Raw genomic sequence first — 106,243 nt, forward strand, 5'->3', positions numbered from 1 at the left:
CTGCCTTGCAAAGAGGGTCCTCATGCTGTTTTATTTGGGGAGGGGGCGCCTGCTGGTGCTACAACAACCTGCCTCTCTCCCCAGTCGCCCGGAGGAGCCTCTTTCCTCCCGGGGCCACTCTGACATGGGGCTGAAGCAGAGGGCAGGCGACCCCCTTGGTTCTCAGGGTTGCCACCCCCCACCCCTCAGCCTGGCCGGGTGCAGATTCCTGGTGGGCCTTCCTGGCTCCAGATGCAAGTCCCTCGCAGCCCCAGGAACCCCCCCCCCTCCGCTTGCTAAAACAGGTGGATGAGGCATAGAAGATTATATATAGATATATATATAGTTATATATATATATATATGTTTAAAAAAAGATGCCAGACTGTTTGCTGTTCAATCTGCTAAAAGCCAATTTTATTTTCTTCCTTCTGATGGTAAAGGTTTGTGGTTTTTGTTTTTTTGTTTTTTAAGAAAAGTGGGGGGGAAAGTAAAATATTATTTGACCTCCCGTCTGTGCGGATTTTTCCTTTCACCGAAAATGGAGCGGAGGAAGCTGGATCCCAAGGACAGTAACAGACCCCCCCCTCCCCTCCCCTCCCCTCCCCTGCCTTTGGCTCCAAGTGTGAAGTGGGGAGGCAAGCGATGTAAGGCCCCTAAGAGAGAGGGAGCTCTTCTGCAGGGGTTGTTCTGGTGGGGGTGGGGGTGGAGTGCCAGGGAGGGCTTGGCGGGGGGAATATCCCTGGCTTTGGGGATAGGGGGGGGGCAGACCAGAGTTGAATGGAGAGGAGGTTATGGGTGCAATGGGACTGCAGTGAGAGGCTGGGGGCCGGAAATGCATGTCCAGAGTACAGGATATGTGAGGTGGGTGTGGGGTCCCTAACTGGGGGAGGGGGCTGTTAGGAAGAGTCCTAAGTGAGAGGGTCTCCCTGGAGGGGAAGGATTTGAGGAGGGGGGCTGGGGGCTCTGTGCCCACTTTGGGGGGAGCAGGTGACAGCCCCCTCTTCACCTCAGCTGCTTAGGAGACCCGGAGCTCAGGCTTTGGCCCCGAGTAGTGGGCTGCAGTTGCCGTGGCAACCAAGCCTTGGCAGCGGCTGCAGGGAGCCCCACTGGCCGTCAGAGGGCGAGGGAGCAGCACCCTTCTTGCCTGTTCTCCCAAGGCCCCCTCCGCCACCCCTGCAGGGTGGGCCGCCCAGCGCCAAAGCAGTCTCTCTGCCTGCGAGGGGGGTCGTGGGGCGGCAAAGAGACAACAACAATTCCTTCCTTTTTTTATAAGAAATTTATTAAATTTTCCAATAAAACAAACAATACAAAATACAATAAAACAACAACAAACAAAAAACTAGAAAAATACAAAAATCTGACTATCTTTTTCATATTCATCACATTGTATTGGGACCTCCTCACATCCTCTCTTCTGCGTTCATTTCTAATCTTCTTTAGTAACTTTGTAACATTGTAAAATCTTCTTTCTCTCCTAATCTTAACAATATAAACCTAAATCCATATATAACTCTATTGTACTCCTAGTAAAATCCACATAACATAATTCTAACTACTTCTTATATCCTATTTTAAACTAACTTCTGACAATACTGAAGCCTTAAATATCCTTCTGATTTCAATTTCAAATGTCTATCTTTTCACGTCGTTTCAAATAATCTTTGAATTTCTTCCAATCCTTTTGCACCGTTTCTTCCCTCTGGTCTCGGGGTTTCTTCCACTGTTGGTAATTTTTCAGTTTTCCAGTTTTCTTCAGTTTTCCAGTTTTTAGCTATCAAAATCCTAGCAGCTGTAGTGGCATACATAAAAAATGTTCTATCTTTATTGGGAATTTCATAGTTGGTCATGCCCAGCAGAAAGGCCTCTGGTTTCTTAGTAAATGTTTTTTTCAACACCTTTTTTAGCTCATTATAAATCTTCTCCCAGAGGTCCTTTACCTTTGGGCACGTCCACCACATATGAAAGAAGGTACCTTCTACTTGCTTACACTTCCAGCATTTATTACACAAACCATGATACATCTTGGCTAACTTAACTGGCGTCAAATACCGTCTGTAAATCATTTTCATGATATTTTCTCTTAAAAGATTGCATGCAGTGAACTTAGTACCTTCCCTCCACAGTCTCTCCCAATCCTCCAACATTATGTTATGTCCCACATCTTTAGCCCAGTCAATCATTACTGATTTAACCATTTCATCTTTTGTATGCCACTCTAGCAGCAAATTGTACATTCTGGAAAGATTCTTAGTACTCGGTTCAATTAACTCCGTTTCCAACTTGGATTTCTCTGACTGAAAGCCTTGTTTCTTATCTAACTAATAACCATTCCTTCCATCGTCCCACCAGGAGTTTAAACACTTCGGATGCAACTTTCAGCGGCAGAACGTGGTGGAGGGGGTCTCCCTAAAAACACGCATCTCGGGGTGCCCAAAGGCGGGTTGGGGGGAGCCCCTCTCTCCCTGAGCTCCTGGTTGTGATGAAGATGGTGATGAAGACGCCTTGGGCAGAGGGCTGTCCGAGGAGGAAGGATGGATGGAAGGCGTCCCTGCTGGGAATATGTAATGCAGGAATTCCCAAACTGGCCCTCCAGATGTTTTGGACTACAATTCCCATCATCACCGGTCCTGTTAGCTAGGGATCATGGGAATTGTAGGCCAAAACATCTGGAGGGCTGCAGTTTGGGGATGCCTGGTGTAATGATGCAACCACACCTCCTTCCCTCCCCCAACTCAGGCTTCACTGCAAATAAGCGTGGTTCCCATCACGACCCCCCCCCTTGCAACGTGGGGGAGACGCGGGCCCCTCCCTCCAGATGCCCCCAGGGGGCGCCTCTCTGGGCCCAAGAGTTGCAGGGGGTTGGACTAGATGACCCTCGGGGGTCCCCTTCCAAACTCTACTGGCCATGAGAAGCTGCCGGCTGTGTGCGCGTCCTCGCTCTCCAGGCCCAGAGCCCTGCTCAGAGTAAACCCATTGGGCTCGCTGGAGAAGCGGAAGGAAGGGGGAGCTGGGCCCCGATCCTGGAGGGCGGAGCTGCGCCGGGGGAGCGGAGGGAGGGAAGGCGAGGCTCCGGCTGGCTCCGCCCGAGGAGGAGGAGGAGACGGAGAGGAGGCCCAGGCTTCCCGGCCGCTTTCCTGCCCGGCTTCCCCGCCTCCCTCCCGGCAGACATGGCGGCGCCCGCCCCGCAAGAGAAGCAGCAGCAGCAGCAGCAGGACGCGGAGCTGGAGGAGCTGCTCGAGAGTAAGGAAGGGGGGGACCCCGGGTGGGGGTGGGGGTGGAGGGGGACCCCTCCCTCCAAGGCACACGCAGGCCCAAGCCCCACCCCGAAGCTGCCCTCTCCCCTTCCCCCCGTTCACACGATCAGGGTCGCGACACCCGTGTCTGGCCGTGCGATGAGAAGGGTCTGGGTCTGCCCAGCCCCCCTGCAACGAGAACGGGGGGGGGAGGTAGGAAGAGAGCCTCCCCCTCCCGGCAAAGGACCTTGACCTTGGGGCTGCCGCCTGCGAGGCCTCCGCTGCTGGCTTGGGGGAGCAGCTGCGTGTAGGTGGGGTGGGATGGGGGGAGAGGCTGCCCCCTCAATTGCCCACCTTCCCCCCCCTCCAAGTATCTGACAAGGGGGTTGACTCCCCCCCCCATACATGCCTCCCCTGTTCACACATCCCAAAGGGAATCCCTGCTGCAGGGGTGTTGAAAGAGACTCTCCCCCCACACACACATTTCTCCCCCAGAGGGGCTGCCCCATATGCTGCCAGTTTCTCTCTGCCTCCCCCCTGCCCCCTCCACATGTCCCCCCCCCCCCGGTTCGAAGCCTGTACTGTATATATAGTGTGTGTACACAGGGGAAGGTCTCACATAAAGGAGCCCCCACCTGCCTCCCCAAATTAAAAGAAATAATGCCCTCTCAGCTGAGTGGACTGAGGCGCCCCCCCCCGTTGCTGGGCACACAGCCCGCCCCCCCTCCGCGTCCCCACATGCTGCACTCCCCCTGGAGGTTGGATGGCCATCTGTCATGTAAGATTGAGCTGAGATTCCTGCATTGCAGGGGGCTGGGCTGGATGACCCTTGGGGGTCCCTTCCAACTCTGTGTGGACTCAGGCTCCTCTGGGGGCTCATTCGCACCTGGCACTCGCGATGCCGCCCGGGAGTGTATTTTCTGACATTTGTGCCTTGCCCTTTCTTTGTAAAATACGATGCGCAACAGGTTGTGGGCCCAACATTTTGCTGTGCTATACTGCATTTGGACCCACCTTTCCTCCGAGGAGCTCAAGGTGCCGTGCGTTGCCCCCACACACACACACTTTAATCCCCACAACAACCTGGTGAGGTAGGTAGGTGAGGTTGAAGGGCAGTGGTCACACCCGGTGAGCTTCGTGGTGGAGTGGCAGGATTTGAACCCAGGACCTCGCCCAGCGCCCCTCTGCCCTTATTCAACACGGATTGTTGTTGTTACTCAACTTAGTGACATAACGAGCGATCCTCTTGTGTGAGGCAAGAGTGTGGAGGTGGTTCTCTTCTGTCGGTTGCCTCACTGTTGTGAACTTTTTATCTCGTTTCGTAAGGACTTTGGTGTGTCGGAGAGGATCGCTGCAGGTTTTCTGTAATTTAGCTGCCCTGCAAAATTTAACGTTTGGTCTTTCTGTTCTCTTAAAAAAACCCGCTTTGGTTAGGCAAACTGCAGCCAGGATCTGCATTGAGCTCAGTAGGGGCAGGATCCTGGCCTCCTTGCCCCCTGTTCCCACAGCGCCTCCTGGCACCCGCTCCTTCCTTCCTAGGTGGAGTCTGGGAAGGAGAATCTGCTCAGGATCTGGGCGGTTTCAGGAGCAGGTTGGAAGCGGATTTGTCCCTGAAATCTGCCTCCTTTAAGTGAACAGACAGGGAGGTGCAGCAGCAGTGACAAATCTGCGTTCTTATCTATATCTCCACCTACGTCCTACAACGTAGTAAAAAAAAGACATTGTAAATAAGGCACCCTGAAGCTTGAAATTATAACATTATTTATTAAAACGTGGCAACATTCGGCAAACTCGGCCACTGATTGGTTATAACTTACATTTCGTGTGTTTATTTGGACTGTGACTTTATGTTACATCGGCAAGCGTCATTATGCAACAGATGAAATGCGTACAAACAGTTTTTCAAAATTTCATTCTTAATTCTTCCACCACTGCCACCCCAATTGCAACCAAGGCTGCTCCCGCCCCCTTTGGGATCATTACAGCGCCCCCCAGGGAGTGGTATCGCCCCCTTTGGGAAACACTAGGGTGCTGGGTGATCTTCCTGCACCATTGCGTGGTGGGAAGCCCTCAGAAATTGCCTTGTCCTTGGGGAAATTCGACCCCTGGCTCCCCAGCGCAGAAGCCCCTCTCTTGCCTTCTGGATTTAGGGGAGATGCATACCTGCTCACGTCTGCTTCCTCGTGAGGGGGCGGCTGTTTCAGAATTGCGCCCCCACCACTGCCTTGCATCATCACTCTTCTTCTTTCTCTCTCTCTCTCTCTCTCTCTCTAGGTGCCCTCGATGACTTTGATAAGGCCAAGCCAGTCCCTCTGCCGCCCCCTTCAACTGCCTCCGTCGGGGACAGCAGCGTCTCTGAGAAATCGCCTGGAGATGCTGCCAAGGTAGGGCAGGCAACCTGAGCGCCCACCTTGGGATGTGGGGGTGTGTGGGGCAGCTGGGGGAAGAGAGGGCAGCCCCTTGCTCCCAGTGAGACGGCCACCTGCCTCCTCTGCCTCCTCTGGTGGCCTTGGCTCGGCAGGGGTAGGGGGACACACATAGCCAGGACCTCTGACTGCCTGCTGCTTCTTCTCCCCATTGCTGAAACGGCCTGCAGCTTCTTGAATCCGCAGCTGGATCCTGAGAACAATTTGCAGGTCCCGCTCTGTAAAATGGGCCCGTTAGGCCGCACAAGAACTTGTGTGGATGTGAGAGAGGGCCAAGTGTGGCGCTGATTTGAGCTCCTAAATAGCTCCTTGCCTTGCTCTCCTCTGGCAAGTGAGTTTTGTTTCCAGGCCAGGAAAGTTCTTAAGAACAGATGTATTTATTTTCCTTTTGGCCCTGGACTTAGCCAGCTGCCTAGGCAAATGTTTTGTGGGCTGCTCATGTCGGTCGGTGGCAAGACTCAGGGCCAGACTCAGGGCTTCCCGTCTGCTTAAATCCAGGGGGTGCTGAGCCCCCCCCCCCGCTCGTCTCACCCATTTCGCTTTGTCTCTTCCCAGGATTCCCTCTTTGCCTCGCAGGAGAAGTTCTTCCAGGACCTCTTTGATAGCGAGCTGGCCTCCCAGGCCACTGCCGAGTTCGAGAAGGCCATGAAGGAGTTGGCCGAGGAGGAACCCCACCTGGTGGAACAGTTCCAGAAGCTCTCCGAAGCAGCGGGCAGAGTCGGTGAGCGAGTCGGGGAGAGGAGGGGGTTCCTCTTTCTTTGCCCCTCTTCTTAGGGGAAAGCAAGGCAGGGTCTGAACTTGCTCCTTCCAGCCTGCATTGATAGAAGGAGAAGAGTCTCGTGCCCAGATCAAGGGAAATGATTATTTGTTTTGTTCAGTCGTTCAGTCGTGTCCGACTCTTCATGACCCCATGGACCAGAGCACGCCAGGCACGCCTGTCCTTCACCGCCTCCCGCAGTTTGGCCAAACTCATGCCAGTCGCTTCAAGAACACTGTCCAACCATCTCATCCTCTGTCGTCCCCTTCTCCTTGTGCCCTCCATCTTTCCCAACATCAGGGTCTTTTCTAGGGAGTCTTCTCTTCTCATGAGGTGGCCAAAGTACTGGAGCCTCAACTTCAGGATCTGTCCTTCTTGTGAGCACTCAGGGCTGATTTCTTTGAGAATGGATAGGTTTGATCTTCTTGCAGTCCATGGGACTCTCAAGAGTCTCCTCCAGCACCATAATTCAAAAGCATCAATTCTTCGGCGATCAGCCTTCTTTATGGTCCAGCTCTCACTTCCGTACATTACTACTGGGAAAACCATAGCTTTAACTATACGGACCTTTGTCGGCAAGGTGATGTCTTTGCTTTTTAAGATGCTGTCTAGGTTTGTCATTGCTTTTCTCCCAAGAAGCAGGCGTCTTCTAATTTCGTGACTGCTGTCACCACCTGCAGTGATCGTGGAACCCAAGAAAGTGAAATCTCTCACTGCCTCCATTTCTTCCCCTTCTATTTGCCAGGAGGTGATGGGACCAGTGGCCATGATCTTAGTTTTTTTGATGTTGAGCTTCAGATAGCATTGCTCTATTCTGTCAGACCCCTCCTGGAGTCCTGTGTCCAGTTCTGGGCACCTCCGTTGGAGGAGGATATTGAAAAGCTGGAGCGTGTGCAGAGGAGGGTGACTGAGATGGTCAAGGGTCTGGAGGGCAAGCCTTAGGAGGAATGGTTGAGGGAGCTGGAGGGTGCTTAGCCTGGAGAACAAATATCTTCAGGGCTGCCACATGGGAAATGGAGCCAGCTTGTTTTCTCCTGCTCTGGAGGGTAGGACTCGCACCCATGGCTTCAAGTTACAAGAAAGGAGATTCTGACTAAACATCAGGAAGAACTTTCTGACTGTAAGAGCTGCTTGACGGTGGAACGGTCTCCCTCGGAAGGTTTCGGACTCTCCTTTCTTGGAGGTTTTTAAGCAGAGGTTGGATGGCCGCCTGTCAGGGATGCTTGAGCTGAGATTCCTGCATTGCAGGGGGTTGGACTAGATGAGCCCTGGGGCTCCCTTCCAACTCCACAATTCCATGAGACACTGCCCCAAAATGTGGTGCGGTGCCACTGTCTCTGGAGGACAGCAGCCCACACTCACACCCCGTCCTTCTCAAAATGAAGACTTCCACGCTTCTCGGAATAAATAGGGTGGGCTTCCCCACCCACCCTAAGCATCACACATTTGTAAAGCAAAGCTAAGGGGCCCACGTCTAAACATTAGACCCAGGAACTTTCATGCTGCTTTACATCAATCAAGAGGTCTTACCACGGTATGTTGTTATTTAAATAAAAAATATGTGTTAAAACTGACACTTTGAAAGGGGCTCTTTGAAAAGAATGCTCTTCAAAACACACACACACACACATATACCCGGACTCCCACTGGTTAGCTAAAAATACCGCAACGCCCCAAAGAGATCCATGCATTTTCTAACCGCAGCCTCAGCTAAGTGAGTTCGAACTAGTGTTGCTTTGAAAATGCTGTGTGGGCTTCCAACTTCTGCTTAAAAACCTCCAATGAAGGAGAGCCTACTTTTGTCGCTGCTATGTGTAGAATCACAGAACTGTACAGTTTGAATCGCAGCTAAAGGTTCCCTGGCACGATGGCCATCCAGCCTCTGCGAAAGAGATCTCGTTCGCCACCTTCCGAGGTCGCCTGCTCCGCCATCCAGTGGCTCTCTCTCACCCCTGGAAAGTTCTTCTTGACTTTGAGTCAGAACGGCAGCGTTGCCCGACTTGGAGCAACTTTTCCGATGGATGGATTCGGGGGCATCAGGGCAACTCAGGACAGAATCGCCACCTTTGCCGCCACCTGTTTTGTGGGAACCCCTTCTTCCCTCAAGCGAGGGGCAGGCCCTTGGGATCTCCAAATTCCCCTTGCATCCCGTTTAAGGCTCCTGGGTGAGAGCAAAGAGGCCGAGAGGGCAGGTGTGTCAGAATCGGAAGGAACTGATGCTGGGTTATTTAAATCATAAAAATTATACACTACAAAAAACAACCCTCAAAGTGAATTTACCAAAAAGGTAAAACAGTGAAATCCAGAAAAAAATTGTGACAGTGCTTTAAAACTTACGTAAGTTAAAATACCAGATCAGATTAAAACTGCTTCAACTTTCTCAGGAATTGCATATATAAATGTGCGTGTGGCTTTATATTTTTGTAAAAAATTTGTTGTTCAAGTTGTCAGCCGTCGCTTTAGGTTTTCGTACACCACTCAAGAGACTTATTTATATATTTAAGAAAACTTATTAAGTGGTATATAAATGGTCTAAATAAATAAATAATAGTTTTTTCCATTTGAAAAACAAAATGCATTTTCCTCTCCCGGGGTCTCTTAAAACACTTTCTCCCTCGCTTTTTTTTGCAGGAAGCGACTCCAGCTCCCAGCAGGAGTTTACTTCCTGCTTGAAAGAGACGCTCAGCGGCTTGGCAAAGAACGCAGACGACCTCCAGGTAAATCCCCTGGACCCTTTCCTGCCTCCCTGGCTTCTCGTAAACGCTTCCTCTGCATTTCCAGCGGCGGATCCACTCTGCAGACCCCGTTTCGTCGGCGTGAGAAGCAGCAAATCCCAGTTGGCGCCCTCACTGCAAGCGGGGAGAGTTTTGCTGCCTCTCTTGTGCTCAGGGCCTGCGGGCGGGATTCCCATTGGGGCATCTGGTTGGCTGCTGTGAGAACAGGAGCCTGGGACTAGATGGGACGCTGGCCTGATCCAGAAAGCCAGGCTCGCCAGGCGGAGGTCTGCTGCGGTAGCAGAACCTCCATGCCCAAGAGCAGTCTACCACAGAATAACAGGTGGTGGGGAACTGTAGAGCTGCTGTTTTGCTCAGGGTCCCACCTGGGGGGTTTCCTTTGGGGCACCCAGCTGGCCACTGTTGAGAACATATATGCTGGGGTGCCCCCAAGGGAAACCCCCAAAGCAGGATCCTCTCCTCCTCCATGAATTGGCCCGATCCTCTTTTAAAGGATTCTGTGAAGACATTGGCTTCCTCGCCCGGCCTTCTTAACAGCTGCCCCCCCTTCCTTCTCCCGCAGAACTCCAGCGTCTCCGAGGAAGAGCTCGCGAAGACCATGGAAGGCCTCGGCTTGGAGGACGGAGACGGCGAAGGCAGCCTCTTGCCCATCATGCAGAGCATCATGCAGAACCTCCTGTCGAAAGACGTGCTCTACCCGTCCCTCAAGGAGATCACGGAGAAAGTAAGGCGGAAGGAAGGGCCCACCGCGTGGGGGGAGTGGGGTGGGCAGGACGTAGCTCAGTGGCAGAACAGCTGCCTTGAATGCAGAAGGTCCCAGGATCAGCCCCTGGCATCCTAAGCAGGGATGGGAGAGGAGTGTAGGTGGGCTCTCAATGGCCTAACTCGGTGTAAGGCTGCTCCCCGCAACACGAGAACCATGAGGACTGGGGACCTGCTTCATTTTCAGTGGAAAGGGCCATCGCTCAGCGGTAAAGAGGAAGCAGGAGGTCCCGGGTTCAATGCTTCTCCAGGTGTGGCTGGCCGAGAGATGCCCGTCGGAAACCCCGGAGACCCTCGGCTGCCACTTAGTGCAGACAGTCCTGAGAAAGATGAGCCCAAGGCCGGCTCCCTACGGTCCGCGTGGCCCACCCTCCCCTCCTTTCCTCCCCCAGTACCCGGAGTGGCTGCAGAGCCACCGCGACTCCCTGCCGCAGGAGCAGTTCGAGAAGTACCAGGAGCAGCACAGCATCATGGGGAGGATCTGCGAGCAGTTTGAGGCCGAGCTGCCCACCGACGGAGACACGGAGCACAAGGCCCGCTTCGAGATGGTCCTGGACCTCATGCAGCAGGTGGGTAGGGGGGCTGGGGGAGGGGGCACTGAGGGGGGGCAGGAAATGGAGCCCCCCGCCACGGTTTCCTTGCTGACGCCGCTGCCTGTTTTGTCTGCCTTCCAGCTCCAAGACCTCGGGCACCCCCCCAAGGAACTGGCGGGAGAATCGGTGAGTTTGGGCAGGGAGCAGGTGGCTTCGCCCGCACTTCCTTCCTTCCTTCCTCCAGGTGTAGTTGGAGCACAGCTCCCTTGCTAATTCTGCCCACGCCTTTCCTTCCGGCAAGCCGATCAAAGAATTGTGGGGTTGGGAGGGACCCCCCAGGGCCATCTAGTCCAACCCCCTGGAATCGCAGCGAAAGCATCCCTGGCAGGTGGCCAACAAAGCTCTGCTTTTTGGAAACCTCCAGCGAAGGAGAGCCAACATTCAGACGGGGCCCATTCCTCTTGTCAAACGGCTCTTGCTCTCAGAAAGTTCTTCCTAAGGCTTAGTCAGAATCTCCTTCCTCGCAATTTGTTGGTTAACGTCCCGCCCTCCGGCACAACAGGAAATATTGCATAGAATCGTACAGTTGTGAGGGCCGCCTGTGGGTCATCTAGTCCAACCCCCTGCAGTGCAGGGATCCCAGCTAACCTCCCCCTTCTCTCCATCATCTTCCTCCTGCAGCCACCCGGCCTGAACTTCGACCTGGAGGGAATGAATCTGCCAGACACAGCCAACTCGGGAGGAGGAGACCAGTGCCAGATAATGTGACCTCCTCCCCACAGAGCGAGCGGACCGGAGGGGCATTACTGTGTCTGGGGTTGGGGGGGGCTGACTCTCTCTCTCTCCCCCCCCCCACCTGCTTTTATTTTGGTTTTCTTCAATCACCAGGTGCCTAAAAAGGGCTGGGCTGACTGTGTTAATATCTCTCTGTATGTGTGCGGCGGAACTTTATAACAAAACATCCAAATAGGATGATACGAGTTAGAGGCTTTCAGAAAGTCTCAAGGGATGTAAATGGACATGCTGCTGCTGTCTCTGGGGTCCTGGGGTGTGTGTGTATGTGGGGGTGCAAGAGACACCCCCACTTTCCCTCTCCTTCCCTGCAGTGGACCGACTAACAGATTGAGCTCAGCTGCCGTGTGTGTGTGTGTGTGTGTCAGTTGCTCCCCTGGTTGGCTCTTGAGGAGCCAGGCAGGTGAGGGGGGGTACTAAGGGGCCAGAGAAGGAGACAGCACCCGCCAAGGGGCCACCGTGTTAGGCCTACAGTTCTCGGTAACAGCAGGTCCTTCTGTTTTTGCCTGGGGGGTTCCTCGGAAGCTGCCTTTTGGAAGCTGGCCAGCGCTGCTCCTTTGAAGCTCTGTGACGGTTTTGGGAAACGCAAGAAGTGATAGGCGCTGGACCAGAATCCCCTCCGCAACTGGCAGGGAGGAAGAGGAATGTCCAGCGGCCCCACCTGAGCCCCGATGGGTCCGAGCCGATTTTCAGAAAGCACTGATTTAGATGGGAATGCCGCTGCCCCCAAAGAGCTGCTGAGTGCCCTCTCTTCCCACTCCCGCTTTTCAGTACTAACCCTCCCTGCCCCTCTGGTTAACACTGCCCCTCTCTTGGTGCAGGGGGGGGGGGGAATCTGCCTCTCCATCTCCGGGAACTTGGGCTCGGCCAGAGAGAAAGGCAGGAGAGGTCAGTCGGGCAGGCGACGCTGTCCTCATCCCTGCCAGGACTCGGGGGATTATGTCTGCTCTCCTTCCTGAGACTGGCAGAACCTCAGAGGGAGGCGAGGGGGTGTATGTGTGTGTGTAAGGATAATTATTAAAAATAAAGGTGGAAGAGCTGATCCTGGTCTTCTTTTCGCTTCCCTGCTTCTTCTTTTGATGAAACACTCTGTGTGTGTGTGTGTGTGTGTAGTCAAGGCTTAATCCAGACACCCTGTTTTGTGTGAGAAGAACATTCCCTCATCCTTTCTCTCCTGCTTTAAGAGCCGGATTATGTTGGGCTCACCTCCAAAGGAGATGTTGCAGCTAGAAAAGGTTCAGAAAAGGACCGTTCGTGTGGTCAAGGGGGTAGAGTGATTCCCCTCCAAGGAAAGGATGCTGAGCTTGGGAGTTCTTGGTTTAGAGAAAAGGCAAGAAAGAGGCGGCATGATAGAAATTTATGAAAAAAAGTGGATAGAGAAAAGTTTTTCTCCCTTCAGGAGAGACTGTTGCAACAGATGAAGAAGGAACAGGCCAGCAGACTAGCGATGGTTGCCGGTGCCTGCGGCAGGCAGGCAGGTGGGACGGGGGTTGCACTGGGCTGAAGGGACCTCACCCCCACTGGAGCAAAGCGGGGCCAAGCTGAGCTGACTACTCACCCACGCTGGGGGAAGCACAGTCAGCTGGCGCAGTCCTTAGCAGGCGGAGGGGAGCCCTAGGCTGGGCCGCTCTGGGGGCACCGGTGGGGAGGGGCACCTGGTTTGTGCCTCCCTTGAAAATTGTGCGCCTAGGGCCACGGCCCCCCTGGCACACCCTACGCTGTGTATGTCCCTGGGCCAGGCTAGCTTCTCTACCTGATTCCTGCCTCTATCTATTCTTCTGACCAATGGCAGACCACAAGGGATCCTAAGTCCTTTGATGGAGAGTTGGGCCAACCCCAGTTTCTATAACAAGGATACTATACTCATTGTTACAGGTAGGTAGCTGTGTTGGTCTGCCACAGTCAAAACAAAACAAACAAACAAATTCCTTCCAGTAGCACCTTAGAGACCAACTAAGTTTGTTCTTGGTATCAGCTTTCGTGTGCATGCACACTTCTTCAGATACCATGCAAAGGAAAGCTCTTAGCAATAACAAACTTACCGCTACCCTGTTTCTCCTAAAATAAGACATAGCCATAAAATAAGCCATAGTAGGATTTCTATGCATTTGCGAAATATATTTTTTATAAAGAATTTATTGGTTTTTACAAAACAAAGACCAACATAACACATACACCAACACAAACCCAAACACAAACCCAACAATCAAACCATAATAAAAACAAATACAAATCACACCAATAATTCTTTTTCTTGTTTACACAAAAAAAAAACTTTTCTTGTTCGAATCAATACTAGGTGACTTCCCCCATTTTCTCTCCTTTGGTTCCAATTCTAATTTTACTTTAATAACTTCTCATCTCTAAAATTAAATCATTCAATAATCAAAACTAAACATACTTCTTAAAATCTAGTTTTTACTCCAAAATAATCTATCACTTCTTAGCTTGAATCAAATCTATTCCAAATATAACTTCATAATAATAATATAATTACCTAACACAACATATTACTTCTTGTATCAAATCATACATCTTCTTTCACTTAGACTGCTGCTAATAAAGAAATTCAAATATCTCTTCTCTAGTTCAAAAACTTAAAATCTTAACACACCGGCTTCAGGGTACCATTATATTGCGAAATATAAGCCGTTCCCCGAAAATAAGCCATACCCCGAAAATAAGCCATAGTGATGCGGCACCTCCCATTAAAACAGCCTGGAGAGGTGTGGCTATGCAGCATACTGATGCGATGCGGTTAAAATAAGACATCCCCTGAAAATAAGCCATACTGTGTTTTGTTGAGGGAAAAAATATATAAGACGGTGTCTTATTTTAGGAGAAACACAGTAGTTGGTCTCCAAGATGCTACTAGAAGGAATTGTTTGTTTGTTTCAAGGATATTCATTTTGTAAATATCACCCTTTCACTTCAACATACTATTTCATTGGCATTTGAAGCTACTAAGCAAACTTTACCAGCTGGGAATTTAGCAAGAGGGGGAAAGGACATTACAAAACCTAGACTGTAACTACCCGAATGAAAACAGAAATCACAGAAAAGCGATTTCTAGTAAATGCAGAGATGACAGCATTGAAATGGATAAAAGAGTGACAAAATACATTTGGGTTCTGCTATGGCACCCGCTATGTCCAAATTCACTTATTCACACTTAAATAATCATGTCCAAACCTCGCTATGTGCTCCGTAGATTCATTTACTCAAACAGCCAGCTTCTGGGGGGCATAGACAAATCCCACAGTAGAAGTGTTCCCATAGGAAATAATGGAAATCACGGACTTGTTATGCAAAACAAGTTCTTATGAACATTTTCCTGGGAATGCATTGTGTCTGGTAAGTGGGACCTGCATGTATTTTAACAGATCCATAAATTGGAGCGTTCGCTTGCTCCCCTTTCTCTTCTGCAAACATGTTTTTCCCCCACCCATTCTTAGTTTACACAGACATTTCTGCACTTGGGCTAGCCGCCAAACCCATTAATACAGAGTTGTTAAGTTAGGGTTGCCATATTTCAAAAAGTGAAAATCTGGCCAAGTTTCTTGAGCCAAAATCTACATTTCTGACCTGGGTTGCCATACGTCTGAATTTCAGCAAGTTCCGCCGGGACACTGTTTCCGACTGACAAATCCCATCTTTGTCCAGGAAATTCTGGACGTATGGCAAGCCTAGTTAGCTTCTTTAAGATCTTTCCCAAAAGTTGCAGCTGTCACAAGTGCATTTTGATGTGATCCTGTTGTAATTCCTGCATGGCAGGGGGTTGGACTAGATGGCCCTTGAGGGTCCCTTCCAACTACAGTTCTATGATCCTTGCAAAGAAGACAATTGATCCCATTTGGGGAGGAAGTTCGACAGGCAAGGAGCCACCACCAAGAAAGCCCCTTAGCGGCACAGCAAACAAGGCCTTTCCACCAGATTTCAAAGCATGAAGTGGGAATTATCAGGTCCGAGACCATTGTGTACTCATGGATATTCTGTGAAGCTGGATGCGGGGCAAATAACAGAAAGTCCTCCTTGACGCAGCAGCACAGAGTTGAACTGTGGAACTCTCTCCCACAAGAGGCAGGGAGGACTGGAACCTAGAAATAAACATGGGGGAGCCTGATTGTGGTGATGATTGTGATTATCATCACTGTTGAACAAGAACAACATTATATTATACTATAAAATAATACGATATATTTTGATTATTTATTTTATTATTTCTACAAAGCCGGTGGTCTGGAATGGGAGCTGCCGCTCTGCGCGCGCTTCTCTATGGCCCTCCTTCCCTCCCACTGAGAGCCCTTCTGCGCGCTCCTCTCGGCGCCCCTCCCCTTCCGACACGGAAGTACTTCCCTCGCGCGTGCGCATTCCTCTCCCCTCCTTCCCCCGCCTCCTTTTTGGTCGGTTGCTTGGGAAGTGTCGCGAAGTGTCGTCGTCGTCGGGGGACCGTAAAGCGCAGAGAAGGGAAAAAAACAACCCTCCTCGGGGTCTGCGGCGTCCGGGGAGCATCCGCGGCTGGGCGGCCCGATGGCGGCGCCGGAGGTGGTGGTGGCGGAGGCCCCCCGGCCTGGAGGCGGCGGCGGAGGGGGAGGTGGAGCGGCCTCCAGAGGTGAGGGGGGAGGGGAGGGTGTCGGTCGCTTGCTTCCCTCCGCCCCCCCCATGGGAGGCCCAGAGCACCCCGAGAGGGCGACTGAGGGGACCCAGAAGGACCAAGGCCTCCCCTGAGGCAGGAGGGGGAAGGGCAGAAAACGGGGGGGGGAGGGGCGCCATAGAATCTTCCCTGTTTGTTTGTTTATGGTGTTCCCCCCCCCCGGCTCCTTTCACAAACACACCCCAAAAATGGGTTGAGAAAAAGGCACTCGTGGGTGAAGGAAGAAGCGGGTGGGGGGAGGGGGGAGTCGTTTTTCAGGAAGAGCCCCTCCCCCCCCGTGTATCTCCCTCTCCTCTAGGCGTGGGAGCCCCCCCACCCCCCGCGTGGCCCTGCGGGTTCCCCGGGTGGCCCCGACTCGCCTCGCCTCGCCCCTCTCTGCCATCCTTCCTTCCTCCTGGCCTCTTGGGCCTTCGCCTCTCCATCGCTGGCTTGTGTTCGTTGCTGGCATTCGCTCCTTCTCTCCCTCAGCGCGCGTGGTTATCCGCCGTCGCTGTTGTTGTTATTCCCTTGCCCTTAAGCTCGCAACAATTGAAGCACAATATTAAGAACGGGTTACAGTCGCCGAAATGAGGGGCGGCCTAAATATATACATCTCTGTTTGTAAGCCAGGGCCAATCTCTCGCTTCTTCCGTCCTCTTAACTTTATCTCAGTTTATGTTTAATCTCTGTTGTGTGTTTATATCTATGTTTATTCACTGATATCTATGTTTATCTATGTCACCTCCCTCTATCTCTGTTCGTTTCTGTTTATCTATTCATCTGTCTTTATCTGTTCTTATCTTCCTGTATTTAATCTCTATCATTTTAGCTAATGCTGTCCATTTATATTTTATCTTTTTGTAGCTATATTCATCATTTATATTTATCATATGTTAATATTTACCTTTTTAGCTATCCATATTTAAGTGTATTTATCTTTAGCTTAAATCTGCTTACATTATTTTTTTCTATCTTACCTTTTTTATTCGTTCATTACACATTTGTCCTCCAAGGAGCTCAGGAGCTCCCTGTGTCATTTTGACAACCACCCTGTGAGGTAGTCGAAACAAAATAAAAAAATTCCTTCCAGTAGCACCTTAGAGACCAACTAAGTTTGTTCTTGGTATGAACTTTCATGTGCATGCATACTTCTTCAGATATCTGAAGATACCTGGTATCTGAAGAAGTGTGCATGCACACGAAAGCTCATACCAATAACAAACTTAGTTGGTCTCTAAGGTGCTACTGGAAGGATTTTTTTTGTTTTGTTTCGACTACGGCAGACCAACACGGCTACCTACCTGTAACTAGAACCTGCGAGGTAGGTTAGGCCAAGAGAGGAGAGACTAGTCCAAAGTTCATGAGTGGGAGTTCTAGCTGAACACGGATTTGAAGCAAGGCTGACTTAGATCCATTTTAGTTCAGTGGTTCCCAGTTAGCTAAGTACTGAGGACCCCTTGTTTTTCAAAAGCCAATCCGTGAATCCCCCTACTTTTGAACATTTTGATACCTGTAGGTAGTTTTTGTTATGTGAATGGTGCCATGGACTCCTTGGGTGGGTTACGTGGACCCCCCCCCCCGGGCCTGTGGACCACCAATTGGGGACCACTGTTTTCATTAAATACAACTCAGCTTTCTCAGCCCAATGCTTTTTTTATTAATACATTAGCATCTCACTTTCCTTCCAAGAAGTCCAAATTAGAAAATATGGTTCTCCCTACTTTTCCTCCCCTCACAACAACCTTGTGAGGTAGGTGACCAGCTGTGAGGGAGATTCCCTCAAATCTTGCACTCCAGTGAAATCCACAGTATGGTTCTCCATGGAAGTTATGAAAATGCACAATTTAGGATTAAATATATTTAGTGATGTGTACATGGATATGAAATAATTAGGAACACATTTGTTTGCAATTTGCCACATTTTCTGCTTCTGTGTGTATATCTGTATATGTGTGAATGGATTGAGAGAGAGAGAGAGAGAGAGAGAGAGAGAGAGAGAATGCACACACAGAGATCTGCACACACATAAACAGATTTATATCCCACTTTACAGGGTGAGAAAATTTTATTATACAATGACTTATAAACAAGAGTTTGTAGCAGCAGTGTACAAAGCCCAAAGTCAATAGTTGTTGGTCCATAAGAAGAATTTCCCAGTCCACACCTGGGCAGGATCTTGATTAGGACCAAAGCAAAAGGTCACCAAAAGCAGACAAGTGTTTTGAGTTATCCAGAATGGAGACTGATTGTTAAATGAAACAGGAGTTGGAAGAGCTGAAGGTGGGTGGGAGGGGAAGAAAAAATTAAATGGAATTAGTCAGGATCTTGAGGTCTGCACTCGAGACTCATCCTCCAGGTGGTGATTGCAGACTGAATGAGGCTCATGGTCCTTCATTGCAGGCATCAGGCTGTCCCCAAGTCTTTGTGGGATGGTGAAACCATGGCTGGATCCCCTTGTTTAAAACAAAGCCCCAACATTTATCCAGATCTGTCACTATCAGTATAATAGATAGATTGTGTGTGTGTGTGTGTGTGTGTGTGTGTGTGTGTACAGTATATGTGTATACACATGTAAAATTGAGAGAGCTGTCCATTTGTGTATAATTTTGAATTTAAGATGCCAAAGGAATCTTCAAACCCCTTATTCATACTATGTTTTGTAAAATGTTTTGAGTTACAAAGACTTTTTTCTGGTATCAGATGTATAATATAATCCTTACCATGATGCCAGTCAAAAGAAGTGGCAGGAAAGTTTTGGGTCCAGATGAAATGTCAGTGACATTATTTATTACAGTTCTATCCCACCTTCTTCCCTCCAAGGAGCTCAAGGGCTCTCCTCCCCATTTGATCCTCACAACAACCCTGTGAGGTTGGTCAGGTTGAGAGGCAGGGTCTGGCCGCCAAGGTCAGCCAGTTTGACATTGTATGAACTGTGTAATCATGTCTTGTCTTTCTCTGACTGGACTTCTTTGTAAAGTTCAATTCACTGGGGAACAAATTTTTTGTTGCATTGACACCTGCAATTGTTCTAACCTAATTTTAACATGCTGATTTCATACCTGAAGTCGGTTTTGTTCTGTAAGCTCTAGTTTTTTTGCAATTCATGTTTTTCACTTTTTACCATAATCTTTGTTTTTCACAATGCAAGAATTCAATATTTTATTAAACACATAGCCAAAGTAGTATAATATGAGTATAAATGTAAGTGACTTATATAGCATTGCACATGACATGTATAGCATTGAAAATGACATGTATTATATCTATGCACAGTTGGAGGTATGCAAAAAATGTACAGTGGTGCCTCGCAAGACGAAAATAATTCGTTCTGCGAATGTCTTCATATAGCGATTTTTCCGCCTTGCGAAGCACCAATGCAAAATAGCGGTTTTCGCGAGAAAAAAAAGTCCATCTTGCGAGGCAAGCCCATTGACTTTTTCGTCTAGCGGGGCACCACTGTACCTGTATTCCCTTGGGATACACAGTATCTGCAAGCTGTTGTTATTCAGGAAAGAATTTGCGCTTGTAGCTCTTGCGTTTGTGGACTTGCGCAGGGGATTCTCATTTGATGGTCCAACAGTAGCCTGACATCATCGTTTTGTCCCATCGCCCTTGATAACGCTCTTCCATTGTCTTCAGGTGTTGATAGAAGCGCTCGCCCTATTCATCACTGACTGCCCCAAGGTTTTCAGGGAATTGATCTAGGTGACTGTTCAGGAAATGGAGATTCACATTAGAGCTTACAGATTTGAAAAAATAAAAGTAAAAAAATTCCTTCCAGTTGCACCATAGAGACAGGAAGGATTTTTTTTTTTTTACTATGGCAGACCAACACGGCTACCTACCTGTATTCAGATTTGAAATCAGCATTGAAAGAACATATAAGAACAGTTGGAAAATCTCATGCAACAGAAAATGAAAAAAAAGTGTTCCCCAGTGTTATGGATACAATAAAAAGCGCGCGCACACACACACACACACTATAATATAGATAAAACGATTGTATATCTAAATAAGTTACGTGGCACCCTGGCACCAAATGGTGCCACCTGTTAGCAGGTCTCTGGCTCCTTCCACTGGAGGGCCAGTCCAGCGTTCCTCTTGAGCATGCCCTGTGAAGCCTGGAGTGTATTCTCATGCTGATTTATTTTGGTTGCTGGGACTTGCATCCCTCTTTTCCTTTTTTTTTTTTTGCATGCTGCTTCAATATTATTTTGGATGTCAAGCAGACTATCAATGTTTTTGAAATACCATTTATTTTAAAAATAAACAAATGTTCATCTCAAATGATTTGGAAGGCAGTAAATTTCCTGTCTTTTCAGTGGGGCCTTTAGTTCATGTGAACCGAATCGTTTTGTGCAGATGTTATTAAATGGTATTAACAAGGCAAAATATTTATATGATCTCAAGAGAAACCAGAGTATTAATAATATAATTTTATTATTTATAACCTGCCCACCTGATTGGGTTGCCCCAGCCACTCTTATGTAAGTGAGCGTTGATACTTAAACGTACATGTCTTTGCTTGCACATAAATGTTTGCATATAAAAACTGTGTGTTTGCATCTGTTCTGTACTGTATCAAGAAAGGGAGGGAAGAGGGAGCAAGAGAATCCGTTATCTGCTACCCCAAACCTATTAGTGCACAGGCAAAATAAAACTCAGATAAATTAGGTGTGGCTGTAAATTATTGATCCTTAAGGTGCCACAAGACTCGTTCTAACCATATGTATGAATTTCACTCCCTGTAACTTTCTCCTCCTGTCTTTATTTGCAAAATGGGCCCTCACAGCCGCTTGGGCCCCTGTAGCAACAGGGGTGCTAAGGTCCATCATTGGTGGCCCATCAACAGCCTGAGCCTTGAAAAGGACAGAGTCATAGAATCGTAGAGTTGTAGTGTTTGAAGGAGCCCAAAGGGCCGCTTAGTCCAACCTCCTCCACCAGCCACCCTTAATCCTGGTACTAAAGAGATCCTTTGCACAAATCTGGAGACCTTTCAGGAAAGCAGGGTTGCAACTGCCCCACTTCAAATTCCATCTTCTGCTTTCCCCCGCAGTCTGACGCCAGTTCTACAGCGCCAGTTCCCAGAGAGCTCCTGGATCTACTCCTGCTCGAAAAGGGAGTCGGGGAAAGGTAAGTTTCTGCCTTGAGGTTCCTTAGTCCCTGCCCAAGAGTACAGAGCAGTGAGCAGAACCTTTGAGTGTCCAGTGTTTCTGGGGGGAGGCCTGCCATCCCTTCCAGATAAGTGTGTCCTTCAGGAGAAGCCCCATTGCTGATCAGTGCAACTTGTTTCAAGTAAAACACTTACAAAATTGGGAGCGTTCGTTCTGGTGTTGGAATGGAAATACAGCCTTAATCGATGCGGAGGCCTTTATCCAGTGATTACCACCAGATGACGGGTGCACATTCTTCCATGTTTCACTGGTGGTACTCTTACCAAATCCTGCGTCAGTAGAGTCGTATGAGCGTCAGAAGAGCCTGCTGGATCAGGCCAATGACCCATCTAGCCCCGCATCCTGCAATCACAGCAGCCAACCAGATGCCTCAGTGGGAAACCCAGAGGCAGGATTAGAGCACAAGAGCATTCTCAGTTGGTATTCAGAAGCCTCTGACTGTGGAGGCTGGATGCAGCCATTATGGCTAGCAGCCATTCACAGCCCTCTCCTTGTGATCTAAAATTCACAAAAGGAAAAGGAATTGGAGGGAAAGCAAACTCAGGGACCCCCCAGACCTCTCTGTCCAGCCCCCTGGGACTCCACCCTCACCGACCTGTGCTTTGCACCCTCCTTGAGTGTCTTTGTCTGGCCGAAATATGCCCTGGGTCTCTGGTAATGCCTCTTGTTTGCCTGCATGGAGGGTAGAGACGGGTGGGCGTGCAGAAAGTCTAGGACGATGGCTCATAGCCGAGTAAGATTATCTTCCATGAAAACAGTCTTAACACTGAATCCGTACGTGACAGTGGAGGCCAATTCTGGATCCACACATCCTTCCACAGTGGGGACATAGGTTTCTGGGCGGGAGCTGATCATGGTGAGTGTTTGCTGAATGTCAATTTGCATTTGTTGCTCCGCTCACTTTTGCTTCTGACCCTGCCCACTTCTGGCACACGGCCCCCAGAAGGTTCCCTAGAAGGGAATGCGGCCCCTGGGCTGAGAACGTTCCCCATCCCTGCAGTGACCAGCTGCGGCCTCCCATCCCCTCTCCTGCCTGGTGGAGGTGATGGCGGAGGGATTTCAGGCTGCTACGTCCCCTGGTGGGGGAGCCTTCAGGAGAGAGGGGGCTTTGAATCCCACCTGCAGTGGCTCAGCCTGGGGAATTAGCCCTGGAGGGGAGTGTGTGATGCTTCCCTTCTCCCCTGTTTCGTTCAGCTCAGGCCAGTTCTCCTGGTTGGGCCTTTTTAATTCTTCCAGCAGCCAAAAGCCCTCGGAGCGGCTGGTGACCTTGAGTGGCCGCCCTCCTCCTCCCTTATCAGCTTATGAGCAGTTCTGGGGCCCAGCCAGGCTGCCTCCACCACCTCCGATGGCTCCCTGCGCAAGCCGTAGCTTCCATTCCACCACCCCCCCTCTAACTTTCCTCTGGACTTTCCCTTGGCACTTACTCAGGATGAAGCTATCCAGGGTCCCAGCTTCCCCAGCCGCTGTGGGGATTGGCCGACTGGCTCCACCGATCCCGCCCCCTCCCAGACAAAAAGAGGGAGGGGCAAAGGTGGAGCTGCAGGTCAGCTCAGAAGGGTCCCGGCGTCTTCGGATGCTGTGACTTTGGATTAGTTTCCATTGAAACCAAGGGCCAGTTCGTCTTGTCGGTGACATTAATCCCACCCCCACCCCACCCCAGCATTGGCTGTGGAAAACCACGTGTATGTTGCCTCACATGCCTCTTCACCAGGGAAGGTGGAAGCTGCAGTTCCTGCGTGGCAGGGGTGAACTAAATGAACCTTGGGGGCCCTCTCAAGGCTTTGCCTTCCTCTGTGCTGCCTCTTAGTCACCTGCCCTCCAGCCAGCCAGCCTCTGCCCATCTAATGCCCATATTGGTCTCAGTTCCATGTGACAGCCGGGCCTGTAGAAGGGGGTGAATCAGCCAGATAATAGCCACTTTCTCTGGCAATTAGGCCAGGGGGAGCCTCTTCAGAGCCGGGCGATACCTCCTGCCCTTTGTCGTCTTCTTGAGCCCAAGTGACTTCCCTTAGGCCTCACTCTGAACTCCCCTCCCCACAGTGTTAAAGAAACGGCTGAAGGCTCCCCCCCCCCCCCGGTCTCCAGAGTCTATGGCCAGGCACTAGGGAGCTGGGCTGCTCCCTCTTGTCTGCTCTCGATTGCTGGTTGCCCATGCCTCACAGCTTAACTTGGTGCTTCTCCTGCCAGCTGTGGATTTACTTAGCTGGCCAATGTAGGAGCGTTCTTTGTACATGAGTGGGATAAAATCCAATACACTGGTACCTCCGGTTGTGGATGGGATCCATTCTAGAGGTCTGGCCGGATCCTGAGGTTTTTGCAACCGGAGGACCGCTTCTGCGCATGCGCGCGGGGCAAAACCCGGTAAAATAGTTCCGGGTTTGCCGCTTGCGTATCCCGAAGTTTATGTAACTGGAGAGTCACGTACACAGAGGTGCTACTGTATATACCAGCAGCGTTGGAAACTGCAGGAAGGGAAAGTGCTCTTGTTCTCGGGTCCGGCTTTTGTGAAGCATCTGGTTAGACACTGGACTAGGTGTCGCCATCGTCACGCCCCCCCCCCCGATCCAGCAGCCAGGATCTTCTGATGTTCATGTGGAACCTCCAGGCCCAGAGGTAGTCTATCTGGATTCCTAGGATCCATGGGGTATTTGCCCACTGAGAGAACAGGAGCCTGGACTAGGTAGGCCTCCTTGGCCTGATCCAGCAGCCAGGCCCTTCTTACATTCTTGTGTTGTTATATGCCGGAGGGGGAGGAGGAGTTCTTGCCTTCAACCTCTTCTCAGACAGTTCCTGCAGGTTGTGGAGTTGGCCACAGGTATCCCCCCCCCAACACCTTCCCTGCAGAACCCCCCCCCCCCAGATAAGTAACTGGGGCATGTGCTTCTTTTGGGGAACGTGAGGAACAGTGCCAGGCCTGTGTCTTCCACCGTGTGTGCCTCTCCTTGCAGATGGCGCCTGGCGTTTGGTCCGCACCACCAGAGCCTTTGTTGAAGGAAGATGAGATGGGCGGCTGTGATGACTCACCTGACCCCCTGCTCTGTGGGAAACGGCTGCGGGTGGATGGGGGGGGGTGCAGGAGGAGGAGGTGGCACAGGGCGTGCCCTCAGCCTTGCTCCCTCCCAGGCTCTGTCATCTCTGTGCTAATGCAGAAGTGACAGCATGAGCTCAGAGCAGATTTACTTTTCTGGCAGAAGGTCCCAGGGTCAGCCACCACTGGCACCTCCAGGTGGCACCAGGAGAGACCCAGGGAAGTCGCCGTGGGTCAGCACAGGAACTCCTGAGCAAGGCGGGTCAAGGGCCTGATTCAGTTTCCATTGTTTTCCAAACACGCATCTTAGGTACCCGAAGTCTTGAATGAGGAAGGAAGCTTCAGAGCAGTCAGGGGACCCAAAATGTTTTTAGGCCGAAACCTCCTTGGCCCATAAACCTACCCCCAGTATACCCCCTGCCTTATAGATATAAAGTATTATTCAGAATATTGCTTTGTACAACATGCTAAGGAAGGTAGCGGCACAATAAAAACAGTCACAGTTTATTCAAAATCTAGTTGAAACTGGCTTAATTAATTCACCAAAACAGATGGACTTCATCCAGTGATTTCAGTTTTTCAAAGTCCAAATGTCCTTTGCCCCTCTAGCACCTCCTTGCTTCCCCTTGCCTCTTAGCGCCCCCTAGGCAATCCCACTGCCCCCCGAGGGGGGTGCCACCCCCCACCCCACTTTGGGAACTTCTGCCTGGAGCTTCCATGTTTCTATTGCTGAGAGAACCTGAGTGTGAGAAGGCTTCTGGGAGTGAGAAGTTTTGCTGAACCAGCCAGGGGGCTTGGAGTGGCACCTGGGGCGCTGGGGGGGGGGGTTGGCTCCCCACCACGTAGGAGGAAACGAGCTCATCAGAGAAATAATGGGAGAGTTTGTGTGTGTGCCAAGGGAGAGTCCTGCTCCTAAGAGGCTTGGAGGCCCCCTTGGTCCTTTGCATTCCGTGCCGGACAGAGTGACCGTTGGGAAAGGGCAGTTGGGCCCAGGGTCTCGGGGGGGGGGGTCCTTCAGGAGGAATGGCTGCGATGTCAAGGCTCCTGCTGGCCTCCTCCTCGCGTTCACAACCATTGCTCCGGCTTTTCAGTTAGTCAGTTCTTCCCCGCCAAGCAGGCGTACATCTGAGGGTGCTTTAGGAAGCCCCGAGTTCGAGTTGAAGTTCTTGGTGGGCCAGTTTATTTAGGGCATGCCCTGGCCCCAAACAACGCCCAAGCACTTACGAGGCCACCCTTGAGCCTTCGGATCAGGGCCTGGGCACGAATGGGGAGCCGGGGCCCTGGTTTTGGCCAGGGAGCCTTGCACAGATCATGGCCCCCAAACTGGAGTGGGGAGAGGGTCCAGATCCTCCTTGGGGCCACGGATCAGCCAGCCTCTGGGGTCCTGGTCTACTCCATTGGGGGCCAGCACCTCTTAGCCTTGCCTAGGGGGGCAGTTTCAGCAGGCTGTGCCCCTCTCCTCCCAGCAGAGGCTGAGCCCCATGCAGAGAGGCTTCTTCCACACAGTTGGGTACCCCTTGTTGGCTCCAATGTTTACAGCCTCCTTTTCTCACCTCTCAGGGCGAATTCACGAGAAAACGCGATGTCAGACGCAGGAAGTAGCACGGATGGGAAAACAGATTTACCCAACGGTAAGAGGAGCAGGGTGGAGGGAGCGCTGGGGGGGGGGGGTAGTGCAGAGGAGAAACAGTCTCCCCTTCCTCCCTCTTAAATGTGCTGTTTGGCCGCAGTCTCCAGTGGCTTCCAGCCATGTCACTTGGGACTTGCAGGTCCCTGAATTGCAAGGCCCACAACTTGCACATGGGCTAGATTTCCACGGACCTTCCCTGCATGTGCGTCTCTGGCACAGGAGGAGAGCCCTCGCACCCACCTTGTGCGGTGAGCTCAGGATTCCTCGCAGCTTGCCCAGAGAGAGGTTCTGAGCTCGTGTTTCAGGCCGTTGTGGGTGCAGAGTTGCAAGGAGAAGTCAGAACTGCAAAGGCTGGGGTGGGAAAAGAAAAGCCCTCCCTCAGGCTTGGCACACGCCCACTCCTGAGCGCAGTGGCCAGCCCTGGCAGCGCAACATGACCTCTTGGGCTCTGGGTTTTGAAAGCCAAGTTGCGTGGCGGTGTCAGCAACTCCTGAGCTGAGTCCTCAGAGAGCTGCTGGATCTGGCTCAACAGTGGAGGTGGTGAATGCAATAGGTGCCCACCCAGGGGCTTGTCTATCCCCCTCACCGAACCAGTGGGTCCCATTGCTCATACCCACCCCAAAGCAGCTCTCGTTATCTGCCCCTCCAGCTGATATGGGGCACAGTCTGGCCTTCAGTCTTGGTGGTCCTCCCCCCTGGAATTGTGGCATGCAGCACCCCTCTGTCTCTAGTACTGCATTTGCTGCTATCCTTTCCACAAATCATAGAATTTTAGAGGTGGAAGGGACCCCCAGGGTCATCCAGTCCAACCCTCTGCAATGCTGGAGAATCCCTGACAGTTGCCCCCTCCCCAGCCTCTGCTTCAGAACCTCCAGTGAAGGAGAGTCCGCCACCTTCCAAGGAAGTCCTTTCCACTATAAACAGAAAGTTCTTCCTAGCATTGAGTCGGAATCTCCTTTCTTGTCTCCTCCCTTGGAGCAGCAGAAAACAAGCTTGCTCCGCCTTCCACGTGGCAGCCCTCCAGAGATTTGGAGATGGCTCCCATGCCACCCCTCAGCCTTCTCTTCTCCAGGCTAAACACCCCCAACTCCCTCAGCTGCTCCTCACGAGGCTTCATCACCGCACCATCTCCCAAGGCCTTGTCACCAAACCCTTCATCATCTTGGTCACCCTCCTCTGCCCACTTTCCAGCAAACACGGCGAGAGTTTTGTGTGGCTCTTTCTCTTGCCTCGGGGAAAGGCTGTCGTAGCTCCGCAGCAGGGCACCTGCTTGGCATGCAGAAGGTCCTGGGTTCAGTCCCACTGGGACTGGGGCAGACCCCCTGCCTGAAGCCCCAGAGAGCCATTTCTGGCTTCCAGTGTAGAGAACAGTGAGCTAGATGGACCCCAGGGGCCCTGACTCAGTTTAAGGCAGCGTCAGCTAAGTCAGGGCTTTGTTCAGGACCACGAGAATGGGAATGTTTATTTTCTAAGGGAAGCTTCGGAGCTCAGCGGCAGAGCACCTGCTCTCAGTCCTCTTTGGCTGGGAAAGACCTCCTCGCTTAAAACCCCAGCGAGCCATTGCTGCCTGTCAGGGCGGATAGTCCTAGCTGGATGGACTCGGCCGGGTGCACGAGGCAGCCTTGCTCTGTTCTTGAGTGTCAGCCCAGCAGAGTTTGTGCCGAGCGGATGGAGCCTGGCGGCACAGAGGGCAAACAGGCAGAGCGGCATGACGTGTCTCGGGTGGGCGGGAAGAGTGTTGGCAGCTCTGCGGATCCAGCTGGCAGCGAGGGAGTGGATCCATCCTCCCTCAACAGCTTTTCCCCACAGCCGGAGCAAAGGGGAAGGTTTTTGAGTTAGCCGCCCCCTCCCCCCCCCTGCAAGGTCTGGGTTGCAGCTGAGCCCCTTCTGACCAACTGGAGGAGCTGGGACTCTGACTCAGCCCAGACGGCTTGGAGATGACTCCCTCTTTAAAACAAAACAATGATTTACTGATCGCCTTCTAAACCACCCTCTCTATTGACACAGAAAGTAACGGAAGGAAAGCCTCCTGGGGCAAAAAGTGAGCACCTAGGCAGGGATGTTGTGCCACAGAATGGGGGCAGTCACTCTCAAGGCCCTGCTCTTCTGAGCTACTGGCTGAAGGAGCTTCTGAGATCTTCAGAGTTTGCAGGAGAAACTCACCCACAGACTGCCCTGATTTGTTGTGTGGATAAGGCAGTTTCTCAGGTGACCTGGTGCTGGGCTGTATAAGGCCTCATGCATTAGTACCAGCACCTTGAATTTGGCCCGTTAGAGTCGCACCCAGGACAAATCCCACAAGTCAGGTGTTAGATGCCGGCAGTTGGTTTTCTCCACAGTTGCGACCTCTGGACCAACCCTGAGGGTAGCCCCACATTAGAGACATGGCGGTAATCCAGTGCAGTTCCATTTGGGGTTTTCCTGCATTGTCAGGGGTTGGGCTAGATGACCATGGGGGGTCCCTTCCAAACCTACAGTCCTGTGAGTATCCACAGATATCGAGCATGGTGCGGTTTTCTCCAGGCTGAGGCGGAGAGGGGTAGGCAGGATGCCAGAAAAAGAACTGTTACTGCATCTTGAGCGGATGTGAGAGCCATGTGGCTGTGGCATCTGTTACCCCACTGATCGCCAGGGTTGATTCGGCTGATGTGGCAGGTGCCCCCATTTCCTCCCTCCCGAAGCTGTGTGCTCGGTGGAAGAGGACGGCCATCCCCGATAGAAGGAGTGCTTTCAAGGGCATGTGATCGCTGCTTCTTGAGCCATCCCCTTGTGGTTTGAAAAGCCTCTGCAGTGTTGGGGGCGGTCCCGGACTTGTGCTGCCTGAAGCAGTCTAGCAGGGGCTCCGATAGGAGCGGAAACCTGGGTGGGGAGGATGCTTTCCTGTGGCTTCACCAGCTGCCTCTCTTCCCCGCGCAGGAAGCTTATCCAGCAGCCCGGAGGAGATGTCCGGCGCCACGGAGGGGCACGAGACGTCCTCTGGGGTCGAGGTGGAGGCTTCCGACCTGAGCCTGAGCCTCACGGGGGACGAGGTGGGGCCCAACCGCACGTACACGGAGAGCTCGGCGGAGGAGAAGGACTCGGACAGCATGGACGACACGGGCCACTACTCCATCAACGAGATGAACCGCACCTACGACCGCTCCCACTCGGAGGAGGAGGAGGAGGAAGAGGAGGAGGAGGAGGAAGAGGAAGAAGAGGTGGAGGCGGCCGAGGCCCAGCGGTCCCGCCGGCGAGCCCAGCGCAAGCGCCCCAACCGGGACCGGGACTCCTCGGACGATGAGCGGGCCCTGGAGGACTGGGTGGCCTCGGAGACGACGGGGCTGCCTCGGCCACGCTGGCGGGCGCTGCAGGCGCTGCGGGAGAGGGCTCTGGGCTCCTGCGCCCGCTTCGTCCACGAGGCCTGCGGCGCCCAGGTCTTTGTGCAGCGCTTCCGGCTCCAGTACGGGCTGGAGGGCCACACGGGCTGCGTCAACACCTTGCACTTTAACCAGCGCGGCACCTGGCTGGCTAGCGGGAGCGACGACCTCAAGGTGGTGGTCTGGGACTGGGTGCGGCGGCGGCCGGTGCTGGAGTTTGAGAGCGGCCACAAGAGCAACGTCTTCCAGGTGAGGGGGGCTCCTTTGCCCAGGCTTGTGGTTCATTGGTTACAGCATGAAGCAAAGAAATCAGAGCATCTTAATAGCAAAAGGGGGAAGCAGGCAATTTGAAAGGCTGTAGGTGGATTAGCAGCTCAAGACCTGGGTGAAAGGCCCTAGGCTCACGTTGCCACCCTCTGGACCTCTCACGGAGCAAGCACGCAAAGGAGGATCTGGGTCAGGCAGTCCGTGACGGATTGGGGTCCTGAGTCTCACAAGGCTTTATAGGTCAAAACCAGCACTTGGAATTGAGCCTGGGAACCTAACGGTCACTCGTTGCAGTTGGCCAAGATGGGTGTTGTATGCTCAGACCGCATTGTAAGCAACCTGGCCACCAAATTCTGCACCAGTTAAAGTTTCCGAACCGTCTTCAGAGACAGCCCCACATACACCTCCCATGACGTTCAGGGAGCCCTGTGCTCTTCAGTGGGGCAGGGCTCAATCCGACCGAGGCTTAAGTCCACGGGGGCCCCTTCCTCTGTCAGCCAGTACTTCCGGACATTCCAGCCAGTACCTCCGGTGGGCCCACACTCCTGCTAGGTGCCTTCCCTGTTCTAGCTCCGCCTCCCTGGGTGTCACTCAAAGTCTGGGAAACCAAATTCCCCGCCCCCCCCTTCTGCATCTCTCCCCCCATCATGCTTCCTGGGACCTGGAAGGACCCCTTGCTGGGTGGAGTCACTCCGGGGTCATTTTGTGGGGGGGAGGTGTCTCCTTGTCCATCAGCTGCAGTCTCAGGGCCTCCTCTTTCTTTCTTCCTCTCTCTCCTGTCCTGCCAGGCCAAGTTCCTCCCCAACAGCGGGGACTCCACCCTCGCCATGTGCGCCCGGGACGGCCAGGTCCGCGTGGCCGAGCTCTCCGCCACCCAGTGCTGCAAGACCACCAAGCGGGTGGCCCAGCACAAGGGGGCGTCGCACAAGGTGAGTGGGCCGGCTGGGGTGGAGGGAGGGAGGCGAGGCAGCCGGGCAGCGGGCTTCTAGTCCTGGCAGAGGTGGCACAGGCTCCTCGAGGAGCCCTGGAAAGTCCCACAGAAACGGCCCGTCTGCCCCCTTTGCTTTCCTAAGGGATGGTGGGGAAGGTTTGACCCGGTAGAATTGATCTGAAGGCCATCTATCTTGGATGCTTTAGTTGAGCTTTCCCGCATCACAGGAGGTTGGGGTGCCTTCCAGCTCTACAATTCTGTGAGCCTTGGGAAAAGCCCCTTAGAGGCGCAAGAGGAAGTGGGAAAGAGCAGCACCCCTCCATCTTCCTCTTCCAGCTCTCCGGTGTTTGCTGGGGGGCTCATGAGCAAGGGAGCAGCGATGTGGGGTGCTATGGGGCATCACAGGTGCCAGGGGAAATTCTCGAAGGTGCCATTTTGCCCAGGAGCCCCAAATTATCAGACCCTGCCTGATGTCAACGGCACTGAGGGCTGGGAAGGGATGTAGTCTAGCCTTGCAAAAAGGCTTCAGGGAAGTTTTTATAGCTTGGAGCGGGATTTTATTTATTTCATAAACATTTGTACACCGCTTGATTGTAAAAACAAAAAACAAAGCCTCAAAGCGGTTTGCAAAAAGATGAAACAATAAAATGAAAAGAATTGCAACAGTGCAACATGCAAAAGCTGAAATACTTAAACAGGGTTAAATTTCTCATCACCTGGTAGGATTGTCTAAACAGAATGCTTTTAGCAGGCCCTGAAAAGAGGAAGTGAAAGTGCTTGCTTGGCATCAATAGGCAGGGAGTTCCAAAGGGTAGGTGCTGCCACACTAAACGATTGCCTGCTTACAAACATGGTGTTGGTATTACGTGGCACGCCTAGTAGTGCCATTTCTGTCGATTGAAGCGCTTGTGTGGGCACACGTGGGGGGATCTTGCAGGTAAACTGGTCGCAAGTTGTCTTTATTGACTGATAGAAACACCTTGAACTTGACCTGGTAGCAGATCTCAGAGCGCAGGCGGTGCATGCTGGAAAGGCCTCGCCCCTGTCAGCAACTGTGTCGCAGCATCCTGCGCTAGCTGCAGCTTCCGGATCAAGGGCGAGGGAAGCCCCACAAAGAGTGCCTGGCAGTAATCCAGTCCTGAAGTGACCGGTGCATGAACTGCTGTGGCCAGGCTTTCCTGGTCAGGAGTGGCCGTAGCTGCCGAACCGGCTGCAGATGGTCAAAGGCACTTCTGACCATCGAGGCTTCCTGATCCTCCAGGGACAGCGCTGGATCCAGAAGCACCTGCCCTTCAGGGAGGGGCAGCCCCATCCAGAGTAGGCAGCTGTCCAATTTCTCAGACCCGGGAGCTGCTCAGCCACAGTGCCTCCATCATGCTAGGAAGTCTTTGGCCCTCGTGTTGTTCTGGCCTGGCCAGTGGGCCCTCATACTCAGTGCTGGCCCTGGAAGGGGCTTCCCAAGGCAGGGGGCACACAAGGGGTGATGGGGAGAGGCCTCGCTGCACTTCCCCCCTTCAAACCAGCCCATCTCTCTCTCTCAGTTGGCCCTCGAGCCAGACTCCCCCTGCACTTTCCTCTCGGCTGGCGAAGACGCCGTGGTCTTCACCATTGACCTGAGACAAGACCGGCCAGCTTCGTAAGTGTGTGCGGGGGGGGGATCCCCCCTCTCGTTGCTCTGACCCTTGGCCTGTCCCCTCTCAGTAGTCCTCCTGCCCCTTTCCCTACTTTAGCCCCAGCCCCCCTTGTTCTACACTCACGGGGGGGGGGGGCCTCCCTGTCTAGATCACTCCACCCAACCTCTTCCTGCTCTCTCCTCTTGAGCCACGGTTTGGGCTCCTCTGTCTTAAAGCTGGGCTGGTTTCATTTCAATAAGTTGTCCAGATGAGGAGCACACACGCCCCTCGCCGCTCCGCCCCTCACCTGTGGTTATTTTTTATTTTTGTCTCAGATTTCAGTGTTCCCATTGAGACTGGAGCCAGATCCTCCATGTCCCGTGTCTCTTTAGGGATGCTCTTCTCCGGGGTGGGGGGATTTGGGTTCAGATTTCGCACCTCTGTGCTGCCGAGCAGTTGGGGTGGCAGCTATCTTCCTTCTGCTCTGCCTTCCTGGCTCCGCGAGTTGGTGCAGAAGGGCCCTCCTCCCAGATTCTCTTCCTTGAAGCCTGGAGCCAGGAAACAACTCCTTGCCACTTTTGAGTAGGAGACGGCTGGGTCCATTGGGGTCTCCATGTTGGAGCCTGAAGGGGCGGGTGGTTTTTCTCCACCAGGGACTCATAAGCTGCGTGGGGAGGTGTGTGTGTATCTTTAGCCTTCTATCTCTATATCCCACCTTCCTCTAAGGAGCTCAAGGTGGCAGACATTAATTTCTCCCCACAACGACCCTGTGAAGGCAGCTTATGCTGAGAGGCAGTGAGAGGCCCAAGGTCGTAACTGGGGAACTTCACGGCCCAGTGGGGATTTGAACCCTGGTCTCTCCCAGCTCCTAGTCCACTTGCCAGGCGGGGGGGGGGGTGAGGAGGCTCCTTCCACCCTCCCCCCCGGAGGCGAATTCAAGGCCCCGCCCCTCTCTCGGGTTTGCATCTTCAGGAAGCTGGTTGTGACGAAAGAGAAGGAGAAGAAGGTTGGCCTCTACACCATCTACGTGAACCCGGCCAACACCCACCACTTTGCTGTTGGGGGCAGAGACGAGTATGTCAGGTGAGCTGGCGGGAGCAGGGCAGTCCCTTTCCCCTGGGGGAGACCCCCTCTCACCTGGTGACATCTTGGGGACCACTGAGGGCCCCCCCCCCGGCCTCCCAGAACCCCGCTGTTCAAGCGAAGGCAGGGGAGGCCGTTGCCGTGGCTGCCGTTGGGGTGAAGCATCGGCCCACTTTGGGGTTCTGGGGCCTGTGGGGGGAAGCATCTCATTGGCTGGTTGTTCAAGGGTCCATTGTGCCACCCCCTTGGGCACCCGCATCTCCCTCCTCCCGTGCCCTCTGCGGACGTCTTGCCAAGGTGCAAATGGATAATTATTTATTATAATAATTTTATCATTTATACGTTCCTCATCTGACTGGGTGGCCCCAGCCACTCTGGGTGGCTTCCATTGCATATAAAAACATAATGAAACATCAGTCCTTAAAAACCTCCCGATACAGTTCTGCCTTATTTGTTTTTAAATAAATAAATTGAAATGGCATGCCTTTCCTTGCTCAGGGCGGCTGCCTGGAAGTCGCTCCTAGCCACCTGCTCATTGCGATGGGAGGGATGGGGGGGGGAGCCTTGGGGTAACAGCCGTGAGCAAGGGAAGCCCGGCAGCAGCCCTGAGCAACTTGCAGGAACAACCCCGGCGGCGCACATGAGTCTCTCTCTCCCCCTCTCCCTGGGCGCCTTCTCTATCAGGTGGGGAGCATGATTTCAGTGATGCGCACAGGGGGCATGGAATGTGACCCCTGCATAAGTGGGGGGACGCATGTAGAAGTAAAGGAGGCTGTTGCTTTGCGTAGTGCCTTCTTAAAACTGCAAGCTGACCCCTTTTTTCCTTCTGGCATTTTCCCAGGGTCTACGACCAGCGGAAGATCAATGAGAACGAGAACAACGGTGTGCTGAAGAAGTTCTGCCCTCACCACCTGGTAAGGGCCCTCCTGAGCTCCATGTTCCTTCTTTCCTGCGGTGGTACTGGTAGCAGGAAGAGCGTCCAAAGAGCCTGGCTTCTGGATCAGGCCAAGGGGCACCCGCCCAGTCCAGCACCCAGTCCTCCCAGTGGCCAAATGCTCCCAAGAGCTTAGCAGTCTGGAGAGGCGCAGGAGGTTCCATAAGAACACAAGAAGTGCCTGACTGCTGAATCAGTCTGAAGGGAGGCCCACCTGGCCCAGCCTGGGCCTGGTCAGATCCCCCACAGGGGCTGGTCAGATCCCCCCACGGAAAACCCCCTAAGCGAGTGGGATGCTGGATTGGTAGGGGCCTCCTCTCTCTGCCCCTGTGCTCAGCCCACGTGGCTCTTCGCCATCTTGGGAAGGCGCTCTGCTGAGTTTTTCTCTGCTCCACGATTCTTCCTTAGGTGAACAGCGATTCAAAAGCCAACATCACTTGTTTGGTCTACAGCCACGATGGGTCAGGTATGTGGGGCAAAGGGGGAGCTCTCCAGGGGTGGGGTGGGGGGGGTGGCTCTTCTTCCATCGTGTTGGGTGCCAGAGCAGCCCTTGACCGGGAGAGGAACCTTCTCGGGTGTCACGGACCAGGAAACGCAACAGAGTGAGGAGGGGGGCTGCCCTGGCCCAGTGTCCCCCTCCCCGGTAGAAGGCTGGGAGGTCGTGTCTTAGGATCTGCCGGCTGACCTTTCCCCGCTATCTCCACCCCCCCCCCAAAGCCCAAAGATCGCGCCTCCTGCCATTTCCCATATGCAACTGAGCTTTCCCCAATGTGTCTTGCTGCAGAGCTCGTGGCCAGCTACAACGACGAGGACATCTATCTCTTCAACTCGTCCCACAGTGACGGAGCCGAGTACCTGAAGAGATACAAGGGGCATCGGAACAACGCCACAGGTGCAGGAGCAGCCTCCCCCCCCCACCGCCGCCACCCCTGGCAGAGGGAAATGCCCCCTGACCTTGATGGCCTGTGGGGCTGACCGAGCGCCTGGCCTAGCCTCGCTCAAACCCCAGACGCTTTTGCTAACGTTGAAAACTTCCAAGAAGGGGCAGGTTTATATATAAGTATGCAGACAGTAGGCTCACAACTTGCGTGAGGGTTATGTTCCGGGGGGCAGCATGCAAAGGGGAAATCGCACAAAGTCGGGACGACCCAGAATGCCCCGCAACCTTAGTGGACTCTGGGTAGATTGAGGCTTCTGGAAGGCTGCGGCTGGCTCCCATGAAGTCTCAGGTGGCCCCTTCTGACTGGTCCCTCCACCCACGCAAAGCTGCAGTTTCATAAGTAAATCACATGTGAGTTGTAGTGTTCCTGTAAATGTAATTATAAATGCATTCTCTCTTAAGTGCTGGCCAAAATGAGATGGATTTTGCCAGGCACCCCAAGCAGATAAGCAAGTGAGGAGGGGATTCCAAAGTCCCCCCTCCGAGCAGCACCCCCCACTCCCCAAGCAGCCCCAGCCCGTTCTCTCCCCACATGGCCCCATAGATGGCTGCAGGGCCCAGAGTGAGCAAGGGAGAATGGCTCCTCTGGGAAGGGGGAGGCAGGGTCTCCTGGTCCCCTTAGTGCAGGGGGGCTGCTGTGCTCCTGCCAGGAGGTGGCGCTGGGGGGGCAGCGGCTTTGCCGGGCACTCACCGAGACCCCTTCTCTGCCTCCAGTGAAGGGCGTCAACTTCTACGGCCCCAAGAGCGAGTTTGTGGTGAGCGGCAGCGACTGTGGGCACATCTTCCTGTGGGAGAAGTCATCCTGCCAGGTGGTGCAGTTCATGGAAGGCGACCGAGGAGGCGTGGTGAGGGGCGTGGCTGGCCAGCGGGCTGCTTGGACTGGGAGGGGGCACAGCTGGGCAGGCTTTCTTAAGGGGGTGGGTAGAATTCAGGGGGGTGGCAAGCAGAAGGCCCGTCCTGTTTGCTCTTGGAAGAAATGGGTGCAGAGCCCGCCTCTCTCCTGAAGCAAATCTGCCACCCCTTCTTATCCTCGAGGGGGGGACACACACCACCTTTTCCGCCTCCCCCAGCGTGTCTAGTTTGGCAGGGGCAGGAATGCAGGCCCCAGGACAGAGCAGCGACTCCTCTGCTATCTTCTTGCCCTCTCAGCTGTTTCTGGGGCGACCCAGAGCCACAACTCCCTCTGCCCCGCTCCAGAAAAAATGGTTTTGGATATTCTTTCAGGTCAACTGCCTGGAGCCCCACCCTCACCTCCCAGTCTTGGCCACCAGCGGTTTGGATCACGACGTCAAGGTCTGGGCCCCGACGGCGGAGGTGCCCACCCAGCTCACCGGCTTGAAGGAGGTGAGGGCCGCCTTCTCAGCCCCATGGAGACTCGGGGGGGGGGCCCTGTTGGCCAAGACCCTCTCCCCTTTGCCCTGCAGTCTGGGGGAAGCTAGCATGGGAGGGGGGGGGGCCTTCCGGTTTTGGTTGGACTCCCAGCAGGGCCAGGGATGAGGGTGATGGTGGATGTCGGAGGAGACCAGTCCTGAAAGACCTACGTTGGCTCCCAGTATGTTTCTGAGCACAATTCAAAGTGTTGGTGCTGACCTTGAAAGCCCTCAACGGCTTCAGCGTCTCCACCCCCATCGTTCAGCCCGGACACTGAAATCCAGCGCTGGGGGGCCTTCTGGCGGTTCCCTCCCTGCAAGAAGCAAAGCTACAGGGAACCAGGCAGAGGGCCTTCTCGGTGGTGGCGCCCGCCCTGTGGAACGCCCTCCCATCAGGGGTCAGAGAGAACAACAACTACCAGACTTTTAGGAGACATCTGAAGGCAGCCCTGTTTAGGGAAGCTTTTGATGTTTGATGTTGACGTTGTTGTTATTATTATTAATATTCTGTTGGGAGCCTCCCAGAGTGGCTGGGGTATAAATAATAAAGGGTGGTGGTGGTGTCCGGAGGGCCAGGGACACTGGCTGGGAAGGAGGTGTCTTGGGCCGTCCTTCCACACCTCTCTGGGAGGCCTCCTGTGGCTTCCTGCGCTTGTGGGAAGCTCATCAAGACTGGAGCCAGTGGCCATTCAATGAAGCAGAGGATTGGAAGGATCGGGACAGATAAGTGGCAGTTCCTCTTCACTAGACGGGCCACTGATCCAGAGGCTCTTCTTGGCCTAGAATCACAGAGTCGGAAGGGACACCAAGGGGCACCTCGTCCAGCCCCCTGCAATGCAGGAGTCTTAGGTTCTGAATGGGCCCGAGTGACCCTCTCCTCCTCCTCCTCCTCCTCCTCCTCCTCCTCCTCCTCAGGTGGTAAAGAAGAACAAGCGGGAGCGGGACGAGGACAGCCTGCACCACACGGACATGTACGAGAGCCACCTGCTCTGGTTCCTGATGCACCACTTCCGACAGAGGCGGCACCACCGGGTAGGGCGGAAGGGCCAGGCTGAACCGGGGGGGGGGGGGCAGGGGGGACGGACGGCGTGTTGGAAGACTGGGAATGGGGGTGTTGAAGCTCACCCCATGGGGGATTCGGTCGGTTGGGAGGGTGTGGGGCTCCTCTCACTGCCCCCCAATGGCTCAGCTGATAGGGACGCAGGAAGTTGCCTTATGCAGCGTCAGACCAATGGCCCATCCAGCTCAGCACTGTCTACCCTGACTGGCAGCAGCGGCTCTCCAGGGGATTGTACCCGAGGCCTTCTGCATGCAGGCAGGTGTCCTGCTGCTGAGTTAAAGCCCGTTCCCGAATGACGCAGCTGTGGGTGAGCCTGTTTTGGCGATGGGCTGATATTGAGTGCACTGAGCCCCCTCTGCTCCCCCCCCCCTCCAATATGGGATATGGTCACAGCCCCCTACTCTTTCCCTCAGCGCCGAAGAGATCCAGGCACAGGGGCGACAGACAGCGACTCTGACGAATCCCCCAGCTCCTCTGACACATCGGACGATGACGAGGAAGGCCCGGATCGGGTGCAGTGCATGCCTTCTTGAGACCCCCCTCCGAGGATGAGGAAAAGGTGGGGGTGTCAAGAGTGTGCAGACTTGAATCGGCAACAAAATGCCCACCACTTTGAATTGCCATCTCTCCCCCCTCCCTGCTTTTTACTGAAACACCAAGGAAAGCACCCCCCCCCCGCCTGCCCACCCTCCTTGTCACTTGCCCTCCCCCAGGGGCAACCTGCTTGGCATTAATTGCACTTGGACTTTGCTTGAGCAGCCAGCAGAGGGGGCAGAGGGGGGGCGCACACACAGGACGCCCTGCGCTGACATGCTGGGATTCCCTTCTGCTCTCCCCCTCCTCTCTCTCTCTCTCTGCCTTGGTTTTGGCATGGGGAGGAGGGAGGCCTGCCCCCTTCCACCACCCCATTTCCCCAGAGGCATGGGGTGGGGGGAGTGGGAGGGAAGGGGCTTGGTTGCTCCCCCCCCCAACCACCATTCCCTGTGAAGCTTCCTTTTGAGTGAGCTGAGTTCGGGTTTTGCCTCCCTCCTCCTTTCCTTTAAGATGTTGGTGTGAGCCCCAAAGGGGCATTTTTTGGAGGTTTTGTGCTTTTTTCTCCCGCCCCCACTCCTGTTTTCGAGGAGCACCCTTGCTTGCCTGCTTCCAGGATGAGCAAACTTGGACTCTTGGCTTTATTTCGGATTACATTTTTTTTTAGAGGGGGGGCGTTCTTCTCCCTCCGCCTCCTGTTTTTTGTGTTCTTCCTTCAGCAGAGTTCTAGCGGCATGAAGACCCCCACCCCTTTGCAGTCTAGAGCTTGCCTTGGCTGCCTAGGACGCCCCTTCGCCGAACCTTTTCGGAGAGTAAAGGTTGTTGTGTTTTTTTTTAAAGAGAGGTTTAAATGCAGAGAAGAGGCATGGGATGGATTCCCCCCTTTTTCTGGCCTGAAGCGGTGGGGAGGGGGGCTCATTGCTGCCCTGCGGAGGAGGGAGAGGGGTTCTTGAGGGATCCCCTCAATTGGCCCGAAGGTTCTTTGTGTTTCGTTTCCCCCGCTCCCTTTCCTTTAAAAAATAATCTTATTTGTTTTTGAAAACAACTGCCCTCCCCCCTCCCATCGCTGTTTAGAGGCCTAATTTTATATGTATTAAACAAGACAAGAACCAAATTAAAACTTGGATGTTATCAAGTTAAAATTATTGTAAAAGTTTAAATATATATATTATATAAATGCAATAAAAGAATTGAGAGACAGGCCTGGCTGTGTGTGAAATGGGTCCCCTGGGAGCCTGGCCAGAGGCTCCTGCCCTGCCTGCTGGTTCCTCTTGGGCTGAGTGGGGCTGCTTGCCTTGTCCGTCTTGGGACAGGAGGTGGGGCTCTGCCTCCCCCCCCCCCGCTTCCTCCTGACCCTTCCTTGTCTTTCTCCCGCCCTTCCTAAATCACCTTTTTATTTTCTGCTTCGCTGGCTGTGCCAGCCCTTCTGTGTCTGCCGTGCAGCCCCTTGAGTCAGCCAAACTGCTGAAGCATCTTCCCTTCGTGATGAGGGCATCCTTGGCACCAGCAATACCGAGATCTTCTTTCCCAAGGCAGGCAGCCAGGGGTTGAATTCTCGAGCCTCGAATCCTGGTTTGGGGTTTTGGGGAGGGGGGGGAGGATGGCATCCCATAGGGACAACGCAGAGTTTGAAGGAGTGTGTCGCGGGTGGCCTCCAGCTAATTACAGAATCACAGAGCTGGAAGGGGTCCTCCCAGGGTCATCTAGTCCAACCCACTGCAATGCAAGGATCACAGCTGAAGCGTCCCTGACAGGCAGCCATCCAACAGATGCAGCCCTGAACCCCCCCCCCAAAAAGTTATCTTTAGGGATAGTGATGTGGCCCCTCCCAGTGCCTGCCAGCAGCCTGGCATTTTCTTCCTCCTCTTCCAGCTTGAGTGTAGGGGGAAAGCTTAGCTTATTTGCACCAAACACCCAGGAACTGGGGGGGGGGCCTTCCATGCTGTTTGGCTGCAAGGGGGCCCTCGAGAGGAACAGTCGCTCCCCTTTTCTCCCTCTCCTCCTCCAACCTCCACCTGCTTAACAGAGAGGGGAGAGGGTGTTTAAAAAACAACAACACAGTCATCACGTACACAATACCTTTAACTTTTATTTCCATGATTAGCACAATGACTTTCATTACATTTTGGAGAGAAAATTCGAGGGTGGGGATCAGGGGAGAGTAATCAAAGCAGGAGCTTTTATTCCTTTACTCTAAAAAGTAAACAAAACAAAACAAAAACCCTTAAAAAATTAACTTTCCAGTTATGACAAGTTTTGATTAAAGAAACATTTTTCTTCTTTTTTTAAAAAAAAGAAGTTGTGAAGAACATTGCCACTTACAGGAGAAGGTAGGAATGAACAGTGCAAGTCAGCAATCCACTTTTGGAGGAGGGGCACCAATTTGGGCGCAGCTCAAGAGTTTGGGGTGGTGGGAGCCGTGGAGACCCCTGACCCCTCGTGTTGACTTGGAAACATGGAATTGGAGAGCGGGTGGGTGGGTGGGCTGCAGGCGGCCGGGTCCAGACCCCCCCTGTCAATGCAGGACTTGGGCTCTCCTTGAGAGATACTTCCTTTTTAACTCCCCTTCTGCTGGGCAGAAAGTGAGACTGCCACCCATCACTCCCACTCGACCCTTAAAACACACTCGCTTCAGTGGTTTTCTGAATCTGGACGACGGCCCCAATCCAGCGCAGTGGAAGCGAACCCTCATTGTGAACACTTAACCCACAAAACTCTGGCGGCATTTGTTTAGTACCCATGGCTCACTTCCTTGTCACTGGCCATCCTGGGAGTACTGGCTTTCCCCGTTTTTTTAACGTACATTTTTCATTTATTGAAGCTGGCAGTGTTTAGGCATAGGCAAACTCCAGCCCTCCAGATGTTTGGGACTACAATTCCCTGACCACTGGTCCTGTTGGCTAGGGATGATGGGAATTGTAGTCCTAAACATCTGGAGGGCCGGAGTGTGCCTGGCGGCGGGAAATGGAACGGCCGCCTGCAACAGATTTTTTTCCTCGCCAGTGTGGCTACAGTGATGGAGGGTGGAGTTACCATGGGGGGGGCAGGCTATCTGGCTGTGGGTGAGGAAGACTGGCAAAGGAAGGGAAAAGCTGTTCATTTGCCGACTGTAGTGTGGTGAGAGACCCCAATGGCCCCCTGCAATGCAGGAATCACAGCTGAAGAATCCCTGGCAGGTGGCCTTCCAGCCTCTCTTTAAAAACCTCCAAGGAAGGAATCCATAGCAGAGCATGGTGCAAACAAGACTCAGGGCGTCTCCGCCCACGAGGAAAGTACCCCAACCTGCCCCCCCCAACAGCCAAGTTCATTTACTTGCAGGGGGTGTTGGTAAATATTTTCCATAGGTCCACTTGATTTGAGTGAACACAAGAGAGGCCTGTTTTTTATCCCGACTTTACATTGAATACTGCCTTTTTCAATAAATCCTCACAACTACCCCTTCGAGGTAGTCCTTATCCGTCAACGGTGCATTTTTTGGCTTAGCAAAATTGTATATAAACAAAATACCCTGGGCCGGCCAACCCATCAGCCATACTGAAGTTCTGCTTATTTATCATTTTGTTAAAAAAACAAACACTTCTTTAATCAAAAATTGTGTCGTTAGAAACTAATACTTGGTTAACAGTTCCTGTTTGCTGTGGTTTTGTTATTTTGTTTTGGTCCACTTGACACAAAAAAAAGAGAATAAGTTAACACTAAACACTCAATATTATATTTAATATACATATATTTATAATATATATGTACACACAGTTAGCACGGTCTGAGCATCAGGGGTCAGGGACAGCTGTGGAGGGAGGAAGTCGAGGGAGCTGGCGGAGAGGCAGGATTTGTGCCTGGGTGTCTCCTTCCCCTGTTCTGGCTCCTGGAGGTTCTGTCCAGCTTCAGCCGACTACAATTCATGCACCTGAACTTAATACAGAGGGCAGGTTTGTACTATTAAAACAAAATAAAAACCCTGACCATGTCCTAGAATTTTAAATCTGAGACACCAGAGGTGGCACCCTGGTTTGACTGGTAACATTCAGTCTGTGTGGAAGTTGCCTCTCTTTGTGCTCATCTTGGAGGTAAGAAAGTGTTGTGGTGGGCTTAATTTAACATGTGCAAAGTTGCTTTTGTGTGTGTGTTTATATATTAGTGGCTTGAAGGAGGAGGTTCTTTTAAACAGTGCAGGGCCTTCTTCATTGGTGGCTCGGCAGCAGAGCACATGCTTGGCTTGCAGAAGGCCCCAGATTCAATCCCCAGCAGTGTCTCCAGTAGGGGCTGGGAATTTCCCCTGCCTGAAATCCTGGAGAGCCAGGGTGTGTGTGTATGTGTGTGTGTGTAGTGCAGCCACAGCTGGAGGGCCACACAGGTGTGCGCGTCTCCCCACCCGCACCCCCAGCCCTGACCTAGCAGAGAGCCTCCCTCCCTCTGGCAATGTCACTGGGCTTGCAAAATATTTGAGGCGTATTCAGCTGGAGACCAAGCAAGGGCTGCCCTTTAGGAGCAGCAAAGGACTTGGCCGTGCCAAGGGTGGGGAGCATTTAGCCCCAAAGCAAAAAAAGTGTTTTCTGCACCCTGTGATTCTGAGCTGCCTCCTAATCAGCTCCTTTGTTCTTCGCTTTGTTTTGAGCTGTTTGTTCGCTTTTTAATTCCAGCCTCCCCCCACCACCACCCTGTTACTTTTTTGACACTATTTTTACCCGCTGCCAATTTGCTAATTTGCAATGACATCACCCCCACCAACTGTTCAGCTGTAAACTCCAGAAGTGTGTGTATTAGGGGTGTGTGTGTGTGGATACTTAAGGCCAGCTGAACTGGAGACCACCCTTCTGCCGAGGGAGGTTTTGGCTTCGGGGCCTTTTGCAGCAGGTGGGGTGGGGCAGCTGAGAAGGCAGTGGCTCCCCGGGGCTGATTTCTGTTACCGTAGGACCTTGGAAGGAGGCAGGGGGAGAGGAAGAAGGCAGAGGCGGCAGTAGCAGCCCCTTCCCCTCCTGTGCAATTTTTGCACCTCCGCTTCTACGTGTCTTCACACAAAGGCCTCTCTTGGGAGGGCACCAAGCAAGCAGCCCAGAGCCCTGCCCAGTGTCCCTGACCCCGAGCTGAGAGCGAACACTCCCCTTTGCTGCTGCTGCTCCTCCTCATAGCTTTTCCGCAGGACCCCAGACTCATCTTGATTTGGAATGTGGTTTGAGCTCTGAGGGAGCCGTGCTCTGGCCCATTCCTCTAGGCTTGGCCCAATCCAGAAGCGTAACAAGCACGGTGCTGAGAGCCCGACTGAGTTCGCCATACACCCTTGGAGTTGTGTCCAGATCTACATGGCCAACCTCAACTTGCGGCTGCAAGAAGGTGCTTTGGGAGGCAAGGCCCTGTCATGCCAAACTGAAGGCAAGGGGGTGCAGGGTGGCTGTAGGGACAGCAGCCTGCCTCTCTCGAATTGGGGCCATTGCCTGTGTCTCTTCTACTGCTGACCCCTTGCCCTGCTCTGGAGGAGCCCTCCCCCCCCCCCGCTCCCCCTTTCTGCCAGCTCTCTGGACTTCTGAACAGTCATTGCACACCAACACACACCGAGGGAGTTTTGTGCCAGGAATGCATCTGGTTGGGCAGGAACGACCCACTGCAGCCGAGATCCTGACCCAGGGAGTGGGGGGGGGGGGTTTGAAGGCAAGGCTCAGGCTGTGTGTGGTGGGTAGAGAGGCAGCAGGATTGCCGGGGAAGGGGAGACCTAAACAAGATGCCTTGTAAGAAACACAGACCTAGCCCACCTGTTGATACAAAACACAAAAGAACACAACACTACCTGCAAGGGGGAAGGGCAGAAACAGGTGGTCTCGCTTTAAGGTTGAGGGTGGGGGGCCAGGGAGGAAAGAGGAGGAAATACTACCTGGCCAACAACACCAGGATGCACGGCGCAGTTTTTCAACGTTAATTAAATAATATATATATATATATTTCCTTTTGCAGTCTGATGCAAGTTCCACTGTTTGGGTGGTGGTGGGTCTCTTTTTTTAAAAAAACAACAACACACAACTGAGAAGCATTTTCCTCCCCCCACCCCCCACCCCAGAACAGGTGCAGTTAGTTTAATGGCAATATATGTGCAATGAAAGCTGCAGCAGAGAGGCAAATCACAGCTTTGGGCGCCCAGAAACAGTCACGTGGCCCCCTTTCCCTTCCTCCTCCTCCTCCTCCTCCTCCTCTACACCCCCAGCAGCCATGTGAGGCAGGGAGTCTGTCTTAATCTGGCTCCATCTGGAAACAAACTGTGTGGGGAGTCAGAGAGAGGCGGACAAATCCCACTTTCCTCCTTGCTGCATGTGGATTTCTGTTCTCCCCCCCCCTTGTTCCTTAAACATTTTCGCCCGCTTACACACACACACACACACACACACACACACACACACACGTACTCAAGGCAGCAGCTTGGCACCCAAGGGGGCTGCATGAGCTGCAGGGGGACAACACTTATTTCTCTGTAAGCAGAAATGTGGCCAGGCCCCTCAAGACTTCCCTGATTTACTTAAGACACAGGTGTCTCGATGATCATATGCAGGGATGCAGGATGAGTGCCTGCAAGCAGTGTCACCGGCTGTCTTGGGTGCAGGCAGGGGGTCGGGGTGGTGGTGGAGGGTGCTGGTAGCCTTGGCTGCTTCAGAGATGCCCCTGTTGCAACCTGGGAGCATCAAGAGGCCCGCCCTCCTGGGTGGGGGGAGGCCAAACCGGCTGACAACCTCAAGGGACCCACCATCCCCATGGGTAAGAGGAGACCTCCAGCCCCCCCACCACCACCACCACCTATGACAATGCAGCCACGGAACAGAACAGCAAGGCGGTCCACAAGCTGAGTAGAAAAAGACGTGGCGTTTAAGGGTTGGCCACATGCCCCCTGTGGAAATAGCCCTCTGCTCAAGGCGAGCCAGCAGGCGGGGTGGGGGGTGGGGGGTGGACTGAATCAGGGCAGAAGTGGCACCAAGTCAGTCCCCTGAGGGAGGAGGGGGAGGAGAAGGAGGAGGAGGAAGGGGGTCAATGTCTCTGGTGACAAGGAGGAAGAGGCACCCATGGAGCAAGTTGAAGGAGAGGCGGTGGCGGCACGACCAACACTGAGGAAAGGCACAAAGTCAGTGGGGGGGGGGCAGGCAAGCGGGCGAGTGGGAGTGGGCTGGTGTGTCATCCCCCCCCCCACTTGCCTCCTGGTGAAAAGCCTGCTCTTCCACCCTGGCATTAGCACAGACTGGCAGGGAAGGAGCAGACCCCTGAATTGAACCCAGCTCTCTCCACACAATCTTTTGTTCCCACTCCTCTCTCCCTTTCTCTCAAGCTATATCCCCCCCCCCATTCCTGTTTTCTGCTTACCCCCCTCTCCCTGCTCAGCAGGTACTTAGCACCCCTGCCGTGGGATTCCAGCACCCTCCGCCTCAGAGATAACACCCTGGGAGAAAATTAAAATACCCTCCCTCCCCAGCTCGCCTCTGCAACCAGCTGCCCCCCCCCCTTTTAGGATGTCTGGCTCAGCCAAAATAAGTCTGGGCAGTTTGTATGGCTGAAGAGGAGTGTGGCTCCCGTGGCCTGAGATGTGCAACTGTGTGCATTGAAGCCGGGATGTTAGCAAAATCTTGAACTGCAGTAACGGCAGACTTGGCTGACTTTGGAGGTGTCCGAGTGGTAGCAAGGCCTCACGGGCGACTGGCAGGAGCAATGCAGGGTGTAGCCGGGGTGACAATTCTGGAGGGAGGAGCTGCAGGGCCCTGTTCTGTGGCCCTAAGGGTGCCCCCAGCACATCTAAGCAACCAGGGGGCCCCTCAGGCCCCGCTTTCCCACCGCAGCCTCACAAGGAAAGCTGCTACGACTTCTTCCTAACCCTTCTCCATCTCCATCTCCTCCCCCCTCACCCAGTCCTCTCTAACACACACCCCCCATCTCTCCCCCCATGCCAGCTCCTGGTGCTGGTTCTGCACTGGAGGGCTCCCAGTGGCTTTTTAAAAAAAACCAAAATACCCACCCACCTGCTCTCATCTCCCCCTATCCAACTTCCTCTGCCCATCCTCACCTCCTGCTTGACAACAACAAGGACAACAACAACAGGCCAAGGCTCTTGATTTTGTTGGGGTGTTAAACTTGGGGGGTCTGCCCTTTCCCGGTGGGTGGGTGGGTGGGTGCATTGAAGGGAGGGAGTAGCATCGGGGGAGATGTGGGCTCCATGTTTGCATAGCAACAACAGTCCTCCAGCCCCCTGGCCGCCACCCCACCCATCCCAGCAGCCTTCCCGAGGGTTCATCCACACCAGTCAGTGGCAAGGTGGGGATATGTATGTTGGGAGTAGTGGTTGGGGAGGGGGGGGTTGGAATTAAGACTCCTTTAGTGGCCAAGGCTGCCCCCCACCCCGGTCCCACAAGACATGCGGATAGTCACAGAGAAAGAGCAGGATGTAGCCAGAGGAGGAGACAAGGGGCAGCAGGAACCGCCAGGGCACAGTGGAGCAGAGGGGGTGGGGGTGGGGTGGGCTCATCCTCCTCCCAGCTGCTCCCTTCCTCCCCCTTCCCCCCCCCCCACTTTAAGCTTTTTTGGGTGGCGGAGCCAGTTTGATTATCTCTTCTTCGGAGGGCTGCCGGATTATGTCTGTGGGGAGAAAAAGAAGGGAGACAACATGAGAACGATTTATGAGTCACCTGGTGGGATTATCTTATCCTCCAGGAGTTCACCTAATCCTCCTTTAAAGAGATCTGAGTTGGTGGCCAGAAATACATCTGGTGGCAGAGAGTTCCATAAGCTTGTTAGGACCTGTTTGAAGAAACTGTGGCCTGAATCTACTACCCAGTCTAATTTCTATGACTATGATTTGGACTTGAAGGTCTCCAAGTGATACTTAACAGATTTAAAACCTAAATGCAGTCCCTATAAAGGCAGAACCATCTGCCACCAAGCAGAGCAGAGCAAACCCAAATTATTCCTTCCCCTCCCATCCTCTTCCTGAAAACAATACAACATGTTAGAAAGCTGTACAGTTGGTGCCCTTAGTCATGAAAGGGACACTATCTGCTTTTGCCCAGTTGCCCATCTTCAATCTCAAGAGTAGAAAAATTAGACCCTGGAAAGGTTTCCCGCACAACCAACCATTTATCTCCCCCACTGCTGCATCTTGCCCATTGTGAGCCAGGGAGGTTTGGGGATGGCGTTGTTGGCGGACTCTGGACAAAACAGTCCTCTGTCCACGTCCACCACCCATCGCCCTTGGGTGGGTGTGGGGCATGTCCCTGTTCTTCAGGCTGGAGATTTGAAGCTAGGTTTCTCCAGCTGTTCAAAGTGGGTCTGAAAAAGGGAGGGGAGACCAAGTTCCCCCCTCAAGAAAGGTAAGTCTTCCTACTTCGTAAAAACCAGCCTGCTGAGCCTCTTGTGCAGCTGCATCCTGCTGAGATAGGCTGAGAGAAAGATGGGCAACACCCCCCCCCCGCCAGAGACATGGACCAACCAGCCCCAGCCCCAGGGTCTCCATGCAGGAAGAAGGGGTGTGGCAAGAGCCAGGTGCAGCTGCCAGGAGGGGGTGGCGGAGGGCATGTGGGTGCTGAACAGGGAGGCCCCCGACCTTTGTATTTCTTGGCACTGGGGATACGGGTCAGCTTTGTGTCCACTTCATCCTCCTCGGAGATCTTCAGCACTTGGGTGCGGTACTCGACCACCATGGTGAGCAAGTCAGGGCGGCGGGAGATCTCAAAGATGTGTTCGATGTAGGAGAGGTTGTCTGCGCAGGAATAAGCACAGGGAGGGAAGGAGGTCAGCTGTGGTCAGGTGCAGGCGGGGGGGGGGGGAGTAGCAAGCGCCCTACCCGTTAAATCAGCTGAATTGCCCCTGCCTTGCCCCCCCTCAAAGATGAAAGGGCTTGGGTTGCCCTGCCTCCTGCACCCCCCCCCCACCATTTCAATGCAGACAGTCAGCGCGGGGACTTCTCTCTTTCTCCTTCTCCCCCCCGGCCGCCCCCACTTAGGATGGCACCAGGTCAAAAGCAGCCCACTGCTTCATGCTAAACGCCACCTGAATCCCACACCTGTTCCATTCTCTACGTGTGAATTTAACTTGACTCTTTGTGTCTGTAACATACTGTGTGTGTGTGTGTGTGTGTGTGTGTGTGTGTTGGTGCTGCTTTCCTCAAGGTGTGACTGACGACTGTGAACCTCTCTGGAGGCGCAGGGCTTTCTTGCGTGGGCACAGCATGGCAGTGTGAGTCTGTTCACGATGATGCTGGTGCGTGGGCAGATAGACCAGTGTAGAGGGGTGTGTGTGTGTGTGTGTGTGTATGAGAGAGGAAGGCAACCAACCAACAGCAGGTTGCATTGCCCTGAGAAAACAACTTTCTTTTTTTAAAAAAAGCACAAAATGACATCATCCAGCTCCACAGCACCATCTGTAGCCTTCCTCCACGGCTACCACAGGGAGGGGAAGGCAGAGGCAAGAGTAACCCAGAGAAGGGATCGGCCTTCAGGCGTGTGTGTGTGTGTGTGTGTGTGTGTGTGTTGGGGGGTGTCTCAGCTCAAGAACCTGGAAGGCTGAAGTGGGCAGGATGTGGGGTGGGGAGACCAGCAAATCTGAATAATAATAATAATAATAATAATAATAATAATAATAATAATAATAATAATAATAATAATAATATATTTATACCCCGCCCATCTGGCCGGGTCTCCCCAGCCACTCTGGGCGGCCTCCAACAAATACCAAAATACAATACGGAGTCACAAATTAAAAACTTCCCTAAACAGGGCTGCCTTCAGGTATTCTCTAAATGACAGGTAGTTGTTTATCTCTCTAACTCCTGATGGGAGGGCGTTCCACAGGGCGGGCGCCACTACCGAAAAGGCCCTCTGTCTGGTTCCCTGTAGCTTTGCTTCTCGCGGTGAGGGAACCGCCAGAAGGCCCTCGGTGCTGGATCTCAGTGTCCGGGCTGAATGATGGGGGTGGAGACGCTCCTTCAGGTATACAGGACCGAGGCCGTTTAGGGCTTTCAAGGTCAACACCAACACTTTGAATTGTGCTCGGAAACGTACTGGGAGCCAATGCAGATCTCTCAGGCCCGGTGTTATGTGGTCTCGGCGGCCGCTCCCAGTCACCAGTCTAGCTGCCGCATTCTGGATTAATTGCAGTTTCCGGGTCACCTTCAAAGGTAGCCCCACGTAGAGCGCATTGCAGTAGTCCAAGCGGGGGATAACTAGAGCATGCACCACTCTGGCGAGACAGTCTGCGGGCAGGTAGAGAGCTGGGATGCAGGGCATTGCAGGCTGGGTCTGGGTGTAAAGAGCATCTAATGCGGTAGGATGATATTTAGATATATTTGGATATTTCTCCTGTGCCCAGAGCAGCTTCTGATGCCACCTGCTCCTCTTGTCATTATACTATTTTTGTTGAATGCTGAGGACACAACTTTTCCCCCTGGCCTTTGACACCTGAGATGTGCATTCTTAGGGCTCACCCTACTTTTGTGTGATTTCATTCTTCGCAGTTATAAGATTTTAAACTGTTTTTAATGGTGTTGTAAGTAGTTGTATTCTCTGTGGATTTGTCCAATCCTCTTTTAATGGCATCCAGGTTGGTGGTCACCCCTGCTTTCTGCAGGAGCGAGTTCCCTTGTTTAACTATGTGCTGTGTGAAAGACTCTCTTTTATCTGTCCTGAATGTTCATCCATGAGTTCTAGGGTCATGAGAGGGTGTTCCCCCCCCTTGTTGGGGTGTGTGTGACACCTGGCGTAATCTCTTCTGAGAGCTGTTCCTTCCTACAGCCACATACGCACACCTCCCAAACATGCCCCCATTTTTGTAATGGGTACCCCACAGTCGCATCGAGCCCCCTGGGTCAGGTGGTGGTTTGGGCTCCTGGTTATGTCACACAACTCATTTGCAAGGGCGCGGCATCCACACCTTCTCATTGCACTCATGCCCTGTCAAATGGTGCTGGGTGACAGGTATTCATCTCCCTACCCCCAGTGAATGCAGTGGTTTGTTGGTCTGGAAGTGTCAAGCCCTTGAATGAGATCTGAACCCTGAGCGGACCTGCCTTGCCGGTGCCTGTTTGCTGAGTCACTGGTTCTCCCGGGAGCCCATCCGTCCGTTCCTCTTGCATGGAGCTGTCACGGCCAGGCAGGCAGGCAGGCAGGCAGGCGGGCGAGCTGTTCCTCCCCGCTCCCCAACCCTCCTGGAACCTCAAGCCTGCCAGCTCTGAGTCACTCAACTTGATTCCTCTGCTTTTACCTTCCTTCCTTTGGAAGGAAAGCAGGGTGAAAGTGGGGGTGAGAGAGGGCTGAGCTGCTTATTGATATGTAGGCACGTCTAGGTGTACAGATTCTTCTCCCCTGCCCCTCTTCTCCGTGTTTGTTTTGATCCCACAGGTTCAGATATGGCCCCCCCCACACACACACATTGAGGGGACCTGGCCACGTGATGCCACCCAGCATGTGCGGGACACGCAGAGGGTGATCTTTGCCTTCACTCATCCCAGCCCTTCCTGGGTTCCCAAGCAGAGGCTGGGGCCAGCAAAGGCAAAATCGCCCTCCCACACCCCACCCTCAGCTCCTGGGCTCCCATCCTGAGTGATAGGCTGGTGCGGAAGGGGCCTGGGGCTGAGCACACTCTTGTCCTCCCCTGCTCCTTCTCATCTCCTTCTTATAAGAGCAGCAGAAGAGCCTACTGGATCAGGCCCATAGCCCATCTAGTCCAGCATCTAACCAGATGCCCCAATGGGAAGCTCACAAGCAGGATCCAAGCACAAGAGCCCTCTCCCTTCTGCAGTTTCCAGCAACTGGCATTCCGGAGCATTGCTGGGGGAAGAGCAGAGCCATCGTGGCCAGTGGTCCTGCTCACCTTTGTCCAGTTTCTTGTGCTTTTCAAGGAAGCTGAACCAGTCCTTGCTGGTGGTGATCTCCTCGTTCTTCTCGCTGGGGATGTCCTCCTTGCAGGCCGACTTCAGCTGGTCCAGGTCTTCGTTGGTGATGTTCTCAGCCAGCTGCTCCAGAAGACTGCTGTATTCTGCCATCTCTGCAAGGTGTGAGGAAGGGGAAACGGGGCGAGTTAGAGAAAGGGGTAGGCAAGACCTCATGCCTGCAGGATCTGTCTACCAACTGGAGGCGGGTGCAAATCACACACACATTGAATGAAAGGACCCTGAGCCTAGGAGTTGGTTTGGACGGCCGAAGTGAACAGAGCTCGCAACCCTTCAGCATTAAAAAATAAATTTAGAATCCACTCATGGTTTCCCAGCTTTTCTTCAGTTCTGCAGCATTTGGGGAGGGAGGTCAGAGGTCAACTGGGAGTCAGAAACCTTGGCTGACTTTGTGCAAACCACCCAGAGACCCACCAGTAGATCCCTATCTACCTTCTGCACACCCCTGAGTTAAAGATCCAGATGCAGCTATTTATTATTATTTTCATTTAGATCCCATCTTTCCTCCAAGAAGCTCGAGGTGGTATACATGGTTCTCCCCTTTCCCCTTTTAGCCTCATGACAATCCTGTGAGGTCGCGAGCTTTGTTACCGAGTGGGGATTTGAACCCTTCCTGACCCTTCTCTGGTCCCTAGTCCAAAACCTGAGGGAGTCAAAGGGCCCTGAAACGGCCAGTGATGAATCCCTGTGCTCCATCCTGGAATCTGGCTTTCTATCACCATGTACTGTGTTTTTGTTCTTCTTTCCTAGTGTACCTGGAAACCAGGTACGGTTCTTCTTTGTTCTACTTAGTGTGCCAATTGTTGCAGCCGGCTCAGTGTGTTCTCAACTGACCTTCCTTTGCTAGGGAGATGGTTTGTTAGCAGCCTCAAGATTTGTGTTTTCTCCGTTGGGAGATAGCTGGCAATCGTCCCCTTCCAAGTCTGGGAGAGAAAGGACCTACAACTGCACAGACCCCAAGCTCAAGGGAGAGAGGGCAGCTGCATGGGTGGGTGAAGAAGAAACAGTAGTTTGGCACAGGCAAAATGCATGAGCGGGGGGGGGGGGAGAGAGAGAGAGAGAGAGAGAGAGAGAGAGAGAGAGAGAGAGAGCTGGAAGCATCTCGGATTGGGGTGAGATGCAGGGGTCTCTGCCCTGAATGGGAATGCCTGATGTTTGCCTCCCATTTAACATTATGCTTCTGCATTTGTAAATAAATCAAGTACAGTGGTACCTTGGTTCTCAAACTTAATCCGTTCCGGAAGTTCATTCCAAAACCAAAGCATTCCAAAACCAAGGCACGCTTTCCCATAGAAAGTAATGCAAAATGGATTAATCTGTTCCAGACTTTTAAAAACAACCCCTTAAAATAGCCATTTAACATGAATTTTACTATCTAACGAGACCATTGATCCATAAAAGGAAAGCAGTAAATGACATACTGCAGTCACACAATCAATCAATCAATCAATCCATCAATCAGTAGCTGAACTGGGTTCCGCACAGTCACAAAAACAAACAAAAAGAGCCGCAAAAACAAAAACACAAAATAAATAGCAAAACCAGACAGACATTAGTGTAACACTCAAAACGGAAATGTGGCACTCAAGTGGGAAGAATAACACTCAAAATGGAGCACGTTTGGCTTCTGAAAAAAGTTTGCAAACTGGAACACTTATTTCTGGGTTTGCAGTGTTTGGGTTCGAGTAACAAGGTATCACTGTATTGCAGAAGGTTGCGGACGCACCATGCGCATTGCAGAGCTCATTTGAAGTATGCGGCTCCCCACCCAAAGAATCCTGGGAACTGAGGCTCTGAAATGTAGCTCTGCAAGAAGCTGTTTGCCAGATGTTGTCGTAGGATGTTCCTGAGAGGGATGACACTACGTACTGGATCCTCAGAAACCTTTTGCCTCCTCTCCGGGGTGGAGAGTCATCCATCTCTTCTCCAAACTGACCCTGCCTGCAACTGGTGACAGGTCTTTTTACTTCTTTCTCTGAGAAAATTCCTCCTCCTCTTTAGCCTTTCTGAGGGATCGTCCACACTTCCTCTTGTTCCGTGCCTTGAAAGCACAGGGCCCAGACGTTTTCCACTTGTCAACAATTTCTCCTGGAAAAACCACTGCTTAGTGCTAAATCGGAGCAAGCGTCCATCAGGAGAAAACCCAATCAATGTATGCAGCAGGGCAAACAAAAATCTAGATGAGCCCTAAGTGTTTGCTTAGGTCAGTTTAAGGTTGGTAGGCTACCCAAGACACTTTGTTCCTCCAGAGCACAGTCTTTCCCTCTGGCTGTTTCTCACCCAGAGGAAACCAAATTCAGGTTGTTCTGCCCTGGAACATCTATCCCCCACCCCCCGCTGCTGCTCAGTCGAGTGTAGAGCACACAACAAATATCATTAAACTGATGCTGATCCTCCCAGTGGAACTATTTGGTCAGGCAGAATACCTGCTGCCTGTTTTTTTTGTTTTTGTTTCAGATTGATTTGCTGCCGATCTGTGAAGCTGTTGCCATTCTGAAAAGTCCTGCCATTTATGAGGCGTCGTGATGCAGGCATGTACTTTTTAGTGTGCTGTGGAAGAGAGACTCCCAATCTGGAATGGTGGTTTATGGGAAACTGGAATGTGCAACCACCAGGCCCCATAAAGAAACGTCAACACCCACAGCCTGCCTGCATGCATGTGCTCCTGGTTCTCGGTTACACGTAAAACAAGAACATCTGCTTTCCTTTGACAAACACTGGAAAGAACTGGGAGAATTTCTAAGATAACAGAACCAAAAAGCTCCCCACTCCCCACAAACTGAGAACCTGAAGACAATTCATAAAAATAACACAAACATTTTTTCAACAGGGTTTTGTTATGGACTGCGATCTGGGCTGGCCCATGACATCTTTTTCTGCTGGAGGCAAAGGTTCCCCCCCCCATCTGCAGCTCACTAGACTGACCACTGACTCTTGCTTCAACATTTATGACCGGACAGCACTCTCCCCACTGCACCTCAGAGGGCGAAGGGTTGGCTCTGGGGGCACAAGCAGCTCTATTTGCCAACACATCGCTGCTTTCCATCAACATCTGCCGCCAGAGGCAGCCACCTCACTCAACCTCCTAATGGAAGGGCTGGCTCTGCTGCCTGCTTTTATTTTAAAAAGGACAGCCCTTGGCATGCGTTGTAATTTTATTCTGCATTAAACACTCAAACCACAGCACAGAGCTTTAGAATGCTTTGCTGGGACATCAAGGCCTTGGACTTTGCCCTCCTAGCTAGAGAAAAGCACTTCTGCATCTGTATGAAAGGCAGAATACCTCTCCCCTCCCTAGTTTGAGCTTGTTTGCATAGATGGCTTGGTAATGGAGATTAGTGTGTGTGTTTTCTCCTCATTTAAAAAATGAGGGCACTGGGAAATATAATTCCCAGACAGAGACATCACCCAGCTTTGTAGGGCTTTCTAGAATCCCTGACAGTTCAGGGACAATGAGCAATTTGGCCTTGGATTTGGAGAGAGGGGCTCATCTGTGGATGATGAGAACTTATTTCGAAAAGAGGAGGGGGCCGGGAGGTATTATTGCAGCAACAGCTGGGTCTCTACTAGGGATCTCCAGTCACAGGCCTCAGGGTGGAAGGAACTGTGGAGGGAGCAGGGAGAGGGAGCAAAAGAAACTGCTACCCTGCAAATGCCTTTAGTGCCACAAATGTGGAGCATGTCAACAGGTACTGTGAAGTGTTTACTAGGTAAAGGTAAAGGGACCTCTGACCCTTAGGTCCAGTCATGTCCGACTCTGGGGTTGTGGCGCTCATCTCGCTTTACTGGCCGAGGGAGCCGGCGTACAGCTTATGGGTCATGTGGCCAGCATGACAAAGCCACTTCTGGAGAACCAGAGCAGCACACGGAAACACCAGTTACCTTCCCGCCGGAGTGGTACCTATTTATCTACTTGCACTTTGACGTACTTTCGAACTGCTAGGTGGGCAGGAGCTGGGACTGAGCAACGGGAGCTCACCCTGTCACGGGGATTCGAACCGCCAACCTTCCGATCAGCAAGCCCTAGGCTCAGTGGTTTAAACCACAGCAGCACCCGTGTCCCGAAGTGTTTACTAGTTGCATTCAAATAGGAGAACTCTGTGGTCCTTCCAAGCATCACCTTTTCCTGCCCCTACTCATTAGCATATGCATTCCTAATTTCATCAGTGCTTCCTGCCACCCCCACCCCCGGAACAAAAAAAAAAATCCCAAAGGGTGCTGGCGAATTCTGAAGGGAAAACTAAACCACTCTGCCCAAACCCAATTCTGATTTGAGAGCCGTCAACAGAAACCAGAGGAGTAGTCTGGGACAAGCTGAATGGTCCAGGAGTCAAAGAGTCAGCTGGTTGAACCGTTGAACTGTTGGGTGGAAATTACAGTCCTACCTTGGAAGTCGAACGGAATCCATTCCGGAAGTCCGTTAGACTTCCCAAACTTTCAGCTGAATTCTGATCAGGGCCGTCTTGTCCATTTGGGCTGGTGGCGCGGCGCACCAGGGCGCCGGGCTCCCAGGGGCACCCCCGCGAGCCCGCCGGCATACCGGATGCCCCCTCCCCAACCCGACCCCACGGCTCTTGCAGCCAATCAGAAGCCCCGTCGGACATTCGGCTTCCAAAAATAGTTCACAAACTGGAACACCCACTTCCAGGTTTGCGGCGTTCGGGAGCCAAAATGTTCGAGAACTAAGCTGTTCGAAAACCAAGTCACGACTGTAAATGGTTTTGGTTCCTCCACTACCATAAGAGAAGAAAACATAGATTTTTTAGCATTCAGGACTGTCACTACTATTTCCAGCAGGTTTTGCTTGCACTCTCTCTCTCTCTCTCTCTCTCTGTGGGTGTTGCTGGTACAGGAGGAACTAATTGATTTGTTAATCTATACAGGACAAATGAGAACAACAGGTTCCAACCACACCTTCCACTCCCCCAACCCCCCCCTGCCCCGCTGCCTCAGTCCAATTTGTTGTTTGCTATCTCACTGCTGTTGCTTGTTAATTCTGCTCAAATCCAGTGATTAATTATCCAGGGATTTGGGAAATACGGCAGCTGGATTTCCAGACAGTGTTTGTCAGATTAAGGCAGAAGCTCTCAATCCACCAACCTCAATGCTCGTTCTGATTATTAACTAACATTTGAGGGGGTTTTTAAAAAATAAAACAAATGCCGCCATGACTTAGATAGAGATGCTTTTGTTCAGCAGGTGTGTGTGTGGGGGGGGAATCTGGAGTGATAAGAAAAGTGGATTATCACACCTAAAGGGCCTTGCTCCAGAATGCATATCACCTTGCAGGGAACAAATTTAGTTACACAAGCTTTTGCAACTCTCTGGAGAGCCACATTCTTACACAACAAAGGAATAAAGCCACGTTATATGTGATCATCTCCTAAAACTTCATCACTGTGTACGATGAAAATACAGGATGGTATTATTGCACCCTTACAAAAAGCACAATTCATGCGCGGACATGTATACAAACCCACACGCAAAAGCACACATTCTTTGCCCCCCAAGCATTCACGCAAATTAATGCTTCCCTTCCAGCCTGACAGAGCTATGGCACCCTGGTCTACCAAGAGACAATTGCACCACACTTTTCAATGAGTGACCCAAATCTACAGCCAATTGTATGGGATTTGTTGGCTGGCTGGCTGGCTGGCTTGCAAGCCTCAAATCTCAAGTATTTGCACAGCGACACAACATGCACCACCAATCTCCTCCATCTTCCGACCGGAACATGCTCATTAATTAATTCTCTGCTGTGCAATTAAACCGGTGCCCTGGGCACAGCTAATCATTCCAACACACACCAAACCACAAACAAAATTTTATTCCTCTTTTTGTTGTTTTCCAGAGTGCCACCCCCTAGTTAGTGTTGCCCTCAAGGGGCACATTCTGGACTCAGTTCTATAACACCCTATTGAGAACGCAAGCACCTAAGAAGAGTCTGGCTGCTGAATCAAACCAAAGGGGGGGGGGCTTCTAGTGCAGCATTTTGTTCTTACTATGGTCAACCAGATACATATGGGAAGCAGGAGACGAGCGCAACAAAAGTCGTCTCTCCATTAGTGCTTCCCAGAGGCGCCCCACCCCCACCCCAACTCTTCTCAAGGATGTGAGCTATGTGTCTTCAGCGCACCACTCCAGCACACATGTGCATACAAACAGCAGCCCAGGAAGCAGAGAGAGACCATTAAATTGGTACCTGAATTGGCTCATTTATCACTTCTTCCCTCCACTTTTACGTCTTGTGTTGTGACTATTGGTTTGAAGTCAGCATTGTTCCAAATTGAAGATTGCCCTAAGCACCTTGGCAGAAAAAGCCATAGGGAAATGCAGTGAACAAACGAATGAATGAGAAGCAACATCTGGGCAGGGGCAGGAGAAGTGGGTTGAGACTGGAGTGGGTTGCAAAGGAACTGCCGGAAACTTACTTTAAGCCCTCAGTTCCGGTCACTTCTGTTCCTGCTGTACGTGAGACATCACAAATGGCAGTGGTTTGTGGGGGAACAGCCTCACAGGCCAAATTGGGACCTGGGCTGCTGTAAATGAACCCTAAACTCTGCATAATGGCCCATGCCTGTATTTCTCCTTTGAGTTCTCCTCCTGTTATCACCACTTGATGTTGAACAGTCTTGGACTACACTGATAAACAACCACATAATCCCTGCACACATTCTGGACCTATGTGCCAGAGGTCTGTCATAAATCAGCCTTCTGGGCACAAGGGATTTAATAATAATAATAATACCTTTATTGTCAATGTACAACCTGTGTACAATGAAATTACAGGCAAAAAGTCTGCCACCTCCACTGATTAGAGCAGCCTTTGCCAGTCCAGATGCGGTTGGACTTACAGCTCCCTGGATCAGCCCCCGTCAGCACAGTGGAGGCTAACCACCCAAAAACCTTGGTTACGTACAATAGTAACACAAACCACAACAAACGTCTGTTGTGGTTTGAGCACAGTGGAGGCTGGCACAATTTACTCCTGTCCCTCAGCCCACTGCCTTATACTGAGAGTCAGACCACTGGGATCCATCTAGCTCAGTGCTGTCAGCACAGGCTCTCCAGTTTCTGGGGAGGGGGTTTCCCCAGTCCTACCAGGAGATGCCCCTTCTGCATGCAAGGCAGGTGCTCTGCCACTGAACTACAGCCCTTCCTCCCCCTCCCCTTGGGGAAGTGTTATGATTAAACTTCCCGCGGGGGCAAGTTGAGAGACTGACCCCAAGGCGGACGAAGCTTCTGTGCCCTCTGGCTTCTGGAGTCCAGGGGCACAATGTAATATGCGGTTGTTCCCAGCTTGAAAACACACATCAGCCATTTGGCCAAGATCTACTTTATTGTAGATAAAGAGCAGAGTATGCCTCTGCGTAGCAGCTCATAATTCAGAGCTGTCTGTAAAACGTCTGCACCTCCTGATGCAGACCACAGCTCAGACGAAGGGCATCTGCCTTGGATGCTGAAGACATCACCAGGCTGGGCTGGCAGAGAACCCTGCCTGGAACCCTGGAGAGATGCTGCCAGCCAGGGTGGGCAATACTGAATAAGCCATCACCATGATGGCACTGGCCGCTGCCGCCATCACCACCACATGGTTCCCTTCGTAGCCTCTGCTCTTGCTCTCCCCTCTGTCTGAGTTCAAAGTGTGCGCAGGGCCAGTCCACTCCCACTGATCTTCCCTTGGGGTGAATTTCGTTCTTCTGTCCTGTGCGTCTGCCAAAGCCAGCATCACCCACTCTTGGGGGGGTGTTTTAATTAAAATCATCATCATCATCATCATCAGAGGTAGAGCTTTTCACAGCAGGGAGGGATATGGCACAAACCCCAACCATTTTCTGCTTATCTGGCTGCTGGGGGTGGGCACCACAGGGCTGGAAACGCAGGTGAAAAGATGGCCCATCATCCTATCCTCTGGACTCCTGTTGCTTCTCTCTCTCTCTCTCTCTCTCTCTCTCTCACACACACACACACACACACACACACACACACACACACAAACACACGGGTGTGTGTGTCCTGTTTTAGGATTCTTGTCATCCTCCCTTAGGAAGAGGAAATTCCAGCTGTTCATTTGAAGCAAGAAACCTTCCCAGATGGCTGCTCCTTCCTGAAACAATGAATCGCTGATAGAAGAGGGGAGAGATCCTGGCTCCAGCCGGTTCAAATGGTCCTTCCACTCTTCCCCCCTCACTCCATGCTACTTATGTACGCCTTCCCCTTTGCACTCTACAAGCAAGCAAGTGGGGTGCTGTGGTGTGGGGCTGCTCCTTTCTCTGTCTGCCTGCCCCACTTCATCCCCTTTCCAAGGGCTGGGGGAGGGGGAGTAGGGATGGCGTGTATATTCCCTCCCTTGCTTATTCACCCCTTTTCCTCTGGCTCCCTCCCCCCTTTCTTTCTCTCACTCTTTCTGTGCCACGGGCATTCAGCAGCCCTTCCAGAATAACAAACTGCCCACACTGGGCCTGCTGCCCATTTCCCAGGCCCGCTGGGTGGCATGAAGAAAGGAGGAAGCAAGCAGTGGAGAATGGCAGGGAGCGAGTGAAGGCCCGGGGGCTACCAACTTGCCAATAAACAAATTGGTTGCAGACAGCTCCTGTGCCTAGAAGGGGCTGCTGGAAGCAGCAGGTGAATCTTTCTAATGGCATGGGCAGGAAAACAACGAGACTGGTTTAAGAGGATGGGAGGGAGGGCCAGTAAAGGAAAGGGAAAAAGTTTACAGGAACACAGGACTCCTTCAGAAGTTGGTGGGGTCAACTTCACTGGAGGTTTTCAAATGGAAGTTGTGGGGGGCCACCTGTCAGGTATTTCTGCACTGCAGGGAGTTGGAAGGACCAGATGACCCTTAGAAACACAGAATCATAGAGTTGGAAGGGACCTCTGGTGGTCAAATAGTCCAACCCCCTGCAATGCAGGAATCTCAACTGAAGCATCCATGACAGATGGCTTAAAAACCTCTGCTTAAAAACCTCCAAGGAAGGAGAGCCCATTCTCTCGTGGGAGTCCATTACACTGTCGGAAAGTTTAGTCGGGATCTCCTTTCTTGTAACTCGAATCCATCGGTTTGAGTCCTACCCACCTGCGCTAGAGAGTGGCTGCTGGATCAGGCCAGAGGGCACCCCCCATCTTAATTCAGCATCCTGTCTCCACAGTAGTCAGCCAGATGCCAGGGAGCTTGCCCACAAGCAAGCCCTGAGCACAACAGCTGTGATTCCCAGAGGCTGGTATGCAGTCATGTACTGCATGCCACAGTGCAGGGACAGCATAGCCGTTGACTTGAGGCATGCTTACTTCCTAGAGAAGGTGGAGTCTGGGGGAATGTGCGGCTTTGCCACTGCCAGTTTCTGCCACCTCTAGCAACGCAGATTCTCCAACCCTGCTCATTCTCTCACCTCCTCATACACACAACTAAATCTTACAGGATTGTTAACAGAAACAGCGCCTTCCCATAGCAATCCCCAGTGAGCTCCTGTGTGGTGAGCTGGAGAGGGAGGAGACCAGAGTCCAAAAGCCCACACAGCCAGGGCTCATCATGCACGCTTGACATAACCTACCCCACAGGGTTGTTGTGAGGATAAAAGAAGAGGGGGGGCAGGCCATGAATATCACCCTGAGCATATTTGAAGGTGGGGTAGGTTGTTTTTCTTTTTTTAAGTAATAAACTATTAAAACAAATGGTATGTGGGTGACGTTCCTAGACGTCCCTGCTGTAGACAGAGTGTTTGATGCTCTGATCCAGAAAGGAAATCCTGTTGCTGTTGTTTATTTAGGCCTGGTATTTTTTTTAAAGCTGCCTCTCTGCCCTGAGGCACCAAAGTGACACAATGATGATTAAAATTCAGCACAACTCCATCGTGCAAATGTTCATGTGCATACTGGATTTGTACTTAATACTGATATGCAGTTCAGCTCTTAGGATTCTTGTTGACATAATTTGCTGGTCTATGTGGAGTACTGGGGGATTTGTGGCCTAGATTTGTCAGGAATAGGGGGGAGAGAGAGATTAGTGGAATTGTGGGTGAAAAAATAATTCTAGGTCATCCGAGGACTTACGAGACCCAAAACCCACTTTTCAATCCAAGCTTGCAACATGGGGACCCACTTAAAATTATTTCAGTCCGTGCATCCATCTTTCTCTTTTTCTCCTTCTCTCTCTATCGCAGGGATGCCTAACCTGTGGCCCTCCAGATGTTGCTGGACTTCAGTTCCCGCTATCCCTGGTTGCCATGACTGAGGTGAGCTGGACTCCACTAACATCTGGAGGCTCCAGGTTAGCCACACCTGCTCTCAGGTGACCAGGCCCGGAGGAAGGGAAGACTCCTCCAATTCGGTGAGCAATGGGGGAATTTTCAGCACACATAATGTGTCAGGTCAGGAAGAGATGAAAAGTTGCATCCGATGAAATCAACGCCAACAGTGAATTAGACTAGAGTGGTGTCAAATGTTTCCATCTAATTCAGCGCCATGTTCTCAAAGAAGCACACCACAAGAGGTCAAATAGCCCTCACATGCCTGAGTTGCAGGTTCCTCTGAACATGGAGCCGTCGTGGTTAATAGACCCCTTTGCTTCTCAATGAAATTGTGGCATCCCCTTTTAAAAGAAGCTTAAAATGGTGGTGGTATTGCCCCTAGTGCAGTCCACTGAAGGTCCCATCACAATGCTTTTGCTTGTCCCAGACCACCAGACAATGCTCTAGATCAGGGGTCAGCAAACTTTTGCATTAGGGGGTCAGTCCACTGTCCCTCAGACCATGTGGGGGACCGGACTATATTTCGAAAAAAATAATGAACGCATTCCTGTTGTTGTTGTTCAGTCGTACAGTCATGTCCGACTCTTCGTGACCCCATGGACCAGAGCACGCCAGGCACCCCTATCCTCCACTGCCTCACGCAGTTTGGCCAAACTCATGCTAGTCGCTTCAAGAACACTGTGCAACCATATCACCCTCTGTCGTCCCCTTCTCCTTGTGCCCTCCATCTTCCCTCCGTCTTTTCCAGGGAGTCTTCTCTTCTCATAAGGTGGCCAAAGTACTGGAGCCTCAGCTTCAGGTTCTGCCCTTCCAGTGAGCTCTCAGGGCTGATTTCTTTAAGGATGGATAAGTTTGATCTTTTTGCAGTCCATGGGACTCTCAAGAGTCTCCTCCAGCATTCCTATGCCCCACAAATAACCCAGAGATGCATTTGAAATAAAAGCACACATTCTACTCATGTAAAAACATACTGATTCCTGGACTATCTGCAGGCCGGATTTAGAAGGCAATTGGGCCGGATCCGGTCCCCAGGCCTTAGTTTGCCTACCCCTGCTCTAGAACAGAGCTTTCCAAACTTTTCCTGTTGGTGACACACTTTTTAGACATGCATCATTTCGTGAGACCAGTAATTCAGTTTTACTAGCAAACCGGAGATTAAACTAGCCCCTTATAAGAGCCTTTGCGTGACACACCTATGCACTGCGGGAGTGGAGGACGTCATGAAGGGCAAGGGGTAAAGTGCCTCTCTGTTGCCTCCCCTGTGCCCCGTTTTACACCTGCAACCTCCTCAGGGCAGCTTCCTGACTTTTGGATGGTGCAATATCATATAACAAGTCACCAAATGGTGGGATGCAGCAGGTGTTGGCAAGATGCAAAGGCGTTGAGAACAAAAATGACTATTAGGCTATCTGTGGAAAGGAATCAGCTGGGAATGCTTGAAAAGGTGGAGCCTGAGGTGGCATTTACTGAGAGGGGGAAATGGTAAAGGAGGAGGGCTTTTCCCCTTCTCATTTTAAAGACTGTCATTTCTTAGTAAACAAGCAGCAACAGCCTAGTTCACTCTATGATCCTGTTTTCTACATGGCACCCAATATGGATTCTGAGGGGAGAGACACCAGGCTTCTCGCTTTCTTCTTCTCTCAAATGCACATACAGTATAGGGAAGGAGAAGAAGCTGAGGGGCGTTTTGTTAGAATGAAGAGCAGAGGAAATTTTCTTCAAAAAGCAGGATAATTTACCAGGAAATAAGAAGCTGGGGGTGGGGAGCCTGTTTTCAAGATGGCTTTTCCCTATTCAGTCCTTGGAGGCCATTTTACTTCTCTCAGTTTAGGGAATCAGAAGGAAAAGAATGAGGAAAACCCTCAAGAAAACAGCAAGCTGGTAGCGGACGGATTGTTTGGCTGTTTCCAATTTATTTATATTACTATTTATCTACAAATGAGGCACATATTTGCTGGCCACGGTGAACTGGGCTTTGTTAGAGTGTTTCCCTCACACACTCATGACTTGAGTGGCAATTTCACTGGATGGGTGAGGGGGAAAACGTTGCCTTCCAGCGACAAAGAATGGCTTCCCTCAGCGCCCCTAGACTTTCTTCAGCAAGTTCCCTGCCTTCTTCTATGTGCACGTGGTTCTCCTGGGAACCAATTCCTTCAGCTTAGGGACACTTTGTAGTAAGCAAAAGAGGAAAAGCTAATTTTAAAAAGAGGGCATTTCCTCAGGAAAGGAGAAATAGAGGAGCTGGGTGGGACGGAGAGCAGCCTAACTTTACTTCGTCTTCCTGCATCTCTGCAGAGGGGGCTCCAAGCAACATGGAGGATCCTGAGGAGAGTTTAATTCCCAGACAGAAGGCGACAGGATTTGCCATGCAAGCTTCCTCACTCAGTACAGATGGGAGAGGCAGATGAAGGGGATTTTGTTAAGAGGGGAATTCGGTTGAGGGGGGGGGGAAGAGAGGGGGGGAATTCCTCACGAAAACAGCAGCACAGTTCTAGCACTTTCCGGGGTGCCTTTGCTTCCTGCTATTTTATCTATGTAGATACAGGTAGATTCCATGGAGTATTTGCAAAAGGAGGGGAAGACTTTCCTCCTTATAAAAAAAGCATTGCAAATTCTTAAGGCAGCAGCCTAGCCCTTAATGAACATGAACTAATTGCTAGAGGGAATCCTTTGGGGAGGCTTGAAGGGGTGAAGACCCCGAAGCCATTTATAGAAGGAGGGAACTTTGTTGGGAGGAGATAAAAATTTGAGACTGCAATTCCTTGGGGAATAAGTAGCAGAGGCCTTGCTTCATATTCCTTAATCTACAGAAAGGTTCAAAAATGAATTCTGAGGGGAGGTTATTTTCCACTCACAAAGTGCCATAAATTCATGAGGGAAAACTGCACTCCAGGAAGGGAAATTCCCAACGTTTCTGTAATCAGGAGAAAAATAACAACTATTTATTTTATTGTTATCATTATTTGCCGAAGAATTTCTTAGCTCTGTGCAAATATTTTTTCCTTTTCCTTTTGGTAAATGACATGCAAGCCCTTTTGTTCTAAAAGCAAGTCCATGAGCACTGAGGACAGCCATTGCTTGTAGATATGGGCAAGCCGTTCCTCTTGGCTTAGAGACCTTTTGCAAATCGAGGGTTTTCTTCAGAAAGAGAGAAAACACCCTAGAAAGAATCCTAGCTTTCAAGGTGTCTGCAGGGCTCCTATTGACATCTCCACAGCGGGTCCAAAATGCAGTCTGAGGGACTTCCGGCGGCGACGCCATTGCGGGTGGTCGTGGGCTGCTTCGGCTGCGAAGCACCCAGTCCATCCCGGGGGTTGGAGCCCCGCTACCGCAAAGCGGGGCTCCGGTGGGGTGCGGGAAGAGCGTCCCGCACCCTGGGCTCCCCGGCTGTGCCCATTGTGGCTCCGAACCCTTCCCTCGCTCCCCCTGTAAAGGGGGAGTGGGGGTGAAGGGACGACGGAGCCGGGCTATAGGGGACATGCCCCAACCGGGATGTAAATGCGGCGACAAATCCTGTGATGAGCGTCTAAGTTCTACCTGTCTTTAATGATCTGAAAGAACCTGGTGGTTGTGAGTACTTGATTGACTTTTATATCTTTGGAACGATCCGGGGGGAAGAGGAAAGGGAGCCTGCCTTCCTCCCTTCGGGAGAGAAAGAAAATAACCAGTTTAAGTGACTGCTGCTACAATAATGGATACAAAGTGTTTGGAATTTGGAAACTGAGACTGCTGAGATTTCCCTCTGGGGATTAAGTGGACAGAAAATATCTCCATTTAAAGTTTTGGTCTTTACGCTCTGGCTTCAGAAAAAATGGCGATGGAAAATCTGGACTGATGTGGGAAACAATTGAAACAAAGGAAGGAAGAGACAGGAACTGTAATTTGACACTCACCCCCTCCCCCAAAATGCTGGACTTTGTGTTTGAACTTGTTTTGAATTCTGGACTAACGGATGAAGAAATGCTTACTGTCTTGAGGCTGGAACTGCTTAGTCGGAAATTGCAAGTCTTGAGTGGGATTATAAATAAAAAAAATCTATTTTCCACAGAGGGGGCTTTTCAAAAGTTTTACACAATGGAAGAAGGCCTTGGCGGGGAGTTGGAAGGGATGCTTGAGGGATGGTCTGAAACGGCTGGGCGACTCCGGGAGGGGGAGCCGTTCTTTGGGGGTGGCAGTCCCGGAGCGGCGGGATTTGCAATATCCAGACCCCGAGGTGAGAGCTCGGGGGCAAGGGACATAGAATTAAGATATCTACAGGAAGAAGAAGTATGGTACAAAGAAGCGGAGGAGCCCAGAAAAGATGTGATGTGTATCCTGAGGCTCGATGCAAGGTTTGTTGTGAATGCCGCCTGGGTCTGTGGACATTTGGGAAGGGAAGACAACTTGAAGATTGGTTCCGGCGAAAGACAGAGAAAGACAATGGACAGAGGGGGTGTGGGGTGAAGTATTAAATGCAAAATTTAAATGGTCTGTTATGGTACCTGAAATCGGAGTGTGAAGGTTGTTAGTTATAAGTTTATCTTGAATAAGTAAGGGGATATTGGATTTTAAGTTAAAAAGCAGCATGATAAAGGACAGAAGAAATAAGTTTAGATTTTATAAGAATATTTTGATAAGATTTATGATACAATAGGATGATTAAGATAATTGCGTTATTTTTAATTGAAGTTAAATTCCTTTTTTTAGAGAAAAGCTGTTAAGAAAGTAAAATATGGATTTAAAACCGAAGGTGAAAAGGCAGGGGAAGTCAAATGTCAAGATTTGGAAATAGAAATTTTTTTTGTTAGGTATATAAATAAGAAGAAGAATCCTGGCAATATATGTATTTGTATTTGTTTTGTATTTGTAGGTGTGGGTCTGGGTGTGTGTTGTATTATGAAAATGCTAATAAATTCTTCATAAAAAACAAAACAAAATGCAGTCTGAGGGGAGGCTAGTTCCCAGTCACATCGCATTAGGGGCCTCTGCAACTTTAATTTCTCTCACACACTCATGCCTTGAGGAGGAAGGAAATACTAAGAGGTTGAGTAAGGACAAGGCCTGAGGGATGCACCCAATGCTTTCTTTGCATTTGTTCACTACAAAAAGCTTGTTCCAGTAACCTTGCTGCATATCTGGATGGAAATAGCACATTCGGGGGGGGGGGGGATTGCTTGGGGTTTTAAAAAATTTATTTACTTGTACACTCAGTTGATCTTACACGCATGGCGCTTATGTATACGTGAACAAGTAGCATGACCCAAAAGTCCATAAGAAGGGGAAATGATGATGAAGAAGAAGTAACTCCAAATAGTGTAAGAGCCTGATTTGTTGTGTCTCCCCTTCCAGGGTTACTGAGGAGAGAGGGAGGAATCGTAAAGGGACCAGAAGGTGCTCTAAAAAACCCAGCAGCCCAAAGTAGTGTCCTAAGCCACGGATTTTTAGAATATATATTAGCGCAGACTAAAAAACACAGAGACCGGAAAACAAAAATCAAGAGTTTACAAAATGCATTAGCGATCATAGAATATAGTGTTGGGATGTGATGTTGTCCCAACCTGCTACAATGCAGGAATCACAGCTATGCAAGATATACAAAGCTGGTCCTTCCAGCTTTGGGGAAGGCCTGTAGCTCAGCAGAAGAGCATTTGCCTTGCATGCAGCCATTCTCCAGGTAGGGCTGGAACTACCCCCTGCCTAAAACCCCAGAGGACCCCCAGCAAGTCAGTGTAGAAAATACCGAGCTGCTTCCGTACAGAATAATAATAATCATGTCTTCAGCACTCCAGATGTTTGTCATTTTCAAGTCTGTAACCTATTTTAAGCCAGTTATTGCAAAGGCTGGCGAATGCAATGCATCAAGCAACAATAGAGCAAATAACTATTTATCCTCCTCCTCACTTTTTTAATTTGGGGTTTCGGAGCCTGTATGTAGGTCAGGCCCCTCCTGTAGTAATAAAATCTACGCTCAGATGCCTACGTTGACAGAGACATGGCCTGGTTAACACATGTTTGCTTGCTGTGTCCCCCATGCAGCCAATTAACTCAGTGTGCGCGCCTGTGTGTTTATACATGTGTTTCTAACAGTTCCGATCTATTAACACGCCACAGTCGAGGCACACACAGAGAGAAAACTGCAACTCGAGGATTAGCCCTTTGTATGCTTCTGAGGAAGCGGTGGTGCCTGGTGCTATCAGACAAGCTGTGCCTTCTCCTTCTCCTTCTCCTTCTCCTTCTTCTTCTTCTTCTTCTTCTTCTTCTTCTTCTTCTTCTTCTTCTTCTTCTTCTTTCTTCCTTCTGTTTCACAGCTTTACTGCTTGTTAAACCCACTCCTGGGCAGGCTGTGGAAATAAGAAAGATCCAAAGGGTCTAGCACCCTGTTCTCACAGAGGCCAACCAGATGTCTCTTTCAGGGTTCAAGAGCACTCTCAGAAGCATCGCTGCCTGAGACCGCGGAGGCAGAGCCCAGCTGTCATGGCGAGTAGCTGTCAATAGCTCTCCCCGCCGTGAATCCCCCCCCCAGTCCTCTTTTAAAGCCATCCAGGTTGGTGGCCATCACTGCTTCCTGTGGGAGGGAGTTCCACAGTTCAACTATGTACTGTGCCTGAAGAAATACTTTCTTTTATCTGTCCCGACTCTTCCAGCGAAAGATGGGCCACCACCGACAGAAGCAGCTTGTAGGATGTGTGTGATCTTGTACGAGGTACACAAAGGCTGCGAAACGAATCTGTTCGCCAGTAACCACAGCCGATGTAACATATGGTAAAGCTGCAGCCCTATCTAGGTTTACAACGATGGTGACAAGAATACCGCTTGCTATCACGGCTTGTTATCAAAGCAAGTGACATAATCATTGCCCATTATCATGTGGATGCGGTTCTTTTTATGAAGCTGCCTGCAGGATCAGTGGGAGAGCAGCTGACGGGCGCACTTCTCTTCTTATTGCAGATCTTTTAACTGGGTTTGCATCCTGACCCCCAAGTGTCTTAAGACTAATCCTTTTCTTAATGTATTTTTCTTAAAGATTTTCTTTATTTACAAAAGTATGTGCAATGTCTCTCTCTTGTACTCCCCCCCCCTTGTAACATTTTTACAAATCAGTTTCATTTGTTGAGACATTAGGAAGAAAAGGGGGAAAGAGGGGGAGGGAGGGGGAGATGGGGGGGTGGCGGGTGGCGGTGTTTCTATTTTACTTAATATATATAGGGTTTGTTGTCAGTGTTGCTTGTGCAGGTTCTCCTTTGATGGTGAGAGAGGTTGGGGTTGGCCTAGGGTGTGGTTGTTCATTTGTGGTTGGCTGTGATGAATTTTGTTTTCATGTTTTGTAAGAAAAATCTCTGCTCTTGTTCCCTTATGGGGTACACAAGAGCCCTTGTAAAGTCCTTTGCAGGTTCTCCATCGGTAGGAGTAAATAATAGAGGCCAACCAGAGAATAAGGGCAGAGATTTTTCTTACCACACATGTGTGAGTGGGGTGCGTGGGTGTTTTGGATCAGGTTAGCCATATTGATTTGTATGCTGTTGGTGGGTTTTTGTCATTGTCTTGTTGGGCTGTGTGTGTGATGAAGGGGAGCCATACCGGGGTGAAGGCGTCTTCTTCCATTTGTCCCCTTGTCAATTTCAGCTTATTGGTTAACTTTTCTAGTAAGGCTGTTTCCCATACTACTTGGTACCATTGGTCCATGCTTACTCCTGACAGGTCTCTCCAGTGTCTGGTTATGATGTTTCTGGCTGCTGAAAGTAGGTGGCTTAAGCCACCCAAGTTGGGGGCTGTCACTGCCTCCTGTGGAAGTGAGTTTCATAGTCTAATTAAGCACTACAGGGCCCCTGAAAGTCAGAGCAGGAATATATTAATCTTCAGGGGAGGGCAGTACCCTGCAAATATAGCAGCCCTATTAATAATTATTGTCTTATCCAGACCTTTTCTTCTTTCTTGCTTCACAGCCTGGATTTTACACCTCCTCCTCCTCTGACAGCACCATGCTCTCAGTCAGACACCAACAATTTCTGAATGGGGCGATTTCTAAGCGCCTCTGAGCTCCCCTCCCTCAAAGGATCCCGTAGCATTAATTAATGGAGACACCATCCATCCCCCATGGGAAAGGAAGGTCAGTGGAGGAGAGTCACCAGCGAAGGAGGATATAAACAGACATCAGCGCTCACACAGGGGACGGTCTGCAATTGCTCTCACGAGCTAAAGCAAGTTGCAGATCGGAAGTGTCCTGACTCAGCTCACTTAATTTGAGAGATACCAATGTTTCCGAGTCATATAAGAGGCCCTGTATGTTGTTCTGGATGTGGAGCAAAATATTCTTGCATGCTCAATTACTTAGCATCCATTTAGTTAACTTGGCCCGCAGCCAGAAATGTTGTGGGCGGAGGGAACATTGTGAGTCAATGGAAAACAGTAAAAGACAGATACAAATCGTCTTACACGACTGGATAATTTAATTTTAAAGAACCTTATTTAATTTGTTTGAGAGCTTCAAGTCATTTGCCCGTGGATTGGCATCAGACTTAAAAGAGTGATGATAATAATAGCAGTCATAGGGAATTCTCAGTAGGGAATTGTTTTTGAAAATGCCCCACACCCCTTAAAAAGAACTAACTAAGAATCCATCATCGGTCATTTGCCAGGTTCTCATGAGTAAAAGACTTCGAAATGGGCTATTTGAAAAATATTTTAAACCCTGGCCAGGCAGGTCGCTAGAACGATGACACATGCAATGATGTCCAGGAGATAATTTTGTATCCAGCCTTAAATCCACAAGCCTAATGTTGGTGAGGAATTGAGCTGCTTGCGTGTGGCTCCCTGTAAGGACCCCTCTTGCCGTTCTTGTTCTTGGTTTGCAGTTCTAGTTTTTCAAGATGGATAATGAGACCTCCGCACATTTCAAAGGGAGGCAGACAATCAAACACACTGTCCTGATAGGGCCAATTTTTTTCCTTTTCAGTTAAAAATAAGTGTGAATTGGCTTTTCTAGTTTGGCTTTCTCAATTTCATTGTAAAGTAGAGCAGCCACTGAGAGGATCTGGAAGAATTAAGCCTCTCTCTGTCTGTCTGTTTCTCTGCTGGCCTGTAAGTTTCCCACCAGCTGGTGGGGGCTTTTTGAAAAAGATGCAAAAACAGGCCTGCAAGGGATTTTGGGTGACAAATTTCAGAGCTTTAAAATTTGCATCCTTGGAAGCAAGGAAGATTCTGTTGCAATAAACCCATTTTAATCTTTAATAATGTGCCGCAAGACTCTCATGCACACTATCTTCTTCTAATAAGGCATTTGGTGAGTTTCTAAACTTAGAAGTCCACAAAGGAGATGATGATGCATTAAATTCCTCCCTGCTTTACACACACACACACTCTCTCTCTCTCTCTCTTTTGGGACCGAAACAGCTGCTTCCATGACTTGCAAAGGCCCCAAAAGTCACGAGCAAAACTCAGTCGAAGTATTAGCTTTCTGTGGCTATTTGCTGTGCCTTTTCCTTCCCACGGCTGTGTCACTGTTACAAACCCATCCATACAGAAGCTGCTTTATACTGAGTCAGATCATTGGTCCATCTTGCTCAGCACTGTCTACACCAGGGGTCGCCAACCTAAGGCCCAGGGGCCAGATGCGGCCCAATCACCTTCTCAATCCGGCCCGTGGACGGTCCGGGAATCAGCATGTTTTTACATGAGTAGAATGTGTGCTTTTCTTTAAAATGCATCTCTGGGGCATAGGAATCCATTCATTATTTTTTTTCAAAATATAGTCCAGCCCCCCACAAGGTCTGAGGGACAGTGGACCAGCCCCCTGCTGAAAAAGTTTGCTAACCCCTGGTCTACACTGCCTGGCAACCGCTCTCCAGGGTTTCAGGCAAGGGAGGCTTTCTCAGCCCTACCTGAAGATGCCACCACCAAGGACTGAACCCAGGACAATCTGGGTGCAACGCAGATGTTCCCCCACTGAGCCACAGCTCTTCCCCCATGCTTCTGAGTTTCAAAGGAAACACAATAGCCACTAGTTAGGTGGCTTACAGGGCTTGCTAAATTGTTTGCAGCGTCACAGTGCTGGGGAGTGATGTTCTGTCCACGGGCAAGTTTTGGACCCAGCCTGACTTTCTATTTTATTATTTATTGAATTTATATAGCGTCCTATACCTGGAGGTCTCATACATACTCTTTTTTATTGGCCACAATACAGTGGTACCTTGATACTCGAACGGCTTTGCTCCTGAACAAACCGGCTCCTGAACGCCGCAAACCCGGAAGTGAGTGTTCCAGTTTGCAAATGTTTTTCGGAAGCCGAACGTCCGATGCGGCTTCCGCTTGAGTGCAGGAAGCTCCTGCAGCCAATCGGAAGCCGTGCCTTGGTCTTTGAATGTTTTTGGGAGTCAAACGGACTCCTGGAATGGATTAAGTTCGAGAACCAAGGTACCACTGTAGTTCCCAAAATTCTTTATCATATTTAGCGTGCACAGGGTGTTGTCTTGTCTTTTGATTCCCTTCACAACACGGCCGCGATTATACACCCATTTTCCAGTTGGTAAGATGGTTTATCAAGAACTGTGCCTTGTTCCAGCACCTGTGAACAAGGTCCCCTCCCTCCCCACAGCACATTTAGAGCACATAGCTCCCCTCCCCCAATAATCCATGTAGCTTATCCCTAGCAGAGCTGCAATTCCCACAGTCCCCAGGATGCTTTGGGTGTGCGCGTGTGCACACACTATGCTTTAAATGTACTGTGTGGACGTAACCCAAGTCCTTTTATTATGGGGTGTGTGGGGAGGCAACCCTCACAGGCTTAACACCAAGGCACCAAGGAGCTGCCAGCAAATGGGAAGACTCAACCAGGCATTTGCATTTTTAAAACAAAAAATACAAAATTGGCCTCCATTCATGGCTCACATGCAAAGCAGTTCATCAATATGCATGAGGGGGTTCATTCATGAAAAGAAGTAGTTTTGCATACACAGCAGCTGGGCTGCAGCGCAGGGAGGGGGGGAGAGAATTGTGATGAGAGCAATTATTTTTCCCTGTGTCCTGCCAAGAATATTTTCTCACAGACTCGAGAGAAAAGAAGGAAAGCTGGAGTTGGGGGTGGATGGGCAGGGAAATAAGAGCTTTCATAGCTTAGGTTGAATATTATCTCCCTTCCCTCCTGATATCATAATTGTCACCACCCCAGCCGTCATTAAAGTAATAAGAAGAGCCTGCAGGTTCAGGCCGGGGGGGGGGCATCATAATTCAGCTTCCTTTTTCCACAGTGGCCAAGCATTTGCCTCAATGGGAAGCCCACAAGAAGGACCTGAGAGAACAATGACAGTTTCCAGGAACTGGTACTCAGAAGCATCACTGCCTCTGATTTTGGAACAAATATAAGGTTTTTGAAGAAAAAAAAATTTTTTTTAATGCACCATCTTCTGTAGCTGGGTGTCTTTAGCAAGAGTCTGCATGGACTGTTGTTTGTTTACTTTTCTTTTGCTCTTGTGATTAGAGCAGGCAAATGGGTAAAGAACTGGGAGTTTGTTCCCAAACCACACAGGACAGTCAAAGCACTGGTAATTTCTATAAAAGGGGGGAGGGGCTGGGGATAAAAGCTGTGCCCATTTTACAGACAGGAACTCCAAAACACAAAAAGAGCCTGCTGGATTAGGCCAATGAGAGTCCACAGAGTCCATCATGACCAGGTGCCCCAAAGGGAAGCCCCGTAAGCAGGATTTGAGGAGAAGAGCACTCTCTCCTCTCCTCCTGCGGGTTTCCAGCAACTGGTATTCAGAGTTAATAGGGTTTCTGACTGTGGCAGGCAGGACAGAGCTACCCCAGAGAAGAAGCCAGGCAAACAACCAGCAGCAAGAGGGGAAGTTTGGAGACCAATGGCAAAGAAGATTTGTCTGTGGGCATGTTTGTGTGTGTGAGAGAGAGAGAGAGGGAGGGAGAGAGAGATGGGGATTTTGCAAATGCAAGGGCAGATAATAGACCCTGTTAAATAGAGAATGGTGGGTTGAAATGAGGCTGGGGATTTAACTGACACATGAATAGTTAGGTGGGGGAGAGGGGGTGGGACAAAAGCCAGCACGCAATGTGGGCATGGAGAGACACCAGTCATTCTCTGCCTTGAACCCCCTTTCCCACTTCGGCAATCTGGAGAGTGGATTTAAAACTGCTAGTCCCAAATTGCGCATGGAAGGAACGTAAGAACTGCCCTGTCAGTTTTCAGGCCAAGGACCCTACTAGCCCAGCATCCTGTTCCCACAGGGGCCAACCAGGTGCCTGTGGGAAACACAAGCAGGACTCGGGCACAAGAGCAACTCTCCCCTCCTGTTTGGTTTCCAGCAACTGGTATTGGTAAAGGATGGCGCACGCGTGCCCAGAAATTAAGAGTGTGCATAAATTGGAAACGGGTAAGGAGCAGTGCAGCCAGGATGGGGAGGAGGGGAATGAAAGTGATACAGCTTGAGTTTATAGGAGCAAGGGAAATCACCATGGCAACAGCTAAGCTTGACATGGTTATGACTCTCACTTCTGCTTTGCCTTTCCTACTCCCCCCCCCCCAATCTCCTTCTCTCTCCCTTTCGTCTCTCAACTCAAAGCACATCTCCTTTCCAATTAAATCTGAAATCCTGAGGAGTCAGGGACATTTTTGGATTACAACTCCCATCGTTGCCATCATCTCCGAGCACTAGGGACCAACATCTGGAAGGCTACAGGTGTTCCCCATCTTTATTTCTCCCACTGACTGCAGGGTGGGTGTGGAAGCAGTTTTAAAACGCCAAAAGTCAAGAACATAAGCAGAGCCTGCTGGATCAGGCCAACGGCCCATCCAGCCCAGCGCCCTCTTCTCAGACTGGTCACTCAGGTGCCCTAAAGAGAAACCAGCAAGCAGAATTAGAGCACAATGGCCATTCTCCCCTCCAGTAGTTTCCAGCAACTGGTATTCAGAGGCAATGCTGCATTGTGGCTATTGCTATTACTTTTTATTGTTGTTGTTGTTTATTAAATTTCTATGCCGCCCTTCATCCAAAAATCACAGTTTTACAATATAAAAACACAAACATACCATGATATCAAACAAAAACAATACCCCCCCCCCCAGTTTAAAATGCCATTGTTTGTTTAATTAGCCAAAAGCCTGGGAGAAGAGGAATGTTTTTGCCTGGCACCTAAATATATGTAATGCAGGTGCCAGGTGAGCTTTCCTGGAGGGAGCATTCCACAAACAGGGAGCCACAACAGGAAAGGCCCGCCATTCTCCATGAATTTGCCTAAGCCTCTCTTAAAGCCGCCCAGACTCACGGCTTCCTGTGGGAGAGAGTTCCATAGTTTAACTATGTGCTGTGTAAAAATAAACAAATCACTTTTATCCCAAATCTTCCAGCATTCAGCCTCATAGGATGTCCACAAGGTCATGGATCCAGCAGGGCAGAAGCAACTAAACATCTCTACTGGTCTGTTATGGTAGACACCAAGCCCACCCACTTTTTCTGCAAGGCAGAGCAGCATGCGCATTGCAGGTCAGACTAGAAGACTCTTTGCGCCTCTTCCAACTCTATAGTTCTATGTTTCTCTGGTCAGGTTGTAGTGACAACACACCCAGTCAAAGGGCCAAATTTGGGCTCTCTTGTAGCAAGGGCACCTAAGGGAGAGTAGCTCCCTTGTATCATAGTTCAAAAAACTTCCACCATAAAGCTATGAAAGCCTCTTTCCGTCATTGGCCCACCCCTGTTGCCGAGTCCTTGGCCACCGTCTGTGGGGCAGGGGTCTTCCCTTGGCCTTATCTGGAGGGCAAAGACCTCTGACCTTTCTCCATGAAGCAGTAATTTAATCTGAGACACAATAGGACTGTTAAACAAGCCGGCCTTTGACCCCTCTCCCCGCCACCCTTCCCCGTTACAATCGGCAACCCCCCTCCGGCCTTTTCCCCAAACAGTGGCCTCTCTATCTGTCAAAGTGCGGAGTGGTCAGTTTTCCTAACCCTTTGGCCACTGTCAGCTTGCCAGGGCTTTGAGGGTGCCTGACAAGATCGCCCTCTTTCCTAAGCAGGCAAGCGTCCGCACGTGGTCACTGAGGCACAAGCCGGACTGAAAGCAAAGAAAATCACAAACCACGCTATGGAACAAAAAGCGTCATTTACCACTGAAGAAGCCACGAGTCTTGAAGACTGACAAATTGATTTTGCCATGCATTTTCCTGAAGCCAGAGGTGGTTTAATGCAACGCAAGAATGTTTAAAAGTTGTGTATCACTTCCAAGGGTAGGGAATGAAGGCTTAATAATAATCATCACCGCCACCATCATCATCTTCTAGACCAGGCACCCCCAAACTCGGCCCTCCAGATGTTTGGGACTACAATTCCCATCATCCCTGACCACTGGTCCTGTTAGCTAGGGATGATGGGAGTTGTGGTCTCACAACACCTGGAGGGCCGGGTTTGGGGATGCCTGTTCTAGACGTTCAATATGTCACTATTAGTCTATAAAGCCCATAACTTGGGACCAGTTAACCTGCAAGATCGCCTTACTCCAAATGTGCCCACTCAACTGCTTTGATTTGCAGAACCGGAACTGCATTGGTAAGTTACCAATTTTCTAGTGCAGCCGCACCTACACTTTGGAACTCCCTGCCTATTGACTCTTTTTGGTGCCTGTTAGAAACATTTTTGTTTAGACAAGCCTGCAGAATGTCGGTGTGAGTTTTAATCTGTTTCTATTTTTTTATACATAAAAATGATTAATAGTTTTTTTACTGATAATTTTCTTGTTTTATTCTGTTAGTAAACTGCTCTGAGTTTGTTTGTTTGTTTGTTTGTTTGTTTGTTACAATCAAGCAGTGTAAACACATTATTTAAAACATAAACGAGAGGGCACTGCATTAGCTGTGTGAAACTAAGCCAGACAGAGCCGATATCTACTCCTCCCAAGACACCTTTCCCTATCCCTCAAAGATGCCAACGGCCGGCCTCTCCTTCCATGCAACAAGCATGGCCATCTCCAAACAGCCTTCCTCCCGTCCGTCCGTCCCTCAGTCAGTCAGTCTGCTTAGCATGTTACCATGACAGCTGCCAGTCACCACAACAAGATGACCCATTTGGACCAGACTCCTCAAGTAAGATGTCTGCGGCGGCTGCAGCAGGCAAGAGGGAGAGGGAGACAGTGGCAGGGAGAGGAAGGTGCTTCCTTCACAGGCTGGGGTGCGGCGCAGCCCCCCCACCCCACAATCTACCCCAGGATGTCAGTGCAGGAACTGGGATTCAGGAAACCCGCTTGCAGCACAAGGAACGCCAACAGACAGCTTTGGGTCTTGTCCCCTCCCCAGTTTCCTTCCTTCCTCCCTCCCTCTGGCCTCATCCTGTCTTTGTCCAGCTCCCTTGTTCTCTCTCCCTCTCCCTCTCCATTGCTACCCACAGGTGTCAGGTGGGAGAAGAACCAGAGAGGGGGATGTAGGTTGAGATCCCCCCCCCTTAAAAAAAAAAACCATCAAACACCCGTTAAGAGCAGAAAGCAGGAGGCCAGCCTTGTTTGTGTGTTTAATCTCACAGCTCTCAAGCAATCTAATAAATTTCCGAGGCTTCGTTTTTATGACATTTTGAAACCCCTGGGATTAGCTATGCTTGTTTGCATCTTGCCTCTGAGGAAATCTGGGGCAAGAGGCAGGCCATGCAACGCAGACCCCTTGCTGCCCCAAAGCGCCTCATTTCCACAAATGTGCCCAGTTCTGTGCCCCATCCTATTAGGCACCATGTGGCGGTCTCTGTGTGCCTTGAGTTTTAGTCCATTTCCTGCCTCTGCTGTTTTCTGCTTTGTGAGTGCTGTTTACGCTCACAATGGCCCTGTGAGGTAGGCCTGGCCAAGAGAAACCAGAACGAGGCACTGCAGCTGGATTCCCCACATCCAAATTCACCGTTGTAAGAAGATAAGAAGAGTCTGCTGGGTCAGGCCAAAGGGGGCCCATCTAGTCCAGCTGCCTGTTCTCACAGGGGCCAACCAGATGCCCAGTCCTCCTTTATGGCCATCTAAGTTGGTGGCCACCACTGCCTCCGGCAGGAGTGAGGAGAAAGTAACTCCAGGAATGACAGGCAGGACTGCCAGAGTTTGGTTCAAGACAGAGGTGGCCCCCTAGTGCAAGCAGGCAGGTCCCCAGAATCTCCTACTGTTGCCCAGATCTCCAGCCGACAACCAGAACTTTCACCTCTCTGCAAAACCAGCCTGAGCTTTCTTTGACCTCACCCCATTCCTAGCTGACCCATTCTTTTTCCTTAATAAGCTTCACACTTCCTCTCTGCCGCCCATCATTAAAATTAGAAACTTGGGAAATGCTATGTAGTTGAAAGGATGCTGAGCCACCGTGGATCCGGCCTGCTGCATCCTCCTCCCAGCATCCTTGTTTGCAAAACAGGCAGGGGCTGGCTCTGGGGGTGGGTCTCGGGCAGTGTGGGGGGGTCTTATCAGGTGGAGGGGCACAGGGCATTCACATATCAGGCCTTTTCTCTCTCCCCGCCCCCATTTATCTGGCCCCGATCTATGATGTAAGACACCCACACAAACACCCCTCTGCACCCCATACAGGAACTGAGGAAAGAGTTGAGATCTCATAAACAGGATTATAACTGCTATATGTTAACACTGCCTTGTAATTCTGGTGGAATCAGTGCCATCAGAGAGCCAGTGGGGTGTAGCGGTGAGAGTTTCGGACTATGACCTGGGAGAGCAGGGTTCGAATCTCTGCTCAACCATGAAGTTCATTGGGTGCCTTTGGGCCAGTCCCTGCCTCCCAGCCTAACCTGCCTCACAGGGTTGTGTTGTGGGTGATTCATTCAGGAGGCGAGACAAGCCATATACGCCACCTCGAGCATCTTGGAGAAAGAAAAAGTTGGGATAAAAACGCATGAAATACTAAAATAGAAATATGCAAAGCAGGAACATTTTAAAAGGTGTCAGGGCTGCATGTGGCAGAATTTGGGCAGGTGAGAGAGGAGGGGTTGTATATACCCCCACTCTCTTAATGTGTGCTTGCAGCAAGCCCTAAGTTTCAACAGAGCCATTCCTTTTCGCCCATCCTGTTTTCGGACTCTTAAAAATAAAACAGAACAAACCCCCTCCTCCGCGAAGTCGGTTCCCCCAGACACAGCCAGGCAAAGCGATCTGATGGGAAGCTGGGCGCATTGAGAGCCACGCTTCCTCTTTCTGGGGCTGGCTTGGCGCCAGGCGGCAGGCATCTTTCACTTCTGCACAGCTGGGATGTTAAAAGATGGGCTCCTTCCCAAAGGGAGAGAGAGAGAGAGAGAGAGAATGCTTCATGTGCGCATGCGCGCGCGCGCGCACACACACACACACACACACAACTCCCTGCTCAGAATTCCTTTTCCAACAGATGTGGAGCATTTCAACCCAACCCCAGAGCGAGATCCCAGCATTCTGCAGAGGGAAAGGAACGACAAGTTCACATTTCCGTCACACAGATGGGAATCGCATCAGGGTTTTAGGCACAAGAGTCTGTTCTTCCCGGGGGGAAGGGGGGGTCTCCTTTATTCCTTCCACAGTTCCTTTTACCTGCATTTATTTATTTATTACTTCCAGCTTTTGCACCTTTAATGCTCCTCGCTTCTGCAACAGCAAGCCTTTCTCCTGCACCCTGTGCCTGCTGCACCCTAGCAGTTTCCTTCTGTCCTCTCTCAACCCACCCACCCCCACCTCTGGAAATGCAATGGAATGTCCGGTTGGCTGCTGTGAAGCCATGGGGGGGGGTGCAAAAGAGAGAGAGGAATATTCAGGGATGGAACAAAGGCGAGGCAGGACAGGGGGATACCAGTGTAAGTGCCCAAACAATAGCCCTTTTGTCCAGCTCGCCCCAGCACCCAAATCCCGAGACAATGGCAAGCGGCTGGCTGATGGTGCTGACACCCAGGGACAGACGCAATTCAGAAGATATGCTGAATGGTCCAGCTGTTTTCCACCCTGGCTACGGAGGGAGGGGGGTGTTGCTGGGGGAGGAGTAGGAAAGAGAGAGAGTGTGTGTGTACAGGCCAGCTCAGGAATGAGGGATGCAAGCGAGATAGCTGGGCCACGACTCAAAATGGCAATTCCGGGTTCCCTGGGGCAGCCTCCAGGCTCGCAGAATCTGCTTTGTTGTTTGCAAGAGAATCTCAGGATCCACCAACCCGAGCCAGGTGCAAAAGACATACGGTACATCCTTAAAAGCAGCAACAACAATCCCAAATGAAGCCCAGGAATTCGTTTTGAGCACAAGACGACGAATGGAACTCCCAGTCCTTCAAAAAAATAATATTCCACTCCTGGTTACCCCTCAAGCTTTCTTCATTTCAGCGGTATAATTTGCAGGTGTGGGGAGAAAATGATCGTTTTGTTGCTACTCTTATTAAACAAGTGGAAGTCAGGCATCCTTGCTGGTCAACTTCAACCCGGGGATCAACCGGTTTTCCTGCCAGCCTCTGCCCTTGGGGTATTCTGTGAGCTTTTAGGGGGTGATGAGACTGCCTTGAAACATGCTGGGTTGCAAATTTCTTGAATACAACATGTGTAAAACTTGCACACTTCTCCTTGGTTCCCCTCTGCCCCCCCCCCATATGCCTGGACCTGTCCAGAAGAGCACCTGTGTGACATCACCTCTGCCTCTTCCTTCAAATCCCTCCTTTAAACCCCTTTTCCGCAAAGCCTTCTGCAACAAAACCCAAGTGCACGTAACTGTGAAATAAATGCAATCTGCCTTCGATTCTGTAGTGCAGCAGTGGAGAAGCCTCAGGCCTTGGGCGCAAATGTGGCCCTCAAGACCTTTCTGTCTGGCCCTTTCAGCTCTACCCAGACTACACATGCATAACTTTATCTGTATGCTGCCTTCCTATAGTTAAAAGCATGCACAAGGTGACTTGCAACGTAAAAAAAAACATAATTACAAAAATAAATAGTAGTCATGAACAACAGGAGAAGCATCAAAAACTACACAACCCAACTGAAACAATTTCCATATAATTCACAACAACATCTAATATAAAGATACAAAAAAATTGATATCAGTAACAGGAACAACAAAACCCCCTAAACAATACTCAAGTCCAAGAGCCTGTTCAGCAGCCTCAGTTTTTGTAGATGGAGTCTGTCTAGGCCCTGCTCTCCCAGGACAGGCAGCAGGTCTTCCAGGACTCAAACCCTTCTTTGGTTCTGCTGTGGATTCTTCTTGAGTGTTTTTGCCTAGCTACCATGTGTCCTTGAGCTCAGATTGTGCTTCTGGCATTACGGAGGGATGCAGGAGTAAACGGAGATGTCTTGCTCTGAGCACTTTCTCTCCTGGCCCCACCCACCCCTGGCATCCAGCCCCCAGGCGGCCAAAGGCATTTCCCACCACCTGCTAGAGTCTAAGTCCGTCTGGGCAGAGATCTGCCCTATTGCACAAAGTGCCATATGTACATTGGTGGCACAATATAAAAAAAAATCCTGCAGCAACTGCCTTTTTGTGAGGACCTAGGAAGCTGCCTTATCCTTCCTCTAGTTCACCAGGGTCTCCTCAGAGGTAGCAGTGGCTCTGCAAAGCACCTATCAGGCCTGCTAAAATCACACAGGGCCAAACCAGAGAGGCTCCCTGGCCTTCTGCCTGCCATGCACACTGAACCGGGTACCTGCCCCAAATGCTGTTCAAAGTCGCCAAGAGGGTGGTGAACTCAAAACTATAACACCCAGAACATGGACAGAATGCCAAGCCACAATGCAACCTGCAACTTCCTTCTTCTTCTTCTTCTTCTTCTTCTTCTTCTTCTTCTTCTTCTTCTTCTTCTTCTTCTTCTTCTTCTTCTTCGCACCCAGCCACTCTGGGCAGCTTCCAACAGAATATCAAAATACAACTTGACTTCCTGGTACTCTGTCCTGGAAAGAGATGCTTTTGGTTGCACTTCTGAGCTGAGCATTAATTGGCTCTTAACTCTCAGCGCTTTTCTCCAAGGCTATTCCAGCGAGAGTCAGCCTGTGTTTGTCCCCCGCCCACCCCGGTAAAGCTTGGCTCCCTCATCGATTCTAAACATTGCGAAGATCAGCACAGGGGTTTCTCCAGAATGGGCTGAAGTAGAATCGATGAGGGAGAAATTAATAACACTGAATTGGAAAGGAAAGGAATTTATCATGGAGGATAAGACCAGCAATGGCGGCTGCCCGTGGTGACTTGGTTGTCTTCATGGCTGGAGGCAGCAATGCTTCTGAATGCCAGTTGCTGGAAACCAAAGCACAGGAGAGGGCTGCTCTTGTGCTCGGATCCTGCTTGTGGGTTTTCCATTGGGGCATCTGGCTGGTCACTGTGAGAACAGCAGGCTGGACTAAATGGGTCCCCATGGGCAGCTGATCCAGCAGCCTCTTCCTTGCGTCTTCCCTTCTCACAAGCTGCTTCCCAAATTAACAATCGGCGTCAAGCCTAAACCGTACCGCACTTTCTGGGTGAGAGGCGTGTGTTTTGAGTTGGACTCTGGGGTTGGACTGGGAAAAGGAATAATTGAGTAAGAATTGCGCTTCTATGTGTTCTCATTCCGTTATGTGTGGCAGTCCTGACACATAATTCCCCCCCCCCCATTTAAATGAAGAGGATTAAGCTGTGGATTCTTCCTACAGTTTCTGAGCCTGAAAATCTCCAAAAACAAGTATTTGATGAGCAAAGGGAAGATCTTATAATAAAAAAACAATCTCCGGAAGACCCAATCAAGGATGAGCAAGCCCATTTTTCTGGTATTCATACAGCCTCCTGCTAATGACAACAGACGAAGCCAGGTGGCTGCCTTTCTATCAAATGGCTCTTGAGTGTGAGGCAAGTGCCGTTGAAGGAGGAAGGGCCTGATCCTCTTGGAGATGCTCTGCCATGTACAGGATTCTTTCCCTGGCATCTGTTGGCTAATCTGCTGTACGCTGCTTAGAGAGCAAATGGTTTATAAAATACAGGAAATCCTGGAGAGGGTGCCTGAAGGAAAGGGTACGGCCGGGGCTGGTTGAGGCTACGGGTGGCTGCCAGCCACGGTGACTAAGCTCTGTCTCCCCAGCCAGAGGCAGCAATGCTTCTGCATAGGTTTCTGGAAACTGCAGAAAGGGAAACTGCTCTCGTGCTCAGGTCCCAATCGCTGTCTTCCCATGGTCGGCATCCGGTTTGGCCACTGTGAGAACAGGATGCTGGCCTGGCCTGAGAGGCAGGCACCAGTTTCCATTTAAATAAAACACGATAAGGGGTCTCTTTGGGGGTAGATTGAAATCCATGCAACACTCCAGGGAAAGACGGTTGCGACAGGAGGCTGGGACGACGGCAAGCAGCCCCTGCCCGTGCCGCCAGTCACTGTTTGGAGAAATGAACTCAGCCCCTAGAATGACAGGCAGCTCTGCTAAGGTTTAGGGACAGCTGGGTCTGGGAGCCAGGGAGGTGAGCAAACAGATGTGGAAGGAAGGAGTCAGGGAGACAGCTCCGCGGGGACTATTGGGAGGGCAGAACAGGCACCTGGATCCAAAGGGCCTCTGACGAGGGGTGACACTTGCTCAGAGAGGAGCAGAGATGCAGAGAGAGAGAGAGAGAGAGAACGTGGAAGGGGAGAGGGAAGAGAAGACTGTTGAGGAGAGATGGGCTTGCAACTGATTGGGTTCAAAGCAGGGCTGCAGCTGCTGCGATTTCCAGGCTCACAAAAGGGGCGATCTTCCTTCCTTCGAGACCCACCCGACGGCATCAAAATGTTTCAGCATGTGGCTGGAAGAAGAGTGCTTTGCACGAGGCAGGGCTGGGAAGGCTTGAATACTCCGCATCAAAGCTTCCTGCCCTGCTCCCAGCCCCAAGCAAGAAAATGAAAATAAACCGAAACCAGATTCTGCGACTGTTGAAGAACACTGCAGATATTTGCTCCTTTTGCATGACTTATGGATTCAGGTTCAAGTGTGAGAGAGACAGAGGGGTGCGGGGATGCGGTGGGGGGGGGGAAGAGGGCAGGAAATAGATGCCGGGCAGGAAGACACAACCACACTTTGACCACTGGAAAGTCCACCTCAGCCTCCCCAGATTTCCTCTGAGATGGCCAGGCTAATCTCAATGGCCCTAAGTGCTAGAAACTTTCATGGGCTGTTTATTTAAAGATGAAAACACGCATGCACATGAAAGAAATCCTCCCAGGTTCCTGGACACAACCCATGCTTGATATTCACACAGGTTACATGGGTGGCATTGGCAACTGAAGGAGCAGCATGGTTAAAGAGCAAGTCCTGGTTTCAAGCTTAAGATCAGCTCTTTCGTGGTGGCCTCAAACAACCCCTTGGCTGCAGTGGGAATCCCTCCCCCCCCTTAACTCAGGATGCTGCAGTCTACAGATGCTGTGGCCGCCTGCCCTTTTCCCTGAGCTGTAAAAACACCTTCAACAGGGTGATGGGAGGTGACACAGTCATCTTCCAGATGTGCAAAGAACCACCCCCGCCACACGAAACGTGACAGCAAGCCTCACACCCAGATCTGAAGCATAAATGGGAACCTAGGAAGCTGCCTTATACGGAGTTGGACCCACTACTCCATCTAGCTCAGTTATGTCTACACTGACTGGCAGCAGTCTGCCAGAGTTTCAGGCCTAGAGAAGACGGCGATTGAACGTGTGGTGTTCTGCATGCAAAGCCACTGAGGTTACAGCTGTTCCCTTTAAAAACAAACTAAGACTCCAGTCCTCATGATTCTAAAGAAAGGGCTAATTTAAACAGGAACAGAGGGACCTTCCCTGTACCATGTCAGGACCCTTAGTCCCATTTAGTTCAGTTTTGTCTTCACTGATGGGCAGAGGCTCGCCAGGGTTTCAGAAGACACAGCCTCAACCCTAGCCGGAGATGCTTTCGAGGACTGAACTTGGGATCTTCTTCATGCTCTACCCATTGAGCTATGATGGCTTCCTTCCATCCATCCTTCCTTCCTTCCTTCCTCCTCTGCAGGAGGCCTATCTCGGCTTGTCATTATAATGTATATACAGTATGTCAGGGGCTTTGAGATGCATAAAAAGTCAGGCTCAGCATTATTAACTGGACTTAGATAAGCAGCTGACTTTTAAATGGATGAGCTAAGTTCAAACAATCTGGCACACTCCCATTAAAAGGAAGAAAAAACCCCCAGCTCTGATGTGCAGCTTGTCAACCGAGAGGCAGCATCCCAGGAAGGGCAGCGCTTTGGCCCAAGACGGCTCCAGCCTCCAGCTGACCTTCTGAGCTAGCTTTCAGCTGCAGGGCCTCCCTTTCATTTTTGCAATATTTTATACTGGTTTTGCCAGGCAAGAGGAGGTTTCATGGATGCTAACACCCTCTCAGCCACTGACATTTGTAATTACACAGGTATTAAGCGCTAGGAATGGGGGGAGGCCAGGACATTGAATTCTACTCTCCCTGCCACCCAGGTTATCCTTTTTCTCCTGCAGCAAAACACACTTATTTCTGCCAGGTTTTCCTTCCCAGAATTATTGACTCCTGTCCTGGAATATTAGGGGTCGGAAGTAAGTAAGTAATTCTAGTTTAGTATTTTGTCAAGATGATGCAAGTGCCTTAATAGTTAAAGGGGGGGCTGGGGGGGGAGACAATGCACATTTTGTAAAGTTGTGTCTCGCAAAAGCGCACTGGAATATTTTTTAGGATTCTGCAAGCACGTTTATTAACTTTGATTATGTCTTTTTGGAGGGGGTCTGATCCAAAGGAAGGCACACACACAGAGCCGCCCCTCAGCCTTCTTCCTTATCAGTGATCCACACTGCATCATACAAATCACAACTCAGAAGCATATCACTATAGAATTGCAAGGGGACCCCAAGGGTCATCTAGTCCAACCCCCGCAGAGCAGGAATCACAGCTAAAGCACCCCTGACAGATGGCCATCCAACCTCTGCTAGAGTCCACCACCTTCCAAGGTTGTCCATTACCATCACAAAGTTCTTCCTAATAATGTTTAGTTGGAATCTCTTTTCTTACAATTCGAATCCACTGGTTCAGGTCCTACCTTCTGCAGCAACAGAAAACAAGCTTATTTGAGGGACTGCCTTGGAAAGTAGAGGACTCTCCTTCATTGGAGGTTTTTATGAGAGGTTGGGTGGCCATCTGTCATGAATGCTCCGGTTGCAATTCTTGCACTGCAGGGGGTTGGACTAGATGACCCTTGGGGGCCCCTTTCTAACTCTACAATTCTATGAATTTCAGAACTGAGGGTGCTTCAGTTACCTGCACAGTGGAGTTTGCTTGCAGGTGTGGCCATGGGGGTCTTGGAACGAGTTCTTCTGAAAGCCAAACGGAGGTGAAAACTTTCTTTCCACTATCGGAACCCGAAGGAAGGAAGGATGAAAGACTACTGGAAGCTGTCAGAGTAACTGGGAGCCTTTTAATAGGCACAAAACTGCCGGGGTGTGTGTGTGGAAAGAGAAGAGGGTGAACATGAACGATCAAGGATGCTCCCACCTTGGAGAGCAGGCAACCTGCCCGGCACAGACACGGCCACCTGTGCCTCCCAGCACATCCACGAAAGATCTGAAGGAAGGCGAGGCAGCTGAATCACCACAGAAAGGATGACAGCCCTTGTCATGAGATGCAAACACCATGCGAGTCCAAAGCAACGCAGAGAGAGAAAAGGGTTTCAGAAGTATCGTAAGAAGGATGTGGATAAAATTCAACCGAGGGGGGGGAAGGATAATTGCCGAATGACGCACACAGAGGGGAAAATATATATATATAAGCCAATCTCTATTTGCCTGCTATCAGTGGTGTTCTGAGTTGGCTGCTGTCAATCAAGTAGAGAGATCTTAAGGCTGCCTCCCCCCCCCCTTTTAACCTGAAAGCAGTAACTTTCGAATGAAAGAATGGAGGTGAGGAAAGGATATGTTTGTTTGTTTGTTTGTTAACTTTGTATTCCGATCCCCATCTGAAGAGCACGTGGCGGAATAAATGATAACATAATAAAAATGAAACACACTGAAAAGGCCATCGGTTGCACCTAGAAATGTGCGGTGAAGGGACAGGTGAGCCTCCCTGGGGAGAGCACAGGTAGGAGACAGGTAGGCTGTGACCTGGGCCTGGTGCATCAGAAGGGAGGTGTCCCCATGTCGCAAGTAGGGTCAGTTTTGAATGCCTCTTGATTGCTTCGGCCCAGGGGCCACATTCCCTTCTAGACAATCTTCCGAGGGCCACATGCCAGGGGTGGGCGGAGCCAGATGGAAATGTGGGCGGGGCAAGGAATGTGAATGTCCCCCTTGTGCAGGAGGCTAGTTTCCACTGTATCTGGCCTCCCTCCCTTGGCATCCTCCACCCAGTCCAGAAAGAGGCATGATCAGGGCTCGAGGACACAGTCCAGCCGGGCAAAAATATTTGGGGCTAGTGAGGGGGCGCGTGTGGGCTGCAGAGTCCCAAAGGGCAGATTAGAGAGAGGCGGGAGAGATTGAGAGCGGTTGCCCCAAGTTGTCAGGGGTGCGCGAGAAACTGAAACAACTTGGCTTTAGAAGGGCAGGGCAGCATTTGGGAAAGCAAAATTAAAAGCTTGAAGACCACAAATTATTTGAGGGTGAGGCAGTTAAGGGTGTGAGCTGTGAACCAGGATGCTGGTAGTTTGAACCCTGCCTCTGTCTGCTTTTGTCCTTCTCTGTAATATGGGGGTGATAACTTTGCCACAACATCCCGACAAGGTTGTTGTAAAAATGAACTGGCCTACTCTTTAAAGATGTCGTTTTGGAGAATTTTGGTGCAAAGTGTGAAACATTTTAAACAAAGCCCTAACATAAAAGGAGGCCTGCAGGCTCAGATCAAAGGCCCACCTATTTCAGCACCCTGTGGTGAACACCAAACTCACAACAGGGTGTGACAACAACAGCCCCCACAAAACTCCCTCCAGACCTAAATAAAGACTGAACACTAAAGCAATAAAGCCCAAACTACGTCCTGCAAGCAGAAGTCAATATAAGAACATCAGAAAAGGCTGGCGGCTGGGTCGGGACAAAGGGGGCTCATCCAGTCCAGTTCTCCCAGGGGCCAAGCAGCTGCCTTAAGGGAAAGTCCACAAAAGCAGGACTGGAGTTCAACAGCGACACTCGTCTCCCCTCCTTGCGATTTCTACAAACCAGTGTTCAGAGGCGTTTACAGCCTCCAGCAGGACTAGTGATAACTCGCAAGTCAGTTTATTAAGATGGTCCCAGATGGCAACTAAGACAAAGTGTGCCCTCTCTGGAGGACCCAGATGACAGCAGATCCCACCCCCACCCCCAAAACACATATACAGCAATGACTCTGCAGCAGCAGCAGCTTCTCGTGGGACTGGGTTGTCTGAAGGGGCCCATTGTCTAGCAAGACTCCAACGCCGCTGCCCGAAGCGTGATGGTATCTGGACTCGGCGGACACAATGGGCCCCTTTGCTCGGGCAGCCCTGCTTCCACGTGGATTTTGCAGCGCGGGCATTGGAAAAGTCAAAAGTCACGGCGGAGCGAGGCAGAGGCAAAGCAAGTCCGACTCTGCGAATGACCCACGTGGGGCAGCGGGACTGCAGGAGGCAGCGGCAGTCACCAACCTGGATGGCTGGAAAAGAGGACGAGCCAATTCACAGGGGAGGCTTTGTAGCAAGGTTTCCGAATACCAGTTGCTGGAAACCACTGGAGGGGAGAGTTGCTCTGGTGCTCGGATCCTGCTTTCAGGTTTCACACACAGGCATCTGGTTGGCCACTGTGAGAACAGGATGCTGGACGAGATGGGCTATGGGCCTCATCCAGCAGCCAGGCTCTCCTTATGCTTTTACGACTTCAAGGGATGCTAGCGAGGCAGCACGAGCCGCTCCTTTGTGTTTATCCTCTGCTGTCTGTAGCCGTGATGGCTAAAGTGGCCAGTGTGGTGTAGTGGTTAAGAGCGGTAGACTTGTAATCTGGTGAACCGGGTTCGCTTCCCCGCTCCTCCACATGCAGCTGCTGGGTGACCTTGGGCTAGTCACACTTCTTTGAAGTCTCTCAGCCCCACTCACCTCACAGAGTGTTTGTTGTGGGGGAGGAAGGGAAAGGAGAATGTGAGCTGCTTTGAGACTCCTTCGGGTAGTGATAAAGCGGGATATCAAATCCAAACTCTTCTTCTTCTTCTTCTTCTTCTTCTTCTTCTTCTTCTTCTTCTTCTTCTTCTTCTTCTTCTTCTTCCTGTTGGGACATCCCAACCCCATGATGTTCTCCACCCTGACTGTGCCAGGGTCCTTGGAAGTGATTCACTTCAGACAGGGGTGGCTAATGTGGCCCACTCTGTATGTTGCTGGACTCCAGTTCCCATCAGCCACGGCCAGCCTGGCTAATGGGTCAGGAAGGATGGGCACTGGAGTCTGAGAAGATCAACATCAGCTACGGACCCTCACACTACAGATGTAAGAATAGCTGTGCTGCTGATCAGGACAAAGGGGCCTCAACTAGTCGAGTGCACTGTTCTTACAGTGGCCAACCACATTCCCTGCGGGAAGCCCAACAGGATCAGGCCCAAAGGGGGCACAGCTAGTCCAGCATCCTGTTCCCATAGCGACGAACCAGATTCTCCCATGGGAAACCTGGAAGCAGCACAATCCTTGGCACCTCCAGGTAGGGCTGGGAGAGACCCTGGCCTGGGATCCTGGAGGGCCACTGCCAGTCCGTGCAGACATTACTGAGCTAGATGGACCAACAGTCTGACTCAGGATAAGGATCCCAGCAACTGGTATTATTCAGAGGCACGATGTCTCCGATGGTGGAGGAAGAACGCAGCCACCCTCACGGCTGATAGCCACGGCTGGTCTCCTCCTTTGGGAATTGATCTGATCCTCTTTACAAGTTTCCCAAGCTGGGGGCCATCACTACTACCTCTTGGGAGAGTGAATGCCATAATTCAGCTCTGCACAGCGCGTGGAGGGCGGACTTCCTTTGGTCTGTCCGGAATCTCCCAACATTCAGCTTCCTCAGATGTCCCTACACCACAGAGCCTAGGGCTTGCTGATCAGAAGGTCGGCGGTTCGAATCCCCGCGACGGGGTGAGCTCCCATTGCTCAGTCCCTGTTCCTGCCAACCTAGCAGTTCGAAAGCACGTCAAAAGTGCAAGTAGATAAATAGGTACCGCTTTGGCGGGAAGGTAAACGATGTTTACGTGTGCTGCTCTTGTACTCTAGCTCCCTCAGCCAGTAAAGCGAGATGAGCGCCGCAAGCCCAGAGTCATCCGCAAGTGGACCTACCTTTACCTTTACCTTTACCTTGGGTTACAAACACCTCGGGTTACAGACTCCACTAACCTGGAAGTTGTACCTCGGGTTAAGAACTTTACATCAGGATGAGAACAGAAATCGCGTTCCGGTGGCAGCTAGAGTGGAACCTCAGGTTAAGAACGGTTTCAGGTTAAGAACAGACCTCCGGAACAAAATAAGTTCGTAACCAGAGGTACCACTTTATTATGAGAGGGAGAAAAGCTTCTCCCCATCCACTTTCTCCAAACATGGAAAGGAGTCTCCTGGCAAATGAGCCTGAGGTGTGCAGCCATTCCTGAGGACCAGGTGCTGGCTTAAATGCACCTTTTGGCCTGATCCTGCAAGGCCCTGGCTTCTGACTGAGCGTTATTAGAGGAGCCCATTTCAGCTTGAGCAGGGTGCATTTACCCAACATGATTTATTTATTCCGTCTATGTGGAGAGCACATCTTGGTGGCTGCCTTCCCCACTCTGAGGCACGAGGTATCATCCCAGAATCATACAATTGTGGGGTTGGAAGGACCCAAAGGGGTCCCCCGGTCCAACTCCCCGAGATGCAAAAGTATCCGAACGTAGTTTGCAAGGCCACAGCAAAACTCCAGCAAAGCGGTAGCCACCGTCCCTGTCAATCAATATCAACTAAGCATCGAGAAGGAGGCAACAAATCTGCAAATCAGCAGGACTCCGGGACACTGACACACACTGACACACACACACACGTAATTGCAGCTAAAGCAGAAAATGAACATAAGAGAAATGAAAAGGAATAGGAATATTTTTATTGGCCAAGTATCAATCACACTTGGAATTTTGCTTCGACTACACTGCCATGTAAAGAAAACGTACCTCATACAAACACTATTCCCCTCACGATACAACAGCACAACAAAGGAACCCCATACCACCAACTGACCTACCTCCCTTCCGCACACAACTACAAATTCAACAGTTTGATGGCACAAGGGGAAAAACTATTCCTGTGCCTAGGTGTTTTTGTGTATAGAGTCCTGTCAAACAGGTAATGACCGGGATGCGAAGGGTTAGATAAAGAACAGTCCCATGACAGGAGGATGTCAAAAAGACAAAGGCTTTTTCACCTTCAGTTGGTACCTCAGAAGGCAAGGAGATGCTCAGGAGGGTGTCCGGGTGGGGGGGAGGAGCTCCCGTGGGGGGGGGGAAGGAATGCTGTGCCAGGGAAAGAACTGAATGAACAGCATGAGGACTAGTCCCTTGAATGCTCTGAACCCAGTGGTTGAGGGACGGCCATCTGATCTGCTTCAAGTTCTCTCTTGGCTAGGGATACCCAGGCACAAGAGACCCTCGGCTCTGCTGTGGGCAGGGGGAGACGAGGGAAAGAGTTTGGGCGTTGTTGCTGCCAATCAGGGTGGACATCCCCATTTACTGACTGCATTTATACCCTCAAGGTGTTTTCACGTGGCTCTGTTCTCCAAAGCACCATCCTCACAACAACCCCATGAGGTAGGCAGGGCTAAGTGCAGGGGATTTGAACCCGGGTCTCTCCCACACTCCACAGCCATATCCAGGCTGGTCCCCGTTACAGAAGGACTTTGCTTGGCCATTTATCATCAGAGTTTGGGTACCAGAAACTCCCAAGTTCAGATCTGCACGCAGCTGAGAGCGCTGGTGGCTCATTTCCATTTTTGCAAAGTTTTCTTCCAGCCAGCCATAGAACTTGTAGAGTTGGAAGGGACCCCGGGGGTCATCTAGTCCAACCCCCTGCGCTGCAGGAACCGCTGCTGTTCTTGGGCGTTCTCTAGAGTAGAGAAGGTCTACCATGGCTCCCTGGCAGAGCCCCTGGTCTGCTTGCAGACCATGCCAGGCTCAATCCCTGCTGGCATCTCCAGGTAGGGCTGCAGAGCCAGGGCTGCCAGCCCGTGTAGGAAACACTGAGCCAGGTGGACCCAATGGCCCGACTCAATAGAAAGCGGCTACTTACGTTCCCTAGATTTGTGGAGAAAGTGGCAAACTGGGAGGAGCCCCGCCCTAGGCTTGGTTCCTCTCAATTTCTGGGTGGCTCTGGAGAGCCTTGGGCAGATGGCATGAAGTCGGGCTGACTAGGGACAGAGTTAAGTTGCTGGGGGAGAAAAAAATGGGGGGGGGGGCGAGAAAGAGCTAAAGAGTTAGACTAGGCAGCAGTGACAATGCTCCACTGGGCTCTGGCTGGCTCTCAAGGCTGTTGGTACTGTTAGAGTTTTGCCTGCACAATGTGTTTCACTTTGGGGTTTTTTTTAACGGGGGGGGGGGACACAAGAAGGGGAGAGGTGGCTGGCCATGGCCTGGGAGCCGGGAGAGCAAATGCGGCCGGCAGAGTGGGGGAACACGCAAAGGAAGCTGGGGGGGGGGCGCCGAGTCCGGGCAGAACATCTGCTTTGCATGCCGAAGGTCTCGAGTTCAAATCCCCCCCTCCATCGACATCTCCCTGCCCTGAGACCCTGGAGAGTCGCTACTGCTGCTGCCTGCCCGTGTGGACAGTCCTGAGCGTGGCTGGTTCGAGTCAGGCGAAGGTTGCTGAGGTCTGTCCAGAAATCTGCCAGGGCAGCCGTCCAAAGAGGAAGCAGCAGTGATTCAGCCCGGGATCTGGGTTTGAGTCACCCTCAGCTGGCGAAGGAGAGCCGGGCGGCGAAGGGGGCTCCCCGCCTTGGGCGCGCCCCGGAAGTGGGGCTCTCTGTGTCCCCATCATCGCCACGGACTCCCCATCGCCCCAGCTCCAGCCCTCCATCGCCGCCCACACCGCCCCGACTTTGTCGCTCAGTCCCCCAGCGGGCGGGCGGGCGCGGGCGAGCCTCTGGCCATGTGCAGAGCGCACGGAGGGATCTCTCTCTCTTTCTCTCTCCCCTAACGAGGGATGGCTGGCCGGAGGAGAGGCGCTGGACTTACCCGCGGCAGGAAGCGCCGGAGCAGGATCGGTCCCCCTGGGCGCGGCGGCGGCGGCGACCTCGTCCTCCTCCCCTCCCTGGACGGGACGCGCCCCTCTAACCGGGCGTCGCGGCGGCGGGCGAGCGTCTGTGCGCGGCGGCGGCGAGGCTTCTTCTTTGGCGCTGGGCGGCTCTCCGGGTCACCCCACCCTCCTCGTGCTCTGCCCTCCTCCGCGCCGAGTGATGTCAGCGGGGGGAGCCGCCGAGAGCGGGGAGGAGGAGGAGGAGGAGGAGGCGGGCGGGCGGGCTGGCTTTTTGTGCTGATGCGCGAGGCTTGGAAAAGCAGGAACCCGAAACCAGCCCCTTTCACACGTGACGCTCCGGAACGCGGCAGCAGAGCGCGCGTCTCGCCAAACGACCCCCGGAGCCGAAAGGGCTCTTTGGAGGGGTCAGGCGACGGGCAGCCTCCCCAGCCTGGCCGGTAGGAAGGAGTGCAGCGGCGCCGGGCATCACCTCCCGCCGCCCCATCCCTCGTTCTTTTTTAAAATAAAAACAATTAGGGAAGACCCTGGCCCTTTCGGGTGGCGGCCCCTTTGTCCTCTGCTGGGGACAGAGTCGTCGGAAGCAGCCACATACCGAGTCAGACCCTGGGGGGGGGGGTGCATCTAGCTCAGTGCCGCCAAGAGAAACCCAACTTTCGCCAAAGTGGCTGGGACAAGTCCTTGCGAATCCGAGCGTGAAATGTCACCTCGTTTTTGGAGTGTGCACTTGGCGCCTGCTGTGATTGTTGCCGATGTCAAGCCTGAAGAGCTGGTCGTTGCCAAGGCCGCTGTGAGTGAGGACAGGATGCTTGAGGACATCAGCACCACGACCACCACCTCTTGGGCCTGATCCAGCGGCTTGATGACTCCAGGTGAAGATGCCCAGCCTACTGAGAGACTTTTGAATCCATAGATTGAATCTTAGATCTGCTCTATGCTTTTAGCCACCTCTTTGCATCTTCTACGGTTCTCCGCTCCCTGCTGCTAAATTTTTCATGCAGGGCTTCCTTTACTGTTTCCCATTGTTCCATGGCAGTTATTGTATTTTTAATGCTTTGTTGCTTGGCATCCAAAGAGCACGTTGTGTTTGGGCAGCAAATGAGTGCTGTAGATAAATACTATTTCACACCAGCCTAAACATGCTGTTAAGAAATAAGGAAAGAGAATTGTAAAATAAATAAATACTAAATGCCATTGCATGCCGGCTGTCAAACACAGCCAGGTGGCTGAATGCTGTTGCATGTTAACTTTCAAGAATAACAGTATTATTCAGTGTTGAACCAAAATGCCATAAGTCATCAAATACAATTTACCGTATTTGCTAGATATTCAATAAAGGTTTGATGGAGTGAATGTGTAGGGCTGGGATGCCTATGAATCTTTGGATACTTTTGGACTCCCACCTCCCAGCAGCTTCAGGGGGGTCAAACATGGTAGGAGCTGGGAGTCCAGAAACATTCAGAGGGCCACAGATATTCCCCATCTTTGGTCAAGGGTACATTTGACCCCCAAATGCTTGGGCACAAGTTTCATTTTGGCTGCCATTTGCTTGCTCAAAATCCACCAGCTGGAGGAAGCTAGGAGAATGAAACCATATTGCATTTGTAGTGTGGACATATCTCAAATTTAAGACCGTAAGAAGGGCCCTGCTGGATCAAGCCAATGGCCCATTTAGTCCAGCCTGCTGTTCTCGCAGTGGCCAACCAGTTGTCCCAATGGGAAACCCACCAGCAGGATTCGAACGCAAGAGTCCTCTCTCCCCTCCTGTAGTTTCCAGTATGCAGAACCATTGCTGCTTCCGACCGTGGAGGCCGAGCTGAGCCTCTGAGCCATTGATAGCCTTATGCTCCCCCTGGCCTGGGATTCCTGGTGGTTATAGCTGGAGCTGTTCCCCAGTTTGCCCTCCTAGATCAAAACAACACATTGGTGAACGGATGGGCCTCATTCTGACCTCTGAATGCAATTTCAGCCCAAATGATTTACAATTCATTGCAAATCTGGAAATTGCACATTGCAGAGCAGCCGGAATTGAATGACATTAAAAATGAAAAGCAGGTCATTTTTTTAAATAAAAAAACACCAACCTATCCTTTTCATTTGGTCTTGAGTCTGTGAGTAAAGGAGGGCTATTTCCCTCTCCCATCAGCTGATGCAGCTGGAGGGGTGGGACCTTTCCCATGTTAAGTTATTGCCTTCAGTGCTGGCAGGAAACTTTCTCGGTGTGACTTGAGAAAGAAAGGAGGAACTCAAGATCTGAGCAAGGCTGCGCCTCTTTCCTCCCACTCTTTCCCTGTGCGCATCACCCTGTGGCTGGCTGGCCATGAGACTGAGATGACATCAGCTCTTACACTTGCACTTCCTGAGACCAAAGTGGCAAGTTTCCATGCACAGAGGGTTTCTCAAGAAGCTTTCAAGACTCATAGCCCTCTCCCGCCTCCGTGGGCTTGTCCAATCCGCAGGTTGGTGGCCACCACCGCCTCCTGCAGGGGTGAGTTCCATAGTTTAAATTTGTGCTGCGTGAAGAAGGACTTCCTTTTGCCTGTCCTCAATGTCCCCACATCCATCCTCATCAGACACCCTCAAGTTCTAGTGTTAAGAGAGAGGAAGGAGCACATTTCTCCATCAGCTTTCCTGCTCTGTCTTTGCACACCTGCAGAAAAGTCACTGCAAAGATGGTTTTATTTCAGAGGCAAGTGCGGAAATGATGCCAGCTACCGGGGGCTTCTTGGGGCTTTTGTCCTATTTTTTTGCCTGTTGGGTTATGTTGCTAACCCCTTCCCCACATTAGGAAGGTGGGTGGGTGGAGACAGCTGACACCTCCAAGGGCCATCTCACTTTCCTACATAGTAAAGGAGGAAGTGTCATAGACTTGTTGTTTAGTCGTGTCCGCCTCTTCGTGACCCAGTGGACCATAGCACGCCAGGCACTCCTGTCTTCCACTGCCTCCCGCAGTTTGGTCAGACTCATGTCAGTCGCTTCAAGAACACTGTCCCACCATCTCGTCCTCTGTTGTCCCCTTCTCCTTGTCCCCTCCATCTTTCCCAACATCAGGGTCTTTTCCAGGGAGTCTTCTCTTCTCCTGAGGTGGCCAAAGTCTTGGAGCCTCAGCTTCAGGATCTGTCCTTCCAGTGAGCACTCGGGACTGATTTCCTTCAGAATGGAGAGGTTTGATCTTCTCGAAGTCCATGGGACTCTCAAGAGTCTCCTCCAGCACCAGAATTCAAAAGCATCAATTCTTCAGTGATCAGCCTTCTTTATGGTCCAGCTCTCACTACTTCATTGTTTCACCACCACCACTTCGGCCTGGTGAAAATAGTAGACGGGCTGGTGAGAACTGAAAGTGATCACTTCCCGCTTTGAGTTTCATGAGCTCCTTTCCTAGAATGTCAGCCTCCTGCAGGGTGAACATGTGCAGCTGGCGAACCTTCAGGCACGTCAAGAGTGAAACAGTCTCTGATGGTGAATGACGAAATACATAAGATCCTGGCGAGTGACTTAAGGAAGAACCCATGACATCGCCTCATAAACATCTCAACAAACCTAGTTTCGGATTGTCTACAGATCAGCATGCTCCTCAGACCTTATCTAGCCAAGCCCAATACCACAAATAGCATACAGAGAAATCAAAGAGGCTGGTTCGATGGGCAATGCGAGGATGCAAAGAGAGATCTGCTAAGGGCTATTAGACTCTATCGGGGAAAACCTTCCCAAATCAACAAGGAAAACACGGGAAGGAGCAGAGCAGCATACAGTACTGTATAAGAAAATGCTTAAGAACAAAAAGGCAAGAACTAGGGTTGGCAGTGGCTGAGCAAAGAGAGAACAAGTTTTGGCTTTTGGCGTCTCGGGGCATGAAAGACTCAAGATCAACACTAGACGCCACCATATCGACACAACGCTGGGTGGATTACTATGCAGATCTCCTTGGAGAACAGACAGGGCCATCATTCGATGGCAAGGTGACCCTCGATCACTCAAATCTTCCAGCGGTGACTCCCGCAGAGGTAAATTCTCTGATAGAGAGTTTAAAACCAAATAAAGCGCCAGGCGAGGACATGGTGCCGCCAGAGCTATTTAAGACACATATGGAATGGTGGCAACCCATCCTAGCCAAGCTCTGCACCCATGTAAATAATACAGCTCAAATGCTGGCTGGCTGGAAATTGAACATCATCGTGCCAATTTATAAGAAAGGGGATAAAACCCTCCCTCAAAATTACCGCCCCATAAGTCTGCTGGACATCACCTCCGAACTCTGTGCCCATGGTGGGTGGAGAAGCATCGCCTCATCCAAAGGCCTGCAAATTAATTTGGTGTAAGAATCTTTTGCCAGGCAATGCCTTTTCACTAGGCAAAGATCACAAGCCATGTCCCCCAACTTCAACTCTTCTGTTTTTATAAAAAGAGGATGGAATCCAGAGCCCTCCCCTTCCCCAGAAAATAGATCTCGGGGGGATCTTTCAGCTCCTCTGTGCGCCTTGCCATCACACCGCAAGATTAAGGGCATAAAAGGCTTTTACAAGGCTTGGTATTAATAGACTGGCAATGTTTCACATGCATTTTTAATGTAAACGTTGTTGGGGGGGGTGCAGAACAGAGAAGAGAAGCAAAATCCCCCAAGATTCAAATGGCCTCTTTTAAAAACCACAGACCTTGTTCTGTGGCTGCAGCAAAATATGTTCGTACCGCTGACCATTACATCCATTTGTAGTGTCATTGGGGCTGAGAGAAGTTTACATTAAATGAGTTGGCAATGAACGGTGTGGAGGGGAGAGGATACCACTTTTGGTTCTTTCACTGAACTAGATGGGGCCCCCTTGGGCCTGATCCAGTAGCCAGGCTCCCCTTATGGAACCTCCAGGTCCAGAGGCAGTCTATCTAGAGTCCTGGATTCTTAAGGGTCTTTGGCCACGGTGCGAATGAGATGCTGAACTCGATGGGCCTCCCTTGGGTCTGATCCAGCAGCAGCCAAGTTCTGCTTGTGTTCTTAAGGGCTGCAAGGCAACTTTAACCTCTCAACCTGAGTTTACCTGGATGTGATTGAATCCCACCTGAAAAGAGCGAGGGGGCAGGATGCCCTTTGCCTGCTGCCTGAGTGCAAGTGATGGAGGCCTCCTCCTCAACCTGAGTCTTCAGCAGGCCCTCTGCCTCTGAGTTATGGTCTGGCCAGGGTGGGCATGTGTGTGAGAGAGAGATTCTGTCATCAGCAGGTGCCGGATTTACGGATAAGCTAAACAAGCTATAGCTTAGGGCCCCACTCTCTTGGGGGCCCCTAAAAAATTTAAAGGAAAAAAACACCACGGGATATACATTTCCAAAATATAAGATAAAATGCAAATAAAATAAAACCTACATACAGCAACAGTGTTTTGTGTTGTGTAGGCTCCTATGATGTAAGTCATGGGCCCCCAATCATTTTAAGTTAGAGCTTAGAAATTATTTCACTATTAATATACTTCTTAATTGTATTTCAGTTCAACAATTACTTTGATAAAATACATATTTTGTTATGTGCAATTGGCTTTAGATAACTCATACCAAGAACAAACTTAGTTGGTCTCTAAGGTGCTACTGGAAGGAATTTTTTTATTATTATTATTTTGTTTTGACTACGGCAGACCAACATGGTGTTACGGAAATTACCGGGTCGAGAAGGCTCAGCTCCCGGTCCTACGGAGGAAGCCCGTGGTTCGCTGCGGAGGCAATGGAGACCAGCCGGAGATTGGAGCAAAAGCAAAGGAGTTTATTGCGCAACAAGGTTCAGGAGGATCCGAACCCCGAACAAAGGGTGTCCTGGACTTTTAAAAGTTCCCGCGATAGCCCAGAATACATAGCGAAATACATCACAGAAACGTCAGAGATGGGAGGGGAGAGAGGAGGTTACAGTAAAATTTACATAGGGGAAAAACAAGTTTTGCATATCAGGAAGGATGGCAGGAACCGGTGAATGGATCCAGGGTGGGTGCAATACACATTGAAGGTTTCTTCTGCGTCAGGACAATAGAAAGCTCCTAGGAGGATGTCTGCTGCCATGGTAGCTGATGGATGGGTGCTTGACTGGATTATCGGGAGGGGGCATCTCCTCCTGCGGACGTGACTCGCTGCTTAGGGGATTATGAAAGCCACTGAGTGGAGAGTCCAAAAATTATGCAGTATCGAAATAATATACTTCCGATGATCGGAGGATGGCGGGGACCGAAGGGTTAGAAAGGTTATTTTACAAGGAGCAAATAGACACCCGAACCAGGCAAATCGGACACTGCGTTCAGGAGTTGTGGATTTTTACAATAATAAATATTTCGAGCTGTCAAAATTGGGCCACCCAGCGTCTAAATTGTCCATTTGATACATTGTTGCAAGTTATAATTAATAGTTTCCTCAACTGGTTACATTTTGGTTTCGATTCCATTGTTCTCCCAGCAGGGAGCCTGTCAAAGCCCACTTAGTGTTCAGTCAAGCGTGAAGGTGATGATTGAATCATAGTAGCTGACCTGAACGTTCCATTTTGCAGGCTGAGCTGAATGCATGCTCCTGATTGGCGGGTTTCCCGTTCATTGAGAAAATGGAGACCAGCGGAGCGCTGTTTGACAGAAGCGCTTTTCCAGGGGCTTTTTCGGAACGCAGATTGGGATTTTGGGGGAAACCCTTTATCGCGAGGGTTTTATGTGGTGCTTGTGCGACTTGTGTGGTGAAGGGGTACCCGCTCATCGTCGGGGGGGGCAAAGAGAAGAAAGAGGCTTCCAGGTCCCGCATTTGGCAGCGCGGGAGTCCCGTGAGGAGGCTGCGCGGTGGGGGAAGGTGGTGGCTGGAATTTTTCCCTAACAGTCCCGCATTTGGAGATAAGATTTGTATCTGGTTCGCAGAACCACAAATCCTTTTCTCCACACCTACACCTTCGAGACTTGGTACTCACCTTCCCCACGCGCCTCGGCTGGTCGTATTCAGGGAGAGCGGGCCGGTCATGGTTAGATGCCAACATCGGGTGCAGGCACGGTGGGTTGTCAAAAGCCAGCTGATCGGAGAGTATGATGAGCTGTCACACGGCTGTCAAAGTAGCAGGTAGTCACACTGGCGAGCTGTCAAAGGTGGCCAACGAGGAGACAGGATGTGCTGTCAAATAGCTGTCAAACAGCTGTCAAACGGTAAGCAGGTAGACCAAGGCAAGCTGTCAAAGTGGTGAGTCCGAAAATGTGGTGAACTGTCAAAAGGCTGTCAAACGGCAAGCAGTCAGAATAGGGCAAGCTGTCAAAGCGGTAAGTCCGAAAATGTGGAGAACTGTCAAAAGGCTGTCAAACGGCAAGCAGTCAGAATAGGGCAAGCTGTCAAAGCGGTAAGTCCGAAAATGTGGAGAACTGTCAAAAAGCTGTCAAAGCGGTAAGTCCGAAAATGTGGAGAACTGTCAAAAAGCTGTCAAAAGCTGTCAATAGCGGCAAGTCCAAAAACACGGAGAGCTGTCAAAAAGCTGTCAAAAGCTGTCAATAGCGGCAAGTCCAAAACACGGAGAGCTGTCAAACAACTGTCAAAAGCTGTCAATAGCGGCAAGTCCAAAAACACGGAGAGCTGTCAAACAGCTGTCAAAAGCTGTCAATAGCGGCAAGTCCAAAAACACGGAGAGCTGTCAAACAGCTGTCAAAAGCTGTCAATAGCGGCAAGTCCAAAAACACAAGCAGGAACGATGCCTGAAGACTTGGGAACGGTGACACAGGGACTGGGGCGCGGTAGACAGGATCTGGGGTACAACGAACAGGAACTGGGGTACGATGAACAGGAACTGGGGTGCGACGAGCAGGAACTGGGGTGCGACGAGCAGGAACTGGGGTGCGACGAACAGGAACTGGGGTGCGACGAGCAGGAACTGGGGTGCGACGAACAGGAACTGGGGTGCGACGAACAGGAACTGGGGTGCGACGAGCAGGAACTGGGGTACGACGACCAGGAACTGGGGTGCGATGCTGGGGTGCGGTGAACAGGAACTGGGGTGCGATGCTGGGGTGCGTTGCTAGGGTGCGTTGCTGGGGTGCGTTGCTGGGGTGCGATGGGCTGTACCCCCGGGTATACGAGGGGTGGGAATTGAGCGCAGTCCAAAGGGGAAGGGCTTCAAGGTCCTGTTGGGGCTCTCCTTATGTTCTCAAGTTGGAAGGAGGGGCTTGAACGAATTGCGGGTTAGTTTGAGCTGGCAGAGGGGCACGGAAAGGATTTGGAGGGTGTGACTCTGCGGTTGGTTGGGCCACCGAGACCTGGGTGCCTTGGGGTGGCCAATTCCCTTGGGGATGAGGTGGCACCATTTGCTGGTTCTCATAACTCTGGGCCCAAGGGGGGTGCGAAGGAAAGGTGGAGTATGGGGAGTTTCCTCTGGGGAATGGGTAAGAGTTGGTTTCAACCCATGGGCTCCCCGGGTATAAATATGGGCAGTTTCGTCTTAGGTGCCCTGGTTGAAAACACAGATGACAAAGGCCAGTGGATGGGCCCCAGGGTCGTGGCATGGATGGGCTTGCATTCAATCCTCCCCCTCTTTCTCGCCCCCTGCCTCCTCCCCTGGCCGGGAACCCTGGAGCTGGGAAGCAAGGGGTTTCCATACTGAGGGCAAGCACTCCCTCTTCCTCTGTCCTGGTGTCCGTCCTTTTCTTTTCGTCTCGATTGTTAAAGACGGATTTTGCAATTGATAATATCTCACTAAAGGTTTTCCCGTCGTAACCCACTAGGAGATTCAAAGTTTTCCTTATGTCTGGTGTTGCTTGGTCCTTAAAGAAACCCTTTACTATTATCTCGTGGTGAGGATTTTCAGGGTCTATTCCACCCCACGTTTTTATGGCCGCCACCAACCGAGAATAATAGTCCGAAGGGTGTTCATTCGGTCCCTGTATTACAGTCTGAACCTTAGTCCAGTTTATTGAGCGCTGCCCTGAAGCCTTGATGCCATCTAGGATGGCCCTTTTAAACAAGTTCAGACACCAGATGCCATTAGGGGTATTGTAGTCCCAGGCAGGGTTGGGTTCAATACGGAGATCTCTAGGTGTCAGGGCCCCCACCCCTTGAGGTCTCCCTTCCTGGTAGTTCTCCTGATTTAGGGCTTCTTCAGCCTTACTGAGGATGTCAGCCTTTTCAGCCTCATTGAATAGGGCATTTAAGAGTACGTGGACATCAGTCCAAGAAGGGTGATGGGAAGAGAAAATGGTAGCAATTTGCCGGTGACACTTGTCAGGGTCATCTCTCAAGGAGGGCATCGTGTTAGCCCAGTTGATCAGATCGGCCGTACGGAAGGGTTGATGGGTATAGATCATACGTGGGGCCCCATCTGGGTCTGTCGGTGGTATAGGGAAAGCCCTCAGTGGCATCTGGAAGGAGGTTGCTTGGTGGTCGTTTCCCCCTTTGCCTTTGGCCTTTGCCTGGACGGACTGCCGGAGAATGGATGGGGGACAGGTGCCATGGTCTCTGACAGGAGTTGGAGTAGAGTCAGGACTCATAAATACATCGGGCACCGCTAGAATCCCTTCCTGGCCAGCGGGATGAACCAGTAATTTGTCACCTTGAGCCACTGCTTGGCTATTGGGACTAGCATCCTGTTCAGGACCCTGTGCCATGGCCTGATCCTCGTAGGGGGGTGGCGCAGGACCTTCGTTTGGTCTCTTAGGATTCTTTCTAGGAGGTTTAATCACGGGCATCTGGAGTGTTGGGGACGATTTTAGAGTCATAAGGACTTGGGATACAGCCTCGAAAGTCTCCAGATAATCAAGCTGACGAGGCTTTTCCTCCAATAAGAGCTTCTTTAGGGTTTTTAGTTGATCCTGATGGAAGGATCCCTCCGGTGGCCAGCGGAGTTCTGATGGCACTCTTTCAGTAAAAGACGGCCAGGAATTCCTACAAAGATCTTGCAGCTTCTGTCTAGACAAAATCTCATGGTCCGGAATTATCTTCCAATGCTTCATGACAATCGCGAGGGGAGAGTCGGGTTCCGGCTGGGTAAAAGAAGGCTTTTGAGAAACCTTCTTCCCAGTGGAAGGACGACCATGCTTTGAAGCCTTGGCACCCATCGTTCCTTGGGGTTTAAGAGGAACCTGGGTTTTTTGGAAAAGGAGGGACGGGAAAGGTATCTTTGTAAGTCGGGGTTTCTCACTAAGGGAGTGGGACAGGGGGGTTTCTTAACATAAGCAAAGTACAGTACACGACGTTCCAATAATCTAGCCTGGTCCCTTGCGTTCACTAGTTCGGCTAGCGGGGCGGCTGACCAGGGGGATCTACTCTAAACTACCTCTTCCTTTCCTTTTTCCTGGAGCTCCCTTTTCCTCTTCCTTTCTCTTCCGTTTCTTCTCATCTATTCCTACTTCTCAACCCCCATTTCCACCCATTACAGGGTACCCCCACCTGGCAACCTCCTGCCTATCGTTAACAGCTAAGGAAGGGAACCCTACTGGACGCCTGCCACTGCAGTGCCAGATCGGGCAGCCCTTTAAATAGAGTTAAACGGTCCGGAAAAACCTCCCTTGCGTTCGGAAGCGGGCTCACGCACGACCAGCGTGTTTTACATGGCCCGACCGGGGCGGCTGAGGTTTAGGATAGTGCAGAGAAGTCCTTTGCCCCTTGGCAGCTGGCAAAGTAGAAAAGGAGCCCAGTCCCTTGCGTTCGTTAGACCAGCTAACGGGGCGGCTGACTGGGTATTGGAGAAAAAGAGATAGAGCTCAGGACTCCCCTTTCGAGTTGAGCAGCAGTCCACGGGACAGACTGAGAGACAGGCAAGAAATGATAGGCAAGAGAGCAGTAGATTGCGGTTGCCAGGCTTACCTCCCCCCTCCCCCCAATCACCAGTGCACTGGATTTATACTTACGCGTCTTCCACCGCGATCCGCTGGATCGTTGGAGACGAAGCCGGCTGAACTTTGCCTTTGCTCCCCGGTTGGCTCCCCTTGAGACCTGCAATTACCGCCCGGAGGATGGCCAGGGATCCGTCGAGTCTCCACGGGAGAAAAGGGTCCCGTTGCCGGCTGAAGGCTCGGTGGGGGTCCCCAGCCACCACGGGAGAACGCAGGTCCCGGGTTTCGGCACCAAGACTGTTACGGAAATTACCGGGTCGAGAAGGCTCAGCTCCCGGTCCTACGGAGGAAGCCCGTGGTTCGCTGCGGAGGCAATGGAGACCAGCCGGAGATTGGAGCAAAAGCAAAGGAGTTTATTGCGCAACAAGGTTCAGGAGGATCCGAACCCCGAACAAAGGGTGTCCTGGACTTTTAAAAGTTCCCGCGATAGCCCAGAATACATAGCGAAATACATCACAGAAACGTCAGAGATGGGAGGGGAGAGAGGAGGTTACAGTAAAATTTACATAGGGGAAAAACAAGTTTTGCATATCAGGAAGGATGGCAGGAACCGGTGAATGGATCCAGGGTGGGTGCAATACACATTGAAGGTTTCTTCTGCGTCAGGACAATAGAAAGCTCCTAGGAGGATGTCTGCTGCCATGGTAGCTGATGGATGGGTGCTTGACTGGATTATCGGGAGGGGGCATCTCCTCCTGCGGACGTGACTCGCTGCTTAGGGGATTATGAAAGCCACTGAGTGGAGAGTCCAAAAATTATGCAGTATCGAAATAATATACTTCCGATGATCGGAGGATGGCGGGGACCGAAGGGTTAGAAAGGTTATTTTACAAGGAGCAAATAGACACCCGAACCAGGCAAATCGGACACTGCGTTCAGGAGTTGTGGATTTTTACAATAATAAATATTTCGAGCTGTCAAAATTGGGCCACCCAGCGTCTAAATTGTCCATTTGATACATTGTTGCAAGTTATAATTAATAGTTTCCTCAACTGGTTACATTTTGGTTTCGATTCCATTGTTCTCCCAGCAGGGAGCCTGTCAAAGCCCACTTAGTGTTCAGTCAAGCGTGAAGGTGATGATTGAATCATAGTAGCTGACCTGAACGTTCCATTTTGCAGGCTGAGCTGAATGCATGCTCCTGATTGGCGGGTTTCCCGTTCATTGAGAAAATGGAGACCAGCGGAGCGCTGTTTGACAGAAGCGCTTTTCCAGGGGCTTTTTCGGAACGCAGATTGGGATTTTGGGGGAAACCCTTTATCGCGAGGGTTTTATGTGGTGCTTGTGCGACTTGTGTGGTGAAGGGGTACCCGCTCATCGTCGGGGGGGGCAAAGAGAAGAAAGAGGCTTCCAGGTCCCGCATTTGGCAGCGCGGGAGTCCCGTGAGGAGGCTGCGCGGTGGGGGAAGGTGGTGGCTGGAATTTTTCCCTAACAATGGCTACCTGCCTGTAACATATAGCATATATTCAACACAAAAAACAGCGACAATTTGTGGTTGACAAAGGACAGCTGGACATATAAAAGGTCCCCATTACCTTCAGTAGCTCAGGGCCTCATCAAACCTAAATCTGGCCCTGATCATAAGTCACTAAAACAGCAGAAGCCCAAATCCTATGTTTTAAAGTTCTTTAATGTGTTGATTTAATTCAGACGAGGGCTGCTGTTTCCTTAAGCAGGCAAGCCCCCCTCTCAGGAAGCATAATATACGGATGAGACATTCCACAGGGTTTCATGGAGTTGGTGACTCCAGCCTTACGGAGACGCGCTTTTACCCTAGAGCAGGACAAAAGAGACCCTTTGTCACCTGTCGCTATGACTCGATGGGCCTCCCTTGGCCTGATCCAGCTGCTCTTCTGATGTTCTTTTGTCCCTTGCACTTTGTTGAAGACCACCCCTCGCTCTCAATCTCTGCCTTCTTTTAGCCGTCTGCGAAATGGGTGTAACCGCAACCCACCCTTTCCACCAGGGCAGCCCACAGCATCTTGCTGTGAGGGAGAGACGGTTTTTAGTGTGCTGTAGGAATGATGGATCGTCGTTGCATTTCCAAGGAGCACATGATGCAAACTTGGGACTCTGAGCCTGAATATTCTGTTGCTTTAGCATACATTATTCATACGGACCCATCAATGTGCGCACGAAACTGCCTTTGCTGACGACGGCGAACCCTCTGCGTTTATACTTTCCGTAAGGGTCAGCCGGAGCCGAACGCAGGGGGCACTCGGACCAGAGCAGGGCGTATAAGACTACCGGTACTTTTTAATCCAGGAAAATTCTTCTCAAAAGTCGGGGGTCATCTTATACACCAGGTGGAGAATCTGCGGTCGAGTATATATCAAACTCTATATTTTAACTGGAAAAGTTGGGGGTCATCTTATACACCCAGTCGTCTTATACGCCCTTTTCCTGTGGCAAGGCTGGCAAAATCCCTGGGGGAGCACAGCCAGCAATATTCTCTGTGCACCCATGATGGCGAGGATGATAATTTTATAATTTGTGCTCTGCCCATCTGACTGAGTTGCCCCAGCCACTCTGGGCGGCTTCCAGCACACTTAGAAACACAATAAAACATCAAACATTAAAAACTTTCCAATACAGGGTTGCCTTCAGATGTCTTCTAAAAGTCAGAGAGTTCTTTTTCTCCTTGACATCTGACAGGAGGGCTTTCCACAGGGAGGGCGCCACTACCGAGAAGGCCCTCTGCCTGGTTCCTTCTTCTCACAGTGAGAGAACCGCCAGAAGGCCCTCGGAGCTGGACCTCGGTGTCCGGGCTGGACAATGGAGGTGAAGACACTCCTTCAGGTATGCTGGACCAAGGCCATTTAGGGCTTTAACCGTCAGCACCAACACTTTGAATGGTGCTCTGAAACGTACTGGGAGCCAATGTAGGTCTTTCAGGACCAGTGTCATACTGTCCCAGCGGCCGCTCTGTCACCAGTCTAGCCGCTTTGTGCTCCAGGAGCCTAGTGGGTGCATGGGCAGCCTCCCCTCCCCCCACAGCACACATCAGTGCCCAGATTTGCCCCCTCCTGCCTCACCCCACTGGCCCAGTCCGGCTCACTGCTGGCGGCCTCTCTCTAAGCAGACCCCCCCCCGGCAGCATGCCGTTTCCATGGCAGAGCTGACGGTGACCGTGGCAACCGCAGAAAAACAAAGGACAGAAAGAACGGGTATTGGGGTGGACCAGGTTCCCTCCCTCCATCCTCAAAAACCTCTTTCTCTGCCCCCTGCCCCAAATCCCAAAACAATCTCCCGCTGGCCATGTAGGCTCCAAGGGAAGGTTTTTCTTCCCCAACACCCAGGCACCCCGTAAAATCACAATGAAATAGGCATGGAAACAGAACCCGGTGTAGCCTTTTGATCCGACTACACCCGGCATGGGGGAAGAACGAGGATACAAGTTTTCCTCCCTCTCTCTCCTGCCACGAGAACTCGTGGACATCTAGTGAAGGTGAA

At 51.2% G+C, this 106,243-nt stretch overlaps 2 protein-coding genes across 2 annotated transcripts; one reads left to right on the plus strand and one right to left on the minus strand.

Moving 5' to 3' along the window:
- Positions 1-3,102: 3,102 nt before the first annotated feature.
- Positions 3,103-38,969, plus strand: DCAF8 (DDB1 and CUL4 associated factor 8). Its single transcript, XM_033174335.1, has 22 exons — positions 3,103-3,221; positions 5,489-5,598; positions 6,196-6,361; positions 9,029-9,114; positions 9,695-9,856; positions 10,287-10,463; positions 10,569-10,613; positions 11,109-11,192; positions 15,640-15,831; positions 20,909-20,985; positions 25,615-25,685; positions 28,601-29,289; positions 30,096-30,236; positions 31,780-31,874; positions 32,824-32,934; positions 33,776-33,848; positions 34,277-34,334; positions 34,653-34,760; positions 35,523-35,653; positions 36,033-36,152; positions 37,094-37,210; positions 37,652-38,969. The coding sequence occupies exons 1-22, from the start codon at positions 3,149-3,151 to the stop codon at positions 37,769-37,771; spliced, it is 3,006 nt and encodes a 1,001-aa protein (XP_033030226.1). The 5' UTR covers positions 3,103-3,148; the 3' UTR covers positions 37,772-38,969.
- Positions 38,970-46,255: 7,286 nt separating this feature from the next.
- On the minus strand, positions 46,256-92,022 carry PEA15 (proliferation and apoptosis adaptor protein 15). The gene is made up of 4 exons (XM_033174830.1): positions 91,964-92,022; positions 50,595-50,768; positions 47,332-47,487; positions 46,256-46,367 (listed from the first exon to the last, which is right to left on the minus strand). The coding sequence occupies exons 2-4, from the start codon at positions 50,764-50,766 to the stop codon at positions 46,303-46,305; spliced, it is 393 nt and encodes a 130-aa protein (XP_033030721.1). The 5' UTR covers positions 50,767-50,768; positions 91,964-92,022; the 3' UTR covers positions 46,256-46,302.
- Between the last annotated feature and the right edge of the window lie 14,221 nt (positions 92,023-106,243).

This window comes from Lacerta agilis, chromosome 17, assembly GCF_009819535.1.
Source record: "Lacerta agilis isolate rLacAgi1 chromosome 17, rLacAgi1.pri, whole genome shotgun sequence".
Taxonomy (NCBI): Eukaryota; Metazoa; Chordata; class Lepidosauria; order Squamata; family Lacertidae; genus Lacerta; species Lacerta agilis.

Coding starts and splice junctions, on each gene's coding strand:
- DCAF8 (XM_033174335.1), top strand. CDS start 3,149: ATGGCGGCGCCCGCCCCGCAAGAGAAGCAGCAGCAGCAGCAGCAGGAC. Junction 5,599..6,195: donor CGCCTGGAGATGCTGCCAAG/GTAGGGCAGGCA, acceptor GTCTCTTCCCAG/GATTCCCTCTTTGCCTCGCA. Junction 32,935..33,775: donor GGCAGAGACGAGTATGTCAG/GTGAGCTGGCGG, acceptor GCATTTTCCCAG/GGTCTACGACCAGCGGAAGA.
- PEA15 (XM_033174830.1), bottom strand. CDS start 50,766: ATGGCAGAATACAGCAGTCTTCTGGAGCAGCTGGCTGAGAACATCACC. Junction 47,488..50,594: donor GCACAAGAAACTGGACAAAG/GTGAGCAGGACC, acceptor ATTCCTGCGCAG/ACAACCTCTCCTACATCGAA. Junction 46,368..47,331: donor CAGTGCCAAGAAATACAAAG/GTCGGGGGCCTC, acceptor TTCTCCCCACAG/ACATAATCCGGCAGCCCTCC.